The 135,396-nt window shown below is 35.1% G+C and overlaps 1 protein-coding gene and 3 long non-coding RNA genes across 5 annotated transcripts; all 4 read right to left on the reverse strand.

The window, feature by feature from the left end:
- Positions 1 to 24,415: 24,415 nt before the first annotated feature.
- LOC128293683 (uncharacterized) lies at positions 24,416 to 93,731 on the reverse strand. 2 transcript variants are annotated; one of them, XR_008283852.1, is made up of 2 exons: positions 93,639 to 93,731; positions 24,416 to 24,657 (listed from the first exon to the last, which is right to left on the reverse strand). It is a non-coding gene; the product is annotated as an uncharacterized LOC128293683 (long non-coding RNA). The 2 variants fall into 2 exon arrangements; XR_008283851.1 differs by lacking the exon at positions 93,639 to 93,731 and adding an exon at positions 26,498 to 26,744.
- On the reverse strand, positions 57,086 to 58,353 carry LOC108485968 (zinc finger protein 1-like). The gene has a single exon (XM_017789804.2). The coding sequence runs from the start codon at positions 58,063 to 58,065 to the stop codon at positions 57,280 to 57,282; it is 786 nt and encodes a 261-aa protein (XP_017645293.1). The 5' UTR covers positions 58,066 to 58,353; the 3' UTR covers positions 57,086 to 57,279.
- A 24,623-nt stretch (positions 93,732 to 118,354) lies between the features above and the next one.
- LOC128293684 (uncharacterized) lies at positions 118,355 to 120,598 on the reverse strand. Its single transcript, XR_008283853.1, has 2 exons — positions 120,420 to 120,598; positions 118,355 to 118,596 (listed from the first exon to the last, which is right to left on the reverse strand). It is a non-coding gene; the product is annotated as an uncharacterized LOC128293684 (long non-coding RNA).
- Positions 120,599 to 125,346: 4,748 nt separating this feature from the next.
- LOC128293685 (uncharacterized) lies at positions 125,347 to 127,585 on the reverse strand. Its single transcript, XR_008283854.1, has 2 exons — positions 127,407 to 127,585; positions 125,347 to 125,588 (listed from the first exon to the last, which is right to left on the reverse strand). It is a non-coding gene; the product is annotated as an uncharacterized LOC128293685 (long non-coding RNA).
- Between the last annotated feature and the right edge of the window lie 7,811 nt (positions 127,586 to 135,396).

Below are 135,396 nucleotides of genomic sequence, written 5' to 3' on the forward strand. Positions count from 1 at the left end.
AGTGACATGTGTAAGTTAAAAAATAAATACGATTGTATTTAAATTATTAGTACAAATGTATATAATATATAAATTTACTTATAAATTAAGTAAAAGATATTAACTTATTATTATTATTATTATTATTATTATTATTATTATTATTATTATTATTATTATTATTATTATTTATCAACTAATTGAGATAATGACAAATGTATGGTGATGAAATATTACATGTGTACATGTGTGTATGAATACACATGTAGTATTTTATTTGTATTAATTAGAATATTTTATAATTAGTTATTAATTAAGTAAATAAAGAATAAATAAAATAAAGAAACAAAAGAAAAAGAGAAATAGTTACAAAAAAGAAACGAAATAAAAAGAAAGAAAGAAGAAAAGAAAAGAAAAATGAAAAATTAGGGTTTGAAAGCTTGGAAGTTAAATTTGTAGCACCCCAAACCCGGCCCAGAAGTTATGGCCGGATCCGGCATGCCACATCAAAACGTAAAAAAAATTTCCATTCTAAGTCCAGAAAATCGTACTTGATGTTCAAAAGATTAATTCATTAAGGGTTAAAGTGAAAGGAAGCTGTGCACCAGGTAGGAAACCGGAAAAGAGGTGGTGAGTCCATCGGACTGCTTAAGTACCAAGCTCCCTTCGGATCCAATCCTGACATGCATCTCGCCATTGCCACACCTTAACGTCATGGATATTTCTAGAAACCGGTTTGATTAAGTCATTTTAGGAAAAGTGATTAATTTTGGAAAATACTTTCATTGCGGAAGCTTTGCTTGTTGTCGTGTTATTTTGAAATCAAGCTGTTGTTTTTGAAAACGCGCCTAAAGCTATCCAATTTCAACAGTTAAAATAAATATTATCTATCTTAATAAAACATATAAAACCATCAAAAATAAATAAGCGGCCTTATTACATTTAAAAGCCCGAAACCTCAAACGTAATTAAAAGGATGTCCAGTTCACGGAAGAAAATCAAACTTTGAGCGGGTGGCCACTCAGAATTCCCTCACGACTCCAAGCCCACTATGGTTGGGGATTTCTGCGTGGATGAAAATAAAAGGGTGAGTTTGGGAAACTCGTGTGTAAGGAAAACCCATTCAAAGCCCAAGTCAGCTCAAGCCTATTGGGCCTAAGCCCATTCAGTAATAGCAGTGATGCTGGGCGAGCCCTTTCAGATTACAATAAGCGGGCCTTAGCCCTTATTCAGATAACAATATGGCCCATAGGCCCATTTCAAAATACATGCAACATCAAGAAACATATACAAGCCCATTTGGGAGACTACCCAACCCACCAACCACTACACTCCACCGTACCAGCCATACACTCCATGTGGGAATAGCTCAACCCACCCATTTAACACTCCACGATTCTTGACCTTTCTTTGCGCTCAGTTAACGATAAATTGAGGCAAAGCCTCCAAGATCGTGGACAAGCCACTTTCAGTACTTCCTCCGTCAATATCCCGGTCCCATGCATCGATAATAACAACATGGCATGCGATAAATAACAACGATCAAACATGCATTTAGGTCAATTTAACCCTAGGGGTATTTGGTAATTTATCTACTAGGGGTAAAGCGTAAATTTTCCACTTTTAAAGGTATTTCAGTAATTTATCTATTTTAGGGTTTTTCATGCATATTCCTACCTTTCACGTACTAACGAGAATCACGTCGAGGGTTCTTACGAATTGGGCAGTTGGCCCATCATTCCAATTTTGGCCCATTAAGCCCAAAAATATCGAGGGCATAGAAATCATGCACTTTGCGGTCCAAATATTGCAGCTTACCAAAAACATTAATCGATTTACCTCACGAGCATTCGCACTTTTCGCAAATCTACAAAATACCGTTTTTTGGCATTTTGGCTTTTCGACTTTTGCCGATCTAGACTAAGAAAGAGGGTGTTAGTTACACACCTATTTGCGACGATATGCTGACGAGATCCACACACGAACCGCCTACAATTGGATTACTAACACGTTAATCTAACTATTCAAATACAAACTACGTATTAACCCCTTACAATATTCGGCCAACCACACCTACAGATCATAGTAAGCTTATAAGAAATCAATAAGCAACTCATTAACAAATTTTTGTCAATGTTTACCACATAATCATAATTTCACTGCAAGTTGTCTTCCTGAGCAACAGTCACTAAAGTATTTATAACTGGTGCTACGAAACTCCAAATCAAGTGACGTTAATTTTCCCTAAAAATAGACTCATATATCTTTTATCCATAAAATTTTTAGAATTTTTGGTATGGCCAATCAATACCAGATTTTTCTTAAAGTTTCCCATGTTTCACTGTTTGACTAATCTGACCACTCTTCATTATGAATCAAATTTCTCATTGTACAGAATTCAAAATATGTTCTTGTTTATTTCATTAGAAACTAGACTCAATAAGCTTTAATTACATGATTTATTCAGCTTCTAATTCATCTCCCACAATTTATGGTGATTTTCCAAAGTCACATTACTGCTGCTGTCCCAAGCAGATTTATTACCAAATCACTCTTTCACACCTAACTTGCATGCTTGTTATTTAAACATGTATATCACCAATCAATCATCACATATCTATGATTTTACTTAAGTATAATCTTCATTTCATCATTTTAAAGCACAACATGTTAGCCGATTTTTCCTTTAGCATCTAAGGCACATGCATGCTCATTTGTTTGGCTCAACTTCACCTATCTTCCATTTTTCATCAAAAGAACATGAAACAACAACCATTTCCTTCATTTTAATTCATGACTAAATGCTCACAACACAACTAAAAATCAAAATATACTTCAAGAGTTAAGGTAGAATCAAGAAGAACTCATGAACCTCAAAATAAAAGCAAGGTACCAAGAACTTACCTTCAATTTTCCTCCTCCTAATGACCGAATACTCAAGAGCTTTCTCCTCTCCTTTCTCTTCTCTAACTTTCAGCTATGATGAACAAAGATGGACAAAACTTTGTTCTTTTCACCCTTTTCTTTTAATAAAACTTTATATTTCATCCATTTAATTCTTTAATACAAAAGACATGATATTCTTATCATGAAACATTTACCTAACCCATTATCATGAAACATTTACCTAACCCATTATCATGGAACATTTACCTAACCTATTATCATGAAACATTTACCTAACCCATTATCATGGAACATTTACCTAACCTATTATCAATTTGTATCAATTTGTACCATAAATTATGGATATCAAGTGTACATTTTGTCTACGACAACATGATGGCTGGCCACTTCATGTAAAATGGGAGGTTTGTCATGCAAATCCTCCTATTTTGCACTCCTATTTATTTGGCCACTTCAATTTAGCCTATAGCATTTTCAAACATTTTCACATAGGTTCTATTTCATAATTTCACCCCCTTTTTCTTATGGAACAAAAATTAACTAAAATTTTCGGGTTTTATCTTAAGTTTGGGCTTTCTAGAGGTCCACTAACATAATTAAACCTATGCCAACATTCACAGGATTCCCGAAAATTGGGCGTTACAACTCTACCCTCCTTAAAGAAATTTCGTCCTCGAAATTTACCTAATCAAACAGATGAGGGTATTCTTTGTTGCATCGTCTCTTCGGTTCCCAAACTCAGAAGTTTCCCCTTCCTTAACTTGTTGAAAACGAGCGACCAAAGACTCTTCGTTCAACTGTTTTTTCCTTAATCTGATCCACCCTGGTTGGCCTCACTTGCAACTCAGCCAACAGACTTCCATCATCATACAGACTCAGACGAGCAAACATTGCTCTCAGATCAGATATAGCTCTACGACTTAGGGTATCGGCTACCATATTAGCCTTGCTTGGGTGATACTCGATCGAACAGTCATAATCCTTAAGCAACTCAATCCATCTCCTTTGCCTAAGGTTTAGCTCCTTCTGAGTCAACAAATACTTAAGACTCTTATGGTCAGTGTATATAATACACCTTTCTCCATACAAGTAATATCTCCAAATCTTAAGTGCAAATATCACTGCTGCCAACTCTAAATCATGAGTCAAATAGTTTCCCTCATGACGCTTAAGCTATCGTGATGCGTATGCAACCACCTTACCCTCTTGCATTAACATGCAGCCCAAACCCACGTGTGATGCGTCCGTACACATAAAATTATTCCTGGACTCATTTGAATTAACACAGTGCTTGATCGAACTTTCTTCAACTTCTCAAAAGCTTCTTGCTACTTCTTAGTCTATACAAATGGTACTCCTTTCCTTATGAGTTTTGTCAGAGGTGTTGCCATCATAGAAAAAACCTTCTACAAACCTTCTGTAGTATCCTGCCAGTCCTAGGAAACTTCGTATTTCCGACACTGACCTAGGTGGCTTCCATTCCAAAATCGCTTTAATTTTCCGAGGGTCCACCTTAATCCCCTTAGCAGAGACCACATGTCCTAAGAAGGTTACCTCCCTCAACCAAAATTCACACTTGCTGAATTTCACAAAGAGTTCCTTCTCCCTTAATACTTACAGCACTATACGGAGATGCTCATCATGTTTCGTTTCAGATTCAGAATATACCAGGATATCGTCAATAAAGACGACTACTGAACCGATCCAAAATGGTTGGAACACACGATTCATCAGATCCATAAACGCCGCGGAGCGTTCTTTAGTCCAAATGGCATAACCGAAACTCGTAATGACCATACCGAGTCACGAATGTCGTCTTTTGGATATCGCCTCCTTGACCCTTAGCGATGATATCCGGATCGAAGGTCGATCTTGGAAAATCTGAAGCTCCTCTAAGTGGTCGAATAGATCGTCAATCCTTGGCGGTGGATACTTATTCTTAATTGTCGGTTTGTTCAATGGCGATAATCAATGCACATCCGCATCGTACCATCCTTCTTTTTCACGAATAGCACTGGTGCTCCCCATGGAGACACGCTTGGCCTAATAAAGCCCCTATCCAACAACTCTTGAATTTGAGCATTTAACTCTACTAACTCCTTCGGTGCCATCCTATACGGTGCGATAGACACAGGCACCATTCCAGGCAACAAGTCTATTCTAAACTCAACTTCTCGATTCGGAGGCAATCTTGGAAGCTCCTCCGAAAAAATATCTTGGAACTCCTTTACGATCCTAACCTTATCCATTGTCAGTCCCTCCTCTTCTGACTGACTAACAAATGCCAAATAGACCTCACAACCTTTCCGAATCCACTTTTCGGCTTTTAATGCCGACACCACATTGGACAAATAATCCCTTCGCTCACCTATCACCATAACCTCCTCATGCTTTGTGGTCCTTAACTCCATTCGTTTAGCAGCACAATCCAGAGTCGCTTTATGCTTAACAAGCCAGTCCATTCCCAAAATGAGATCAAACTCTCTGAATGGTAACTCCATCAGATCTCCAGGGAAAATCTTACCTTGAGTTTCTAAAGGTACATTCCTATACAGTTTGTCTACCCTAACCGAGTGACCCAAGGGACTTAGTACAGATACCCCACTCACAATCTCCTCAGAGCAGTCCAAGTCGTCCATAATTCGTTCTGTGGCCTCCAACCAATATTCCGCCACATTCAGGGCTATACCAGGCACGCCCTTAAAGATCTCCGTTCCGTTAGTCCCGAAGTCATTTAGAAATAGATCCCTGAATTTCATTGCCCGAACTTACTCCGGCAACCCTTTCCAGAACACGAAGCATTGCCTGTTACAGGGCATCATCCTTGGCGGCTCTATCATAGGGCCCATTCTCATCCGTCGGTGGTGGTCGTGCTACTCTAGTGGGTATGTGTTCAGAAGACGAAGATCCAGCTTGAGTACTACCTCGGCCTCGACCTCGACCACGGCCTCTTCCCTGAGTAGCTCTCGTACTCATATCGATTTATCTTGATTACGAATTTTTATGCATCAATTCAATATTCCAGTGTTTATTACAGATGTTTTATGAATCAGACAGCAATTCAAAGTTTGTTTTCGCAGAATCGAAGTCTAGCTACAGCTTCAGTCTCTTATCAGACTTTCCTATGGTTTCAGTATCACCCTATCTAGAGTATCCTAGCAGGATTTCAGTACAGACAAATAATTCAGAAAAATATTCAGAAGAGTTCAGAGTAATACTTACAAGCTTGAGCCGGAGATTCGGAATGCCACCTTCTAAAGATCTAAATTTTGAAAACTGCGTTTTTCGCAATCTTTATAAAATTTTTGTTTTCGAAGATCTAAATTTCGTAAACCCATTCCACAGCCAAGCTGTTGTAACCTAGGCTCTGATACCACTAAATGTAACACCTCAAACCCGGCTCAGAAGTTATGGCTGGATCCGGCATGCCACATCAAAACGTAAAAAAAAAATTTCCATTCTAAGTCCAGAAAATTGTACTTGAGGTTCAAAAGATTAATTCATTAAGGGTTAAAGTGAAAGGAAGCTGTGCACCAGGTAGGAAACCGGAAAAGAGGTGGTGAGTCCATCGATCGCTTAAGTACCAAGCTCCTTCGGATCCAATCCTAGACATGCATATCGCCATTGCCACACCTTAACGTCATGGATATTTCTAGGAAACCGATTTGATTAAGTCATTTTAGGAAAAGTGATTAATTTTGGAAAATACTTTCATTGCGGAAGCTTTGCTTATTGTCGTGTTATTTTGAAATCAAGCTGTTGTTTTTGAAAACGCGCCTAAAGCTATCCAATTTCAACAGTTAAAATAAATATTATCTATCTTAATAAAACATATAAAACCATCAAAAATAAATAAGCGGCCTTATTACATTTAAAAGCCCAAAACCTCAAACGTAATTAAAAGGATGTCCAGTTCACCGAAGAAAATCAAACTTTCGAGCGGTGGCCACTCAATTCCCTCACGACTCCAAGCCCACTATGGTTGGGGATTTCTGCGTGGATGAAAATAAAAGGGTGAGTTTGGGAAACTCGGTGTGTAAGGAAAACCCATTCAAAGCCCAAGTCAGCTCAAGCCTATTGGGCCTAAGCCCATTCAGTAATGATGGTCTTGGGCGAGCCCTTTCAGATTACAATAACCGGGCCTTAGCCCTTATTCAGATAACAAGATGGCCCATAGGCCCATTTCAAAATACATGCAACATCGGTAAACATATGCAAGCCCATTTGGGGAGACTACTCAACCCACCAACCACTACACTCCACCCGCATCACCATACACTCCATGTGGGAATAGCTCAACCCACCCAAATTTAACACTCCACGATTCTTGACCTTTGCCGCTCGATTATCGATAAATTGAGGCAAAGCCTCTAATACGTGGACAAGCCACTTTCAGTACTTCCTCCGTCAATATCCCGGTCCCATGCATCGATAATAACAACATGGCATGCAATAAATAACAACAATCAAACATGCATTTAGGTCAATTTAACCCAGGGTATTTTTAATTTATCTACTAGGGGTAAAGCGTAAATTTTCCATTTTAAAGGTATTTCATAATTTATCTATTTTAGGGTTTTTCATGCATATTCCTACTTTTCACGTACTAACGAATCACGTCTTGAGGGTTCTTACCGAATTGGGCAGTTGGCCCATCATTCCAATTTTGGCCCATTAAGCCCAAAAATATCGAGGGCATAGAAATCATGCACTTTGCAGTCCAAATATTGCAGCTTACCAAAAACATTAATCGATTTACCTCACGAGCATTCAGACACTCGCAAATCTACAAAATACCGTTTTGGCATTTCGCTTTTCGCTTTTGCCGATCTAGACTAAGAAAGAGGGTGTTAGTTACACACATTGCGACGATATCTTGTGAGATCCACACACGAACCGCCTACAATTGGATTACTAACACGTTAATCTAACTATTCAAATACAAACTACGTATTAACCCCTTACAATATTCGGCCAACCACACCTACAGATCATAGTAAGCTTATAAGAAATCAATAAGCAACTCATTAACAAATTTTTGTCAATGTTTACCACATAATCATAATTTCACTGCAAGTTGTCTTCCTGAGCAACAGTCACTAAATTATTTATAACTGGAGCTACGAAACTCCAAATCAAGTGACGTTAATTTTCCCTAAAAATAGACTCATATATGTTTTATCCATGAAATTTTCAGAATTTTTGGTGTGGCCAATCAATACCAGATTTTTCTTAAAGTTTCCCATGTTTCACTATTTGACTAATCTGACCACTCTTCATTATGAATCAAATTTCTCATTGTACAGAATTCAAAATATGTTCTTGTTTATTTCATTAGAAACTAGACTCAATAAGCTTTAATTACATGATTTATTCAGCTTCTAATTCATCTCCCACAATTTATGGTGATTTTCCAAAGTCACATTACTGCTGCTGTCCCAAGCAGATTTATTACCAAATCACTCTTTCACACCTAACTTGCATGCTTGTTATTTAAACATGTATATCACCAATCAATCATCACATATCTATGATTTTACTTAAGTATAATCTTCATTTCATCATTTTAAAGCACAACATGTTAGCCGATTTTTCCCTTTAGCATCTAAGGCACATGCATGCTCATTTGTTTGGCTCAACTTCACCTATCTTCCATTTTTCATCAAAAGAACATGAAACAACAACCATTTCCTTCATTTTAATTCATGACTAAATGCTCACAACACAACTAAAAATCAAAATATACTTCAAGAGTTAAGGTAGAATCAAGAAGAACTCATGAACCTCAAAATAAAAGCAAGGTACCAAGAACTTACCTTCAATTTTCCTCCTCCTAATGACCGAATACTCAAGAGCTTTCTCCTCTCCTTTCTCTTCTCTAACTTTCAGCTATGATGAACAAAGATGGACAAAACTTTGTTCTTTTCACTCCTTTTTCTTTTAATAAAACTTTATATTTCATCCATTTAATTCTTTAATACAAAAGACATGATATTCTTATCATGAAACATTTACCTAACCCATTATCATGAAACATTTACCTAACCCATTATCATGGAACATTTACCTAACCTATTATCATGAAATATTTACCTAACCCATTATCATGGAACATTTACCTAACCTATTATCAATTTGTATCAATTTGTACCATAAATTATGGATATCAAGTGTACATTTTGTCTACGACAACATGATGGCTGGCCACTTCATGTAAAATGGGAGGTTTGTCATGCAAATCCTCCTATTTTGCACTCCTATTTATTTGGCCACTTCAATTTAGCCTATAGCATTTTCAAACATTTTCACATAGGTTCTATTTCATAATTTCACCCCCTTTTTCTTATGGAACAAAAATTAACTAAAATTGTCAGGTTCTATCTTATGTTTGGGCTTTCTAGAGGTCCACTAACATAATTAAACCTATGCCAACATGCACAGGATTCCCGAAAATTGGGGCGTTACAACTCTACCCTCCTTAAAGAAATTTCGTCCTCGAAATTTACCTAATCCAAACAGATGAGGGTATTGCTGTTGCATCGTCTCTTCTGGTTCCCAAACTCAGAAGTTTCCCCTTCCTTAACTTGTTGAAAACGAGCGACCAAAGACTCTTCGTTCAACTGTTTTTTCCTTAATCTGATCCACCCTGGTTGGCCTCACTTGCAACTCAACCAACAGACTTCCATCATCATACAGACTCAGACGAGCAAACATTGCTCTCGGATCGAATCTGACTCTCACGACTTAGGGTATCGGCTACCATATTAGCCTTGCTTGGGTGATACTCGATCGAACAGTCATAATCCTTAAGCAACTCAATTCATCTCCTTTGCCTAAGGTTTAGCTCCTTCTGAGTCAACAAATACTTAAGACTCTTATGGTCAGTGTATATAATACACCTTTCTCCATACAAGTAATATCTCCAAATCTTAAGTGCAAATATCACTGCTGCCAACTCTAAATCATGAGTCAAATAGTTTCCCTCATGACGCTTAAGCTATCGTGATGCGTATGCAACCACCTTACCCTCTTGCATTAACACGCAGCCCAAACCCACGTGTGATGCGTCACTATACACAGTAAAATTATTCCCAGACTCCGGCTGAATTAACACAGGTGCTTCAGTCAGAACTTTCTTCAACTTCTCAAAAGCTTCTTGCTACTTCTTAGTCTATACAAATGGTACTCCTTTCCTTATGAGTTTTGTCAGAGGTGTTGCCATCATAGAAAAAACCTTCTACAAACCTTCAGTAGTATCCCCGCCATCCTAGGAAACTCCGTATTTCGACAATCGACCTAGGTGGCTTCCATTCCAAAATCGCTTCAATTTTTCGAGGGTCCACCTTAATCCCCTTAGCAGAGACCACATGTCCTAAGAAGGTTACCTCCTCAACCAAAATTCACATTTCTTGAATTTACAAAGAGTTCCTTCTCCTTAATACTTACAAAGACTATACGGAGATGCTCATCATGTTTCGTTTGATTCGAGAATATACCAGATATCGTCAATAAAGACGACTCTGAACTGATCCAAAATGGTTGGAACACACGATTCATCAGATCCATAAACGCCGCAGAGCGTTCTTTAGTCCAAATGGCATAACCGAAACTCGTAATGACCATACCGAGTCCCGAATGTCGTCTTTTGGATATCCGCCTCCTTGACCCTTAATCGATGATATCCAGATCGAAGGTCGATCTTGGAAAATCTGAAGCTCCTCTAAGGCTGGTCGAATAGATCGTCAATCCTTGGCAGTGGATACTTATTCTTAATTGTCAGTTTGTTCAACTGGCGATAATCAATGCACATCCGCATCGTACCATCCTTCTTTTTCACGAATAGCACTGGTGCTCCCCATGGAGACACGCTTGGCCTAATAAAGCTCCTATCCAACAACTCTTGAATTTGAGCATTTAACTCTACTAACTCCTTCGGTGCCATCCTATACGGTGCGATAGACACAGGCACCATTCCAGGCAACAAGTCTATTCTAAACTCAACTTCTCGATTCGGAGGCAATCTTGGAAGCTCCTCCGAAAAAATATCTTGGAACTCCTTTACGGTCCTAACCTTATCCATTGTCAGTCCCTCCTCTTCTGACTGACTTACAAATGCCAAATAGACCTCACAACCTTTCCGAATCCACTTTTTGGCTTTTAATGCCGACACCACATTGGACAAATAATCCCTTCGCTCACCTATCACCATAACCTCCTCATGCTTTGTGGTCCTTAACTCCATTCGTTTAGCAGCACAATCCAGAGTCGCTTTATGCTTAACAAGCCAGTCCATTCCCAAAATGAGATCAAACTCTCTGAATGGTAACTCCATCAGATCTCCAGGGAAAATCTTACCTTGAGTTTCTAAAGGTACATTCCTATACTGATTTGTCTACCCTAACCGAAAGTGACCCAAGGGACTTAGTACAGATACCCCACTCACAATCTCCTCAGAGCAGTCCAAGTCGTCCATAATTCGTTCTGTGGCCTCCAACCAATATTCCGCCACATTCGGGGCTATACCAGGCACGCCCTTAAAGATCTCCGTTCCGTTAGTCCCGAAGTCATTTAGAAATAGATCCCTGAATTTCATTGCCCGAACTTACTCCGGCAACCCTTTCCAGAACACGAAGCATTGCCTGTTACAGGGCATCATCCTTGGCGGCTCTATCATAGGGCCCATTCTCATCCGTCGGTGGTGGTCGTGCTACTCCAGTGGGTATGTGTTCAGAAGACGAAGATCCAGCTTGAGTACTACCTCGGCCTCGACCTCGACCACGGCCTCTTCCCTGAGTAGCTCTCGTACTCATATCGATTTATCTTGATTACGAATTTTTATGCATCAATTCAATATTCCAGTGTTTATTACAGATGTTTTATGAATCAGACAGTAATTCAAAGTTTGTTTTCGCAGAATCGAAGTCTAGCTACAGTTTCAGTCTCTTATCAGATTTTTCTATGGTTTCAGTATCACCCTATCTAGAGTATCCTAGTAGGATTTCAGTACAGACAAATAATTCAGAAAAATATTCAGAAGAGTTCAGAGTAATACTTACAAGCTTGAGCCGGAGATTCGGAATGCCACCTTCTAAAGATCTAAATTTTGAAAACTGCGTTTTTCGCAATCTTTATAAAATTTTTGTTTTCGAAGATCTAAATTTTGTAAACCCATTCCACAGCCAAGCTGTTGTAACCTAGGCTCTGATACCACTAAATGTAACACCCCAAACCCGGCTCAGAAGTTATGGCTGGATCCGGCATGCCACATCAAAACGTAAAAAAAAAAATTTCATTCTAAGTCCAGAAAATCGTACTTGATGTTCAAAAGATTAATTCATTAAGGGTTAAAGTGAAAGGAAGTCGTGCACCGGTAGGAAACCGGAAAAGAGGTGGTGAGTCCATCGACCGCTAAGTACCAAGCTCCTTCGGATCCAATCCTAGACATGCATCTCGCCATTGCCACACCTTAACGTCATGGATATTTCTAGGAAACCGATTTGATTAAGTCATTTTTAGGAAAAGTGATTAATTTTGGAAAATACTTTCATTAAGGAAGCTTTGCTTGTTGACGTGTTATTTTGAAATCAATTGTTGTTTTTGAAAACGCGCCTAAAGCTATCCAATTTCAACAGTTAAAATAAATATTATCTATCTTAATAAAACATATAAAACCATCAAAAATAAATAAGCGGCCTTATTACATTTAAAAGCCCAAAACCTCAAACGTAATTAAAAGGATGTCCAATTCACCGAAGAAAATCAAACTTTCGAGCGGGTGGCCACTCCAATTCCCTCACGACTCCAAGCCCACTATGGTTGGGGATTTCTGCGTGGATGAAAATAAAAGGGTGAGTTTGGGAAACTCGGTGTGTAAGGAAAACCCATTCAAAGCCCAAGTCGGCTCAAGCCTATTGGGCCTAAGCCCATTCAGTAATAAGTGGTCTTGGGCCGAGCCCTTTTCAGATTACAATAAAGCGGGCCTTAGCCCTTATTCAGATAATAATGATGGCCCATAGGCCCATTTCAAAATACATGCAACATCGGTAAACATATGCAAGCCCATTTGGGAGACTACTCAACCCACCAACCACTACACTCCACCCGTACTAGCCATACACTCCATGTGGGAATAGCTCAACCCACCCATTTCAACACTCCACGATTGCAACCTTTGCTCGATTAACGATAAATTGAGGCAAAGCCTCTAGTGCGTGGACAAGCCACTTTCAATACTTCCTCGTCAATATCCCGGTCCCATGCATCGATAATAACAACATGGCATGCGATAAATAACAACGATCAAACATGCATTTAGGTCAATTTAACCTAGGGGTATTTCGGTAATTTATCTACTAGGGGTAAAGCGTAAATTTTCCACTTTTAAAGGTATTTCAATAATTTATCTATTTTAGGGTTTTCATGCATATTCCTACTTTTCACGTACTAACGAATCACGCATCGAAGTGTTCTTACCGAATTGGGCAGATTGGCCCATCATTCCAATTTTGGCCCATTAAGCCCAAAAATATCGAGGCATAGAAATCATGCACTTTGCGGTCCAAATATTGCAGCTTACCAAAAGCATTAATCGATTTACCTCACGAGCATTCGCAGACACTCGCAAATCTACAAAATACCGTTTTCGGCATTTGACTTTTCGGCTTTTGCCGATCTAGACTAAGAAAGAGGGTGTTAGTTACACACATTTATGACGATATCTTGTGAGATCCACACACGAACCGCCTACAATTGGATTACTAACATGTTAATCTAACTATTCAAATACAAACTACGTATTAACCCCTTACAATATTCGCCAACCACACCTACAGATCATAGTAAGCTTATAAGAAATCAATAAGCAACTCATTAACAAATTTTTGTCAATATTTACCACATAATCATAATTTCACTGCAAGTTGTCTTCCTGAGCAACAGTCACTAAATTATTTATAACTGGAGCTACGAAACTCCAAATCAAGTGACGTTAATTTTCCTAAAATAGACTCATATATGTTTTATCCATGAAATTTTCAGAATTTTTGGTATGGCCAATCAATACCAGATTTTTCTTAAAGTTTCCCATGTTTCACTATTTGACTAATCTGACCACTCTTCATTATGAATCAAATTTCTCATTGTACAGAATTCAAAATATGTTCTTGTTTATTTCATTAGAAACTAGACTCAATAAGCTTTAATTACATGATTTATTCAGCTTCTAATTCATCTCCCACAATTTATGGTGATTTTCCAAAGTCACATTACTGCTGCTGTCCCAAGCAGATTTATTACCAAATCACTCTTTCACACCTAACTTGCATGCTTGTTATTTAAACATGTATATCACCAATCAATCATCACATATCTATGATTTTACTTAAGTATAATCTTCATTTCATCATTTTAAAGCACAACATGTTAGCCGATTTTTCCCTTTAGCATCTAAGGCACATGCATGCTCATTTGTTTGGCTCAACTTCACCTATCTTCCATTTTTCATCAAAAGAACATGAAACAACAACCATTTCCTTCATTTTAATTCATGACTAAATGCTCACAACACAACTAAAAATCAAAATATACTTTAAGAGTTAAGGTAGAATCAAGAAGAACTCATGAACCTCAAAATAAAAGCAAGGTACCAAGAACTTACCTTCAATTTTCCTCCTCCTTATGACCGAATACTCAAGAGCTTTCTCCTCTCCTTTCTCTTCTCTAACTTTCAGCTATGATGAACAAAGATGGACAAAACTTTGTTCTTTTCACCCCTTTTTCTTTTAATAAAACTTTATATTTCATCCATTTAATTCTTTAATACAAAAGACATGATATTCTTATCATGAAACATTTACCTAACCCATTATCATGAAACATTTACCTAACCCATTATCATGGAACATTTACCTAACCTATTATCATGAAACATTTACCTAACCCATTATCATGGAACATTTACCTAACCTATTATCAATTTGTATCAATTTGTACCATAAATTATGGATATCAAGTGTACATTTTGTCTACAACAACATGATGGCTGGCCACTTCATGTAAAATGGGAGGTTTGTCATGCAAATCCTCCTATTTTGCACTACTATTTATTTGGCCACTTCAATTTATCCTATAGCATTTTCAAACATTTTCACATAGGTTCTATTTCATAATTTCACCCCCTTTTTCTTATGGAACAAAAATTAACTAAAATTGTCGGGTTCTATCTTAAGTTTGGGCTTTCTAAAGGTCCACTAACATAATTAAACCTATGCCAACATTCACAGGATTCCCGAAAATTGGGGTGTTACAAAATTGGTAAGTCAATTAAGTCCCTTTCTTAGTGATTTTAATGTTTTGAAGTTCTAGAGTTGAATACTTTTGAATTTGTGTGAAAATATTGAAAGATGATAGACTTTTAAGTAGGGTTTATGTTGAACTAATAATGAAATTATGAGTTTAATTGATAGAAATTTTGATTTGAATTGATTAAAGGATTGAATTGTAAACAAGATCATAAGTTTTGTAGTGTAGGGACTAAATTGATAGAAATTCAAAATTATGGAAAAATGATGAAAGTTTGATGGTTATAGTAAAGTTTTGATGGAAATTGAATAAGGAAATAATATGAATTATAAAAAGGAAGAAGATGAAAATAGTTAGGACAAATTTGGGATTTAGGTTAAAGTTGCATGGAAAGTTATTATTTTTTATAAAATAAGTGTGTTATTAATTAATTATAATTATGCTAATTTTCATAGCAAACAAGGAAACCGAGACGTTGAATGCAAAGGGAAAGGAAAAAGTGATCGAGGAGTAGCTCGAGAAAATATCGGTTTGTATTAGCTTAATTCAAGTTAGTTATTATTAAATGTTTAATTTCAACATATGTGCATGAAAAATGAAATTGAGGTAAGTAGTGATATTTGAATTGAATGAGAATTGGATTTGATTGATGAATGTATACATGTGTGAAATTGAATTGTATAATGATTTGTGGTGAATTGGAAATTGTGATTGAATTGTTATTGTGATAGATTTGAATTCGAATGATTATGATCAACTGAAAGTGAAAGTGATATGAATATGTGATTTCGATACCCTATTAACTAGTCGGGCTAGGGTGGATATAGTTGGCATGCCATAGGATAGGAAGAGTTCAGGGATTCTTCGACCTCGAGTCGATGAGACACTTGGTGTGTCATATTTGCTTCGGATAGATTCGATGAGGCGTTGGTCGCCACTTTGCTTCGGCTTAGCCGATGAGACGTTGGTCGTCACTTATTTGCTTTGAACTATCCGATGAGGTGTTAGCCGCCACTCTGGTGTGTTTGGTTGGATCTGTGTATCCTCTAATGTAACGTCCCCTAACCCTATACCGTCACCAGAACAGGGTTACGAGACATTACCTTACCAGTCGGTACAGTCCAATTCCGATCATTAATTAAAATAAATATTCACACACATCCTAGTTTTAAGATGTCATTCCTTTAATGGGCCCTTGCGGTCCAATATGAACAGTAAATTTCAAAATTCATACTACATACCGTTGCCAACCATAATTTACTCATTTCATCAATACTTCTACAACCTAAATGACTCTCCTTAAACATCACGGTACATGCCACTATCAATACTCAACATACTTTACCTTAATGAATTCGGATCGTCACGGGATCTTGATTCAACGTACTATCTTTACTTAACTTTGTGCACGAAACAAACCGTCAATGAGTATGGTATACTCGATGGTATTTCTAAAATCCGAACATTTAATAATATAACAAATACTTAAGATCATAATAACAATTACAATTATGCAATTATTTATTCATAGATAAATTTCAACTACTTACCATATAAATTTTATACAAATCATATAATAAACACAATAACATAATTGTTCAATTCTTAACTAAATCCACTTACTTTTCTATCTTAATTCATACTTTATTTCTACTCAATTTTTAACCAAACTTAGACATAATTATCTATTTTTCATCATAAAACCATAATTTCGAAATTCTTTCAATTTAGTCCTTAAAGCATAAAACTTATGAATCACTTTACAATTCAATCCTTATATCATTTCTAACTTGAATTTCTATCAATTTAGCCCTTAATTCATCATTTTATTTAACATGGACAATATCTAGAAATCTAATAACTTTTAAAATATCAACTTAATTTCATCAAAATCTTGTTCCAAAGCTTCTAAAACATCAAAATTAAGTAAAAAGAGCTAAATTGACTTACCAATTAAAGTTTAAAGCTTCAAAACATTGATTTTCCCTTTTCTCCCTTTCTTTCTTTCTTTCCTTTCTTTCTCCCTTGTTCTTCTCTGTTTCGTTTGCTTTCATTCTGTTTCTTATGTTTCTTTACTTATTTATATAATATAATATATAATATAATATACTATAATATAATAATAATATCATATAATAACAATTTATTATATTTTAAGTAATTATTTAGTTGTATTACAAGTGTATGTATTTAATTTATTACACATGTATTTATAATTACCATACAATTGTTAAAATAATATTATAATATCATTAATATAAATTACAATATAATAAAATAAATATATAGTCTTATTAAATAATACATTCATGAAAAAATCTAAGATTTTTATCCACATTTGCCGCCTCATTTATGGGACTTGGTATATTTACCTATTTGGTCCCTTTAACTTTTCTTTAATTTATAATTAAACTTTCACACTTAATTCAATTTAATCCTTTCCACTAATTACTCTAAATTAAGCTAATTTTACTTAATTAAAGTCTAATTAACCACTCAATTGACTTCGTAAATATTTTTTAAAAATATTTACGAATCCATTTTTTAGAAACGGAGACCCGAAAATACACTTTTTCGGTAACGGTAAAATTCAGGTCGTTACATTTCTCCCCCCCTTTTATAAATTTCGTCCTCGAAATTTACTTGAGAGAGGTGGGGGTATAAGTACAAAGATCTCGCTGTTCCTCTCGGTTCCCATATTGCTTCCTCAATTTTATGACATTACCGCTCGGGCTAGTATCTCAACCGGCTCTTTTTCATACTATAGATTACATCAAATCTCAATATCCTTTGTCAATATAACATGCAAGAGATTTGATCTCTATAATCTTCTGAGCTTCAAATCATGAAAAATTATCATAAACTTTCTGTAACTTCAGAAGCAAAACCAAACAATATTTTACCGGTCGAATTTTCTACAACTTCACATAGCCCAATGTAACAAGAACTTAATTTCTCTTTCAACCCGATCTTCAAAATGTTCTTCCAAGGTGAATCTCTAAGAAATACCATATCACTAACAAAATACTCAAATCCCAACATTTCAAGTCTATATATAATTTCATTTGTCAAAAGCGCTTTCATCTATCTCGAATTACTTTACTTTTCTTCAATTTCACGAATCAAACAATTCGCATATTCTTTTTCAAAATAGAGATAATTCCAACTTAGATTCCATAAAATTCTATCCCATTTCCATTCGATGTCACCTTGGTTGTATGATTACGAAGATATCTGTACCTAATATAAACATTTATATGCAAACTCAAAGTATTGCTTTTCTTTTCCTAGTCTTCAATACATCTGTCTCAAATCACTGTACATCTTATTCTTCCAGAATACATAGACATAGCACTACTATAATTTCATTCAAATTCTCCTGTATAAGTTCTGAATCTCTCTGTTTAGCTTTTATTTCTAAATAGCAAACAACCATCATATCCAATCCGAAATGTTTAATCACTATATCCATTTAACCGATAACTCATTACCACATTTTTGAACTTGCAGACCTGCTGTAGGGAAGTAAGTTTAACCTTTATTTCAACTAGAATTGAGCGATCATCAGATAATGACAATAGTGTGTTCATAGTTCATAACACAAAGCGAAACTTTCAATTCTGAGTATTCATAACACCATTTGCTTTTTCCTGGATGATATTCAATTATCAAATCATGATCCTTTAGTGCAAAGACAATAGGTATCACTTTCGAATCATGTATCAAATAATTCTTCTCATGTAATTCTAACTCTCTAAAACATGATTCATTAGTTTTCTTTCTTGCATCAAAACACTGCTATCCCTGTAAATCACAAGTTTCTTCACCGGATTTCACACTAAACCAGAACTAGTGCTTCAGTTAACTGAGCTTTCAACTAATCAGAACCTTGCTAACATCTATCAGATCATTCCAATTCCACATCTTTCTGTAATAACCAACTAGTTTTAGAAAACCTCTGATTTCAAATATATTTTTCACTATCATTTCAGTTACAAAATCTATAGCACATTCAACTTCTTCAATCAACAGTAGTTCGGGCAATTCTTCTGGAAACACATTAGAATTCTCTTGCACTATTGCCACTGATTTAGACCTCAACTTAAATATTTTAATATTCAATACATAAACAAGGTAAATACCATGACCCCTTTCCGGCATATATCTGTGTTGGCATGTTCAATATCACAATAGACAATTAGCTCAATCTTCTCTCGATTCAACAAAACATTTCATCATCTTGATCTTGCAACATATTATACTTACGCTTATAATTTACCACCATATCATGCGAATTAACCATTCCATTATTGAGATTATATCAAACAGTAAGAACATCAAATCGATCAGAAAACAGTAGTATCATTATCAAACAGTTCCTGCAGATCTTATCAGCCCATAAATACTAATCTAAAAAATTTAATGCTTCAACCCAAAAATTTCAGCAAACCCAACAGGCAAATCTTTAATAGATACTGAACTTATGTAATCATAGGAATAGTCAAACCAAGATCAATTTAAAATAATCATATTAGTGTCGATAAAGAAGAAACTACATGTAATAACATCCGGTAAAGATAAATCTTCTCATATACAATTAACATATACCCTGGTTGATATTCATTCTCCAGATTTTACAGTGAAGTCATTTGTCACACTTCGGCTTTCACTCGTATTTATGAGATTACAGGGTAACCTACCTCTGTTAACTACATTACTCAGTTTTGAACTCTGAATAATATCTTTTTCAATTTTCTTCAAGCAATCACTAAGATCATAATCAGAAGAATCGTATCTAATCACATATTCCACTTTTTATTCTACATTACATTCTTCAAACATTTTGTACCATATATTCTCTGTCGAAATACACTCTCTGATATATTTATTCAATCAAACACATTCCCTTCATACACAGTTTCAATCATATAACTCTGTTTAAACTTCAGGAATTCTTTACATCTCTGATCAAGAAATCTCTGGCTCGTATATACATTTCTGTCAGAACTCATTTCAGAAAGTTTTACAAATAACCCTTTCTTAACCACAACATAAATCAATGTTTTCTACCATTGATAACATAAATCTTTTAACAGAAATATCATACCCTTCTAACATTTAATCGGTGAACAGAACAATTCATTTACAATCCCGATAATATTTTCTAACCAGATTTCAGTTCTTTCAAGATCATTCTCAATTGTAATTCTCAATTCATCCACACTATATATATATACATGTACAGATCATTAACAGCAGATAACTTACCCGTTCAGACAAGCTCTATACCTTGAAGCACTTCGAGAACCGAGTAAGAAACAAGAGGGATAGATACTGTAGCAAATACAATTTCTTCTACTCACTGAAGAACATCAGTTATAATTCTAAATAATTATGTATCATTTTTTTTTCTATTATTTCATCAGTCATCATTCAGTAATTAATTACCCATTGAGTTTATACCCAGTGTTGTTGATTCAGTTTTCATCTAATTCACGAGACTATTCGTCTCCAGTACACATTTCATAATCAATACCATCGATATTTTTGTCTAACATTTTCATTATAAAACAGTACCAAACAAATATATCAACATCCGATCCCGACTCAATTTCGACTCAATTATGGCATGTACCTCTAGACTCAATTCCGAACTCGATTTAGTCCGAGAATCGGCTAAACCTGAATAGCTCTGATACCACTAAATTGTAACGTCCCCTAACCCTATACCGTCACCGGAACAGGGTTACGAGACATTACCTTACCAGTCAGTACAGTCCAATTCCGGTCATTAATTAAAATAAATATTCACACACATCCTAGTTTTAAGATGTCATCCCTTTAATGGGCCCTCGCGGTCCAATATGAACAGTAAATTTCAAAATTCATACTACATACCGTTGCCAACCATAATTTACTCATTTCATCAATACTTTTACAACCTAAATGACTCTCCTTAAACATCCTGAGTACATGCCACTATCAATACTCAACATACTTTACCTTAATGAATTCGGGATCGTCCTGGGATACTTATTCAACGTACTATCTTTACTTAACCTGCGCACAGAAACAAACCGTACGCTGAGTATGGTATACTCAGTGGTATTTCTAAAATCCGAACATTTAATAATATAACAAATACTTAAGATCATAATAACAATTACAATTATGCAATTATTTATTCATAGATAAATTTCAACTACTTACCATATAAATTTTATACAAATCATATAATAAACACAATAACATAATTGTTCAATTCTTAACTAAATCCACTTACTTTTCTATCTTAATTCATACTTTATTTCTACTCAATTTTAACCAAACTTAGACATAATTATCTATTTTTCATCATAAAACCATAATTTCGAAATTCTTTCAATTTAGTCCTTAAAGCATAAAACTTATGAATCACTTTACAATTCAATCCTTATATCATTTCTAACTTGAATTTCTATCAATTTAGCCCTTAATTCATCATTTTATTTAACATGGACAATATCTAGAAATCTAATAACTTTTAAAATATCAACTTAATTTCATCAAAATCTTGTTCCAAAGCTTTTAAAACATCAAAATTAAGTAAAAAGGGCTAAATTGACTTACCAATTAAAGTTTAAAGCTTCAAAACATTGATTTTCCCTTTTCTCCGTTTCTTTCTTTCTTTCCTTTCTTTCTCCCCTGTTCTTCTCTTTTCGTTTGCTTTCATTCTCATTTCTTATGTTTCTTTACTTATTTATATAATATAATATATAATATAATATACTATAATATAATAATAATATCATATAATAACAATTTATTATATTTTAAGTAATTATTTAGTTGTATTACAAGTGTATGTATTTAATTTATTACACATGTATTTATAATTACCATACAATTGTTAAAATAATATTATAATATCATTAATATAAATTACAATATAATAAAATAAATATATAGTCTTATTAAATAATACATTCATGAAAAAAAATCTAAGATTTTTATCCACATTTGTCGCCTCATTTATGGGACTTGGTATATTTACCTATTTGGTCCCTTTAACTTTTCTTTAATTTATAATTAAACTTTCACACTTAATTCAATTTAATCCTTTTTACTAATTACTCTTAATTAAGCTAATTTTACTTAATTAAAGTCTAATTAACCACTCAATTGACTTCGTAAATATTTTTAATAAATATTTACGAATCCATTTTTTAGAAACGGAGACCCGAAAATACACTTTTTCGGTAACGGTAAAATTCGGGTCGTTACATCCAAAGTCTGAGTTATGTTAATAGGGGAAATATATGTGAAGAGAAAAATCAAATGAAATTATTGAACGAAATGAGAAAGTGATATTGTAAGATGAATTAAGAAGTGCAATTTTTGCTATGAGATTGAAGGCACAAAACCAAGGTTCATGAATTATTCATATTTGAATGTGAAATGGATATTTATATGTGATTGGGAGATGAACCAAAGGTTCATGAATAGTTGGTAATCTTTTTGATGAAATATTGAATCAAATAATGAAAATGATACAATGGAAATATGATAACTTGGTAGGAATTATATGTATGAATTATTAATTATCTATGCATGTTTATGATATTTTATATTTACTTTAATTTGAATTATGGTAATACCACAAGTATTTCCAATACTCAGCATACGGTTTGTTTTCGTGCGCAGGCTAGGTAATGTTGAAGTTCAGTGCAACATCCGAGTCAATCCCGACCTCAGCTTAATTTCTGGTGATAAATCTTTCTGGTGATAAATCTATCTTTTGGAAATGTGGCATGTATTAGGTTTTGTTTAGTCATTTTAATATATTTATGTTTTGGGTGTAAGGAAATTTGTAACTCTAAAGAAGTATTTGAAATGGATAAATGAATGTTATTTGATCAAGATTTATAAGTCAATGTTTTGGGTATGAACTAGGTGTGTTTGATATGTGAAAATAGCTCAAAAATGGTGAAAAATCAGGTTTCCACATGGCTAAGTCATATGGGTGTGTGCCCAGGCCGTGTGGCAAAGTCAGAATTGCCCACAAGTTAGTCCCACGGCCGTGTGAGTAAACCAGATCTGCCCACGGGCTAACCCCACGGCCATGGGAGCCCCACGGACAGGCCACACAGGCATGTCCTAGGCCACATGGGTGTGTGCCCCTATTCTCAAGGAAAAGTTTCCAAAGTTCCCAGTTTAATCCCAAAACACTTCCTAAGTATATTTTGGGCCTTGTAGGTCCATATTAAGGTCTTAAAGGTGGAATTTGAGAAATTTTAAATTGAAATATAGATTTATGACTCGGTGTTGTTTGTTATTAGTGTTTAATTCTGGTAATGCCTCGTAACCCTGTTCCGACAACGGGTTAAGGCTAAGGGGTGTTACAAATCTTCACCTCAACAAACATAAATACATATTCATAAAATAGAAAAATAAGGAGATGTTTGATTTTTCCATCTAATGGTTTATTGTAGCATCCTCTAACTTGAGCTGATGACAACACTAATCAGATGATATTACATTTGATACCTGGAGGCATCTTCAGTGGTACGATGACTTCCTATGGATCATACAACTCCAATGTCTCTACATAGTTGGCCAATATCGATAGTCAATAACCTTGGCCAACCTATTCAATTTAACTTTGCTTTAAAAGCAAGCTAAGAGGTATTGAAACCTTTACATAAAGTATCAATACTTGATTGGCCAAGGGTATTGATACCTAACCTGTAACGCACCAAAACCCGACCTAGGAGTTTAGACCGAATTTCGGAGGTCACATTGATCATCGAAGTAATCTGAAACAATTTTACAAAACGAGTTGTTAAAATCTTATTCGAACACAGTTATTATGTAGCACCCCAAACCCGGCCCAGAAGTTATGGCAGATCCGGCATGCCACATCAAAAACGTAAAAAAAAAAATTCCATTCTAAGTCCAGAAAATCGTACTTAATGTTCAAAAGATTAATTCATTAAAGGTTAAAGTGAATGGAAGCTGTGCACCAGGTAGGAAACCGGAAAAGAGGTGGTGAGTCCATCGGACTGCTTAAGTACCAAGCTCCCTTCGGATCCAATCCTAGACATGCATACCGCCATTGCCACACCTTAACGTCATGGATATTTCTAGGAAACCGATTCGATTAAGTCATTTTTAGGAAAAGTGATTAATTTTGGAAAATATTTTCATTGCGGAAGCTTTGCTTGTTATCGTGTTATTTTGAAATCAACTGTTGTTTTTGAAAATGCGCCCTAAAGCTATCCAATTTCAACAATTAAAATAAGTATTACCTATCTTAGTAATACATATTAAAAACCATCAAAAATAAATAAGCGGCCTTATTACATTTAAAAGCCCAAAACCTCAAACGTAATTAAAAGGATGTCCAGTTCACCAGAAGAAAATCAAACTTTCAGAATGGGTGGCCACTCCGAATTCCCTCACAGCTCCAAGCCTACTATGGTTGGGGATTTCCTGCGTGGATGAAAATAAAAGGGATGAGTTTGGGGAAACTCAGTGTGTAAGGAAAACCCATTCAAAGCCCAAGTCAGCTCAAGCCTATTGGGCCTAAGCCCATTCAGTAATGGTGATCTTGGGCGAGCCCTTTTCAGATTACAATAAACCGGGCCTTAGCCCTTATTCAGATAATGATATGGCCCATAGGCCCATTTCAAAATACATGCAACATCGGTAAACATATGCAAGCCCATTTGGGAGACTACTCAACCCACCAACCACTACACTGCACCCGTACCAGCCATACACTCCATGTGGGAATATCTCAACCCACCAAATTTAATACTCCACGATTCTTGACCTTCTTTTTGCTCAGTTAACGAAGAATTGAGGCAAAGCCTCCAAGACGTGGACAAGCCATTTTCAGTACTTCCTCGTCAATATCCCATTCCATGCATCGATAATAACAACATGGCATGCGATAAATAACAACAGATCAAACATGCATTTAGGTCAATTTAACCCTAGGGGTATTTGGTAATTTATCTCCTAGGGGTAAAAGCGTAAATTTTCCACTTTTAAAGGTATTTTAGTAATTTATCTATTTTAGGGTTTTTCATGCATATTCCTACCTTTCACGTACTAATGAATCACTACCGAGGGTTCTTACGAATTGGGCCGATTGGCCCATCATTCCAATTTTGGCCCATTAAGCCCAAAAATATCGAGGGCACAGAAATCATGCACTTTGCAGTCCAAATTTTGCAGCTTACCAAAAACATTAATCGATTTACCTCACGAGCATTCGCACACTCGCAAATCTACAAAATACCGGTTTTCGACATTTCGGCTTTTCGACTTTTGCCGATCCAGACTAAGAAAGAGGGTGTTAGTTACACACATTTTTGACGATATATTTGACGAGATCCACACACGAACCGCCTACAATTGGATTACTAACACGTTAATCTAACTATTTAAATACAAACTACGAATTAACCCCTTAAAATATTCGGCCAACCACACCTACAGATCATAGTAAACTTATAAGAAATCAATAAGCAACTCATTAACAAATTTTTGTCAATGTTTACCACATAATCATAATTTCACTGCAAACTGTCTTCCTGAGCAACAGTCACTAAATTATTTATAACTGGAGCTACGAAACTCCAAATCAAGTGCCGTTAATTTTCCCTGAAAATAGACTCATATATCTTCTATCCATAAAATTTTCAGAATTTTTGGTTTATCCAATCAATACCAGATTTTTCTCAAAGTTTCCCATGTTTCACTGTTTGACTAATCTGATCACTCTTCATTACGAATCAAATTTCTCATTGTACAGAATTCAAAATATGTTCTTGTTTATTTCATTAGAAACTACACTCAATAAGCTTTAATTACATAATTTATGCAGCTTCTAACTCATCTTCTACAATTTATGGTGATTTTCCAAAGTCACGTTACTGCTGCTGTCCCAAGCAGATTTATTACCAAATCACTCTTTCACACCTAACTTGCATGCTTGTTATTTAAACATGTATATCAGCAATAAATCATCACATATCTATGATTTTACTTAAGTATAATCTCCATTTCATCATTTTAAAGCACAACATGTTAGCTGATTTTTCCCTTTAACATCTAAGGCACAAGCATGCTCATTTGTTTGGCTCAACTTCACCTATCTTCCATTTTTCATCAAAAGAACATGAAACAACAACCATTTCCTTCATTTTAATTCATGACTAAATGCTCACAACACAACTAAAAATCAAAATATACTTCAAGAGTTAAGGTAGAATCAAGAAGAACTCATGAACCTCAAAATAGAAGCAAGGTACCAAGAACTTACCTTCAATTTTCCTCCTCCTAATGACCGAATACTCAAGAGCTTTCTCCTCTCCTTTCTCTTCTCTAACTTTCAGCTATGATGAACAAAGATGGACAAAACTTTGTTCTTTTCACCCCTTTTTCTTTTAATAAAACTTCATATTTCATCCATTTAATTCTTTAATACAAAAGACATGAAATTCTTATCATGAAACATTTACCTAACCCATTATCATGAAACATTTACCTAACCCATTATCATGGAACATTTACCTAACCTATTATCATGAAACATTTACCTAACCCATTATCATGGAACATTTACCTAACCTATTATCAAGGAACATTTACCTAACCTATTATCAATTTGTATCAATTTGTACCATAAATTATGGATATCAAGTGTACATTTTGTTTATAACAACATGATGGCTGGCCACTTCATGTAAAATGGGAGGTTTGTCATGCAAATCCTCCTATTTTGCACTCCTATTTATTTGGCCACTTCAATTTAGCCTATAGCATTTTCAAACATTTTCACATAGGTCCTATTTCATAATTTCACCCATTTTTTCTTATGGAACAAAAATTAACTACAATTGACGGGTTCTATCTTAAGCTTGGGCCTTCTAGAGGCCCACTAACATAATTAAACGTATGCCAACAGTCACAGGATTCCCGAAAATTGGGGCATTACATATTAAAATCGAACTAAACCATTTAGCCTATTTAGGCTTCAAAACAGAGAATTCAAGTCACGTTGAAAGCACTTGGATATAAAGTTCCGAAGTTTCTAGAAATCCAACAAAACTACTTACGAAAATTCAAAATTAGATTGTACCACAATCTTTATAGTTGTTAACAGTCCCAAATAATTCACATATTTAAAAATTTGAAAAGTCCTTTTATTAGTTCGGCTTAAAACATGTCACTTCGAGACCTCCGGCATGTCAAGTCCAGCTACAGAAAACGAGGGTACCTGCAAAGGAATAAACTAAGGGGGTGAGCTACACGGGCCCAGTGTGAGTTTGAAAATGATAGATAAATGAACACGAAAATGTCACAATAAAAAAAATAAAGCTCAAAGGCAATCCGATATACGAATAGTCTTCACAAACAAATCAAACCTGTCCGTATTGAAACACCTTGATCTATAAATAGTTAGTCTCGCAATCAGACAGACAGACAGACAAAATATAGAATGAATGTAACGAGTAATAAAAAACCCACTCAACCAGCCAGACACCTCTCCGTCCCCCAATCACACCCCAAAAAGAGCTAATTAAGCTCATCCAACCATGTACACCATATAGGACCTCGAAAGACCCATCCAACCCTACACACCAAGTATGTGGACTAAGCCACTCAAATGTTAATACGTAGTAGAGCTGACATATATATCGTACTGTGCGGTAAACCGCTATACAGAAGAATTACAGTTGAAACTGCCAGAATAGATCAGACTCCCTTCTCTTCGCAACCAAACCCAAAAAGATTAATGCAAATGCAAAATGCACACCATTTGAAGAAAGACTTACAGAAACAGAATAGGAAATAAAAAAAAACACACATTCAAATGCCCAGAATCAGAATCAAATATAATATAACATCAATTAACACTCAATGGAACACTTAATTAGAGCTATGGTTGCGAATAACGTACAAGTCAGGGACGAAACAAAGTCCCGACTGCCCTTACAAAGACCTAGCCAAGGGTCGAAACACATAGAATCATAACCAGATAAAAAACAAACACAGTATAAAAATTGGCAACATAAGGCCACACGGTCGTGTGTCCTGACTGTGTGGAAGTGCCCCGGCCATGTGGATGACTACACACCCATATGAAGGCCACACACGCCCGTGTGGAGGGGACAGATGCCTATGTGAATAGCCCGTGTAACTCACTATCCAAAAGTGCTAAAAATTAAAAGTAGAGGAAACACGACCATGTAAAGATCTCACATGCCCGTGTAAGGGCACATGCCCGTGTGGCCAGGCCGCGTGGCACCAAAAATCATCGAAAACTCTAAATTCCTAATTGCACACGGCCGTGTGGACCGCCCGTATAGCCATCCGTGTGGTCATGAAACCATACTGAAACAACCTAAAAAACACGTAATTCACCACCAAACAGACCCTCAGTTGCTTAAACTCAAAAACATACTAGAAATTGCAGAATTTCCAATGATTCACAATAATTCAAAACTAAAACAACACTTCGATCAGTCAATTTCGAAAATACACAAAAATTGTTGAATTTTCGCAGAACCCAAGCAGCAATTCAATAAAGGAACCGAATAATTTCCAAACACACACCTCGTTTCGTGAACCAAAGCCCCCGAACGGATCAACATCACCACCTACATGATTGAAATCTTAATTCTACAAACAACTAATCTAAGAGCTCGACTAATTTAATTTAAAAGTCACAGAAAGACATACCAAAAGACGAAACTTACCTGGTTCAAAATCCTAGTAGACGGAAATGTAAGGCAAAGACATGTGAAATCGGAAAGAAAAATAAGAAGAACATACTACAATGATTCTTAAAAGAAAACCACCAAGAAAAATGAAAATGAGAAGGAGGAGAAGATAAAAAAAAAAGTGATAGAGAGGGAGAAAAGAATGTGCTTAAGTTTTTTTTTATTCACTAACTAATATAAGATAAATAAATAAATAAAAATAAAAATACATAAATATCTAAAACACTCATAAGGACTCGACCACGAGACCCGAAGGTAACATACCATACTCGTAATCACAAAAACAGCAGGCTCATTTTGACACTAAAACACAGAAATAAACATAATTGTCCAATCTAGCCACTAACCCTACCTACAAATCTCAAAACTTCTAACCCCTAATTCAGGGGTGTTACATAACCTCTAGGTACCGATACTAAGGCCCATATTAATTTATATTTGCTTCAAAGTTTATAAGTACCAATACTTCAGTCAGAGGTACTTAAGTCCCAAGTACTGATACTTGGATAGCAAGTATTAATACCATACTGCTCTTTCAGGAAGTATTGTACCTGTAACACTCCTAACCTGTATCCGTCCTAGAACAGGGTTACAGAGATTACCAGGGTTTACGGATCATTCAGACATAAATTTCAAATGTTTCATTACATATCAATATTCATAATAAAACCAATCAAAATCATATATATTGTCCCTTAAATGAGTCCTCAAGACCCGAAATACATATTAGAAACAAGTCAGGACTAAATCGAAAACTCAGAGAATTTTTTTCAAAAATATTTAAAATTTTCAACACTGTAAGGGTCACACGGCCGTGTGGCCATGGCTGTGTGACTCACATAGCCAGGAGACACGCATGCGTCTAAGGCCATGAGGACATTTGAAATAGGGATACACGGCAGTGTCTCAGCCCGTGTCAATACTCGTGTAACTCTCTAACTTTAGTCGCACAGCCAAGTCAGACGCCCGTGTGGACTGAAATAGACAAATTTACAAGCCATATATCCCACCCAATTTGGTGTCAAACTACAATCAACATTATGCATATCAACAAGCCAAAATTAGGCATCCAAAACAAGCCAAAATAAGTATCGATAATCTAAAAGTAAAGGAAAACAACTACATAAGCAATGAATGCTTAGTAAGCTCATATAAACTTTAATCATATCAATTCATTTCAAATATGAAATTTATACATATCAAGAACAATCCAATAACGATACCACAAGATTCATGAAGCTATATTCAACAACTCACAAGGTGAATAAATCCACAGCATCACTTATACATATCATCCCTAGCATATTAGGATTTTAAATAACTTTAAACCTTACCACTCTTTCATAAACTCAAGCATATTTTCATTTGAACACTTACCATTTCAATACAACTTATAATTAAACATACTACAATTCAACCAATAGCTTGGCATTTGCCTAAGCATTAAACAACAACACTTGTTAGCATACTTGAACATATTTCATATAAATTCAACATCGATAATCTTATTACCTCAACATGTCACACTTAAGTTTATTACTCGTCTCAACTTACATAATTTCTATGTATCAACATATCAAAGATATCAGTATATGTTCATGTCATGATACATATCATTCTCTTACGGTTTCTTCATATACACAAATCATCCATTTCAATATATCATTATATATCAAAATATCATGTACCATCATTTCCATGAATTTTATGTATATATCTGTATTAGTTTGTATCAAACTCATATCGTCTCATAACAGAACATTGCTCGTTAAACCATTTAGAATATTGTTGGATAACTTTCAAATTCATTAAATAAATCACTTTACCAAGACTTACCCAAATCGAAGAACAAATTACGGATAAGAGTACATCGTTAACAAAATCTCATAAGGGATGGCCCTCCCGAACACTCAAACAGAAGCTCGTGAGAGCTGAACAAAAGCTCGTGATAGCTGATCCGCCCAAATCACTCTAAACAAAAAGTACAACACGAGAGTTAGCAACAAATGCTGAACCTTAGTTTACTTGGGTAATGTGCCGATGTCTCCCTCCATTACCACCATACACCAATTTATTAATGTACTCAAATCCGGCGTTCAATCCAAACTGAGTATTAAATTTGATAATATATTTCCAACAATAATTCAATTCCAACAATAGAACATATATCTATATATATATAATACCAATCACCAATTAACATTCACTTTAATCAAAATTATACAGAATACAGTTCATACGAACTTAGCTGGTTAAATTGCAAAAATACCAAAATTTAGGAGTATTTTGGTAATTTTCTATTTTCCTCGATTTTCCACTTGAACTTGATCTCAATTAATAATTTCATTCTCTATATTAATTTAGACAATAAAACAATTCATTTCAAGCAATTTGGTCATTTTTTATATTTTTACAAAATTGCCCTTAATGTTTTATTTTTATTCAATTTAGTCTTTGATCCCAAAACATGCAAATTAACCATTTTTAATAAAAACCCAAGCTAACCAAATGTTCATGATATTCAAAAAATCCAATTTATGCAACAATTTCACATTAAATCCTTGTACTTTTATTAATTTAACAAATTAGTACCTAATTGAAAAATTCATCAAAATAACTTAACAAAATACTTTTAAATATCAACCAACATCTCAAACTCATCATTTAATAACTAAAATCATATAGATTCATCAACAGAAACATTCAAAATGTTTAATAAAATCAAAAACTATAGTAAGGTTTAGTTGGACCTAATTGTAACTGTAATAGGCCAAATCTGCCCGGGCCCAACAACCAAAAACCAAAATTAAAAAAACAAATAAATAAAACCAAATAGTCCAGTCTAAGTCCATTTACACATCAAAAAGGCCCAAATTAACCCAATTACAACCCAAGTACTAGCCCAGAAATACAAGGCCCAAATGGCCCAAAATTAAAACACTAACAGGAACCCTAGGTCACCCTTTTGCGCCATAACAGCCTCGCGGCAGCCCTCGTCCTCATCTCCATGTCGCCTTTCGTACCTGCATGAAGACAAAAATAGCACAGCAAAACAGCAGCAAAGAGAAAAAAACAAGAACAAAAGAATTCTTTGTATTTTTTTTCCTTTTATTTTCGGCTATATAAAAGCCCTAGGTATCATTGTAATCACAGAGACACGGGCATACTACGAATATTGAAATACAAAAAAGGCTATAAAAAATCGAAGGGTGATTTTCCGATTTAAATCTCTGGGCATTTTATTTTATTTTTTTCTTTCTCTTCGGCTTCATTCTTTAGTTCTTATTGTTTTTTTTATTATTTTTATTTGAAGGCACGAATAAAAAAGGCGAAGGGCTTACCTTTGCTAACGCGCCATCGAAGTCCATAGTTCCTCTATCGAGATTGGAGTTGTAGAGGGGATTTTGGGGCTAAAATCGGCGGTCCTTGAGGCAGGGATCCAAGCGAGGTTAACGAGCGAACATATCACCCTCCGTCGATCACCGTTTGGGGTGGTCAAATGGCGGCTAGGGTCTCTTGAGGCTTGGTGCTAAAGAGGGGTGAGAATCGACCAAAGGAGGAGAAAGTATAGGGGTATTAGGGTTTTGCTTTAATTGAGGCTTGAAGAAATGGCAGATTGCCTTTCAATCCCCTGCTATTGTGGATTAAAAATGAAACGACGCCGTTTTAAGGGAAGGGACCCACGCATCAACCCGTTCCAGGACTCGGATCTGCGCTTTTGCTCTTAAAATGGGTTATTTATGCAGCAGGTCCTTCCCCTTTGCACCGCATTATGATTAGCTCCCATTCGCATCTGATTTGTTTTGATTTCTTTTGAATTTTTCCCAAAATTTGAGCTCTTTTGCATTTTAGCCTGCATCCCAACGCAGTGTTTTGGGTCGGGGAAATTATAAGCTTTGGTCCCTGTGAATTTGCGTGTAACACCCCGAATTTGGGCCTAGAAGTATTGGGCCTTGAGTGGGGGTCCGTAAGGAGGTTGTATATAGGTATTTAATTGTGCAATGAAATGAAACAATTAAATGTTTGCTATTAGTGGTTAATGGCTTTGAGAAGTGTTGGAGAAATCTTGGGTTCAAACTTGGGCTTTAGCAAAAATTTTGGTATTAAGTGAAAAAAAAAACCTGGATGCTTGGATGAGGGTTTTTAAATTATTGTGTTAAATAAATGACACAAGGAAGCTTGTAGTCTAGTGGTTGTGGTGTCATTAAGGTTGTATGGGAGCTTGGGTTCAAGCCTTGGCTCTTGCAATTTATTTTGTTTTTTTAAAAGGAACACGGACTTTGGCCTTTAGACCTTATAATTAATTGGGGATAAAATATGACACAAAAAGCCTTGTGGCTTAGTGGCAAGTAGCGTGTGGAGCATTTAAGGGAGGCATAGGTTGAATCCCATGGTAAGCAAAGAGCATTTATTTTGCTAACGGTGGCAAAAGTTGGTGTTGAATTTAAACTCTAAGGTTAGAGGATCCCACATCGAAGCTAATATAAGAGTGGTTGTGAAGTGGCTTTAAATAGAGGAACCATGAAGAGAGTAAATGTACCTTTCTTGGTCGATCCCTTTCATTTGTATGGCGTGCTTTCGTTTGGGTTAGGCGTCGGCTAAGAGTGCTCGGAGCATGGATTAACTCCATCCACTATCGGTGTGTATTTATCACTACTCTTGTTGTTGGATGGCTACTTGGGCACGCGATGGGCGAAAGGGCCCATAATGGGCCCAATGGGCCCAATTGGATAAGTTGTTTGATTGTGTAGTAAATATTGGACTAGGCTAGGTGAATCGCATATCTGTGGCTAGGTTTGGGCTAAAAGGGCCACACGAGTGTGGGCCCATTTGGGTAGAGAATAGGCTTTAAGCCCATTCGTATTGTTATCCATGTTTAGAATACTTTAGTTTACCAATTCTTGAAATGCCCTCGACTTGTAAAATTACCAAAGTACTCCGATTCTGTAATTCTTGTTTTACCCTCGGGTTATAGAATTACCATTTTACCTCAATTTGTAAAATTACCGTTTTACCCTCGATTCTGAATTACCATTTTACCCTCGGTTCTAATTACTATTTTACCCTCGATTTACGTAATTCTTGTTTTACCCCAATTTACATAATTACCGTTTTACCCCGATTTACATAATTATCGTTTTACCCTCGATTTCTGAATTACCATTTTACCCTCGATTTATAGAATTCTTGTTTCACCCTTGATTTACTGTAATTCTTGTTTTACCCTCGATTTACAAAATTACTAAAATACCCTTGGTTTGTGAAATTACCGTAATACCCTCAATTTGTAAAACTACCAAAATACCCTTGTATGGTAAAATGATGAATATGCCCTTATGTTCCGTATGGTGATGTGCTTAGGATTTACATATATTGATATTGGATTAGTTAAGTTTGAGTGACGGTGGTGGTTATCGTAGGCGATTGATTTTGGAAACGTTTCAACTTCAACCCATAATGTGTGTACTAACCCTCTAAATAGCTTAGATTAATATTTCTTTGAAAAGTCGAAAGCTTCATATTTTAGTGATTCGGAATTAATATTTAGATCTATTTTCTCACGACGTTTAAGTTGGATTCTAGCGGATATGGGGTAGGAAGGTATTTGGAACGTTCTTCAATGAGTAGATCTCTTGGTAAGTATTGAACCTTCTTTCCATTTGTATCTTGTGGTTTAAGAAAAGCTGAAAACCCCTCTGTCGACTAAGGCTAAAAGGGTTTTTGGTGTTATTTGGTTTGTTGGTACTAGTGAGGATTAAAGGCTACCGATCGAGGAGTGTGTGAAAAGCTTGGATCATCGGAGTGACTAAATCTAGTCATCAACTTCGGCAAAGGTATGAACCCAAGGGCCATTGTGGATGGTGGCCGAATGTGTAAGTGATGATAATAGGTAGTTTTTGATTTGGTTTAATAATAACATGGTCTAATCTATAAGTGGTTGATTATAGGAGAAATCGCATAGGAGATCTCGTCAAGGAATATCGTAAATCGGTGTAACGAACCCTTTTCATAGCTTAAAGTGATAAATGCGAAAAGCGAAATGCGAAATTCGGCATTTCGAGGACTTGTGAGCAATGACGCTTACTAGTTAGTTAGAATCGATGAGATGATGATTGGGAGCAATGGAAATAGTAAGGACGTGATTTTGGCGTTCACGGTAGGTTGGGCCTCGAAATTTGAATTAGGCCCAATAGGCTTCGGGCCCATTTGGGTAAATTTGGTAGAAAATAGGAAATCTGTTAAATTGCATGATAAGACTGTTAAAACCGTTATGGAATATAGGCTAAATGGGCCTAGATGACAAAATCGGCTAAGTAGGGCCCATTAGGGGTTTTAGGCCCAATAACTCGTTTTCGCTAAAAGTGGGCCAGAATCACTGTATGCACCCATGAATTGTTTGTAACTGTTAATGAACATGGAAACCCTAATTTTTGGTAAAATTACAAGATTACCCTTATAATAAGAAAATGATCGTTTTGCCCCTATGTTAAAATAACCATTATACCCCTAGGGTTTATTTATGAACTTAATGCATGGGATTTTGATAAACATGATATGTATGATATGCACATGACATGTATGATATGCACATGATATGTATGATATGCACACGAGATGTTCATAAATGCATTGGGTTGGGTTTTTATATGAATGGAGGAAGTGAAAAGGGCTTATGCCCTGTTATTAAAGGGCTTATGCCCTGAGTTATCAAAAAGGGCTTATGCCCAGTTATCAAAAAGGCTTATGCCCGATTACCAAAAGGCTTACGCCTGATTATTAAAGGGCTTATGCCCGATTATAAAAAGGGCTTTTGCCCCGATTATTAAAAGAGGCTAGGCCTCCAGTTATATGATAAAGACTAATTTGCCGGTGGAGAGTTATGGCGGGGTGGGTCGAGTTAATCTCCACATGGTGTGTTGGTTGGTACGGTGGAGAGTAGCGGATGGTGGGTTGAGTAGTCTCCCAATTGGGCTTGCATTCTTTCATTGACATTATATGTGATATTGAAATGGGCCTATGGGCCATACCGTGCCACCGTAAAGGCTTGCCCGATAATATGAAATTTGAAAAGGCTTGACCCGGTGTTATGAAATATGAAATATGAAAAGGGCTATGGCCCAATACATGTTTGAAATTGGATTTGGGCTTAGACCCAACAGTCATTATTGTTTTGGGCTCTGAAAGGGCTTGTTGCACATCGAGTTTCCAAACTCACCCCTTTCCTTAACCTTGCAGGTGAGCCTTGATGTGGGGACTTGGTAGGAGGGATTGAGTGGCCACGGTGATTGTCTTTGGACTTTTAAATAAGCGTAGGTTTTCTTTAAATTTCCTTTAAATATTATTTATTTTGGGTTGTAATAAGGCCATTTTAACTTTCCTTTTATTTCTTTTCGGGATTACTTTAATTTTAATAACTTTAAACCGGTTGATAATTATTCAAATGGGCTAGACTTAGGGCGTGTTTTCAAAATGATACTTGTTTTCAAAATATCTCAACACCACGATTAATCGATTTATCAAAGACGTCTACTTAAACAAATTTAAACTCGATATGACAAAGTATGGCTATGGTTGTGGGCATGTCTAGGATTGGATCCAATTAAAGAGCTTGGTACTTAAGCAGCCTTCATGGCTCACCTCCTCTATCTCGGATACCTACCTAGTGCCCAGCTTCCATACACTTTGTTAACTCAACAAAATATATGGTTTTAAAACACTAAAAACGGAACGTGGGTTTTCAACTCCAATGTGGCACGTCAGATTCGGCCATAACGTCTGGGCCGGGTTTGGGGTGTTACATTGCGCGTGTTGCGCATTGGTCCTTATTTTAATATTAGTAGTTTGTTTTATTTATATATTATCCCTATTACTTTACATTCATTTTAATTTAGTTTTCTATCAACACATGCATTGTTTTTCTTGATAATTCGTTTCTTTAACCTTTTTTATTTTTTAAAATAACATTAATAATTTTACTTCATTTTAAAAATAATTGTTATTTTAAAATCTTTATATTATATTATGTTAACATTATGTATGGTATTTTATTTAAGCATTTTATATACTTGTACATATATAGTATTTTAGTTGAGTTTTTTATTTGAGCAACTTGCCATTTTAAGATTCATTTAATATTCTTATAAGTGTTAATCTGTTTTAAGAATTTTTCTTTGTTTTTATTTGTGTAGTTATTTTGAAATTCTTTTCATTATATTATTTACACATTTTGTATAACGTCACATTTAAATGTTTTTGGGGATATGCGTACATATATTATTTTAATAGAGTTTTTTTATTTTAAAATACTTCTTGTTTTAAGATTCATCTAATATTTTTATATATATATGTAAAATTATTCAAGAACTTTATTTTGTACTTATAAAATTATTGCTTCTTTGTATTAGGTTATTCTAATATTTATTTAGTATCTCTTTAAAATGTTTTTAAATATAATGGTGCGTATATCGAGATAGACTAGTTAAATTTTATATGCATTATTAATTTCATACTATTCCTACAAATAATCGTTCTTGAATCTATTTCTATGTGCATGTCTCATGAATCTATTATGTATATTACGTCTTATCATGTGCTTTAATATTCTTTTATATTTTATATATATTATTTAAACTATTGTGTATATTGTTAATTTTAAATGAATTTGTGTTTAAAATGTTTTGCTTATTATTCGATTCAAATGTTTTATGCTATAATATTTATTTCAATAATTATATTCCTAGTTTTTTATGTAAATTAATCCACTCATATAGTATGTATATTATGTGTTCATTAATTCGTTATTATTATAAAATTGTCTTATACCACATCGTTTGCTAATTCCCACTTCATTTTGTACATGTTTTGTGGATCGTTTTAAATTATGCCATGTATATTATTGTTGCATATTATTTATCCATTTTTTTGTATTATTATTGTAACACCCCCTACCCGTATTCCGAGCCTAGAATAGGGTACGAGGCATTACCAAACTTAATATGATCAATCATGTAAAAAAATCAGCCATAAATTTTTTTCTAAATTAAAAACTTTCATACATATGTTTAACGTCCCTTATATGGGCCTACAGCGCGTGGTTCGGGACCAAACCGTAAACATATGAAACTTTTGCAATACTTAGAAAATTTTCACACTTTGGAGAGTCACACGCTCGTGTTTTCAACCCGTGTAACTCTCTGTTTATAACTTCATCACCCTTGTCAGTCGTACACTTCATATAAATAACAAGAAACGTGTATGGGCTTAATTCTCATTCAATTTCTCATATATATACACAATTTCATGTTATGTAATCATACAACATATATCAGCCATATCTCTGTAATCTAAATATATTTTCATAACAACTTATCTTGATTTCAGACTATTTCATATTTAAGCTTAAATAACCAAAGTATTTGAAATATCATCTTTATGCAAATAGTACAAATGAGGTATATAATTCTATAATTATGAATAAACACATTTATCAAACATTTTCCATATTCATATATCAATGTCTCATGTATCCATATATCAATAACTGTCATTTTCATGAATTCCGAGTTGAATTTCATAATTATTTGTCTCGTGTTCAATTTATTCCATATCGGAAATTTATTCATTAAAACATTTGAATTATCAATACATATGGACAGTACATTCAAGATGAACAATTATATAATCACAAATGAATTCATTTATCAACCAAGTTCTATACCCGTATCTTATCAACTCGTACTTCCTTGTATCACATAATTCCATGTAACACTTACCAAACTTTGTCAAATTAGTGAATGTCTTACGGAATTGAGTACTTCGTTTTCTCGATGCCATAGTTCAACTATGGTCTTACACATCTTCACATAATGATGCCATAGCCCAACTATGGTCTTACACATATTCATATATCAATGCCATAGCCCACTATGGTCTTACGAATCACATATCTCATCGATGCCATATCCCGGATATGGTCTTATCTGATAGCATATATCACACCGATGCCATATCCCAGATATGGTCTTATACGGAAATCACTTGTCACTTGTCACTTGTAGCCGAAGCTACCACTATTCACTGATCAGATAGCCGGAGCTACCATTTTTCACTGATCAGGTAGCCGAAGCTACCACTTTTCACTGATCAGGTAGCCGGAACTACCACTTTTCACTGCTCAGGTAGCAGAAGCTACCACTTTTCACTGATCAGGTAGCTAAAGCTACCACTTTTCACTTGTCATTTGTCATTGATCAGATAAGTGTAGCCGAAGCTATCACTTATCACTTGTTGTCATGGTCCAACCATGGTCTTTTCCTTCAATTCATCTTGTCACTGAACTAAAATGCTTAATTTGATCATTTATTCAATTTTCATGCTTTTACATTATTCACGATTTTATCATCAATACATATGAAATAACACATCATGAAATTCATAAAATTAACAAATAATCACTAAAATTTAGCCATATAAACTCACAAGTTCAATTTTTGTATTATAACGATAATCATAATTTCATAATAAATATACCAAATAAAACATTATATCATTTCTAATCCAACACTTATCGATTATAATCGGCATGTGTTCAATTTATACACGAGTCATTCATATATTTTTGTATATTTTCCTCCTCCTCCTCTCCATCCACATCCTTAGTATAAACAACACACTTGTAGGTAACATTATCAATAATTTTCACTATCTACTTATGTGAATATTCAAGCTGTCCATCTGTGTCATAGTCACTAAATTATTTTCATCTTGAGCTACAGAAATCAAAATTAATATCCATAAAATTTCCCAGAAACTAGACTCATATGTATTCTTACCATAAAAATTGCATAATTTTTGGTTGGGCCAATTAATACAGTTTATTCATTGAAGTCTCCCCTATTCTGCTGTCTGACAGTTCTGACCCTTCTTCACTAAAAATTAATTATCTTCTCGTACAAGATTCGAATGATATCCTCGTTTGTTTCTATTGAAAATAGACTCATTAAGGATTCTATAAATATAAATTTAATCCTATAATTATTTTTATCCAATTTTTTATGATTTTCCAAATTCAGAACAGGGGAACCCGAAATCATTCTGACCTTGTCTCACAAAAGTTATTGTATCTCATGATTTACAATTCCATTGCTTACATACTTTCTTTTATAAGAAACTAGACTCAATAAGATTTAATTTCATATTTTATTCATCCTATAATTCGATTTCTACAATTTTTTGTGATTTTTCAAAGTTAAACTACTGCTGCTGCCCAAAACAGTTTTAGTGCAAAATGTTGATTTCCATTTTACCCCAAATTTCACAATTCATACAATTCACTCCTTGCTCAATTAACCCCTAAATTAAGATAATTTTCTCAATTAATACTTTTTCTAGAAATTATAAGATATTTCATAACTATTGAAATTCAGAATTTCCACATAAAACTCTAAATTCAAACTCTTTTACAATTAGGTCCCAAACATTCACTTTCTATTCAATTCTTTCAATAAAATCAGAATATAAACAATTTAAAGCTCTAATTCCATGCCAAATCATCATATACTTCCAGCACTCATCCATAACAACTTCACAAATTAGACATGGAATCAAAAACTAATGAAATAGTAAGTTGGACCCAATTGTAAAAGTCCAAAAACATAAAAATTTCAAGGAAAAAGTAAGAATTAAACTTACATGAAGCTAGAGTATGAAAACCAGCTTGAACCCTCCTCCATGGCTGTTTTTCAGCTGATGAATATGAAGAGAAATGAAGCGAATTTTAGTTATTCCAATTTAGTCCCATTTTTATTTAGCCAATTTTGTCAATTTTCCAATTTTGCCCTTATTTCACCCATTTCCTGATTTTTCTCAGCTATTGCCGCCCAAAATATCTCCTTTGGGCTTATTTTCACTTTAGGTCCTTTCTCATTTGACAATTGAGCTATTTAATCCTTTTAACAACTTTTACACCATTTTTAATTTAGTCCTTTTTATTTAATTAACCACCCAAACGTCAAAATTTTCTGAATAAATTTTATTACTACCTCACCAACACTCCATAAATATTTCTAAAAATATTTATGGCTCGATTTATGAAGTCGAGGTCTCGATACCTCATTCTCGACCCAATTTACCTAATTAATTCTTTTAAATCACCAAATTCACTAATTCAAAAATGCTTTTATATTCACATTTGACTCATATGTATTAATTTATTAAATTTTCAACTCACCCGTCGAATTTAGTGATCTCAAATCTCTATTCCCGATACCACTGAAAATTAGGCTGTTACAATTATATCAATTGTTATTCATCCATGTTTGAAAATTTGGTTACATTTGTCTTAGATTAGTTATATTTAATTGTTTGTTTTGTTAGTTGGTTAAATAAGGTTATATTATCTTCATTCACCTAGTATAGTACTTTATGAGTGTATATTACCCAACGTCTCTTTCGAGTTTACAAATGTTGCATTATAATCTTTAACCCTTCTTTAAATTTTTTTTTTGATTATTCCATCATATTTCAAGTAAAATTAATGCGTTTTAAGCTAGTTTTATAATTATCCATTTAAAAATTCATCGAAATGAAGGCAATGTTCGATGTTTGGCGATTCGGGAATCGTGCCCTATCGTGATGGGTTGCGATTTCCCGTTTGTTCAAAACAATCGAATATTCCTTTGAAATTTCGCTCATCTCTTTAAAAATTCTTCAAAACGAAGGTAATGTTCGATGTTTGGCAACTCGGGGAATCGTGCCCTGTCGTGCTGGGTTGCAACTTCTCGTTTATTCAAAATAATCGAATATCCCTTTAGAATTTCACTCATGTTCTTTAAATTCTAAAATGAGGCAACGCTCGATGTTTAGAAATTCGAGGAATCGTGCCCTACTGTGCTAGGTTTCGATTTTTCGTTGGACTAAATAATTGAGCATCCTTTTTGTAATTTTCAACATATGAACTTTTGGAAATCGAAATTTATCGTGCTTTCGAGGGTATAAAGGATCGTGTCCTATCGTGTTGGATGTGATGCTATATTCCTCTGAAATAAGAAAATTTTGACGACCAACTTGAACCATTCAAATGTTTTCAAAGGAATCACATTTCAAAAACTCTTTTAAATCTCAGACATAAGGACAGTATTTAATTGATTTGGTACCAATTTTGGGCGTAGTGAGGGTGCTAATCCTTCCTCATACGTAATCGACTCCCGAACCCATTTTCTCATATTTACGTAGACCAAAATCGTTGTTTTAGTAAACCAAAATGTTTTATTAAAATGAGCAAATTTCTTGGTGATCCAATCACACCTAAACAAAAAGATTGGTGGCAATTCCATTTTTGTTTTTTAAAGTCGATCCCCATATTTAAAAAAAAAATGAAAAACGGTTTCGACAGTAACAATCTCAAAAAAAACATAAAAATTGCAAGAAACGGGTAAGAATTGAACTCATGAAGCAAAAATTGAATAACCAACTTATGCTCTCTTCTATGTCAGTTTTGAACCGAAAATTGAAGAAGAAATGTCTAGAAAACTATCCAAATCTAATTTGTTTTATTTTAATTTCACCAAAATTACAATTTTACCATTGAATAGCTTTATTTTATTATTTTTTCTTTTATGTTGCCTCATCCATTAAATTTAGGTGCAATTATTACTTAGTTCCTTCTTTATTTATTAATTAATCCATTTAATCACCTAATTATTATATTTAACAAGTTTTACACCTTTTCAATTTAGTCCTTTTCATTAATTGACTATTGAAACATTAAAATTCTTCAACGAAATTTTAATGCAATCTTGATGACACTCCATAAATATTTATAAAAATATTTACGACTCGGTTTATAGAAATGAGGTCCTGATACCTCACTTTCTAAAACTATTTGACCTAATAATCGTTATAAAACACAAATAACTAATTCAAAAACCTTTTTAAAACCATATTTGACTTGTGAATATTAAATAATAATATTTACGAACTTACTTGTTGGATTTGGTGGCCTCGAACCACTGTTTCTGACACCACTAAAAAATCGGACTGTTACAACTCTCCCCCTAAAAAATTTCGTCCTCGAAATTTCTCACTGAACAATTATGATGTTCTCCCGTCATAACGTTATCATCAGTAACACAATTATCGAGAAATTCACAGTAATCGTCTATCGAAATATAACTGAGAAAGTCGGATTAGAAAACTTTGACTAGTGCTTCGAACATGTTTGCATCTGTAACTTTCAATTCCCTTTTTCTTCGAAAAGGTCCAAAAATATCATTTTACAGAAGTGCGATAACTTCAACAATCGGGATGACTTTAACCGATAATAACGTTTCTGAATTAGAACTGATCTAATAGGTATATTTCTGTATCATGCCTTCTAGAATATGTATTCTTCATTCAGACTGTCCTTCTATCATAATTCCCTCAGAATACTTATCAAAGATCTTTTAGGAACAACATTAATTCAAACAAAACATAACATCCCGTTTTAACTTGTTGATATAAATCAAAGATTACCTAAGGAATAAAAAAATAATATATAAGTTTGAGCTCGATCTTCCACCGTGTACACTTTTGCCGTTACTTATCCTTTTCATGAAAGCTTAACAACAATAGTGCACTCTGAATTGAAAGAGAAAACTGAATATAATCCCAACAATAACTAGTATAGTAGTACAACCTCTATACTTTGAGATCTGCATCACCATGCTTCCATGATCAAACTAGAAATTATAATTATAATAGATGTAATTACCTCAAGCCAATGAATACCCTTTACAGATAAACCATTTTTGATAGACAAGATTAGATCATAAGAATAATAAGAAAACCGAGATAATGAAATCCAAGATGTGAGGCTATACTGAATTTTCGAGAATAAAAACCACATTGAATGATAAAGAGATCGATGATCCCAGAGAAAATCTAGAAAAATATTATCACTCATATGCACTGGAAACAGTTGTGATAAAGATAATGTAAATCTCATATATGTAATTCAAAACATCAACCAACAGAAGTAGAATATAGCATCATATGAGTCTTATCATCAAGTCTTCTATCGAACATAATGGATTAGAAAACCAAAGAAAGACAGAGTCATGTCGATCATGAATCAACTATATTAACAATAATTTCGTCTAATATTATGATTAGCCAACCTTTCTATATGATAAGAATCACATCTGAAAATGAACAGTTACATATATCTCTGAGAATAAAAAACATATAGAATACCCAAAGGGGATCGATGTAAAATACTCAACTATAACAGCTGCATTCAGATATCTTTGTAATTTCAACACTATCCCACTAACTACTACAGTCATCAATGATCCCACATTATCCCAATCACCAAAGAAATCAGTTTAGAAGAAATTCTGGTTAAATCGTTCTTTAAATACCATAACTAAATAAGTTGATTAGTCGTGAATAACATTGTTTCTTAATAGCGACATTGTGTATCCTAAATAATCTTCAAAATAATCTAATATCTCTTCTAGAACTCTCTTTACTTGCTAACCCATCTTCGGCTCTAGCCCCATTATTAATCATTCAGTCACTAAACTCTTTGGTTTTACACTTGTAAACTTAATCAATATAAATCTTGTGAATTCCGTTGTATAAGACATACAAGTAAGAGGGTGAAGGTCGTAAAGCCTCAAATTTTGACTCTCATATATACACACATATAACATAACATTTATCACCAACATAAGAATTATAAAAATTTATTTATACCTTTATGAGTTTTGTCTCATCATAAACAACATTTTTTTACTCCAATACTAGAAGATCGCATTTAGCATTATCGGAATTAGCTCGGTTGGAAAACATCTCTGTCTAAAAATGAAACAAATCACATCAGCATCGAGAGATATCACACTATCATAGGTTATATAATGGCATGTATTTCTAGACTTCACATCTGCTACATTCAGTCCGAGAACAGACTAAACCGTAGCTATGATACCAATAAATGTAATACCCATAACCTGTATCAATCACTGGAACAGGGTTATAGAGCATTACTAAGGTTTACGGATCATTCAGACAGAAATTTCAAACGTTTCATTACATATCAATATTCATAATAAAACCAATAAAAATCATATATGTTGTCCTTTAAACAAGTCCTCAAGACCCAAAATACATATTAGAAACAAGTCGAGACTAAATTGAAAACTTAGAGAATTTTTTTCAGAAATATTTAAAAATTTCAACACTGCAGGGGTCACACGGTTAGGAGACATGCCCGTGTCTCAGGCCATGTGGACATTCGAAATAGGGGCACACGACAGTGGTCCAGCCCGTGTCCATGCTCATGTAACTCTTTAACTTTAGTCACAAGGCTAAGTTGCATGCCCGTATGCCAGGCCGTGTGAATATACTGACTTGTACTCTTTAAAAGAAACAGGGGACACACAGTTGTGTCACCTGGCCATATGTCACACACGGCTGAGATAGACACCTGTGTCTCTACCCGTGTGGACTGAAGTAGGCCAATTTACAAGCCATATATCTCACCCAATTTGGTGTCAACCTACAATCAACATTATGCATATCAACAAGCCATAGTTAGGCTTCCAAAACAAGCCAAAATAAGTGACTAATCTCAACAAATTACATATAGACCAACATTAAACAAAATACTTATACATGCCATTATAACCAAAATTAAAACATCTGAAAGTATCGATAGAACTGATGGATTGTGTGATATAACTCCGACAAGCTTCCAACCCAATCGAGCTTTCGATAATCTGAAAGTAAAAGAAAACAACTACGTAAGCAATGAATGCTTGGTAAGCTCATATAAACTTTAATCATATCAATTTATTTCAAATATGAAATTTATACATATCAAGAACAATCCAATATCAATACCACATGATTCATGAAGCTATATTCAACAACTCACAAGGTGAATAAATCCATAGCATCACATCCCTAGCATAGTAGGATTTTAAATAACTTTAAACCTTGCCACTCTTTCATGAACTCAAGCATATTTTCATTTGAACACTTACCATTTCAATACAACTTATAATTAAACATATTGCCATTCAACCAACAGCTTGGCATTTGCCTCAGCATTAAATCGACCATAAATACAACACCTGAGTCTTGCACTATTTTTTTGTTTCTTTACCCCATGGTCATGCTATATATTGTCACCCTTGTCAATATTGGCAGACTTTGGAATTGGATTCACCACTCCTACCGTTTTCCCGTCAAGCTCCATATCCAACCGTTGGGATAATTTCTTACCCCATTCAGAAAGGATATCCCATAACTCTTTTATTATGGTTACTCAAAGCTAAACCATTGTTACTACTAACTTTTGCATGCTATAGGTTGGCCATGCAAATCCCCCATCTTGTTTCACGACCAAAACAACCAAATGATTGTACTATCAAGCCCAATTTCTTTCCTTACAATTGTTTCTTTTGGTCCACCAATAATTGGCCCAATATTCTATCACCTAATGGTTTCACTCTAAGCTCACTAAACTCGCATACTGGCCTTATATGTTTCCACAATTTAGCCTTTGTTTCTAGACATGTCAAGCCAACTCTCCTCATTGCCCATATCAGTCTTTTCATTATCTGAACCATTGGTTTCCCTTTTGTTTGCCCTTATCCTTACCCCTAATCATTTCTCCCTTAAATTTTGCATTACTATGGGACCTGTTCCAACATCCCTCCTATATTTTGAGAGTAATCCTTATTACCATGTTCTACCTATCCACCTCATGATCATAACCCTCTAAGATTTTAAATCTCAAAATTCTAGTAGTTGCCTTATCTTTCCTAATTTCCCTGTGAGCCTTGGCATCTCCATTCGAAATCACTGCTTTTCTCTGGTGACTTTGGACCTACATCCATGGTCCAAACAGCTTCCCAACATAACCCTTCTTCTCAAGATGATCAAACCTGATAACTAATTCAGTTTGGTTCTGCTCATGCACTTCATTTATCTTAAGCTATCGCACACCGCAAGTTTCTTTGGTGTGTCCTTACAACCCATACTCATAGAAAATAAACAATAGTTCACCATATCCAAGCCTTTGAAGGAAGTTGTCAATTCCAATACAATAAATCAATGGTTTTCTCAAATCTACTACTACTGCTAACATCACAAACTTTCCCCTCTTGCCTACTATAGTATTATAACCAATCTTCACAGCATGACCAATCACCCCAGTAATTGCTCTGAACAAATCCTTATTGTAATACCTGTAAGGCAACCCCGATAGTCTTACCCATACCACAATATGCGATAGGTGAAGATCTTTCATCGAAAATGATATGCTCTATGGTTGCACCATCAAAATAACTCCTATAAGCTGCCTAAGGTCCAATATTGGTAAGACCCTTATCATAATCTTTCTTTGGGGGAAAGCTTCACTAAGTAATATTCATTATCAATATCAACAATTTGTAAATTTCCTTCTAGTTTCTGAAGGGCTTGTATCCTACCTGCGAGTGCTCTAAACCCAACAAACTTCCAAGTAAGTGGACAATAATTGATTGCTCCATCCTTATCACGTACTTCAATTTCTAAATCCCCATTCCATGACTCCACCTCTCCCACTTGCTTAGTATTAGCCGAAAGTGTATCCTTAAAAGGCAACTTCTATCCACCAGCATCCTCCATTTCCAAATCCTCCCCATTTCACAACCTTTCAAAACTATTTTTAGCAGCCTTCTCAAGCTCTAAAAGCAATAGAGATACTAGCAGCTCCAAACTAATCGAGAAAGAGAAAAACTTTCTTTTCCCTAGTATATATATATATATATATATATAGACATATTTTATTAAATCTTTATATGGGTGCCTAGTCAGGGGGCTGGCAAGGCCTACCCCTAAAATAAAAAATTTTCATTTAATGCCTTTAAATTTTTTAAAATTTTAAATTAGTAAAAATAAAATTGTACTTGGCCCCATTAAAAGTAATAAAATTTGATTTAATCCTTTAAGCATTATAAAGATATAGATTGTTCACATGACTGACACACGGTCGTGTGGCGTCGACAATCAGTTTTCCAACTATTAAACTCGAAACGAAAATTAGGCTATCGGTACCCACCTGATACAGATTCAATGCAAAAGCAACAAGGGTGAATTCACGTCCCTAAAACGACATTACAATGAGAAATCAGACAACATATTAGCCGAAAGTGTATCCTTAAAAGGCAACTTCTTTCCACCAGCATCCTCCATTTCCAAATCCTCCCCATTTCACAACCTTTCAAAACTATTTTTAGCAGCCTTCTCAAGCTCTAAAAGCAATAGAGATCCTAGCAGTTCCAAACTAATCGAGAAAGAGAAAAACTTTCTTTTCCCTAGTATATATATATATATATATATAGACATATTTTATTAAATCTTTATACGGGTGCCTAGTCAGGGGGCTGGCAAGGCCTACCCCTAAAATAAAAAATTTTCATTTAATGCTTTTAAATTTTTTAAAATTTTAAATTAGTAAAAATAAAATTGTACTTGGCCCCATTAAAATTAATAAAAATTTGATTTAATCCTTTAAGCATTATAAAGATATAGATTGTTCACACAGCCTGACACACGGTCGTGTGGCGTCGACAATCAGTTTTCCAACTATTAAACTCGAAACGAAAATTGGGCTATCGGTACCCACCTGATACAGATTCAATGCAAAAGCAACAAGGGTGAATTCACGTCCCTAAAACGACATTACAATGAGAAATCAGACAACATATTAGCCGAAAGTGTATCCTTAAAAGGCAACTTCTTTCCACCAAAGCATCCTCCATTTCCAAATCCTCCCATTTCACAACCTTTCAAAACTATTTTTAGCGACCTTCTCAAGCTCTAAAAGCAATAGAGATCCTAGCAGTTCCAAACTAATCGAGAAAGAGAAAAACTTTCTTTTCCTAGTATATATATATATATATATATATATAGACATATTTTATTAAATCTTTATACGGGTGCCTAGTCAATGCCAAGGCCTACCCTAAAATAAAAATTTTCATTTAATGCTTTTAAATTTTTAAAATTTTAAATTAGTAAAAATAAAATTGTACTTGGCCCCATTAAAATTAATAAAAATTTGATTTAATCCTTTAAGCATTATAAAGATATAGATTGTTCACACAGCCTGACACACGGTCGTGTGGCGTCGACAATCAGTTTTCCAACTATTAAACTCGAAACGAAAATTGGGCTATCGGTACCCACCTGATACAGATTCAATGCAAAAGCAACAAGGGTGAATTCACGTCCCTAAAACGACATTACAATGAGAAATCAGACAACATATTCGTACTCAAAATACTAAGATTAATATCCGAGACTGAAGTTACATTGAAGAACTTCAGACACAAACTTTAAATCGAACTTACCGGTAATGAATTGAACCAAAAAGAGAAGTCCGACCCCATACAGAATCAATTTGGCATAACAGAACAAAAAGGAAGGTAGTTTGAAGAGAAGAATCAAAACGAAGAAAAATAAAGAAATAAAGAAAGAATGGTAGAAATAGAAGTAGAAAAGAAAAAGAAAAACACAATAATGCCACAAACCCGGAAGGTTTGTGGGAAGTTTAATTTAACCAACCAAAACTAACTACCTCACAAAGAAATTCAAAAATAAAACATTCTCTATTTCTTTCACAAGGAAAGATTCGAACACAAGATCAAAAAGTACACAAAAGCTTAACCATTGAACCAACAAACTCATTCTTGTCATCAATGGACTGAATCTAACTTATAAACCACATGTCCAAATATAAGGATTTAGTCAAAAGTAGCAAAATTTCAAAAGATAATATTCGAACCCAGTACCTTAATACATAACTAAAACATTTAACCACTAAACCAAACCAATTTATAACTAAAACACTTAACCACTAAACCAAACCAATTTACTTATCAAAACTTTCCAAAATCTAAACTCAAAATAGAGAAATTTCCACTCTTGGTGTCAAACTCAATTTCTTCTAACCCGATTTTTGGGATGTTATATTGGTAGACAAATGAGATTATTATAGAGAAGGTTGATTGTAATTTAAATGTATATTTTTATTTTACTTTATAACATAATATCTAAAATAAATATTTTATCTTTTTTAAAGCACCTTTTAATAATACTACTAACCATTTAGATATTAAAATACACTTTTACAACACTTTACAAAAACAATAATAAACTAGCATCAAATAAACACCAGTTACAAAATCATTAGCAACTACAAGTGATGCACTATACCACTATTTTTCCTTCCTAGTTAGAGCTGATTTTGCTATCCTATCAGCACAATCATTGAAGGCTACCTTGAGACAATGTTTTTAAAAAAACAACGCATTTTATGTAGTCAGGTTTCGATATCCATCAATGGAAATGGAGCACATTTTGTGGTCAACTATTTATTTTTTGGAAAATATTTACAATGAGAGAATTAACTATTTCTTTTGACAGTAAATACATTGATTTCAACAAAAAATAATTTAAAATTCGGATTGATAATTAAACTGATCAGATTATCAATTCTCGATCCGACTAATTATGATCAATTTAAAAATAATTATATAAATAATTATAAATTATAAATCGTTACAATCATCAATTCTTACCTCGATTTTCGGTTTTTACTAATTCCAAACAATTTATACTAACTGATTTCCAATCAAATCAATTTCATCGTTGGACCTAAAATCTTTCCAACAACACTTCAATACAGCTATCAACACCACTTACGATCAGCTTAATAATTCCATGGAGCTTTGACAGGAGTCTTTTAGTTACCCAGCTGACAGCAGTTTGACAATCTGTCTCAATAATAAGTGGGTGAGAATGATTAACCCACCTGGACTTGGTGAAAATTGAGACTCTCTTTAAAAGCCAGCAGTTCCACACACCTTAAGGGGATTGAAGCTCTTGTTATGCTTGGCCCTCATAATTCCACAATAATTTTACATTAACAATTCAAACCCAGTTACCATTTACCTTTAACTTGGGCTCAAGTATTATTTCAAAGCCCAAATTATAGTATCCCCAATTTATGAAATTACCCTGGTTAAATAAGAATAATATTTATTATTTTAATTAACAATAAAATTATTTTGAATTTATCTTGCATGTATTTTCTATATATAATAATGAATATAAAAAACCATGTAATAGGAGAGGAAGATATATAAAATATGCTAAAAAGATTAATGCATCTTAAAGGCTCCAACAAAAAGGGTCCAATAGTACAGCATAACAATTAAATGAAAATAAAATAAAGGGAGATAATAAGAAAGTTCTAATAACCAGACCTTTAGTATTCTTAAACTTGAAGTTTTTTCTATAAAAATGTCTACCATTTACCTAATAATATTCAAAAAGTTCCATATGCCATGCATCTACTCAAAAATTGAAGCTTTCAACCAATATACCAAAAGAGGAGAAAATTAAATATACATATTAAAAATAAAACGAGAAAAAATTATTTTTAAAAATCAATTAAAGTAGTAGAAAAAATTAACTAAAGTAGAAGATGTTAGAAATAAGAGTGATAAACCGTAATTTATACATATTTTTACCCCATGTTTAAAAGCGTTTTATGGATGATTTTCCATTAGAATTGGTGAATTCGATGCTCCTAATGCTTTAATTTCATGTTTTATACTTAGGAGAGCATAGAAGAGCGAAAGGAACGAGAAACGGGCCAAAAATAGAGAAAAATGGGCCAAAGTTCGAATTCAACACGGCCTGGACCTCTTCACACGGTTAGACCACACGGCCGTGTCAATTTGGCATATTCGAAGCACGATTCACATGGTCATGTTACACGGGCGTGTCCCTGTCGAGCCCAAGCTGAGTCTAATTCTAAAAAGGTCAAATTTGAGGGCTTCTAGGCATTCTAAAGCCTATAAATACACCCTAGAGGAAGAAAGCAAGGGGACACACGGAGAGGAAGGAAGGAATTACTCGAAGGAAGCCGATTGATCCATCTCAAAAGCCGGAGGCACCATCAAGACTGAAGATCTCCCCTCAATTTCCCTTCAGGAGTTTTGGGTTTTCTTTATGTTTTTTATTCGTTATTCTTCTGAGATGTTTTCCTTTTTAGTTATGAACTAAATCCCTTAAATACCTAAGGGAAATGAAACCTAAGGCGAATCTTATTATTATTTTCTGAATTGTATGATAAATATTTAACTTGTTCTTAATGATGTGTTCTTAATTCTTGTTTTGATATCCCAGGATATTGATTCAAGATAAGCTCTTATTCAGAGGAGGAATAAACCCTGTCTAAGAGTACATTTGTCATAATTAAGCGGAGTTGTTTGCGCGCCTAAACATAGGGTGACAAGATTTTGCAAGATTAGGGTGAAACCTAATAAGGGAATCCATAGATCGAGTTAATGTAACCTTCAATCTAGGGATTAGACGTTATTAGTCTTGAATAGGGATAATAACATAACTTAGGGATTTCTATGGAACAAGTTAAATGAATAAATCGTCCGATTCAGAGCCAGAATAACAAGTACAATCTAGGTGGATTTTCCATGGGTATTGTCTTAATTCAATCGTTTTCCAAAAGTAATCGCCCAATTCCATTCTCTATGAATCCTTAGATTAGTCAATTAGTTAGTTAAAACAAAACCCCCTTATTCTTCTGTTAGATAATAAAAAGACAGTCATTACTAGTACTTTGAGTTCCTTTGGGTTCGACAACCCGGTCTTGCTAAAACTATACTACTGTTCGATAGGTACACTTGCCTGCATCGCGACAATATTTAGTTTCAAGAACGATCAATTATAAATATTTAAAACCTATCACACAAAATTACGCGATCAAAGAGAGTTGACAATAGGAAGAAAGAAGTAGGTAGAAGTTTTTTTAAGCTTTACATGCTAATATCCTAAAGCAAAATAAAATATGGTTAATTTTATTTAAATATTTTTAAACTTTCCATATACATGAGAAAATGACTCTTCTACCTCTTATTATGGGAATCAGATAGTCATGTTTATGAGAAAATAACCTTCAAAGAAACACTAAATTCTAAAAAACATTAGAATCACTTTCTACTTGATTATTTTGTTAAGAAAGTAATTGCTTTCCATCATACCAAGCGTTGCCCTATTGCATGAAGAGAAACAATATATACTTCATTTGGCATACTTGTACAATATATAATGAGAGAAACATTTCAAAGAGAAACCATTTTTCCTATATTAAATTTGCTATTAGTCCTTATACTTTGCGAAAATTGTGGATTTGGTCTTTATTTTTTAATTTGATTATTTTTAGTCTCTGTACTTTTCGAATTAGTCAAATTTAGTCCTTGTACTTTTTGGATTTTGAAATTTAATTCGAACCAAACAACTGCAGTTAAATTCCTTTGGTTAAATTCAGTAACTAATCCCGCACTACGCGCACAATTGTAGATTTGGTTCATATTCTCCAATTGTATCATTCTAAGTCACTATACTTTTCAAATTTTGACATTTCAATTTTGACGCAAACTGCAATAGTTAATCCTTTAACTAAATTTTTAGTGAGTAATTGTACAGTTGTTAAAGCAGCCAAAGATAAAACCTACTTGAAAATATAAATTAGTAGATAGAAGCAAGTAGGGTCATATCCACAGAGATCAGTGATGCTTTTATTTCTTTAATAAACAAGTAAAACAAAATAGGGGTTCAAATTAAAATTAAAAAAGTAAAAAGAAATAGTAAAATAAAATATAAGAAAATTAGTGAAATGAAACTCTAGCCAAAGATAAAATCTCAATTTGATTCAAAGGTTTGATCATTGAAGTAAAGATGATTTTCAACGCTGTTTAATAAATTGGTTGTAGTTGTAGACGACCGCCTAGCAACCTAATCTCTTTTTACCTTCTCGATGATGAAGACAATCACCATTAATTACTTCCCTTATTGACAAACAACCCTATAACGATCGGTTAGGAATTTAATTTATCAATAACATTAAGAATGAAATAGACTCAAATCTAACGAACAAACAGAAAATAGGAGTTTATTTAAGTTAGTTCGCATGTTCACACTACACAGATAATCATGTAGTCCTCACAAATAATAGAATCAATCAATCGACTAATTTTCTAATTGACAAAGCAATCATTCTAAGCTATCAAATACCGACTGAATATTTAACAAACCAAAACAGTTGTAATCAAACCTGAAGACAAGCAAAGACAAGCAAATACTAAAGAGCAAAGAAAGATTAGGAGCAATTTGATCTCACAAACTTGTAGAATCAAACTTCGATTATCCTTTGACTGAAAAGGAAGATTTAGAAACCCATAAAATAAAGAAAACAAAATGAAACTAAGAACAAATAGGTCTAAATCTCTAAATCTTAACCTAATAATATCTTATTATAGGGAAAAAATAATATAATGGAGAAAATACAAAAATGTCCATAATTAAATAAAGCAGAAATTTTGAAGATATTTTGACAATTTTCGCATTAAACTTTCAGGCCATCTTTACGTCTTCCTAAAGTTTTTGGATTAGTGAAATAATTTTAGCTAGATCTTTCAATTCTCTTAAAATCGGTATATTATAGGCAAAAAACAGAGGTCTATAGCTCAAGTTATGACCAAAATATTGAAGTTGCACTGTATTGAATGTTCAAACCACTAAAACTTGCCAAAAATAAACTTTAAACTCATTTTTTCCAATTATTCCTAAATAAATGATAAATAAAATATAATTATGAATAATGTAATTAAGAAAATAAATAGCATAATTCAATGGGAGAAATATCACAAATAAATAGAGAAATTACGCACTTATTAGTAATATATGAAAATAACAATTTGGTATGACACATATGATAATATGTTTGACACACTAGATTTTAGAAATAGCAAAATTTAACTTAATGAATTTAACAATTATCATTTGGTGATAACTAAAATTTTAAAATTTAAAAAGTACAAGGATTAAAAATGATAAGTATAATGATTAAATCTATAACTTTTGTAAGTACAAGGACTAAAATTAGTAAATTTTAACCTTTTCCATATGGGGTGGATTAAATTTAAGCATTTAATCCCATCCCAGCTAGGACACTAATATAAAGAAGGCAGCTAAGGCATTGTATTATTATGAAAACTACCAAACACAAGGTGACCACATGGTGCTTATATCAAGAATACCAAAAATAGCATACATTTCTTTGATCATATGTTGTAATTAATTTTAAAGTCACAAAAAGAGAATACATTTCTTTGGTTATGGTTAGAGGGCCTTTAGAAGGAAGACTACTTACTTCTATTGCTTGAATTTTTCACCTAATTCTCAGCCAGCAAATTCAAATCCTCGTGTGTTTTCATATGTCACTTTCAAGTGTTTCTTAATTGAGAGGCAAAACCAAAGGTTGTCTTCTCTTTTTTTATTTTAAATACATACCATCAAAATGAAATTGACAGTCCATCTGATTTTTGCCATGTTGCTTTGGAAAATGTCGCATTTCAATTTTCAAATTCTTTTTACAAGTTAAGCAATAAAAAATTTGTTAGAGATGTATGACTCGAATCTCATCACTTGTTAAAGACATAAAATACTGTGGCAAAATAAAAGGGATCTTTGGGAGCGAAAGGTTGAGGGCCGAAGTAGAATCCGTATGGAACTACACTTCTTTTATTCGATGTTGATTAGAATAAGGTTTTTCAACCTTTAAATAGATATAATCGAAACTCTTCTTGTATCATTCGCTTTTTAATAGTAGTGAATTTCTTCTCCTCTGCTTGTGATTTTTTCCCGAAAAGGTTTTTACGTAAAATAAAATAGATGTATTCTTTCTTCTTTCTTTTTTTTTTTTGCGATCATTTTATTGCCATTATCAATGTGTTTGATATTTTAAAATAAAATTTTGAATTTTTTTAAGATCCAACTATGGATGAATATTGAAAAATCTTAAATACAAAAGTATGCTTCTTATCATTCTATTCAATCTAATCCCATGATAGTGTGCGATTTTTCACAATTATTAAAAACTATCTCAATAGTGAGATTTTGTGTTACTTTACAAAGTGACTATGGGAAAATTATGCTATATAAAATAATGATTTACATTATCTAAATTAAACCCATCAAATCAATCTAGACCCACTCTCAATTGGAGCGGTTCAATAAGATCACTTAGGTAAGATATAAAGGCAAATAAGATTTTTGTTACATAATTTAATATTCTGAAATGATGTGGTTGCATAGCTGAGAATCACCATTGTCTCATATCTTCTTTTTCCTTTTTCTTTCTCTTTTTTAATCCAAATTTGATGCGAAGTCCAATCCTTTCAACAGAGATGAGCTTTTCCTTCGAATACAAGTGTGGGTCAAAAATGTTGTCGTTTGAGACAATCACAACCATCCAATTTGTGTACACTTAGTGGACCATATTTGTTTCACACAATAACAATTTGAAGTGACAACCAAAAAGTAATCCCACACATAATTTTTGTACTCAATGTCTTGGGCCAATTTTTTGCCCCAATAAAACATCAAAGACTTTGATGATACATGGAATATTGCATCTATTTCAATTATGCATCTTTAATTTTATTTTGTTTTTTTCATCTCCTAACCAAATTTCACATGAATTCTTTTAATGAGCAATGAAACCTCATTAAACAAATGTGCTAATTGTGTGTTAATTTACAATGCTTTGTAAATGTAAATCATTGAAAATACTACTAGGCTATCCTAATTATATATATATATTATGTTAATATTCATTTTACGATCCATTTCCTTATAATTGGAGCCAACACTTGTTAATGCCCTAATTATATATTTATACCTACAAAATTGCATCTTGAGTTCTTTATGTAAAGTAGCGAAACTTAAAACCAAGTTCATGCATAGTTGAAAAGCTATTTCTACTTATAACTACTCCTAACCTTAAAATTAGAGAAAAAAAAAGTATATAAATATTTTCAAATCTATGTCCTCCTCGTTACTACAATAATAACAATGTTAATTAAGCTAAAGTTTTAAAAAGCAATCTTCGTATAATACGTGAATAAAAGTGTATTTATGTTATCGATGTCAATATAGATTGGATCAAAGAATACATAGAAAATGATTTTGCTAGCCTCAAATTATAGAATTAGGAAAGTTAATTTCAAATAGTAGAATCTCTAAAAGTTTTCTCTAACCAAAATGCAATTACAAAAGATCCAACTAAAACTTAAAAAAGGGAAATAAGACAAAGAGGAAAACTCTAGCAAAATTAGACAAAAAAACAACAGAAAAGAAAATGTTAACTAGAATACTCTGTGATTAGCAAAGAAGAAGATTATTAAAACTAGACTACTTAGAGCTTCAAAGACAAGTCAAGTTTCAACTCATCTTGCTTAGTGTTGAAAGGGTTAACACTACTACTATCCCACCAATATCCTTTCATCCCTTCAGTGGATGGACCAAACTTCCGTACACTACTTTCGAACCTAGCAGCAGTACCGTTATTTGTCGATGATCCCAAATGAAAATTCTCTAATGAAAGATGCCCAATTGCCGGTGTTTGATGAATAGGCCGTCTAGACCATTCATTATGCCCGTATATATGTGTTGATGAAGGAATAGATGGCTTGTGTATCATAGAATGGACTTGAATCCCAAGCGATTTATTGAAAGAGCCATGCAAAGGAAGGAAAGCCATGGTGGAATATCGACCAGAGTGTGTATTAGGGTGACCAAAAGCTGCAAAAGAAGCTCCACCACCACCACCACCATCACCACCAAGGCCAACAACAACCCTTTGTTGCCCTCGTTTGGCTAGTGTTCTTTCTCGTTTATGTGCATTTTGATGCCCTCCTAAAGCCTGTGAGCTATAAAATTTCCTTTGGCAATAATTACATGAAAACACTCTAGGCTCAGTTTCATTACCTTGAGGAGTTCCCAAACAATCTTGATGATTATCAGACGAAACCGTGACCTTGAAACATTCGATGAGATTGAGCTCGGGTTTCGAGTCATCTTTGTTGGAAAGGCTCAGATCCAATACAAGATCATAGTTGTCATCATCTTTGAGACCATTCGATACCGAGTTGACGGTCGAAGTTTCAGACAGAGATGGTTCTGATGATCTAGGAGGCTCCATAAGAGAAGGCGATCAATATGAATAATATGTGTCGAGAATTTAGTCCTCGCGGGGGTTTAATAGGAAAGAGAGGTGAAAATATTTATGAGTATTGTAATAAATGCACCCCTTTCAACAATGTAAATCTGATATATGTATTTACAGGTACAAGGTCTTAATATTGCAAAATTTAGAGAGAGAAAAGAAAAAAGAAAAGGGTGGAAGAGATGAAGATATGTTTTTTAATCAAACATCTTGATTGAAACTTGAGAGGAATAGCAATGTCTATGTACCTCTTTTTTGTAGCATATACCCCATTAAGTATGTGTTTGATACTTTCTGTTATTTTACATTTTTCTTATCTTTTAGATTCAGCCTTTTCTGGGTATAGTCTGACCCCTAAAAAAATCTAAATATTGAAAACGAAAAGGCAGCTAGCTAGCAGGATGGAAAGGGCTGCTTTTTGTGTGGATTCCATAATTATATAATGGTTTTATAGATTTTTAAATTTTTTTTAATTCTAAAATTTCATTTGATTCCAAAATTATTCTAAAACTGAACTAAAAAGGTCATGTTAAAAGTGTTATGAAGTTCTTTGTACTAGGAGTCGAATTGCATTTTTTCCTCTCTACTCAAAATATGGACATATTAATTTCTATACATTAAATTAAAGAACAAATTAATCCTTCTATAAAAAATTCTATTCATGTCTATTGTTAAAAAATCAGCATGATGAACACGAGACACCTTGTATAACTGTCTAGTTATTTCATCAATCAAGCTAGTTTTTACCAAAATAAATTGATGAAATAATTTACTCTTTGATTTAATGTATAATGACTAGTTTATCTATATTTTAAATAAAAATATCAAAATACAATCTGCCTCCCAATATAGGAGGTTGAATGATTCTTTTACCTCATATCATAAATGAAAAAAAAAATGTTTTAAAGTTAATTTTAAAAAAAATCAAACTTTTTAGCACTCTACTAGAAGATTTTCGCATTCTAAAATCTTCATACCTTTTGTGGTTTCTCGAGCATACTTTGTTTATTCATTCATTGAATGGTAACGGATGGCTTAGCATTGTAATTGAATTATTAATGAAAATACAGTTAGAATTTGTATGGCAATAATGAGGGGAGAAATATATATATGAACCTACATCATAGGTACAGTCCGGCAGGGGATTTGCTGAGCTGATCAGATTCCATATAAACCAACCTTGAATCCTAAATATCGGTAGAAATAAGGCAGCTGTGATTTAATGCTAATAAAAGATTTTCGTTAAAATTGTTATATGTATTAAGCACGATACGCAATAAATTATTAGACAGTTCACAAATGATTTTTAATCAGGAGTAGTTTGTGTACGACCTGTGTAAGAAATTATCTATATCAACTATATGTTAGTGTTGGGGGTTCACAGACGACCCTTTGCAATTCACATCTAAGTCAACTTAGGGATAGACCTATAATTGCCTTACCATCTAGCCGATGCGTACAACATTACAGTACACTATATTACCGACTACATAACACTACATGATAAAGAGTGAGCGTCCTTATATAAGCCTGAGTGCACGAGAGACTAAAGATCAACTCCTACTCTAAAAACTTTACACAACAATCTTAGCAATCCTTCTCCGTCTCCTCCTTATTTTGACTCTTCGCTTATCGCAAATGAATTAACACTCTTCTCCACCATCCTTTCCTAATTATTGATTACTTATATCAAATTTTGGAATCATGTCTTTTTTTTTTTATGAATAAATTAAAATAAAAACCACCTTCAAATTTAAGCAACTTACATTCAAATGTTGGTCCAACTTGTGATATTTTTAGGCCATGTATAGATTTTACAGCTAAATGTTTAAGGTAAAGAGTTGCAATTGATCAATCATGATAGACCTAATGTACTAAAAAAAAAAAAGACACTTTTGTTATCAATTTACAAGTGCTAGCTATATATAGGCTAAGTTATTATTATGATAGAGTAGTATATCATATTCCCTTACATGAATTTTTTGAATTGCTTCCCTCCGCAATGTTATTAATATATTAATATTACATAATTAAGCAATATGTTCAAAGGTAATGCATGCAGATACGAATCTAACTAATGACAAAATTATACGTAATATGAACAATAAAAAAAGGATAACAAAAATTAATGACAAGCTGGATAGCAAAACAAAGAAGCCAAAGTGATTCCAATCTGGTTTAAAAAAAATATTGACACCCATTGGTTCTTTAATTTTTAAAAGCCATTATTTTCATGAATTGTTATTTGATGAAAACTAAAGAAGAAAGTCACTATCATTTTTTTGATACCGACTCAAATTAATCACTTTATTACCACCTCATATTATTTATATCATGGGGAATTTAGTAAATTTTCATTTTAACCTTTTGAAATTTTGAAAATTTTTATTTTAATTTTATAATTGATGTTTAAAAATATGATAATTCCTGTTTGGCTCTCTTAAAGCCAGGAAATTATTTTATGAGTCTTTCCTACCACATCATGCATGGTCCTTTTCCAATTATTTAATAACATTTTAATAATTTTTTTATGTCATTGACATATAATTTTAATATTTTTTTACTACTAACCTAGAACTCTAAACCCTAAACCCTAAACTTCGAACCTTAAACCCTTAACTTTAAACTTCAAACCCAAAACCCCAAACTTGAACCCTAAACTTAGGTTCAAGATTCGAGTATGAAGTTTAGTGTTTAGGATTCGGGTTTTGGATTTAGTGTTAGGGTTTAAGGTTTTGGGTTTGGGGTTTAATGTTCAAGGTAAAAAAAATTACCAAAATTGTGTGCCAATGATATGGAAAAAAATTACTAAAATGTCATTAGATACTTGGAAAGAGACTATAAATGATGTGGCGGAAAGGGTTCATAAAATAATTTCTTCCCAAAATCCATTTTTAGCTTGATTTCATTTATAAAATTTATAAATTTTAAGATAAATTTAATAATATTTTTAATTCAATTTGATAAATTAATACAAAGTAATATTTAAATATTAATTTGATAAAAATAAAATTAATAATTACAGTACTACTTTATATAAATATTTTGACCCCTAACAAACATTTTTAACTTTGCCCTTTGATGTATATATATAATATTACACTCTTAAAATTATTTAATACATTGTATTTAAAATTCACAAATAGAATTTAAAAGGTCACATGCACTCTTTCTTTTCTTTTGCCAAAGTGACATGTCCTCCTTTTAGGATTTAATAAAAAATTTAAAATTAACTATTAAAAAAACAATGCGATTCGAAAAATTTGAACACCCAATTAAAAACGTATTTAGGGATGATAATGAAGTGAAGTGAGAGGAGGTTGCCAAATCTATCACCGGTTCACCCCTCATCCCACTCTATTATGCTTTAATTTATATTTTGTTAATTATTTTTAATATTTTTAAAAGTAAATAAATATTTAAATATAATTTTTGAAAAAATAAAATGTTAATTTTATATAATAAAGTAAGGGATGAGACAAACAATTACCATAATTGCTCTAAACCCTTATAAAAAAGAATCTACCCCACCCTGCTTTTCGCGTCTCTAAAAAAAAGTATTCCATTCAAATGGATCAATTCAAGCTTTACATTATAAAAATATTTATTAACATTTTATATTTCAACCTTTCAAATTAGGAAAGATTTCTGAAATAATTATTTTCATAAAAATAATTCTAAAATAGAATTTTAAAATAAATTCAAAAGACCCTGGATAAAATGGGGTCTACATTAAAAATTCTCATGAAAGGTATCGTCATTATTTTCAATTTTGGTTGATGAACCCATAATTTATGAAATATATTTATTTGCCAAATTAAGTGAAGTGAGACAAAATTGTAAACTTTGATAAATTGCCTGAAGTTGACATCACAACTTGAGTTATAACTCAAAAAAATTGCAGGGACTGTGCCCCTTCACATATCTGTAATTTTATGAATTATTAAAGCTTCAATGGTGAAATAAATAAAAACATTTCTCTTTTAATTAATAACTTCATCCTACACCTTCAACTCTACCTAGCTGCCATAATTAATTTAAACTTTATATTTTATAATTAGCTTAATTTGGCTTTTTTTAGGTACCTATGTTGGTTTAAAATTAAATCTATGATAGTCATATATCAATTATATGGTAAAAGTATTATCGAAGTTTTTATATTAAGAGTTTGATTGCAATTGTCTCATCTATTAAGAAATGGACAAATTAGCTTCTATACATTAGATTATAAAGAATAAACTGATTTTTTTGTTAAAAATTTCATCCATTTCTATTGTTAAAAACTAGTTCTTGTACGTTAAAATGATGTACACATGGAATGCCACGTGTAATGATCTGGTTTTTTTATTAATAATACTAGTTTTTAATAGTAGAACTTGATAAAAAATTTTAACAAAAAGACCAATTTACTTTTTGATAATGTACAAAACTAATTTACCTATAAAGGATATAAATACCTCCTAATACAAAAAGCTTTCATAATACTTTAGATGAATTATATATTAATTTTAAATTACCCTAAATTACCTTAAATTCACCCAAACTCCAAATAAATTATAACTAATCCACTGGAATCCACAATTTCCAAAAATTCTCTCTTTTATTATTAAAATAAAAAATAATATGTGTTCAATAGTAGGTCTAGGAGCAATAGATGTAATAGCAATAAAAACATATTATTCTTCAATATTATGAAGAATATAAGAAGATATGAGGTAAAGATCCAATAATGGAGAAATCAAATAATCGGACCAACATCAACCTACCCCAAGAAACTACCACTATTTCATATCCACATTCATTATGGTTTTTTTTTTTTCACAATAATTACTATTAAGGTTTAGATTAATAAAATTGTTGAGAGGAATGAAGTCCCAACAAAGAATATAATTCTTCTTTCGAAAGAAGAAAATGGAAAATAGAATCAAAACCCTTTTGGCGAAAAATATGTCAAAAATTTTGAAATCTTAATTTTCGAAAGAGCATTGTATGGATTTGATGTAAGGACATAACGAAATTGTTGTTTTTAAGGGATTCGAGTTATGATATGCATTGCCTATGGTCTATAATGACCAAATTAGGATGTAGGTAAGATTATTGTACTAACAAGCTACTTAAATTAGATATTGTCGTTGTCAAGTAGAGTATCTTGAGCTATGGAGCAAGTCAAAATCCAATATCTTAATACTCAATTCAGACAGTTTTTACAGTTAAAATTAGGATATTCACCGTCGATAGCAGTAGTTGTTCTTTTGCCACAAAAACTCTGAAGAGATAAACAGTTAACTATTAGATGTACTCCATTCCCATAAGTGGGAATTGAACCCTCAACCACATGGTTGAGGATCGAGGTGAGTAACCACCACACATTGTGATTAAACCTTAAATTTTGTTATTTAAATATAAATAAATGAAACTCAAACTCAAACAATTGAATATATAAATAATATAAATGTAATTAAACTGACCTTAAGTAATTCGAGCTCGAATCAAGTTTAAACTCCATCTCCTCACCATTGAAATTTGGATCAGCGTGAATACAAACGACAAGGTTAAAGAAAGCTTTGCTCTTAGAAAAGCAGTTGAGGTTAATGACCCAAAGACAACGACCTCAAAGAATAACATGAAATAGTTCAATGACATTGATGATTAAGAACCCCGTTTGGTTGCTTCACTAACAAAGATCCAAACTACGGAAGGAGATTGTACAAGTGAGGTAGAGAAGAAAACCCCAACAAATGAAACAAAGGCCAATTAGTGGAGGGTGGAAACTTTGACACAACGCCCTCATCACCCTGAAAATTGGATCCCTTCTTTACCTACTTGGGGCACACACTTCCATAGATTTCCAAAAACGACTTGCATGAGAACAACGTCTACCTTGCATTTAATTTGCTGCTTTAATTTTTCTTCCAACAACTTAATTACTCCATCCGAATGTTCTTTAGCTGTTAATTGGCCTCCCTTTAACTAAACCGTGTCATTTCTGGCTCTTCATTCCTATCTTTTAGTCACCAAAGCTCAAAGACGCAATGGACCGACAATTTTTGTAAAAACGTGCGACGTTTCATCTTGATATATATTAAAATCATAGATATATGATTATGTTATATATTATATATATTTGTTGAAAGTTTGATAGAGAAGTTTGCGAAATATCATTTTTTGCGTAGTTAAATAGACTCCTAACAATGTCAAGGTATTATCCTCTTGTGGGGATTTTATCTCCCGTACTCTATCAAGATCCAATTTACCTTAAGAGATACAAGCGGGTGAGGATACATCTCATTTGATAGAAATACAACCTACAAGACTTAGGGGAGAGGTGTCAATATTGCGGTAGAATTAATTATGGAAGTCACTTAGGTGCATAGAATTAAAGCTTATAGGAAAGCCTCCCAGCACGTAGGTGACCTTCCTAATTAATTTTACATACAATATGGACATCTTTCCCTGAGTCTTATAGGTTGTTTCTCCATCACCTAAGGTGCTCTCAGCTCTATGAATCAAGCCTCTTAAGAAAATTGACTTTCAGTAATGTATGGAAGACAAAACTCTTACTAAATGATATTAATTTAACTTTATTAGGATCCAACTGACTACCTTATAAACAACACTTTAAAAATTTGTTCTGAAACCGCCAATCCTTTCAATAATTTTATATATTTATAATATTAACTTAAAATCTATTACTAAAAATCTCTTCGAGGAAAATAAAATGAAGATGAAAGTTTGAACTAATGGGAAAGTTTTAGTCACCAAAAATGACATTGCCAAATGTCTCTACGTGAGTACACTATATGGACATGAGCAGACAAAAAGATGGACATTGTAACTTAAAACCATGAGGCCTATAGTACACTTCCACGTTTTCAAAATACGATGTCAGATTTGTCGTGATGTGAGGACGATGATAAGTGGCCGACCAGTAGATGGAGAGAAGCTTAGGTCATGATGTGAAAAAAGGCCCCATAGTGGTGTCCCATTGGTAACTTCTATTTTATATTTAAATTTGATTTTAATATTTAATTTAATATTTAAATTTTTATTATTTTAATTTGATATTTAAGTTTTACTTTAATATTTAATTTGGCGTCTAAATCAAACAATTTAATTAATATTTAACATGTGTACTCTAGTAAAAATATACGTACTTAATTGAGATTAAAAAATTCAATTATCAAATTAAACATTTAAATTAAATTCAAATACTTAATTAAAAAAACTCAAGTATCAAATGAATTAAACCAAATACCAAAATAAATATTGAAACTAAATTTAATTACAAATTAAAACTAAATTCAGATATCGAATAATATATTAATCCTTTCATCAATGTTACTTATTTTCTTATAAATAAAAAAGAAAATGGAAAAACCTAAAGCATAAAAGGCCCATATATTGAGATAAGAATCGTCATGTACATAAATATACTATTGACATAATAAGTTGATGAAAACATAGAAAAGATGGGAATGGAGAATAAAGGCATGATTGGTTATGAGTGCACTTTGCTTTTGAATGTTTATCATTATCATTCACCTCCTTCATTTTCCTTTGCTTGGGTTTAGCTGCTTGCTTTGTCTAATCCAATTGGACCCCAAATCTCTTTTGTAGATTTCTCTGTCTCGGAAGCTTTTGCATAAATCAATCTTCGGAAGTAGTAGTTCCATGAGAAAGTCTTAAAGTTCTCCATCACTATCTAACCCACACTTTGTTGTTTTCTTTCTTTTATTAAAAAAAGATAAACTACATTACTAGTTACCTAAATATTATTTCTTTTACCACTCAATTATGAAAAGTTATAAAATAGTCATTTAATTATTAGTATTTTTTGGTAACCCATCTATTAAGTTTTGAATGTTTCAATTTTATGTTATCCAACTGGTGACTAAAAACATAAAATTAAATAATTAAATAACTATTTTATAATTTTTATAATTTCATGATAAAAGAATTCCATAACTTGATTAATATTTGATGCACTTTTAAGTTTATAAGTAAGATTTATATTATAATATATCATTCATGATAAAAAAATTTTAAAGATGTTAAAATTTAACTCATATCATTTAAAATGTGAAATAAAAACTTTAATCTAATAGTATATAATATATCTTTCCTTAAAAAAAAGTCAGACTTGATTTCATCACATCGATCTTTTCTGCTTTTTTATTTCTCTTTCTAAATGATTCAAAAATCTCTGGCCAAAGTTGTTTAACAGTCAATCTAAGCATTTTGTTAGATATTGGTAGATATGGATTAATTTTCAAATGTTATGAAATATTATTTGGTCCCACCTCTTTTATCTTTTAGCAAAAGGACACTATTTGACAAGAGGGGGTTTTAATTTCATCATTAACTTCGTGTATTTAATTGACTATGAGTATACATTTTCTGGCTTTCTTATAATTATGAACAACTTGGTCATATATCAAAATAAATTTTTATTTAATTTTACTTATTTAGCGAAGTACCTTTTGAAATTTTGCATCTATTATACTACTTAACAATATTTGTTGTAACGCCCCAATTTTCGGGAATTCTGTGAATGTTGACAAAATTTCATGCTTTGATTTTGTCATTTATGAGTGAAATTATGAAATAAGACCTATGTGAAAATGTTTGAAAATGCGATAGGCTAAATTGAAGTGGCCAAATAAATAGGAGTGCAAAATAGGAGGATTTGCATGATAAACCTCCCATTTTACATGAAGTGGCCAGCCATCATGTTGTTGTAGACAAAATGTACACTTGATATCCATAATTTATGGTACAAATTGATACAAATTGATAATGGGTTAGGTAAATGTTCCATGACAATGGATTAGGTAAATATTCCATGATAATGGGTTAGGTAAATGTTTCATGATAAGAATTACATGTCTTTTGTATTAAAGAATTAAATGGATGAAATATGAAGTTTTATTAAAAGAAAAAGGGGTGAAAAGAACAAAGTTTTGTCCATCTTTGTTCATCATAGCTGAAAGTTAGAGAAGAGAAAGGAGAGGAGAAAGCTCTTGAGTATTCGGTCATTAGGAGGAGGTAAATTGAAGGTAAGTTCTTGGTACCTTGCTTTTATTTTGAGGTTCATGAGTTCTTCTTGATTCTACCTTAACTCTTGAAGTATATTTTGATTTTTGGTTGTGTTGTGAGCATTTGGTCATGAATTAAAATGAAGGAAATGGTTGTTGTTTCATGTTCTTTTGATGAAAAATGGAAGATATGTGAAGTTGAGCCAAACAAATGAGCATGCATGTGCCTTAGATGCTAAAGGGAAATCGGCTAACATGTTGTGCTTTAAAATGATGAAATGGAGATTATGCTTAAGTAAAATCATAGATATGTGATGATTGATTGGTGATATACATGTTTAAATAACAAGCATGCAAGTTAGGTGTGAAAGAGTGATTTGGTAATAAATCTGCTTGAGACAGCAGCAGTAACGTGACTTTGGAAAATCACCATAAATTGTGGGAGATGAATTAGAAGCTGAATAAATTAAGTAATTAAAGCTTAATGAGTCTAGTTTCAAATGAAATAAACTAGAACATATTTTGAATTCTGTACAATGAGAAATTTGATTCGTAATGAAGAGTGGTCAGATTAGTCAAACAGTGAAACATGGGAAACTTTGAGAAAAATCTGGTATTTATTGGCTAAACCAAAAATTCTGAAAATTTTATGGATAGAAGATATATGAGTCTATTTTCAGGGAAAATTAACGGCACTTAATTTGGAGTTTCGTAGCTCCAGTTATAAATGATTTAGTGACTGTTGCTCAGGAAGACAGCTTGCAGTGAAATTATGATTATGTGGTAAACATTGACAAAAATTTGTTAATGAGTTGCTTATTAATTTCTTATAAGCTCACTATGATCTGTAGGTGTGGTTGGCTGAATATTGAAAGGGGTTAATATGTAGTTTGTATTTGAATAGTTAGATTAACGTGTTAGTAATCCAATTGTAGGCGGTTCGTGTGTGGATCTCGTCAGCATATCGTCGCAAACAGGTGTGTAACTAACACCCTCTTTCTTAGTCTAGATCGGCAAAAGTCGAAAAGCCGAAATGCCGAAAACCGGTATTTTGTAGATTTACGAGTGTGCGAATGCTCGTGAGGTAAATCGATTAATGTTTTTGGTAAGCTGCAATGTTTGGACTGCAAAGTGCATGATTTCTGTGCCCTCGATATTTTTGGGCTTAATGGGCCAAAATTGGAATGATGGGCCAACGGGCCCAATTCGGTAAGAACCCTCGGTAGTGATTCTGTTAGTACGTGAAAGGTAGGAATATGCATGAAAACCCTAAAATAGATAAATTACTGAAATACCTTTAAAAGTGGAAATTTTACAGTTTTACCCCTAGGAGATAAATTACCGAAATACCCCTAGGGTTAAATTGACCTAAATGCATGTTTGACTGTTGTTATTTACTGCATGCCATGTTGTTATTATTTGATGCATGGGATGGGATATTGACGGAGGAAGTCTTGAAAGTGGCTTGTCCACGTCTTTGGAGGCTTTGCCTCAATTTCTTTGATAAGCGAGCGGCAAGGTGCAAGCTGTGGAGTGTTGAAATTTGGGTGGGTTGAGCTATTCCCACATGGAGTGTATGGCTGGTACGGGTGGAGTGTAGTGGTTGGTGGGTTGAGTAGTCTCCCAAATGGGCTTGCATATGTTTCTTGATGTTGCATGTATTTTGAAATGGGCCTATGGGCCATCTCATTATCTGAATAAGGGCTAAGGCCCGCTTTATTGTGTCTGAAAAGGGCTCGCCCGATACCACTGTATTACTTGAATGGGCTTAGGCCCAATGGGCTTGAGCTGACTTGGGCTTTGAATGGATTTTCCTTATACACTGAGTTTCCCAAACTCACCCTTCTTTAACCTTGCGGTGAGTCTTGATGTGGGTGACTTGGAGTGGAGGGATTCAGAGTGGCCATTGTGAACACTTTTGGGTTTGAAAAGAGACTAGTTTTCTTAAGTTATTTTTAATTACTATTTAAGTTTTGGGTTGTAATAAGGCCATTTTAACTTTATTTTCTTCTTTGATTTTACGAGATTATATTATTTTAAACAACTTTAAATTGATGGATAATAATAATTCAAATGGGCTAGACTTAGGCACGATTTCAAAACGATATTTTTAAATAACACGATGACACGAATATTCAATTTACCAAAGATAACCACTCAAAGAAATTTCAACTTGTTATAACCAAGTGTGGCAATGGATGTGGACATGTCTAGGATTGGATCCAATCGGAGAGCTTGGTACTTAAGCGACCTTCATGGCTCACCTCCTCATTATGGATACCTACCGGTGCCCAGCTTCCATTCACTTGGTTAGTTTGAAAAAATTCGGCTTTTTTTTTTAAAACACTAAAAAGGGAACACGGGTTTTTGACTTCAAAGTGGCATGTCAGATTCGGCCTTAACGTCTGGGTCGGGTTTGGGGTGTTACATTTGTCAAGTGCCAATTAAGTATTAGCTCAACTGTCATGAGCATTGTTGTCAATGCAGGAGAACATGAATTAAAGTTTACACCAGACACTCTCAAACTATAACTTTCATTTTAAATTGGTATCCAAACTTTAAAACATTCTAATTACATTCCTAAACTATCGATGTTATATCAATCAAGTCCTTTCATTATTAAAATTGTTAATTTAACCATTAAATAACACATCAAATCTTATGTAGCTAAATTTAAAACAAAAGTTTTAAATGAATAGAACGTTCTCGCATAAATTTTAAAATTAAAATTAAAAATAAAGCAAAACAAAAAATGTGTGAATTATAAAGCTTTTGTAAAAGTTTCAAAAATATCAAAACTTTAAAGCATCTATCTTTACAATATTCATTTTTTTTTAAATTTTTTTCATTTTAAATTATGTCGCATAAGATCTAATGTGTCATTTAACAATTAATTTGTAGAGAAAAAATAGTTAAGTTAGTGGTTTTAGTAACGAAAGGACCTAATTGGTATAACTCTGATAGTTTAGGGATTGATGTAATTTAAATTATTTGAAGTTTAGGGATCAATTTAAAATAAGGGTCATAGTATAAGGATGTTTGGTACAATTAACAATAGTACCAACAGTAATAGTAGCAACAACAACAATAACAACAACAACAACAACAACAACAACAACAACAATTAAAAACGTAAAGTTGAATACATGTTATACAAGATGTTGTTTGGTAGAAGTACCATGGAGGTCCCCTGTATTAGAAGTCAGATTGCGTTTTGCCCTTTCTACTCCAAAAAAGGAAAATTAGCCTATGAACTTCAGAAAAAATCCAAATAGGTCATTCTATTAAAAATTCCCTATTAAATGATGGCGTGGAATGTAATATCCAAGGTGGAATTGATTTTTTATTTGAAAAAGAAACATAAATTCCAACATGGTATATTATGAAAAAAACAAAATGTAAAAGTACTATGGATACCCCTATACTAGAAGTCAAATTACATTTTCCCTACTAAAACATAGGTAAATTAGTCCATTTACGTTAGATAAAAAAACAAACATGTCCTATTAAAAATTTCATCCTGGTTAATAAAGCAACAAAACAATAACATGAGACATACTGCATGTATCTCATGGTGTGGTAATATTTAAAAGAATTATAAAAAATCTTAAAAAATATTTTATTATAATTATATAAATAAAACACAACCAAGATGAACTTGAACATGATTTTCTAAATAATTATAATAAATTATTTAAAATTACAAAAAATGGTAAAATTTATAAAAGATTATTAAATTATTAAAAATTGTTTTTTTATCCTTTATGAGCCCTATTAAACACTACCTAGTGTCATGGGGCTAAAACTTTAGTCTAGCAAACCATGTATCCTTAAGCGATTTCTTGGGTTCAAATCCTATCTATCAAAAAATGAGAATTTTTGAAGAAATTCTCTAAGGCATTGAAGCAAAGCGGAAGCAAACTCAAAGTGAAAGAGCAAAAAACAAATAGACAAGCTACATAAAAATTGCGCACACAAGTGTTTGAGTAAATGCTCTCTAAAGTATTCTATTACTTTGAAGGTTTACAACTAAGTAATTACAAATGAGGGGGAAAACATCTATTTATAGTTGAGCTCCCCAAATCCAACTGTACAAATTGAGTTACATTAACGGTCAATATTAGAGCTTATTTACAATTGAGAGTTGTATGAGATTTAAACTCTATATGTAACGCCCTGAATTATTTATCTTTGTTTCTATGAAATCTGTTATAAATATGTATTTGCTTTAGTGGTTAAGTGATTTGAAAACGTATTTGAGGTCTTGAGTTCAAGTCCCACTTTTAGTAATTTTGTTATTTTTGGTCTTAGCCTTATCCCTTTTTAGTGGGTTTATGTTATATTCTTGGTAAGCTCATATCAAAATGAGTATGCTAGTTCGAGTGGTAAGTTGTTAGCTTGCCCTGTGGTTTCGTGTTTGAATCCCTGTTTGTGTGCGGAAGATAATTTTTGCTCAGTTGTGTAATAGAGTTTCGGTGGAGTTGGAATTCTGAGATATTCGGATAAGGTTAGTGGTCGAATTTAGTGGGATTAGTAGTTAGTGAGGGTTGTGGGGAGTTGGGATTTTGGTAGAATTAAATTTTAATTTTAATTCTTTTGTTTTCCCAAAATTAAATTTTTCTTCTTTCGTTTCTCTGACGTTATTTCTTCTTTCTCTTCTTTTTCATCTTTTCTTTTTTTCCTCAATTCTGGTTTTCGTACGTACTATCATATTGTACTTTTGGGGTTCTTTGATTCGTTTCGAATGGGTAAGCTATCCAGTGTGTAACACCCCAAACCCGGCCTAGACATTATGGACGAATCCGACAATGTCACATGAGAGTGTTTTGGCAAACCTTTCAACACATAAAAATCGTTCCAAATATTATATGCTACTCAGTTCGAAAGAAACCATAAGTTTATTAATTGGCTTTAAAACACTTCTTAACTCACGGAAGCTTTAAAATCCAAATACTTCTTGTTACTGTATTACTTACGAAAACCTTGGTTAAGTTGAAAAACATGCTTTGGCGTTGCAATTCATATTCCAAAATCACAGTTCAAAAACCCAGATTAAAACCAAAAGTCCAAGTCCAAAATTAAATCAAAATTCCCAGAAATAATGAATAAGCAATAGTAGAAAGTTCATGAACCAAAACATATGTGTTGTGGTCACCGTCGAGTCCTCCACTGCACCGATCCGCCTACTGCTTGGGATTACCTGAATAGATAAATAAATAAAGGGTGAGTTTTCGTAAACTCAGTGTGTACATCCCCACAGTTTAGCATGCATAATCAAATAACAGAATACAATCATAATTCAGGCTTGAGCCCTTTACAGAATCGGTAAGGCCCTTGGCCCACTCAGAAACAGAATCAGATACAGTCTTAGGGTTTCAGCCCATCTCATATATAGCATGCATATCAGATCAGAAAAACAAAAACATGCCCACCAACCCTGCACACCAACTCCGTCCAACCCAAGACACCACGTGGGGACAAAATCAACCCATCTATCTTTACACACCAAATATGGGGATAAAATCAACCCGTCCAACCCTACACACCATAGAGTACCGTAATACGGTGCATATCATAAATACGCAGCTTAGCTACCAGATAACGGCCTTATGAAGCCCTTCAATTCTTCCTTCTCTTCATCAGACCCACCCCAATGCAATGCATCATACAAGAATGGCATGCTATAGTGCAGATTAACAATCATATACTCATAACCAGATCAGAACATATACATATACATGCATCACAGTATCATATCATAAAATAGGTGTAACACCCCTTGTAACGTCCCCCTACCCGAGACAGTTGCCGGAGTCAAGCAGGAGACATTACAAAACTTATCTTAGCACTTAAACAGTTTTCGTAGTAAACTATCCATCTGCGTCACGGTCGTTAAAAAAATCATATCTCGAGTTACGAAACTCGAAATCCAATTCCGTAAATTTTCCCTGAAACTAGACTCATATATCTACTTACTAATTTTTTTCTAGAATTTTTGGTCAGGCCAATTAGTACAGTTTATTAGAAGAAGTCTCCCCTGTTTCAGGGTTTAGCTACTCTGACCCTTGTGCACTACGAATCAAATTTCTTCCTTTACAGAAATCCAATGACTATGCCATTTGTTTCAATTAAAAATAGACTCAATAAGGAATCCATAAAAATAAAGTTTGAGTCCTAATTCTTAATACACAATTTATGGTGAATTTCTAAAGTCAAAACAGGGAATCCAGAAATTGTTCTAACCCTATTTCACCAAAACGTAAATATCTCATAAAATACAACTCTTTTACCTATTTTGTTTCTTCCATATAAAAATAGATTCATTAAGCTTCAATTACATATTTTATTCATCATCTAATTCACTTTATAATATTTTTGGTATATTTTCAAAGTTGGACTACTGTTACTGTCCAAATCTGTTTTAGTATAAAATGTTGATAACTAAGTTTATAACATCATCATTTCTTATCTCTACAACATTTACCAACAATTCCTCTTATTACTCTTCACTAACATATCAAAACATACCATACTTAAGGTTTTGGTAACATTTACAAAACATACCAAAATATCACTTAACAACGTAGATACTTTCAAAATGACCAAAAGACATCCTAGGTACAATGCCATTTTCTAAAAAGATAGAAACTTCACCAATTTGAGTTTGGGGATCGGCTTGTATGCTGAGTCCTTATACTTTCGTACCTAGCCTGCGCACGGAAACAAACCGTACGCTGAGAATACTCTTAGTGGTATTTCTATAAACAATAGCTTAATCAACTTTAAGACATGGTAATTCAAACACATTATTGCTATTATTCAATATCAATCAGTACTTTAATAACCTTTACTTTATTTACCCTTATTAACATAACTCGGACACTGACGGATACACGGATCCAACCCACACTCCGGGATAAGCACATAGTGCTTCATCGGAATAAATCCGGAACTTTAACATTATAGTACACAAAGTACTTCATCGGAACAAATCCGAAACTTTAACAGTAGTTGACACATAGTGTCTCATCGACTCAATGTCGGAATATCCTAATACTTCCAATTCCTATGACATGTCAACTATATCCGACTAGCCCGACACTGTTAATAAGGTATTCAAAATCACATTCATTTCAATATGGTAAAAATACTTACCTCATTCACATTTTCATACAATATAAATATCAAATATAGCAATAACGATTAAGCTCGGTTTATAGAAATACAAATCACTATTTATCGAATTTAATCGATATCTTCGTTCACTTTCTCTTTTCCCTTCTTTGATGACGTATCCGGTGCTACGTTTGCTACTAACAATCATACAATTAAAAATCATCAATATACTAATTCATAAAACACATTTTCACTTTCTATCAAACTTTTACAAAAATTCCAATTTCGTCCTTTTTCCATTACTAATCTTTTTTCTTTAACTTAAGCTTCATATTCTCTTTTAATCAACTCATTAACAATTTCTAACTCATAAAATTCATTATAAAACATAAATTTTGAGCTCTATTCAACTTAATCCCTATTTAAACCTAACTTAGAATTCTTTTAATAAATCACTTAATTTTCACTTCTAACTTCAATTCCTATCAATTTAACCCATAAAACCTCAATTTATTCAACTAAATCAATATCTAAAAATTTTCTATTTTTCTTCATTTTAACCTCATACATGTAGAACTTTGAATTAGGCATCCATAAACATAAAAATCATAAGAAAATGAGCTAAAACAACTTACCAATAAAGCTTTAGGGCCTTAATCCTCAAATTTCCCTTTTTTCTTTCTTTCTTTCTTTCTTTCTTTCTTTCTCACGTTTGCTCTCTGTAACTCTTTCTATGTTTCTTTACTCATTATTCTTTATTCATTATACTATATTATATTATTATTAACCTATAATAAATATAAAATTAACATGTGTAATAGCTATAACATAAAATATCTTATAGCTATTACACATATATACCAACTATTACACATGTTATATCATACATTCACACACATGGCACTTAGGGTCTAATTGCTAGATTAGTCCTTTTACTTCTTTAATCTATAATTAAACTTTTATTCCTTATGCAATTTAATCATTATTCTAAATTCAAGCTACTTAACTCAATCAAACATTAAATAACCATTCAACTATAATTCATAAATATTTCTAATAAATATTCATGAATAAATTTCACGGAAACAATACTTAAGACTCAATTTCCGATACCGTAACTTTCGGTTCATTACACCCCTAGCCCGTATCCATCGCCGGATTAGGGTTATGAGGCATTACCGATCATACTATTACTCATACGAATATTCATTATAAATTGCAATTCGAGATTCAGATCACATATATGCTTATGACTCAATCCAATATCAAATCTTAAAAATTTTAACATGTACAACGCAGCATAAATAATACATAACCCAATCATATATTTATACATATGTGTAACATTTTATATATATACAAGACATAGTTACATCAATAATTTTATTGTTGAGTATTAGACTTGTTTATTAAAAGTCATGCGAATGCACAAATTTTACATAAGTTAAAACAATGCCATTACCAAATTTGTTATTCATTTAAGTGGCATTTATACATTAGCTTATATAAATTTCGCATATTATGCATAATTACACAGTTTAAGACCAAGCATTCTGGTACATACAAAGAACCCATTCCATTCTTTACCTACTCAGCTATCACATTTCATTTACACATTTTCATAACCTTACAATAATCAAAGAATCAATATAATCATGCACATACGCAAACCAACCATAATATAAAAATATATAAATATAAGAAAAGACATGTGAAAGCTCATTCACATGCCATGACTGAATACCTAAACACACATATTCATTGTTATTATTCGAGTATCCTAAACTTTTAATCACTTATTATCATTCTTGACTTAACTCACATAGCAACATCATAATAACCAAGTTTACGCATACAAACATATTAAATAATCTAATAAGCAATCTTATATGTTTCCATACAATATACCAAGGCCGAACCTGTAAGTGAAGCACATATATATATTATGTGTATCTTACCTAAAATAAAGACCACATTTAACATAAAATACATATTTTATAATCAACCACATTTATCCACGAAGCACATACGATATTTAACAACAATCAAACTTAACATAGTCGAATTTTTAAAGGCAATAGCTTAGCCATTTTCGCATAGCTTACTTACACAGCTAAACATTTAGCATTTCCAAAACATACTTCAGCCTATACATGCCATAATCCAAGTTTAACTTATAGAGATACCAAATTAGTAGATAGTGTGATGAACTTGGCTGACAGTCCCCGAGCTTGTAGCTTGACTCCAAAATCTATAAAACAAAGTAATAAAACACACAGAGTAAGCTAACATAGCTTAGCAAGCCATAAGCAAATAAACAATCTAGTAATATAACCATCTCATTTAAATTTAACCGAATTATACTAGTATAAGTATGCTTAGTCTCAACCTACCAATTTCATACATGATATTTCACTTTTATACAAAATTCCCACTTTGGCCGAATGCCTATATAACCAATATAAGTAATTAATATTTCATTTACAAAGCCAAGATACCATTAAACAATCAAATATACATATACTCATAAACACCACTCAAGCATCATAATATATCATCATGTACACATTACTTAAATGGTCGAATACACATGGTTGCATCAATAAACATATCACATATCTTTTCCAAGACAATCACAATATATATACCTTATCAAGTTCGATTACTATTTTCTAATTACACATTCCATATTTACTTCATAAGTCATTTGTATCAAACATTAAATACTTACTTACCTTACTTTGAATAGGTAACAAGTGAATCCATACCTGGCTTATAGCTCGTTTTACACATTCAAACATAGATTATCGTTGCCCAATGAACCATTCAGAATTGGATAGGGCACTCAGATAATCACATAAATCGTACAATGTCAACGTCCTAGACGTGGTCTTACATGTAGCCACATATCGATGCCACTGTCCGAGACAGGGTCTTACTTGTAAACACATATCAGAATCACATATTGATGCCATGGTCTTATTCGCACAGATATATCGGAATCCTATGTTATGACAGATGTATCCTAACTATTCCTAAGGTTTATACGGGGCTTTCGGACGACATAACTCGGTCAAAACGATTGCATGAACATAGTTACTATACTTATACATTCGGCATTAGTACATATTAATTTCTATATTACATATCAGCATACATACTTTACATTTAATTAAAATTAAGTACGTCTATTTGCTTATAAACTTACCTCGGACAATGAAAAACTGATACGGATCGACTAGTCCACAACTTTCATTTTCCCCCGATCCAAATCCAATTTCTTTGGTTCTTGATCTAACATATCCAAATTAAGCTCATTCAACATATTTTCATTCAATTTAGTCCAAAAACACATAAATGGGAAAATTACCATTTTACCCCTGACACTTACAATTTTTACAGTTTAGTCTTTATTGCACAAAACACAAAATATTCAAAATTTCAAGATACCCATGTTTGGCCGAATATTCCTAGTGTTCATACAAGCCCATATATTTCATTTATTTCATATTTTAGTCTCTCAAATTATTATTTTTGTAATTTAGTCCTAATTACTCAAAATCACCAAAAACTCCAACACAAAATATGTTAATCTAAAACATATCTTTCATATTTCATCATCAAACAGCAAAAATCACAAGCTATCAACAATGGCATAACTCAAAATATTCATCAATATCAAAAATTAAAGCTTGGTTCTTGAAGATTACTGAGCAACGATCTCAAAAACGTAGAAATTATCAAAAACTAAGCTAAAACTCACCTTAAATCAAGTTGGAGAATGGCCGAACCCTAAAACCTTTTTATTTTCTTTTTCTTTTCTTTTGTATTCGGTAAGAACAAGATGAACATCAAAATGACATTATTTTTTTATGTTTTATGTTATATTATAATATATATTAAGTTTAATGTTTAATTTACTTATATACCCTTAATGATTTAATATAAAAACCATATATTATAAGTCTTAAACCGTCCCACCAATGTATTTATGAGATATTTACAACATAAATGCCCCAACATAGAATGCTGCTAACTATTTGGCCCTTATCTTTAAACTATCAAGTTTTCAATTTACGCGATTAAATCCTTTTATTTAATCGGATACCTAAACGACAAAATTAAATCACGAAAATTTCATAGATATAAATTCACACAAAATAAACACATAAAATAATTTTTAAAATATTTTTCTGGCTCGAATTCATGGTCCTGAAACCACCATTCCGATTAGGATCTAAAACGGGCTATTACAATAGGGGTCTAAGTAATGCTTACCGACCCTACGACAGGTCACAATCGTCTTGGGCGACCCGTGCAACCTTACAGTATATTTCAGAAAAATGTGGTCACACGCCCATGTGGCCTGCCAGTGTGGGCCCACACACCCGTGTGGCCCACACTGTCTAAATTGGCCTTGGCCGTGTAAATCACACGGCCTGGCCCAAATTTTTACATGCTCGTGTGGTTCATCCGTGTGGGCCCACACGCCTGTGTGGCCTACACGGCCCAATTGACTGAGCTCGTGTCTCGCACACGGCCTACCGGCCTTCACATGGCCGTATCCGTCGCGTCCGTGTCGGGTGCGCACGACCTGGTTTGTCGACCACACGCCCGTGTGCTGTCACACGGCCTACCACACAGGCGACTACACGCCCGTGTGGCGTCAATAGTAAGCTTTTTGGCTTTCGCTGAATCTCGTTTTTAGTGCGTTTGGAGTACACAACTGGTATCATTTTGAAGCTAACGCAACCATGAGCACTCCCGAACCTACTATTGAACAATACGTTACTTAGTTAGTCAGTTAAACCGAGTTGCTAATGACAGACAAATCCCAAAAGTTAACGACGACCTTACCTCTATCGAACAATGGCAGTTCCTCGCTGATTAGAGCACCGTTTTTAGCAGTCCACAGAATTTTGATTGTCTCCTAAACAGAAAAATAATCTCTTAATAAACCTACAACCGTAAAAATAAAACAAACGCACCCTTACACTTACATAATTCATGCCAAACGTAGAGATAAGTAACGATGATGAAAAAGGACCAAAACTAATGTTAAAAAAAAAAAGTAGAATCGGCAGCAACCAGGGGATTTTTGCCTGGAAGGAAAGAAAAGAAAAGAAAAAAAGTGGAGAAGGGGAAAATTGCAGAAAAAATTCGGCAGAGAGAGAATGGAATGATTTGGGTAACTCCCAAATCCTTTATTTTGCTCCCACTAAACCTCAATTGTTGCAGATACCCAGTATCCCAAGCCAACACTGCCTCCATTCAGTCTCAAACCCATGAACTCTCTCACGCCAGTACTCTACTTATCCACTAGACCAGCAGGCCCATTCTTGCATAATTTAATAAACAAATACTTATAAGCCTATTAATTAAAAGTAATGCTTTATTCAAATAAAAACCAAAATTCTACCCAAGCTAAGCCTTGAACTTGGGACCTCACACATATATCCAGAATACTTAATCACTGAAGCAAATACACAATTGTGTCCAATAATTACAGAAACACTTTTTTAAAATTTAGGGCGTTACAACTCTACCCCTTAAAAGAAAATTTCATCCTCGAAATTTACCTGATCAGAAAAGGTGAGGATACCCCTATCGCATCGAATCCTCTGGCTCCTAAATGGGCTCCTTAGTAATATGATTCTGCCACAGCACCTTCACTAAAAAGATAGATTTCCTATGTAGAACATTAACGTCTTGATCTAGGATCTAACTTGCTCCTCCTTAAAAGTTAGATCTGGTCTAACCTCAATCTCCTCTACAGGCACTATGTGTGTGGAATTAGAGCGGTAACGTCTCAACATCGAGACGTGGAACACATCATGTATGCTGTCTAACTCTGGAGGTAGCTCCAACTGATATGCAACTGACTCCACTCGCTTCAAAATCCAGTACGAGCCAATAAACCGAAGGCTCAGCTTGCCCTTGCGACCAAACCTTAAAACTTTCTTCCAAGGTTAGACCTTAAGAAAAACCATATCCCTCACAGAATACTCGATGTCCTTCCTCTTCAAATCAGCATAGGACTTCTGTCTATCAGAAGCCACTTTCAAACGATCTCGAATCAAGCAGACTTTATCCTCAGTCTCTGATACCAACTCCGTACCCAGAACACATCACTCACCCAACTCAATCCAGCATAAGGGAGTGCGACACTTACGATCGTACAGTGCCCCGTAAGGTGCCATCTGTATACTAGACCGATAGCTATTGTTGTAAGCGAACTCTGCTAGGGGAAAGTACTCCTCTCAACTGCCTAAGAAGTTAATCACGCAACTCTTCAACAACATGTCCTCCAGTATCTGAATCACCCTCTCTGATTGACCATCAGTCTGAGGATGGAAAGCAATACTGAAGTCTAACCTCAAACCCAAAGCCTCATGAAGCTTCTGCCAAAACCAAGAAATAAAACGAATATCCCTATCAGAAATGATCGAGACAGATACCCCATGTAGCCTTACAATCTCTAAAATGTACAGGTTGGCCAATTTCTGTAGGGAGAAGTCTGTCCTCACAGGGATGAAATGTGCAGGCTTGGTTAATCGGTCCACAATGACCCAAACAGAATCCTTCTTAGTGGGTGTTAGGGGCAACCCACTAACGATGTCTATCGTTACTTGCTTCTATTTTTACATCTGCATCTTAACCGGTTGCAACAAACTCGAAGGTAACTGATGTTCAGCCTTAACCTGCTAACAAGTCATACAGTGAGCAACAAAGCCGGTAACCTCACGTTTCAACCCTGGCCACTAGTACGATTCTCGAAGATCTCGGTACATCTTGTTCCCACCAGGATGCATAGCATAAGGGCTACTATACGCCTCCCTCAAAATCGACAGTCTCAAATCTTTATCATTTAGTACACAGATTTGCCCTCGAAAACACAATACCCCATCATTATTAACTCCAAAATCAGTCGTAGCATCATCCTCTACTTGACAAAAACGTAACTCCAGAGACTTATCCCTCATCTATTTATCTCTGATCCGATCAATCCATGTCGGTCTAACTTAAAGTTCCGCCAACAGACTCTCATCATAAAAAAGACTCAGTCGAGTGAACATCCCTCTCAGATTGGTCATAGACCTACGACTTAACACATCAACCACCACATTGGCCTTACTAGGATGATACTCAATACTGCAGTCATAATCCTTAAGCAGTTCAACCCATCGATACTGCCTAAGGTTTAACTCCTTTTGGGTGAGGAGATACTTGAGGCTCTTGTGATCATTGTAAATGGTATACTTCTCACCGTGCAGATGGTGCCTCCAGATCTTAAGAGCAAAGACTACTGTAGCTAACTCCAAATCATGCATCGGATAATTAGCCTCATGAGTCTTGAGCTGTCGAGACGCATACGCAACAACCTTATCGTCTTGCATCAGAACATAACCTAGACCCACATGGGACTCATCACTGTATACCATGAAATCATTATCGGGTTTAGGCTGGATCAGAACAGGTGCCTGAGTTAACACGATCTTGAGCTTATCAAAGCTCTCCCGCTGTGCATCAGTCCAAACAAAAGGAACTCCCTTACGCAACAGCTTAGTCATTAGTGTTGCAATCAAAGAGAACCTTTCTACGAAACGTCGATAATAACCTGTCAGCCCCAGAAAACTACGGATTTTCGACATATTCTTCGGTTGTTTCCAATCCAATACAGCCTCAATCTTAGGAAGATCTACTCGAATCCCCTCAGCAGAAACTACATGACCCATAAATGTCACTTTTTAAAGCCAGAACTCACGCTTACTGAACTTTGCATACAACTATTTCTCACGAAGAATCTGTAGAACCACTCTTAAATGCTCATCATACTGATCCTCTGTCTTAGAATACATCAAGATGTCGTCGATGAATACCACTACGAACTGATCCATGTAAGGCTGAAACACACGGTTCATCAAGTCCATGAATGCCGCTGGTGCATTAGTCAACCCAAAAGGCATAACACGGAACTCGTAATGTCTATAACAAGTCCTAAACACCGTCTTATGCACATCGGCCTCCTTTACTCTCAACTAATGGTAACCTGATCGCAGATCGATCTTAGAGAACATTTAAGCCCCTTTGAATTGATCGAACAAGTCGTCTATCCTCAAAAGTGGGTACTTATTCTTAATCGTCAACTTGTTCAACTGACGGTAGTTGATACACATCCTCATTGTATCGTCCTTCTTTTTTACGAACAGAACAGGTACCCTCCACGGAGACACACTGGGACGAATGAACCCACGATCCAAAAACTTCTGAATCTGAGCCTTAAGTTCAATCAGCTCTTTCGGTGCCATTCGATAAGGGACGATAGATACCGGAGCTATATCCGGAAACAACTCAATCCTAAATTTTACCTCACGATTCGGAGGTAATCCCAGTAGTTCTTCTAGAAAAACATTTGGATAGTCCCTCACCATTCGAATGTCCTTAACCGAACAGTCCCCAGAATCAGCAACACTGATATAAGCCAAGTATGCCTCGCATCCCTTCCTTACTAACTTCTCTGCCACTAATGTAAATATCACATTAGTCAGATAATCTTGTCGTTCCCCAATTACGACTACCTTAATATCCTCCTCGGTTCTCAGAACAATCCTCTTCGTAGCGCAATCCAAACTCACCCGATGTTTGACTAACCAATCCATACCCAAAATTAGGTCGAACTCCCTAAATAGAAGCTCCTTGAGATTAGCCAGAAATACAGTCCCTTGGACCTCTAATGGTACATCTTTAAATAATTTATTAACTCCAATAGACTGCCCCAACAAACTCACCATTGTTATCTCACTAGAAATGGTCTCAAACGGTAACCCCAAGGTCTCAGACACCGTACTAGCTACGTAAAAATGTGTAGAGCTTATATCTATCAATGCAAAGTAAGGCACATTAAAAATTAAGAATGTACCCGTGATGACGTTCGGAGTATCTCGGTCCTCACGATGACGTGAAGCATAAACCAACGCAGGCTACCTCACCTCAGTCGGTCCAGTACCTCTACCCGATGCTCTTTACCTTCGGTCCATGCCGTTACCACCCCTAGCCTGACCTCGGCCCCTAGGTGGCGGCTGAACTACCCTCGGTGGCTGTGCAGTCTAAGCAGTCAGAGCTTGTATCTAATTAGTCCTCAATGGAAAATCCTTAATACGGTGCTCAATAGACCCACATCTAAAACAGGCTCTAGTATACCTCCAACACTCACTCGGATGGCGTCTATTACAGAGCTGACAAATCGCTACCCCAGCAAGTGCAACAGTAAGCCCAACTCTCATGGGCCCATCAGACCTGGCCTTTTTCCTAGGCCTCATCCCAAAATTCGAAGGCTCTGCATCCCTCTTAGCCTTCCCTCTGTCACGGTTTTGGCGATCAGTGCACTTTACCTCCTCAGCAATCTTGTCCTTCTCGACCAACACAGCAAACTCACGCTCCCTTTGCGGAGCTATCAGGACCCTCAAGTTATCCCTGTGACTGTCCTCAAAATGGACACAGCACTCATACTCGGCCGCCACCATGCCTCATGCATAATGGCTCAGCCTCAGAAACTCGGGCTCATGCTCGGCCACCAAACGATCTCCCTAAGTAAGATTCAGGAACTCACGCCTCCTAGCATCGATATAGCTGGCCCCTACATACCTACTCTGGAAAGCCGTCTTAAACAGATCCCATGTCAACCAGTGGGGCTGAGTGTCATCCTTAACCGTCAGCCACCACTGATACGCTTTATCGTGAACGTAGAGAAATAGCCCCCTTAAACTTTTGCTCAGCAGAGAGCTCCAGATTATCCATAATAAGCTCCGTGGCCTCCATCCAGTACTCAACCACATTAGGAGCAACTCCAGCGATGCCCTTAAATACCACAGCCTCATTGGACCGGAGTCGTTTCGTAACTGACCCACGGCCCCCAGAACCAGTGTTGGGCCCAGTGACCCTCTCTAGAATCCATAGTATGGCTTGGACAGTGCGTCATCCCCAACCTCACGATCTTTGGACCTAGTCCCAGATCCAGTCTTAGTAACAGTGGACACCGGCGTACAACAAGTGTCCAGATTCGGGATCGTATCAGATGTGAAGGACTCAGCTCGAGCCCCTCTACAGCTCCTACTTCGACCTCTAGTACCCCGTCCACGAGTATCACGTGTGCTCATCGTAAGTTTGAATTAATCTGGTATTAAAAATTCTATGCAAATCAGTTTACAGTTTGATATTTTGTTAACAAATATTTTATGAAGTAAAATTATCAGAGTATTCAGAGTCTGTTATCACAAGTTGCAATTTACTACGGTTTTCAGTTTACACTACCTAGAGGGTTTCGGTAGAGTCTACTACCTATAATAGTTTCACAGCATACAACAGTATGTTCAAACAGATCCAAACAAAGTATTCTAAGCATGCTTTTAAACAATTCTAAATAGAGTTTTAGAAACTTACAAGATCAGCGCCGGAGACTTAGTGTACCATGGTTTATCAAAAATATTTCAGATCATTTTGCAAACCATTTCTTAAAAGCCAAATTTAAAACCCAATACACTCAGTTCGAAAGAAACCATAAGTTTATTAACTGTCTTGAAAACACTTCTTAACTCGCGGAAGCTTTAAAATCCAAATACTTCTTATTACTGTATTACTTACGAAAACCTTGGTTAAGTTGAAAAACATGCTTTGGCATTGCAATTCATATTCCAAAATCACAGTTCAAAAACCCATATTAAAACCAAAACTCCAAGTCCAAAATTACATCAAAATTCCCAGAAATAATGAATAAGCAATAGTAGAAAGTTCATGAACCAAATCATATGTGGTCGTGGTCACCATTGAGTCCTCCACTACACCGATCCTTCTACTCTTGGGGATTACCTGAACAGATAAACAAATAAAGGGTGAGTTTTCGTAAACTCAGTGTGTACATCCCCACAGTTTAGCATGCATAATCAAATAGCAGAATAAAATCACAATTCGGGCCTGAGCCCTTTACAAAATCGGTAGGGCCCTTGGCCCACTCAGAAACAGAATCAGATACAGTCTTAGGGCTTCAGCCCATTTCAAATATAGAATTCATATCAGATCAGAAAAACAAAAACATGCCCACCAACCCTGCACACCAACTCCGTACAACCCAAGACACTACGTGGGGACAAAATCAACCCATCTATCTTTACACACCAAATATGGGGATAAAATTAACCCGTCTAACCCTACACACCATAGAGTATCGTAATACAGCGTATATCATAAATACGTAGCTTAGCTGTTAGAGAATAGTCTTATGAAGCCCTTTAGTTCTTCTATCACTTTATCAGACCCACCCTAATGCAATGCATCATACAAGAATGGCATGCTATAGCACAGATTAACAATCATATACTCATAACCAGATCAGAACATATATATATATACATGCATCATAGTATTGTATCATAGAATAGGGGTCTAAGTAATGCTTACCGATCCTACGACAGGTTACAGTCGTCTTGGGCGACCCATACAGCCTTACAGTATATTTCAAAAAAATGTGCTCACACGCTCATGTGGCCTGCTCGTGTGGGCCCACACGACCCAAATTGGCCTTGGATGTGTAGATCACACGGCCTGGCCCAAATTCTCACTCACCCGTGTGGTTCACCCGTGTAGGCCCACACACCTGTGTGGCCCCGCACAGCCCAATTGACCGAGCTAGTGTCTCACACACGGCCTACTAGCCTTCACACGATCGTGTCCGTCGTGCTCGTGTTGCGTGCGCACGGCCTGATTCGTCGACCACACGCCCGTGTGCTGTCACACGGCCTACCATACGAGCGACCACATGCCCGTGTGGTGTCAATAGTAAGCTTTTTGGCTTTCATCGAATCTCATTTTCAGTGCGTTCGAAGTACACACCTGGTATCATTTCGAAGCTAACGCAACCACAAGCACTCCCGAACCTATTATTGAACAGTACGTCACTTAGTTAGTCACTTAAACTGAGTTGCTAATGAGAAACAAATCTCAAAAGTTAATGACGACCTTACCTCTATCAAACAATGGCAGTTCTTTACTGATTAGAGCATCGTTTTTAGCAGTCCACAAAATTCTGATTGTCTCCTAAATAGAAAAACAATCTCTTAATAAACCTACAATCGTAAAAATGAAACAAATGCTCCCCTACACTTACACAATTCACGCCAAACGTAGAGATAATTAACGATGATGAAAAAGGACCAAAACTAATGTTAAAAAAAAGGAGAATCAGTAGCAACCAGGGGGTTTTCAGCTGGAAGGAAAGAAAGGAAAAGAAAAAAATATGGAGAAGGGGAAAATTGCAGATAAAATTCAGCAGAGAGAGAATGGAATGATTTGGGTAACTCCCAAGTCCCTTATTTTACTTCCAAACCTCAATTATTGCAGATACCTAGTATCCCAAGCCAAATCAGACACTCCCACTACATTAGCAGCAAAAACACTGCATCTATTCAGTCTCGAACCGAAGACCTCCCTCACGTCAGTACTTCACTTATCCACCAGACCAGCAGGCTCATTCTTGCATAATTTAACAAACAAATACTTACAAGCCTATTAATCAAATGTAAGGCTTTATTCAAATAAAAACCAAAATTCTACCCAAGCTAAGGCTTGAACTTGGGACCTCTCACACACACCCAGAACACTTAACCACTGAAGCAAATACACAATTGTGTCAAACAATTAGAAAAATAATTTTATAAAATTTGGGGCGTTACAGAGTGGTTTTCTTTTTCTGTTTTGCGTTCTAGGGAAATTGATTATGTTAACAAAATCTATTGATAATGTTCATATTTTTCGGTTAGGGGAAAGACAATTTTATACTTGTTGGTGGTAAGTGTTTCGTGAGTAGTTCGTTTTGAGAGGCCATAAGTCGAGATCAAATTCTAGTTTAAATGCTTAAATTAATTGCTAAAACGTTGTTTGGTATACTATTTTTAGGTTTTGAACGTCTCGGGATTAGTTTCTCATAAAAAACGAACTAGGTGTGTAATGAAAACATGGAAAATCAAAGTTTGCAAAAGCCGAAAAATGGCATGTCGATGCCAGCCCGCATAAGCAAGGCCAATTTGAGTGTGTGGGCTGCATAGGCGTGTGGGCTGCAGGCTAGACCATGTGGGCCACACAGTCAAGGCCAATTTGAGCATGTGAGCCATACGAACATGTGGGCCCAAAATTCAAAAAATTTCCCTAGGGTTGCACGTGTCATTCCGATCAACTGTGGGCCTTCTGTAGGGTCGGTAATGATAAAAAAAATCCTAATTCGCCATTATTCTGGTAGCCCAGCTACAAATTATTCTGAAAAGTGTCGTACAGACACTATGTGGTTTATAGGGCTGGGTGGGTGTTTTATATCCTACGTGGTGTGTTGAGATGGTCGAAGATGGTGTGTAGAGGGGGGTTGGACTTTGCGTATCTGTATGTGTTTGATAATCTTATTATGATAAGGACTTATGCCCGCTTCTGTTTTGATATACTGAAATTCTGAATTTGATGCATGTATGTTTCCGTTGAGTTACACACTGAGTTTATGAAAACTCACATCTATTGTCTGTTCTATTCAGGTAACCCTCAAACATAGGCAGCTCGATGTTATGGAGTTTTAACGATGACCACTAGTTCACAAACTGTTTTGATTAACAGTTTTTATTTAAAATCTGGATTATTTTTGAGAGTTTTGTAATTTTGGGACCCTTTGGACTATTTTTTTAACTTTGGTTTGGATGTGTTATTACTTTTATACTGCGATGTTTGACAAAACTACGGTTTTATACAAACAAATATTTTTCAGAAAACACAAACTTGGTTTTTCAACTTTAACAATATCAGACTTTCGCTGCAAAATAAGCTTTCTGAAAGAGTAAATTAACAATGTTTTCCTTAATGAAAATAATATGTTTGATAAAATGTGAACTCTTTTTAGTAACAATTAAACGCCAGGAATTTAAAATAATAAGATTCATTTCAAAACTCTTCTTCTTAACACTTCTAGATTCGGCCATAATGTCTAGACCGAGTTTGGGGTGTTGCACTATACATCTTTATCCCTTAATATTTACACCAATTACTCTTGTAACTCTAGTTTTACTAAAGTGTTTCACTTGAACAAAAAAGCTTCAAGTAGATGGGATTCTCCATATGTTCCATGAATCGAGTCAATTCAAGTGGGTCAAATGTGTTAGATCTAGTGCCCTGAGTTTTGTATATTCGTTTGTAAACTTGTAATTTTTTTTGAATAGATTGGTTAATAAAACAATTAATAAATTACATTAATATACTTTGTATAATTGTTCTCATGTGGTTTTTGCATGCAAAACAAAATAGAAGCAAATATTGGCTCACTGGTTGTCTAATGTTTAAACCAATACTAAGCGGTATTATGTGGTTGAATCGTAATACGAAAAGACAGGTTATATTAGTAGACAAACTTAAACATGCCCTTAGTGTAATCGAAAATGAGAAAATCGATTGTAAAACTAATATGCCATCTATAAAGTCCAATTAGGGATATGCCCTGTCATGGGCATCAAAGCGGATGACTCTTAAAAGATAGAGAGATAAATGTGACTGACTAGAATGATAATACATCAGCCTGGACCCAAGAAGACTAGATCCTGAATTCGTTTATAGATTTATTCACTTGTGACGTTCATAGTGTAGCGTAATTCTAAGTGGATGACGGACTATTATATGTGACTTGTATACTTTGATGTAAGTAAAAGCCCGAGTTCAAATAGATAAAGAACTAAAAACTGGCGCGGTGTGTTGGGCATATGACTTCTATAGTATGTAGTGTTATTCACAACAATAGAATTCATAGCCCGAGACATAGGTAAAATATATCCTCTCATTGGCATTACATGGTTGATGAAAAGTAAATGTGGCCAGGGTCGTTTGTCTTTTAGATGAATGACTTGATTACTATTTGATAGTAATTGACTTTTCAAGAAGGAAAATGTAATAGTTACAATGAAATAAAATAGGATAATATTGGGAGAACAGATTTATCCCAAAAAGATTAAGAATACTTATGAGGGTAACACACTTATGCTAAGGCCATTGGACGAGCATTGATCAAGTTGCTTTTGTAATGGTGTGTCTTTGAAGAAAGCTCAGTCACGATACTATAGTGGAATGACTTTGTGATTAAATAGGTTCATAATTAATAGGAGAAAAGCTAGAACTTAATTATAAATTATTTGATCCCTAATCGCATATGTTCAATCTATCCCTCCACTAGCTCGTTGAAATCAGAATTGAATTGCATGTTGAATTAAATGAACAAAAAATGGTGAAAATAGAGACATGAGAAACATTTGGAAATGAATTTGATTTTCTTCAAAAATGAAAATGACCTAGAAATGAATTATGGTTTTCGAATTAAATGAAGTTCGAAAATGGAAATAAATCATTTGGTCATAGTGAACCAATTGAATGTCGAAATATTAAATATATTTTCTCATAATTTTTTTACAGTAAAATCATCATGACTTTAACGGAATTAGAATTGCATTGAGAAATTTATTTATTTAAATTAATTTGATATGTTTATTTTGGGAAATATAAAAGCAAATATCGGGTTGAATCAAAATATAAAGTATTAAGTTAAAAGTCTAAGAAGTACTTGTAATTGGACCTAATATGGAAGAGCCTCAAAGAGGGATGACAAATTCTAGTATAATTAACTAAGGTTGTCGCCCCCTATACTTCTAGTTAGACTAGGAGTTCGTTTTTCTATTTGAAATAGACTTCTACGATTCAACAAGGATTTTACTTCTTCTCCATATAAATAGATGACATTGGTAGTTCTAAATATAGAACTCTAAGATATTGTCAATCTGCGCAAAAATAGTGAGAGTTTATTCTCTTAAGCATTAAATCTTATTTTTGAAAAAAATATTCTGTTGATTTCTATTGAGAAGAGATTTTTCTTTCACACTGGAAGTAAAGAAAACTATTTCTAATTCTGTGTTTGATCTGAATTGTTCGAGCTCACACTCGAAGCAGTTCGTGGTCCAAAAATAGTGAAGAAGGTCATTCTGTTTAAAGCTAGGAACGAAAATAATTCATCTAAAAACACAGGTGTGATTTTGGTAAAGGGTTTATTGCTATACATATCACAAATCGGCTCGATTTTTAAAATTTTTATTTTACATTGTGAAAGAAAACTGTGTTTGAACCAGGTTTTTTTTTTCCAAAAAATGAGTCAGATTTAATCAGTTGACCTCAATGAGACATTCTATGCACAATGGTCACAGGCTTTGATCTATGGCCCGTGACACTAGTCCTCACTACATCCAGCATACATCATGATCACTTCTCAATGCTTCAATTTTGTTGGCATTGGGACTCTCTATGAATATGTCAATAAGGAATTTTTCTATTAAAATCTATTTTAACACCATGATATTTTCTTCCACCAACATCTTGATGAATGGTTTTGAATGTCGATCAAGCCAAATGAAACATATGATAAAATGGTTCCTAAATTAAAATTTTCTCATAAGTTTTTGGAAGGTAAACACGTGTTGAATGAGTCCGGCAAAGTTCAAGCTTTTGAGGATGAATCTACAGAGGAGGAAAAAGGTAGTCAAGAAGTGCTCACTCCCGTAGGCGCCATTCCTATTTCGATAAGGATGAAAGTTAGGATAGTTGCAAATCTTCAAGCCTCTGTCAATTTTCTTCAAAAACACTACGATAATCTAAGGGCAGAAGCAACGTTCACTAAGAAGACTATTGATAAAAAATACCTTAATAAAATATATTTGATCCTCAAACAATGCTGCTTTATTTGGCAATTATGCATAATAAAAAAAGGGAGAGAAAAGATGAAGCAGGGGGAGTAGAGTTTTTATTGCTCTGCTACATGATTGTGCTTTGGTGATGTTGGATGTTGGATGCACTTTTTGAGGGGGAGTTTATCTAGATTTTTTTTTAATTGTTGTTTTGTTTACAATTTTTGGATAATTGTAAGTTATTTTAGCTACTAAATTATTTTGCTATTGTGTTATATCTATTGCTGGTGATGAACTTGAATTTCTTTTAGCTATGATTTCATTATAAGTTAAAGTGAATAGAAGCTGTGCACCAGGTAGGAAACCGGAAAAGAGGTGGTGAGTCCATCGGACTGCTTAAGTACCAAGCTCCCTTCGGATCCAATCCTAGACATGCATACCGCCATTGCCACACCTTAACGTAATGAATATTTCTAGGAAACCGATTTGATTAAGTCATTTTTAGGAAAAGTGATTAATTTTGGAAAATACTTTCATTGCAGAAGCTTTACTTGTTGTCGTGTTATTTTGAAATCAATTGTTGTTTTTGAAAACGCGCCCTAAAGGTATCCAATTTCAAAAGTTAAAATAAGTAATACTTATCTTAGTAATACATATTAAAACCATCAAAAATAATTAAGCGGCCTTATTACATTTAAAACCCAAAACTTCAAAAGTAATAAAAGGATGTCCAGTTCACGGAAGAAAATCAAACTTTCGAGCAGTGGCCACTCGAATTCCCTCACGACTCAAGCCCACTATGGTTGGGGATTTCTGCGTGGATGAAAATAAAAGGGGTGAGTTTGGGAAACTCGGTGTGTAAGGAAAACCCATTCAAAGCCCAAGTCAGCTCAAGCCTATTGGGCCTAAGCCCATTCAGTAATAGCAGTGGTATTGGGCGAGCCCTTTTCAGATTACAATAACGGGCCTTAGCCCTTATTCAGATAAACAGTATGGCCCATAGGCCCATTTCAAAATACATGCAACATCAAGTAAACATATGCAAGCCCATTTGGGAGACTACTCAACCCACCAACCACTACACTCCACCCGTACCAGCCCTACACTCCATGTGGGAATAGCTCAACCCACCCAAATTTAACACTCCACAAAGGCCTTGCTTTGCTTTCATTATCGAAGAATTGAGGCAAAGCCTCCAAAGACATGGACAAGCCACTTTCAGTACTTCCTCCGTCAATATCCCAGTCCCATGCATCAGATAATAACAACATGGCATGCAGTAAATAACAACAGTCAAACATGCATTTAGGTCAATTTAACCCTAGGGGTATTTTGGTAATTTATCTCCTAGGGGTAAAACTATAAATTTTCCACTTTTAAAGGTATTTCAGTAATTTATCTATTTTAGGGTTTTTCATGCATATTCCTACCTTTCACGTACTAACAGAATCACGTACCGAGGGTTCTTACCGAATTGGGCCCGTTGGCCCATCATTCCAATTTTGACCCATTAAGCCCAAAAATATCGAGGGCACAGAAATCATATACTTTGCAGTCTAAATTTTGCAGCTTACCAAAAACATTAATCGATTTACCTCACGAGCATTCGCACACTCGTAAATCTACAAAATATCGGTTTTCGGCATTTCGCTTTTCGACTTTTGCCGATCCGGACTAAGAAAGAGGGTGTTAGTTACACACCATTTGCGACGATATCTTGTGAAATCCACACACGAACCGCCTACAATTGGATTACTAACACGTTAATCAACTATTCAGATACAAACTACGTATTAACCCCTTACAATATTCGGCCAACCACACCTACAGATCATAGTAAGCTTATAAGAAAACAATAAGCAACTCATTAACAAATTTTTGTCAATGTTTACCACATAATCATAATTTCACTACAAGCTGTCTTCCTGAGCAACAGTCACTAAATCATTTATAACTGGAGCTACGAAACTCCAAATCAAGTTCTGTTAATTTTCCTTGAAAATAGACTCATATATATTCTATCCATAAAATTTTCATAACTTTTGGTTTAGCCAATCAATACCAGATTTTTCTCAAAGTTTCCCATGTTTCACTGTTTGACTAATCTGACCACTCTTCATTACGAATAAAATTTCTCATTTTACAGAATTCAAAATATGTTCTCGTTTATTCCATTTGAAACTAGACTCATTAAGATTTAATTACATAATTTATGCAGCTTCTAACTCATCTCTCACAATTTATGGTGATTTTCCAAAGTCACGTTACTGCTGCTGTCCCAAGCAGATTTATTACCAAATCACTCTTTCACACCTAACTTGCATGCTTGTTATTTAAACATGTATATCACCAATCAATCATCACATATCTATGATTTTACTTAAGTATAATCTCCATTTCATCATTTTAAAGCACAACATGTTAGCTGATTTTTCCCTTTAACATCTAAGGCACATGCATGCTCATTTGTTTGGCTCAACTTCACCTATCTTCCGTTTTTCATCAAAAGAACATGAAATAACAACCATTTCCTTCATTTTAATTCATGACTAAATGCTCACAACACAACTAAAAACCAAAATATGCTTCAAGAGTTAAGGTAGAATCAAGAAGAACTCATGAACATCAAGATAGAAGCAAACTACCATGAACTTACCTTCAATTTTCTTCCCCAAGTGACCGAACATTCAAGAGCTTTCTCCTCTCCTTTCTCTTCTCTAACTTTAGGCTATGATGAACAAAGATGGACAAAACTTTGTTCTTTTCTCCCCTTTTTCTTTTAATAAAATTTCATATTTCATCCATTTAATTCTTTAATACAAAAGACATGAAATGCCCATCATGGAACATTTACCTAAACCATTATCATGGAACATTTACCTCACCCATTATCATGGAATATTTACCTAATCTATTATCATGAAACATTTACCTAACCCATTATCATGGAATATTTACCTAATCTATTATCATGGAACATTTACCTAACCCATTATCAATTTGTACCATGAATTATGGATATCAAGTGCTCATATTGTCTACAAGAACATGATGGCTAGCCACTTCATGTAAAATGGGAGGTTTGTCATGCAACTCCTCTTATTTTGCACTCCTATTTATTTGGCCATTTCAATTTAGCCTATAGCATTTTCAAACATTTTCACATAGGTCCTATTTCATAATTTCACTCACAAATGACAAAATCAAAGCATGAAATTTTGCCAACATTCACAGAATTCCCGAAAATTGGGGCGTTACAAATCCATTCGATTATGAACTTTGGATTGGATCGTGATTCTGTTGATGAGCTATCATAGAATCCATATTTACTTCATATGTTATTATTATAGTGTATTACTCTTATGGTATTACGGTTTTATTGGGATTGTATTAGATCTTCTATTGTAAGCAAGTCTCAAAACCAATGTCTATATATTTGATAGACTTACCTAGGAAAATGTATTGAAAATTCGGCACTTAATCTATTCTTGAGAGAATACTTTTGTAAGAGTGCTATTTTCATTAGTGAAATCTGTTTTTGTGGTTTTACTTGTTGTGATCACAATGGGTGATTATAGTGGTGAGAGTATTGTATCTTCAAAATGCAAGGGTGAAGGAAATGATCACGGTGTGTATGATTGAGTAGGTTCACGTTGTAATTGTTGAAGAGAGTGCATATTTCTCATTGAGTTAAGCTCCATAAACGTAGGAAAGCTGAAGTGTGTAATAATCTTCTTTTGTACTATGTGTTTTCTATTTTCTTATTTAGTGCCTGGTGAAGTGTCCCCCAACTCAGGCAGCAATTTAATTATGATATTTTTTCTCTTAACAAGGCTTTTTTGCTAACTTAAAAATCTAAGGGAATATATATATTCTTATAATTTTGATGTAGTATTAATTCAAGAAAATTTGAAATCCTATGGTGCATGGAATTCAAATTAACTAAAATAGTCTATTTTACTAATATCTCAAAATTGATAAAATATCATAAATATTGTAGTAGCCCAAATTTGACCGGGCTGTAAACCAAATAAAAAAATAAATAAATAATTATTTTTAAAACAGTCCATGTAACAGTCCACTTGGCCCACCAACCAGTAGACCCAAAACCAATTGGCCTAAACCTTATGCCTGGTTACAACTTAGCAGACCCAAACCCGTTACATTATTGGCCCATTTCTAAAATCTTACTCCTAAGACCCATTACAACAGACCCAAATAGACCCAAGACCAAAGTGGCTCAACTGGCCCAAACCGTTACACCGAGGCATGAAACCCTAGGGTTTCTGCCTCTCTTTCTCCTCGTGCCGCAAGCAGAAGATTCCAGAAGCCATCTCAACAGACGCGTCGTTCCAGCTACCCTCCAGCAAGGCCATGATCCTAAGGCTCCGAGTCACGCCGAGATCAACGCCACCAGTGGACATCGTCAAGCCTTTGTCATCGCCGGATTCCTCGCAAATACCTGCAAGACAAGACAAAGAACACGAAGCAGAAAAGGAAACACAGCAGATACATAAAACAAGAAAAGGAAACTAAAAAGTATCTCAGCTGATCATGGTCAAAGATACAGTGGGCAAGAAATAGAAAGAAATCAGAGATTTCTTTCCAGTTTATGTAAATCACAGTAGTGGTTATAAAAGCCTGAATCAAACATTGTAAAAACACCTTTCTTACAAAAAATAGAAAGATATATTCATATATATTCATTCAAAAATAGCAACAGTCTCTCAAAAGGTGATTTACATCGCATATCTTGTGCTTATATTTTGAATATATATGAACTGTTCTAACCTGCATGAGTAAGGATCTAAGGGAAGAGAGATTCCCCGTGGAAGGACGAGGGTTTTTTAAGCCTTCAGACCACCGTGTACGACGGCGCGTGAGGCACGTGTGCAAACACTGCACCATGGCCGGAGGCCGGAGTTGTGCCCTCTCTTTTCTCCTCTGCAAAGTTTTTTTTTGTTTTTTTTTAAAGACCAGTGTTAAAATGATCTTTAAGCTGCAAAGTTGGCTTATATAGCCTCTTCGAAACGACATCGTTTCTGCTTAACTCAATAAGCTCAAAACGGTGTCGTATTAAGCCATAGGATCCACGCGTTGACCCGATTACCCGGGGAGGATCCGCGTGTTTTTAGAATTGGGTTAATTACCCAATCGGTCCTTTCGCCTCTTTTAATTTATAATTATGTATTATTTTATTTTTTAATTTGGCCCTAATATTTTACAATTGTTTCAGTTTAGTCTCGACAGTTGTTAAATTACATTCTGGAAAACGTTGCCGTTTTGAGGAACAGGGCAATTTGCCCAATGAGTCCCTCTTGTTTTATGCGCGTTTTAATTAGGGCCTTAATTCACTGTTATTTCTTTTAAATTTGTCCTGAGATTTTATTGAACTTCAAATTTAACCCTATATATTTATTATATTGTTATTTGTTTTATTTTTAACCTTATTTTTATATTATATATTATAAAATTATTTTATTATATATTATTTCATATTATTATTATTTATTATATATTATATATTATTTTTCACAAATTATTAATATTTTACATTATTATCTATATTTTTTACTTATATTGTATATTTATTAATTATTTATACATATTATATATTATTTTTACATATATACACTTTCATATTATAAATTATATTTATTTTATATTATGTCATTTTTATACCATTATAATTTTTTATCCATATGTTATTATCATTAAAAGTTTTAACTTGTTTTATATACTTATTTTTATTCATATGTTAATGATTACTTTACTTATATTTTATTATTATATATTTTGAAGATATTATAATATTATAATTTGTATAATACGTATATTTCATCATTAATTACTTATTTTATACTTATATTTATATATATATATTATATAATTATTTTATTATAAATATAAATTCTTTTACATATTTGGTATTTTATATATTATTTTCTAAAACAATATATTTTTTATTTTTATATAATTATTATCCTTTTATAAATTTTTGTTATTATATATTATATATTGTATATTAAATACTATTTTTATTATTAAATATCATATTTTATGTGTATTATATGTATATCTTGTTAAACAATCATTCACTTTATTTTATAAATAATAACTCTTTTATATTTTTATATTGTATATATCATTTGGGTATTAAATGTCATTTTTAATTATTATTTTGTATGTTTTGCTTATTTATCTTCAATATATGCTATGCATATCTTTGTACGTATGTTGTTAAGATTTGCTATATCTATTTTTTTTTATATGTATGTATCTAATGCATGATCTTTATATTATTGCTATCATATTGTTTAAATTCATGCTTTTACTTACCTATTATGATAATATGCCATATTGTATGTCATTCCATAATGTTAATATGCTCCTTCATGCATCGGTTTTAAAAAAAAAAAGGGACTACAAAGTTTTTGAAAATAAAAAGGCAATGCTTGGTGTTTGGAAGCTTCGAGAAAAGTAGTGCCCTAACTTATTGGGTTGCAACTTTTCTCGTTGAGTTCGAATAGTCAAGCACCCTTCAAGTTTTAAAAGGTTTTCAAAGTGCAAGCGACTATCTTGGAATTGCAAGGCAATGTGTCCTAACTTACTGGATATGGCACTTTGTTGTTTCAAGATAGGGATTTCCAAAAAGGCTAACTCAGTATCATTATACGAGTGAACCCTAATTTTCAAAATCAAAATATTTTAAAGAGGATTGCATCTTAAAATTTTCAAATTTCCAACATTAAAAACACTTGATAATCAATTAGGTACCAATTTTTGGGCGTTATGAGGGTGCTAACCCTTCCTCGTATGTAACTGACTCCCAAATTCGTTTTCTCGACTTTCGTAGACAAAAATTAATGTTTTAAAACAAAACATTTCATAAGGTGATCCAATCACACCTAAAAAGATTGGTGGCAACTCCCATTTTCGTTTTTCTTAAAGTCGATTCTCATTTTCCAAGATTCGATTTAGAAATGGTTTCGACAGCTTGGCGACTCCACTAGGGATCAATAAGAGAGTCAAGCCGTATAATTGATTACCCCTTGTCTTAATGTCGGAAATTAAAAATTTTAAAATTTAATCCTCTTTGCATTTCATGTATTTGTATTATTGCATGTGTTGTTATATTATGATACGCATTGCATTTGCATGACCGTTGTGGTCATACCCTTAAGTGGGAGTGAGAAACTATGCCTTCGTAAGGTTTTCGCCTCCATGCAGGATAGTGGATCACTTTCGGAATACATCCGTACTTATGGTTTCGTGAGATTTTCATCTTCGTGTAGCCATAGGGAAATGTATTCCCCTGAACCGAACTCGATTCAAATAAGCTTATAATGGGTGAAAATCGAGGAATCTGCTGGTTCAGGTACCTCCAACTTTAGAACCAACCTCATATCGAAAGACCATATGAGCCCAACTTAGCTAGGTTTAAACTTTAGATATTACCCTTATAAGTTATTGTTGAAATTTATTGATATCATGTGATACTGACTATTTATTTTCTTTTGTTTGCATGTCATTTTGCATTTACAAAGGTATCGAATCATGATCAGTTTCTAAGTTAGGAAGTTTTATTATGGAGAACGGGCTTCTTGATAAAGTGGAAGGCAATGCTAACGTCCATAGATGGTCTGAGCAAACTCAACTAGAAAAGGGAGATAGTATAGCTGAGGGATACGTGTCGAAGTTGTCAGATTACACTCGCATTAGTGTCACGCAGAATAATCTCCAGAAGCTTAAGCAAATTTGGGATCAGTGGGGCAAAGAGACCAAGCAGTTATTCTACGGTAATTATGGAGACTTACCTTACTTGCTTGATGTTCAGATAGACGAGCACTTATTCCAAGCCCTTGCTTAATTTTGGAACCCGGCGTACAATTGTTTCACTTTTAGGGAAGTAGACATGGTACCTACTGTAGAGGAGTACACGGCCTTGCTTCGTTGTCCCAGATTTCAGAACGATAGGATCTATTCTCGAGCTGCTTGTGTCCCTACCTTTTGGAAGAAATTGATGATTATTACGGGGATGAGCGAGCAGTGGGCCACGGCCCGAATTAAGGAAAAGGGTGAGTGCAAGTGCATTTCATGGGACGCTTTGAAAGATTTGATTCTGACACACCCTGATGAGACGAAAAAGGTAGATGTTTTTGCCTTGAGTTTGTATGGATTGATGGTTTTCCCTAGGGCTTTGGGATATGTGGATGAGGCAACCACGGATCTTTTTCATCGACTCAAGAAAAGGTCACTTCATCCTGCAATTTTGATGAAACATTCGTGTCTTTAGGTGCATGTAGGAGGGTGGTCTTTGGCGGTGTTTATAGGGTGTGCTCAGTTACTTTTGGCTTGGTTCTACAGTCATTTCCGGTTGATAGATAGGGTGGTTTGTCGGGTTTTCTTCGAGGACTATTCACCGTTGAAAGATATAGTAGCTTCAACTAAGAGAGTTGATGTTCTAGAAGAGAATTGGATAGCGCTACTTCAGAACCTTCAGTCGAAAGATGTCGAGTGGAGGGCTTCGTAGATGATGCCTAGTGAGGTTCTTTATCGATGCGGTAGTTTTGATTGGGTACCCCTATTGGGAATTTGGGGTGCCATTGGTTATGCCCCTTTGCTCGTGCTGAGGCAGCATGGATTGAGACAGTTCGTACCAGCGACTCAGGGGTTGGCTCAAAGTGAGTTCGTATATAGAGGAGCCAATTACAAGAGGAAGGTTAGTGAAGTTTCTAGTGCTTGAAAAAAGACTTGTCAGTTGAAAGGAGTAGGTATTAGTCCTACAACCATACCGGAATATATTGAATGGAGAGGCAGAAGGGTTAACGATAATATCCCTAAGCCAAGTGTGGAAGGAGCTCGACCGATGGAAGAATATTTGCAAGTAAGGCCCTCAGAGTCAGAAATTATGAAGCAGGAGTTCGAGAGAAAGAACTTGGAGTTCGAGAAGAGGATAGCAAAGCTCGAAGAGGAAAAGATGTACTTGAGTTTGGACATCGATGTTCAAAAGATGGAGCTTGAGAAAGAGAGAAAAGAAAAGAGGAAGATTGAGGAAGATCAAGATGATCTAAAGGAACATTACAAAAGGGCACAAGTATTCTTAAGGAGGGCGACGAGAGTAGGAGGATCTTCAGATCAGTTGCAGAAGGAGGTCCAAGAGGAAAAGGCTAGGGCCGAGTATTGGGAGAGGAAGTTCTAAGAGATGCAGGTACAGAATTTGGCATTAGAGGAAGAAAATAAAGGGTTGAAGACTAGGGTAACTGAGCTTGGAAGATCCCTACATTGGCACCAAAACCATAACTCTACGATCGAGTTAAAGGAGCTAAAAAGCAAGGTTGAGGATTTGAAAATGGCATTGCATAACGGTGAACTCCGGGTTGAGCATCTCGAGGCACAGAAGGACTATTTGAAGGGTGAGCTTCATCAGGCTAGGGGACAGGTCCGAGAAAGGGATCATGTCATTGGTGAGGCCATAGCCCAGATTCGAGAGGTCGCCGAATATGTGCAAGACTTAGCAATTCGAGCTGATGTATTGAGTCTGATGTATTCATCATTATCGGATGTAGGACGAGAGTTAGCCCTTTTATTAGATAGAGTTAAAGCTTTGGGCCTTAAGGCGAAAGCATATTTGTAATCCTCTTATATGTAAATATATTCTTTTTCTAAATAAAATTTTCTAAATGAAGTTGAACCAGAATCGATATCCTTTTTGCATTCATGCATTTGCATCTCATAGCATTTCATCATATCATTTGCATTCAAAGTTATAGAAAGACCCTGATTAGTTAAAATTTACTTCAAAAGGTAGAAAGGAAAATCTGGAAATCACACATCCTTACGGCACTCGCACTAAAACTAAGAGCATGGATTAAAGGTTCGAGCAATTACAAAAAGATATGCAAGACCAAATGTAAGAGCAGTTGGCCAAAATGCAGAATGAAATGAGGGAGCAAATGCTAGAGGCTCAGAGGAACATGATGGCTGAAATGGCTCAGCTGTTGAGAGCCACTGATAAAGGAAAAGCTCCCATGGCGATCACTGAAGAAGAGAATAAGGGTCCTCCTCTAGGTTTTACTCCGCCTCATGTGCCACTGCAAACCAAAGCACCTCTTAGAAGGCCATCTATTACCGTGAGGCCTCAGCATGGGCCAGTTGATGCTGGAATCCCCGTAAATTTCCCAGCTGGGTTGGGAAATAATTTAGGTGATAACTCAGTCAACCCTATCACTCCTGATCTAGATTTGATGGAGAAGGAAAGAATGGCAACTGAATCCACAAGACAATTGGAAGATCGTTACAGATGGTTAGAGGAGGAGTTTAGGGTTTTAGAAGGCGCTGGCAATCATCATGGGATTGATGCAAAAGACCTAATTTTGGTCCCAGATTTGATGCTTCCTCATAAATTTAAGATGCCAGAGTTTGAAAACTACAACGGAACTACTTGCCCAGAGGCACACATAACAATGTTCTGTAGGAGAATGACTGGATATGTGAACAATGATCAATTATTGATCCATTGTTTTCAGGACAGCCTGGTAGGAGCAGTGGCTTGATGGTATAATCAGTTGAGCCGTGCAAGAATCGTTTCATGGAGAGATCTGGCACAGGCCTTCATGCAACAGTACAACCACGTGACTGATATGACGCCAGATACAATCACACTTCAAAACATGGAGAAAAAGCCTAATGTAAATTTTAGGCAATATGCACAACGATGGAGGGAGGTGGCAATGCAAGTACACCACCATTGTTGGAAAAAGAGACCACCATGTTATTTATTAATACTTTGAAGGTGCCATTCATCACACATATGATTGGAAGTACCACGAAAAGTTTCACGGATATAGTTATGGAGGGTGAGATGATTGAGAATACCGTGAGGGGCGGTAAAATCGAGGGGGAAATGGCTAAAAGATCGGCCCCAAGGAGAAAAGACAATGAGGTGAATAACATGAACAGTTTGAACTCCAGGGCAATCACAGTTGGACAACCTAAAGCAGCTACGGGTGAGCAACAAAGTACTCAAAGACAGGAATCGGGTACAAGACAGAATTCAGAAAGGATGCAATTCACTCCTATCCCTGTGACATATCGTGAGCTTTACCAAAGCTTATACGATGCACATGTCACTGCTCCGTTTCACTTGAAACTGCTGCAGCCACCGTACCCCAAATGGTATGATCAAATGCTAAATGCGAATATCACGCGGGAATATCGGGGCATTCAATTGAAAACTGCACTGGGTTCAAGAAGGTCGTGGAGAGACTCATCAAAATGGGGGTTGTGAAATTTGATAGTACTCCTAATACTGAAAACCCGTTACCAGATCATGGCAATCAAAGAGTGAATGCCATTGAGGAAACAAAGAAAGGAAAAGTCAAGGAAGATATTGTTGAGGTAAAGACACCTATGAAAGTAATATGGGAGGAGATGGTGAAGAGAGGTATGCTGACCTCTAGAAAAGGAAGAGAAGGAATAGAGAACCATTGTGAATTCCATGGAGAGGTAGGTCATATGATCCAAAATTGTGAAGAGTTCAAGGCCATGGTACAAGGCCTTATGGTTAACAAAGAACTACAGGTTTCTGAGGGTAGTTCTTGTGAAGGACAAATATGTGTGCTGGAGAATGAACGACAAAGAACCAGCCAACCAAGAATTATTATTTCCTTGCCAGGGAATAATGAGGCAGGGTCACAAACTGGGCCCAAAATAGTCATCCATAAACCCAATCCTTTCCCTTACAAGGATGACAGGAGGGTGCCATGGAGCTATGATTGCAATATAGCAATACCTGAGGGGGTGAGTATAGCTAGCGCGGCCAGGGGCACGCAAAATGAAGGTTCCCAAACACGAAGTGGGAAACGTTATGACGGGGGAACATCAGAGTGGAGCCCGCAAAGACGAAAGATGTCGAGGTTGAAAAGGAGAAGAAGACTTGACAGTTCGCACATGAAAGCAGGTCACAATGTGGTAAGAGCTTTTGATGGAACTGAAAGGAAAGTAATGGGACGAATTGACATCCCTCTGGAGATTGGGCCAAATACGTATGAAGTTGATTTCTTGGTGATGGATATCAAACCCTCATATAATTGTTTGTTGGGGAGACCATGGATACACTCGGCAGGAGCGGTGCCCTCCTCATTACACCAAAAATGTGACAGCCCTAATTTGACCCCAGTCGGGAAGTGGTTTCGGGACCACTAAACCGAGTCATAAAAATAATTGAATGATAAATTTTGTGCTTAATTTGTGTGAAAATGCATATGTGAATTTGTGGTGCTTTGATTTTTGCCAATTAAGGTGAATTTTATTGAAAGGGACTTATGTGAAAAATTTAAGAAATGTGCTAGGTATTTATGTGATGGCTTATTACTATGGTTTAAAAAGCATAAGGATGTGCATGTCAAATTGTCATTTTTTTTTATAGTGGCCGTCCATGTGGTTGAGTAATTGAAAAAGTATAAATTTTATATGTATTTATATATATAAAAGTATTATAATATGTAATAACAATTTTATATTATAATGAAATAAGTAAGTGGGTGAAAAGAACAAGGTTGATAACTTTTGTTCTTCATTGCCGAAAGGGGGGGGGAGATAGGAGAGACCAAACTTTCGGCTATGTTAGCATCAAAATTAAGGTATGTTTCATGTGCTATCTTCAAAGTCTTGTGAAAATCTAGTTAATCACATAGTTTCCTACATAGCCCATGTTAAAGACTTTAGTTTTGGTTGAGGATATAGCATTCGGCCATTTACCTAAGTTTTTGCTAAATTATTGATAGTTGAATGTTAGTTTTAAAGAATGAATAATTATGATTGTAATGGAGTTTCATGTTGCTTAGGTGGTGAATTAAGCATATATGTGCATTAGATGCTAAGTAGGAAATAGGCTAATGTGTTGGGTGTACTATGGCCGATTGTGACTTGGATAAAATTTAGTAATGTATGTGCTTTAAATGTGTTATGAACTATTATAAGTTAAATTAAGTTGAAGCTTGGTAAAATTGAATAATTGTGGTTTAATTTCTTAATGGCAATTGGCTATTATGGTGAAATGCAAATGTTAATTTTTAGTTACTAGTGTTTATATGTGTGCTAGCCGGATTTGAACTTGAATGATGATTTGAGCACAATGTGTTGTATTGATATTATGCTTAAGTGAAATTATAGATATATATGATGAAATTGATTGGTGACATATATGTTTGAATAATATGTATGCAAAGAATGTGTGAAAGAGTAAATTGGTAATAATCTGTTTGGGCCAGCAGCAGTAAAGTGATTTTGGAAAATCACCATAAATTGTGGGAGTTGAGTTAGAAGCTGAATAAATTATGTAATTAAAGCTTAATGAGTCTAGTTTCTTATAAAAGAAACCATGTAAGCAAAATAATTTCCGATAATAAGATATTTTAAGTGATGTGGGATAGGGTCAAAAGGACTTCTAGATCCCCTGTTCTGTTTTTATAAAATCATTATAACTTGTAAAAAAATGGTTATAAGATGAAGTTTATATTCTTAGACTCCTTAATGAGTCTAGTTTTAAATGAAATAAACGAGAACATATTTTGAATTCTGTACAATGAGAATTTTGATTCGTAGTGAAGAGTGGTCAGATTAGTCAAATAGTGAAACAAGGGAAACTTTAAGAAAAATCTGGTATTGATTTGCCAAACCAAAAATTCTGAAAATTTTATGAATAAAATATATATGAGTCTATTTTCAGGGAAAATTAACGGCACTTGATTTGGAGTTTTGTAGCTCCAGTTATAAATGATTTAGTGACTGTTGCTCAGGAAGACAGCTTGCAGTGAAATTATGATTATGTGGTAAACATTGAAAAAAAATTCGTTAATGAGTTGCTTATTGATTTCTTATAAGCTTACTATGATCAGTAAGTGTGAAAGTCGAATATATATATATATATATATATATATATATATATATATATATATATAAAGTGATGCTTGAATAGTCGAATAATGACTAGTTTAAAATCTTTGAATTTAAGCTCAAGAGCATAGAGGGACAAATTCGGATAAGGGAAAAGAGAAAGTAATCGAATAGCTATTGTAATCATTCAGTAACATTCGAGGTAAGTTCTTAAGTGTTTAAGCTTGATTCCTTTTTATATGCCTAAGAGTTAAATTAATATGGCAAAGAGAATGTAAATTTTATTTAGTTAATGTGTCGAATATGTAATGATTTAAGGCTATAACCCGATTATGGCTATTATGCTTAAGTTGAATTGGATTTGGAAATTTGATGCACTAAATGAGTGTTACAATGAGTAAACTATGTTGTATATGTGTTGGTAGAGATATCACGATTTGTGATTATTAAATATCTAAAGGAAACCATGATGTGTATAAAATTATTATTATTAGTCCTTTGTGGTAGCCAAATATGGCTTGGCACTAAAGTGATTAAATGTGAACTTCGATGAGGTAAACTATTAAAAGTGTGGTGCTTTAAGACTATGGGCTAATACGATATGTGGATTCGTTCCGTAAAGTAAATTATTCAGGTACGAATAACCTAATTAAGTATATGTGAATTAAATGAATTTGATGATTGATGTGAATCGAACATATAAGAAATGGTTTCATGTTTATGTTCAACTATGAGCCCTTGTGTTAAATCGACAATCTATTTCGTTCAATACATTAAGTTGGTCAGGTATGCGATATGTACTTATGCATGTTAAATCGATTGGAATTGAATCATGAATGTGAATTGAGAAGCATAGGTAAAAATGCCTATGTCATATATGTGAGTAAGGGTAAAACCATCGTAAAATATCGATAAGGATGGGCTATGTGCGGAACGAACTTATAATTGCTAATTTGAAAGGTTGTGTGCGAATCGGTGAGCAATATGTATATATTAGGTGAATTGTGACCTTTTGGTTCTACTTGAATTAAGTTGTGCGATAAATAATTTATGTATATGACTTATAGTCGAATGGTCACTATGGGTTAAGTTTAAATGGTGAAATGGATATGTGATATTTATGTATGACTTTTAAACCGAAATGTAAATGATGGTGTTCATATGGAGCTTATATCCGAATGTAGCAAATGATTACTAATGTGATATGTTGAATGAGATGTGTTAATATATGATTAAATATGCATGATATTTGATGTGTATCCGGCTTAAAGACCCGCAGCTATATCTTTGGAATTATATCCGGTTAAATCCATGAGCTTCGTCTTGGTAATATATCCGGTTAAATCTGCAGCTTAAGGTTGCTATTATATCCGGGTTAAATCCCGCAGGCCTAGTGCTGGTATTATATCTAAGTTTAAAGTCCCGTAGGCTTTGTGCTGGTGTTATGTTTGGGTTTTATACCTCGCAGGCCAAGTGTTAGTGAATTTGATAAAGTATATGACTACGAGATCCTATGCTAAGATGATAAATTGAACTCGTATTACACATTAAGTGATTCAGGTATGTGATATATATATATATATTATATGTGAGATTGATCTGATGGGAATTAAGAATGTGCAATAAGAAGCATATGAAAAGATGTTGTAAATTCATATGTATATTTGTATATGTGTGCATTCAGTTATTATGCAAAGTTACAAGATAGTTTTCGATATGCTATTTAACTATGAATGTTGAAAGTAAGTGTGGGTAAGAAATGATACACTAGTGAAATTTGAAAGAATTAAAGTTAATCCGGAAGCTTGTAAATACTATGTTTATATGAGTTTGAGTATAAACGGAGTAAAATGATATGTGTTTGTGCATAATCAGCCAAATAGTATTGTACTCAGAAAGTGTTATGTGATTTCAAACATTTGGTTTGTTTTTAAGTTCAACTGTTTAAATTGCTTAAGACTTACTAAGCTTATGAAAGCTTACTTTGAATGTTATGTTTCTCTGTTTATTTTTGTAGATCGTTGACTCTTACTATTAGCTCAGGGATCGTCAGCACTTCGTTACACTATCTACTATTGTAGTAATCATGTGATTTGGACTTAGCTTATGACATGTATAGGATAGACTATAAATAGAATGATATTTTGACTATTGTATATAAGCCATGCGAATATGGCATCTTATGGAAGTTTACTTTTATAAGTTTTAAATTCGATCTTTGTTTGTGTCTATTAGTTATATAAATAAATGATCTTTTATTTAAGAAAAGGTTCAAAGTTTTACTGTTCTGATCCGATTCCTAATTTCTGGTAATGTCTCGTCCTATTCCGGCGGCGGTTACGGGATAGGGGTGTTACAAAAAATTGAAGTTAGTGACAGATGGACGCTTAATAACCATCAATGCGAAAGAGGACATCATAGCGGCAGTCACCAGCAAGGCCCCTTATGTTGAGGCAAATGAAGAGGCTATTGAGTGTTCTTTCCGCTCTTTAGAAGTCATTAATGCCACCTTCATTTTGGAAGGAAGTGAGGTGCCGGTACCCAAAATGTCTAGAGCCATGAGGATGGCCCTGCAAATGATGATGAGGAAGGGATCATTGCCGGGAAAAGGGCTAGAAAGACAGTTGCAAGGAGGGGTTCAAATCCCAAAACTGATTGAGAAGAAGGATCGCTTTGGCTTGGGCTTCAAGCCAGACCGCGAGCACAAGAGGCAGGAAATAGAGAAGCGCCAAGCGAGAAGAAAGGTGCGTTTGAATGGAAGAGAAGTGGAGTGGGAATCGATGACATTCCCACCTATATCCAAATCCTTTAAGTCAGGAAGATTGCTGATAGGGGAAAGTCATCAAGTTAATGCTGTACATAATGAGGGATCGGAGCAAGGAAACCTCGAGGGCATTCGCTCTTACGAACCAGGGAGCTCTCTGAATAATTGGACTTCGGAGGACCTTCTTGTAGTCTTTAGAAATTTTTCAGAGTAATTCTTGAAACATGTTTGTTACTCTAGGGCCTAGGAGTAGTAAGATTATGTTTGTGAAAAGAGGTCTATGTTCATCTATAATTATTTAAATAAATCATAACTTTTATCAATTTAAACGAGTATTGTTTCTTTTTTATCGACCAATATCCCTTTAAATTCTGGCAATTCTTATTCTTTTATTCATAGCACATAGACAATCATTCTTAGATTTATTCATTCTTTGTATATTTTTTCATACCCCTACAGGTCCCTAGATATCAATGATATGAGTACCGATACTGCAACTTCTAATTTCTCTTGCGAACAAGACATGTGTTTAGAGGAACCTCAGGATTTTGAAGATGTTCAAGATTATGATGTATTTCTTGATCTGTTAAGAATGGTAAAACAGGAGGAGAAAAAAATCATGCCACATGAGAAAGAGGCAATAGAAAATATAGCCCTAGAGAAAGGGAAGGAGTTGAAAATTGGAACCCTAATTAGCGAGGACACAAGGCATGGTCTGGTTGAGTTGCTTCGAGAGTTCAAGGATATCTTCACTTGGTCGTATCAAGATATGCCTGGATTGAGTACTGACATTGTAATGCATCATCTTCTGATAAGACAGGATTGTAAGCCAGTCTAACAGAAGTTGCGAAGAATGAGGCCAGATATCGTTCTGAAAATAAAGGATGAGGTCAAGAAGCAGTTCGATGCAGGATTCTTGCAAGAAGTGAAGTACTCCGAATGGGTAACTAACATTGTGCCTGTTCCTAAAAAGGATGGGAAGGTACGAATGTGTGTTGACTACAGAGACTTGAACAAAGCAAGCCCGAAGGATAATTTTCCTTTACCACACATTGACACTTTGGTGGACAACACAGCGGGATATTCGTTGTTCTCCTTCATGGATTGTTTCTCCGGATATAATCAGATAAAGATGCATCCAAAAGACATGGACAAAACTACCTTCATAACCTTATGGGGTACTTTTTGCTACAAAGTAATGCCATTTGGATTAAAGAACGCAGGGGCAACATACCAACGGGCCATGGTAAACTTATTCCATGACATGATGCATAAGGATATTGAGGTATATGTTGATGATATGATTGCTAAATCGCACACAGAAAAAGAGCACATTGAGGTCTTGAGAAGATTGTTCTTGAGGTTGAGAAAAATTCAGTTGAAGCTCAATCCAGCAAAGTGTACTTTTGGAGCCAGATCAGGAAAGTTATTAGGCCTTATAGTCAGTGAAAAAGGAATTGAAGTCGACTTAGACAAGGTTAGAGTCATACGAGAGTTACCTCCGCCACGTACTCAGAAGGAAGTTCGAGGGTTCCTAGGGAGGTTGAATTACATTGTTCGGTTCATTTCACAACTGATCGAGAAATGTGATCCTATATTTCGCCTTCTCAGAAAGCACAATCAGGGAACTTGGGATGAGAAATGTCAGAATGCTTTTAAAAAGGTCAAGCAGTATTTGTTGAATGCCCCGGTATTATCTCCACCAAGCCCAGATAAACCGTTAATACTATACTTGTCAGTGTTTAGTAATTCTATGGGATGTGTGCCTGCTCAGCATGACGAGTCAGGGAAAAAAGAGAAGGCAATTTATTATCTCAGTAAGAAATTCACTGACTGTGAGATGAGATATTCACCAATTGAAAAGTTGTGTTGTGCGCTGATTTGGACAACTCGAAGATTAAGACAGTACATGCTATACCATACCACTTGGCTCATCTCAAAACTTGATCCGTTGAAATACATGATGGAGTCAACGGCTCTAAATGGGAGAATGGCGAGATGTCAAATTTTGCTTTCGGAGTTTGATATAGTCTACATAAGTCAGAAGGCTATAAAAGGAAGTGTCGTAGCAGACTTCTTGGCTAGTAGGGCTCTAAAAGATTATGAGCCATTGAACTTCGATTTTCCAAATGAGGAGTTGATGTGTATAGTAATGACTGAAAATTCTTCTTGGAAGCTCAATTTTGATGGGGCTTCTAATGCAGTCGGAAATGGAATTAGGGCAGTCTTGGTATCTCCGAATGGTGATCATTATCCTTTTACGTGTAAGTTGGACTTTGATTGCGTGAACAATGTGGCTGAATATGAAGCATGCATCATGGGACTTCAAGTAGCTATAGAGTGAGGTATAAAAACCCTAGAAGTATATGGAGATTCGGCATTGGTTGTTTATCAGCTTAGAGGTGAATGGGAGACAAGGGACCCTAAATTGATTAGTTATCGAAAAGTAGTTTTGGGGTTACTTGAGGAATTTAATAGTATCACCTTCAATTATCTCCCACGAGACGAAAATCAGATGGCAGATGCTTTAGCAACCTTGGCCTCAATGATCAAGGCAAATAAAGAAGAAGAAATGAAGCCAATTCAAATGAGTGTTTACAAGGCTCCAGCTCATTGTTGTAACATTGAGAAGGAAGGAAATGACAATAACCCCTGGTATCAAGATATATTGCGATATGTGAGAGATTGTAAATACACTGAACAGGCCAGTGAAAATGATAAACGAACTTTGAGGAGGTTAGCTTGTGACTATGTTTTAGATGGAGATATCCTGTACAAGCGACGAAAAGACCAAGTACTTTTGAGATGTGTCGATGCTGTGGAAGCTAAGCTAATTTTAGAAAAAGTTCATGAAGGTGTATGTGGGACGCATGCAAATGGGTTCACGATGGCAAGACAAATCATGAGGTTTGGCTATTATTGGGCCACTATGGAAGGGGACTGTATCAGCTACACCAAGAAATGCCATAAGTTCCAGATTTATGTGGACAAAATTCATGTTCCACCTTCACCTTTGCATGTTATGACTTCTCCATGGCCCTTTTCCATGTGGGGCATGGATGTTATTGGACCAATATCACCGAAAGCTTCGAATGGACATCGGTTTATCTTCGTGGTAATTGACTACTTTACAAAGTGGGTAGAGGCCGCCTCTTATGCGAATGTTACTAAGTCAGCAATGAGTCGATTCTTGAAGAAGGAGATCATTTGTCGATATGGAATGCCTGAGAAAATCATATCTGACAATACATTAAACTTAAATAACAAAATGGTAGCGGAGGTTTGCGACCAGTTCAAGATCAAGCATCACAATTCTTCTCCCTATCGTCTAAAAATGAATGGGGCAGTGGAAGCTGCCAACAAGAATATTAAGAAAATAGTGGGGAAGATGACTGAGACCTATAGAGATTGGCATAAGAAGTTGCCATTTGCACTCCTAGCCTATCGAACATCTATCAGAACCTCTACTAGGGCAACTCCATTTTCTCTAGTTTATGGGATGGAAGCAGTGTTACCTATTGAAGTAGAAATACCTTCTCTTCAAATTTTGACGGAGGTAAAGTTAGATGAAGCTGAGTGGGTTCAATCCCGGTATGACCAGTTGAACTTGATTGAGGAAAAGAGGCTAAAAGCCATTCGATATGGTCAGATGTATCAGAAACGAATGATGCGAGCTTATGACAAGAAAGTTCGACCAAGAGAATTCCATGAGGGAGACCTTGTACTGAAAAAGATCCTTCCTAGTCAAAAGGATTTTAGAGGAAAATGGATGCCGAATTGGGAAAGGCCGTATGTCGTGAAGAAAGCTTTCTCCGGTGGTGCATTGATCTTAGCGGAAATGGATGGGAAAAGTTTACCCAATCCAGTGAATCCGGACTCAGTTAAAAAATATTTTGTCTAAAGAAAAAGAGAATCTAAGATGAAAACTCGCAAAGGGCGCCTTGAGATTTTTTTTAAAAAAAAACGGAGAAGCCAAGGTGAAAACCTGCAAAGGGCACCTTGTGACCAAAGGGGTTTTGAGTTGAAAACCCGAAAGGGCAGCTCAAATTTTGAAGAATACACAATGATCTTGCTACAAAGAGCGAAGAATGCTGCAAACTGGGGCATCAACAGAGTACTTGGGATCTTTTAAACATATGTTGAACTCAAGAAAGACTTCATGGAGCTGGTGTGTGTATAGGCACTCAAGCGGCGATATCTAGAGGATCTAACTTCTATCTTGTTGGCTATCTTTAGATTCTATTTCTTCTAAAAGATAGGCTAGCAAATTGATTCCCTTTTGTATCTTTTTGATAATTCATTCAAATCCAATTATTCTTAAAAGTTTATTCATCTTCTATTATTCTTTAAGTATGTTGCATTGAAATAATAATAGATGAATTAAATATGTTCACAAATGAGGTTTTGTGCATTACTCTGGAATTTCTAGATAATACAAGAAACTAAAACAGGACAATTGTTCGGGAAATTCGCGTAAGTAAGGGATGAAAGAACTTATGGAATTCCTTTCTTCCAGTCCAAAAGGAAAATAGACAAAACCAATAATTCAGTTCTTACAGACATCCTCAGTGGATCGTAGCATGGGAGGACGGCTTACAGGCTGAGCATGAATGAAACTTTGAGAAAAGAAAAGACAAATGAAGGAATGAATGATGACGTCATATTTACAACATTTTGCATCATAACATGTTTAATTAGGAACATTCGACTCACTTCAAGCATAGCATCCTAAATTATCAGGCATAATCATTCTACAGGTTATCGGAGACAACACGCTTTAAACCCCAAAACAGTAGGGTAATAAGCCGCAGTATAGCAGATCTCACCTTCAGCTGTTTACGCTGAAGCAGATCCAAGATGACAGATCTTATCTCTCTGTATTCAGCAGGGAGCAGATAGAAGATATAGCTGATTTGACTTTCACGTGTTTACGATGAAGCAAATCTAAGATGATTTGTCGTCTCTGTATTATCAGAGAACAAACCGAAGTCTGGCATTTCCACTTTGATGGAAGGCAGACACATAGAAAATCTCACCTTCAGATGTTTACGCTGAAGCAGATCCAAGATGACAGGTCTTATCTCTCTGTATTCGGCAGGGAGCAGATTGAAGATATAGCTGATTTGGCTTTCACGTGTTTACGATGAAGCAAATCTAAGATGATTTGTCGTCTCTGTATTGTCAGAGAACAAATCGAAGTCTGGCATCTCCACTTCAATGGAGAGCAGATACACAGTAGATCTGACCTTCAGACGATTAGACAGAAGCAAGATCCAAGATGATTTGGCATCCTTGTACTTACAAGGAACAAATCGAAGACATAGTTGATTTGGCTTTCACGTGTTTACGATAAAGCAAATCTAAGATGATTTGTCATCTCTGTATTGTCAGAGAACAAATCGAAGTCTGGCATCTCTACTTTAATGGAGAGTAGATACACAGCAGATCTCACCTTCAGATGATTATGCTGAAGCAGATCCAAGATGATTTGGCATTCTTGTACTTATAAGGAACAAATCATAGCTGATTTGGCTTTCGTGTGCTTACGATGAAGCAAGTCTAAGATGATTTGTCGTCTCTGTATTGTCAGAGAATGAATCAAAGAAGCAGATTTGGCGTCTCTGTGTTCGGCGGTGAGCAGATCAAAGATATCAACATGACAGTCAAGAAGATTGAAGACTATGATTTGGTAGGACCGGTCAAATTTGGTCTTTCTAAATCTTTGCTAGATTCCCGTTATACAGCAATGAGCAAAGAGGGGCAGCTGTAGTAGCCCAAATTTGACCGGGCTGTAAACCAAATAAAGAAATAAATAAATAATTGTTTTTAAAACAGTCCATGTAACAGTCCATTTACATTGGCCCACCAACCAGTAGACCCAAAACCAATTGCCCTAAACCTTATGCCTGGTTACAACTCAGCAGACCCAAACCCGTTACATTACTAGCCCATTTCTAAAATCTTACTCCTAAGACCCATTACAACAGACCCAAATAGACCCAAGACTAAAGTGGCCCAACTGGCCCAAACCGTTACACCGAGGCATGAAACCCTAGGGTTTCTGCCTCTCTTTCTCCTCGCGCAGCAAGCAGAAGATTCCAGAAGCCATCCCAACAGACGCGTCATTCCAGCTACCCTCCAGCAAGGCCACGATCCTAAGGCTCTGAGTCACGCCGAGATCAACGCCACCAGTGGACCATCGTCAAGCCTTTGTTATCGCCGGATTCCTCGCAAATACCTGCAAGACAAGACAAAGAACACTAAGCAGAAAAGGAAACACAGCAGATACATAAAACAAGAAAAGGAAACTAAAAAGTATCTCAGCTGATCACAGTCAAAGATACAGTGGGCATGAAATAGAAAAAAATCGGAGATTTCTTTCCAGTTTATGTAAATCACAGTAGTGGCTATAAAAGCCTGAATCAAACATTGTAAAAACACCTTTCTTACAAAAAATAGAAAGATATATTCACAGATATTCATTCAAAAATAGCAACAGTCTCTCAAAAGGTGATTTACATCGCATATCTTGTGCTTATATTTTGAATATATATGAACTGTTCTAACCTGTATGAGTAAGGATCTAAGGGAAGAGAAATTCCCCGTAGAAGGACGAGGGTTTTTTAAGCCTTCAGACCACCGTGTACGACGGCGCGTGAGGCGCGTGTGCAAACACTGCACCATGGCTGGAGGCCAGAGTTGTGCCCTCTCTCTTCTCCTCTGCAAAGTTTTTTTTGTTTTTTTTTTAAAGACCAGTGTTAAAATGATCTTTAAGCTGCAAAGTTGGCTTATATAGCCTCTTCGAAATGACATTGTTTCTGCTTAACTCAATAAGCTCAAAACGGTGTCGTATTAAGCCATAGGATCCGCGAGTTGACCCGATTACCTAGGGAGGATCCGCGTGTTTTTAGAATTGGGTTAATTACCCAATCGGTCCTTTCGCCTCTTTTAATTTATAATTACGTATTATTTTATTTTTTTAATTTGGTCCTAACATTTTACAATTGTTTCAATTTAGTCTCGACAGTTGTTAAATTACATTCTGGGAAACGTTACCGTTTTGAGGAACAGGGCAATTTGCCCAATGAGTCCCTCTTGTTTTATGCGCGTTTTAATTAGGGCCTTAATTCACTATTATTTCTTTTAAATTTGTCCTGAGATTTTATTGAACTTCAAATTTAACCCTATATATTTATTATATTGTTATTTGTTTTATTTTTAACCTTATTTTTATATTATATATTATAAAATTATTTTATTATATATTATTTCATATTATTATTATTTATTATATATTATTTTCACAAATTATTAATATTTAACATTATTATCTATATATTTTTACTTGTATTGTATATTTATTAATTATTTATACATATTATATATTATTTTTACATATATACACTTTCATATTATAAATTATACTTATTTTATATTATGTCATTTTTATACCATTATAAATTTTTATCCATATGTTATTATCATTAAAAGTTTTAACTTATTTTATATACTTATTTTTTATTCATATGTTAATGATTACTTTACTTATATTTTATTATTATATATTTTGAAGATATTATAATATTATAATTTGTATAATACATTATAGTTCATCATTAATTACTTATTTTATACTTATATATATATATTATATAATTATTTTATTATAAATATAAATTCTTTTACATATTTGGTATTTTATATATTATTTTTCTAAACCAATATATTTTTATTTTTATATAATTATTATCCTTTAATAAATTTTTGTTATTATATATTATATATTGTATATTAAATACTATTTTATTATTAAATATCATATTTTATGTGTATTATATGTATATCTTGTTAAACAATCATTCACTTTATTTTATATATAATAACTGTTTTATATTTTTATATTGTATATATCATTTGGGTATTAAATGTCATTTTTAATTATTACTTTGTATGTTTTGCTTATTTATCTTCAATATATGCTATGTATATATTTGTACGTATGTTGTTAAGATTTGCTATATCTATTATTTTTTTATATGTATGTATCTAATGCATGATCTTTATATTATTGCTATCATATTGTTTAAATTCATGCTTTTACTTACCTATTATGATAATATGCCATATTGTATGTCATTCCATAATGTTAATATGCTCCTTCATGCATCTGTTTTAAAAAAAAAGGGACTACAAAGTTTTTGAAAATAAAAAGGCAATGCTTGGTGTTTGGAAGCTTCGAGAAAAGTAGTGCCCTAACTTATTGGGTTGCAACTTTTCTCGTTGAGTTCAAATAGTCAAGCACCCTTCTAAGTTTTAAAAGGTTTTCAAAGTGCAAGCGACTGTCTTGGAATTGCAAGGCAATGTGTCCTAACTTACTGGATATGGCGCTTTGTTGTTTCAAGATAGGGATTTCCAAAAAGGCTAACTCAATATCAATATACGAGTGAACCCCAATTTTCAAAATCAAAATATTTTAAAGAGGATTGCATCTTAAAATTTTCAAACTTCTGACATTAAAAACACTTGATAATCAATTAGGTACCAATTTTTGGGCGTTACGAGGGTGCTAACCCTTCCTCGTATGTAACCGACTCCCGAATCCGTTTTCTCGACTTTCGTGGACCAAAATTAATGTTTTAAAACAAAACATTTCATAAGGTGATCCAATCACAACTAAAAATGTAGCACCCCAAACCCTGCAGGAGCGTTCGTCAGCCCAAATGGCATAACCAGAAACTAGTAATAACCATACCGAGTCCTGAATGCTGTCTTATGGATATCTGCCTCCTTGACCCTTAACTGATGATATCCAGATCGAAGGTCGATCTTGGAAAATACAGAAGCTCCTCTAAGCTGGTCGAACAGATCATCAATCCTTGGCAGTGGATACTTATTCTTAATCGTCAGTTTGTTCAACTGGCGATAATCAATGCACATCCGCATTGTACCATCCTTCTTTTTCACGAATAGCACCGGTGCTCTCCATGGAGATACGCTTGGCCTAATAAAGCCCCTATCCAACAACTCTTGAATTTGAACATTTAACTCTACTAAATCCTTCGGTGCCATCCTATATGGTGCGATAGACACAGGCGCCATTCCAGGTAACAAGTCTATTCCAAACTCAACTTCTCGATTCGGAGGCAATCTTGGAAGCTCCTCCGGAAAAACATCTTGGAACTCCTTTACGGTCCTAACCTTATCCACTGTCAGTCCCTCCTCTTCCGACTGACTTACAAATACTAATTAGGCCTCACAACCTTTCCGAATCCACTTTTCGGCTCTTAATGCCGACACCACATTGGACAAATAATCTCTTCTCTCACCTATCACCATAACCTCCTCATCCTTTGTAGTTCTTAACACCATTCGTTTAGCAGCACAATCCAGAGTCGCCTTATGCTTAACAAGCCAATCCATTTCCAGAATGAGGTCAAACTCTCCGAACGGTAACTCCATCAGATCTCCAGGAAAAACCTTGCCTTGAGTTTCTAAGGGTACATTCCTATACAATTTGTCTACCCTAATCGAGTGACCCAAGGGACTTAGTACAGATACCCCACTCACAATCTCCTCAGAGCAGTCCAAGTCGTCGATAATTCGTTCTGTGGCCACTAACCAATATTCTGTTACATTCGGGGCTATACCAGACACGCCCTTAAAGATCTCCGTTCCGTTAGTCCCGAAGTCATTTAGAAATAGATCCCTAAATTTCGTTGCCCGAACTTGCTCCGGCAACCCTTTCCAGAACACGAAGCATTGCCTGTTACAGGGCACCATCCTTGGCGGCTCTATCATACGGCCCATTCTCACCCGTCGGTGGTGGTCGTGCTACTCCAGTGGGTATGTGTTCAGAAGACGAAGATCCAGCTTGAGTATTACCTCAGCCTCGACCACGGCCTCTTCCCTGAGTAGCTCTCGTACTCATATAGATTTATCTTGATTACGAATTTTTATGCATCAATTCAATATTCCAGTGTTTATTACAGATGTTTTATGAATCAGACAGTAATTCAAAGTTTGTTTTCGCAGAATCAAGTCTAGCTACGTTTTCAGTCTCTTATCGATTTTCCTATGGTTTCAGTATCACCCTATCTAGAGTATCCTAGCGTGATTTTAGTATGCACAGATAATTCAAAAAATATTCGAAGAGTTCGAGTAATACTTACAGACTTGAGCTGGAGATTCGGAATGCCACCTTCTAAAGATCTAAATTTTGAAAATCAAGTTTTTCGCATTCTTTATAAAATTTTCGCTTTCAAAAATCTTTGTTTTTGTAAACCCATTCCACAGCCGAGTTGTTGTAATCTAGGCTCTGATACCACTAAATGTAGCACCCCAAACCCGGCCCAGAAGTTATGGCCGGATCCGGCATACCACATCAAAAACGTTAAAAAAAATTTCCATTCTAAGTCTAGAAAATCGTACTTGATGTTCAAAAGATTAATTCATTAAGGGTTAAAGTGAATGGAAGCTGTGCACCAGGTAGGAAACCGGAAAAGAGGTGGTGAGTCCATCGGACTGCTTAAGTACCAAGCTCCCTTCGGATCCAATCCTAGACATACATACCGCCATTGCCACACCTTAACGTCATGGATATTTTTAGAAAACCGATTTGATTAAGTCATTTTTAGGAAAAGTGATTAATTTTGGAAAATACTTTCATTGCGGAAGCTTTGCTTGTTGTCATGTTATTTTGAAATCAACTGTTGTTTTTGAAAACGCGCCCTAAAGCTATCCAATTTCAATAGTTAAAATAAGTATTACCTATCTTAGTAATACATATTAAAACCATCAAAAATAATTAAGCGGCCTTATTACATTTAAAAACCCAAAACTTCAAACGTAAATAAAAGGATGTCCAGTTCACCAGAAGAAAAATCAAACTTTCAGAACGGGTGGCCACTCCGAATTCCCTCACAGCTCCAAGCCCACTATGGTTGGGGATTTCCTGCGTGGATGAAAATAAAATGGGTGAGTTTGGGGAAACTCAGTGTATAAGGAAAACCCATTCAAAGCCCAAGTCAGCTCAAGCCTATTGGGCCTAAGCCCATTCAGATAACAGTGGTACTGGGCCAGAGCCCTTTTCAGATTACAATAAACTGGGCCTTAGCCCCTTATTCAGATAACAGTATGGTCCATAGGCCCATTTCAAAATACATGCAACATCAATAACATATGCAAGCCCATTTGGGGAGACTACTCAACCCACCAACCACTACACTCCACCCGTACCAGCCATACACTCCATGTGGGGAATAGCTCAACCTACCCAGCCCAACACTCCACAGTTGCAGCCTTGCTGCTCAGTTAACAGTAAATTGAGGCAAAGCCTCCAATACGTGGACAAGCCACTTTCAGTACTTCCTCCATCAATATCCTAGTCCCATGCATCAGATAATAAGAAAATGGCATGCAGTAAATAACAACAGTCAAACATGCATTTAGGTCAATTTAACCCTAGGGGTATTTCGGTAATTTATCTACTAGGGGTAAAACTGTAAATTTTTCACTTTTAAAGGTATTTCAATAATTTATCTATTTTAGGGTTTTTCATGCATATTCCTACCTTTCACGTACTAATAGAATCATGTACCGAGGGTTCTTACCGAATTGGGCCCGTTGGCCCATCATTCCAATTTTGACCCATTAAGCCCAAAAATATCGAGGGCACAGAAATCATGCACTTTGCAATCCAAACATTGCAGCTTACCAAAAACATTAATCGATTTACCTCACGAGCATTCGCACACTCGCAAATCTACAAAATACCGGTTTTCGGCATTTCGGCTTTTGCCGATCTAGACTAAGAAAGAGGGTGTTAGTTACACACTGCTTTGCGACGATATCTTGTGAGATCCACACACGAACTGCCTACAATTAGATTACTAACACATTAATCTAACTATTCAAATACGAACTACGTATTAACGCCTGACAATATTCGGCCAACCACACCTACAGATCATAGTAAGCTTATAAGAAATCAATAAGCAACTCATTAACAATTTTTTGTCAATGTTTACCACATAATCACAATTTCACTGCAAGCTGTCTTCCTGAGCAATAGTCACTAAATCATTTATAACTGGAGCTACGAAACTCCAAATCAAGTTCCGTTAATTTTCGCTAAAAATAGACTCATATATCTTCTATCTATAAAATTTTCATAATTTTTGGTTTAGCCAATCAATACCAGATTTTTCTCAAAGTTTCCCATGTTTCACTGTTTGACTAATCTGACCACTCTTCATTACGAATCAAATTTCTCATTGTACAGAATTCAAAATATGTTCTTGTTTATTTCATTAGAAACTAGACTCAATAAGATTTAATTACATAATTTATTTAGCTTCTAATTCATCTCCCACAATTTATGGTGATTTTCCAAAGTCACGTTACTGCTGCTGCCCCAAGCAGATTTATTACCAAATCACTCTTTCACACATAACTTGCATGCATGTTATTTAAACATGTATATCACCAATCAATCATCACATATCTATGATTTTACTTAAGTATAATCTCCATTTCATCATTTTAAAGCACAACATGTTAGCCGATTTTTCCTTTAGCATCTAAGGCACATGCATGTTCATTTGTTTGGCTCAACTTCACCTATCTTCCATTTTTCATCAAAAGAACATGAAACAACAACCATTTCCTTAATTTTAATTCATGACCAAATGTTCACAATACAACCAAAACCAAATTAAGGTAGAATCAAGAAGAACTCATGAACATCAAGATAGAAGCAAACTACCATGAACTTACCTTCAATTTTCTTCCCCAAGTGACCGAACATTCAAGAGCTTTCTCCTCTCCTTTCTCTTCCCTAACTTTAGGCTATGATGAACAAAGATGGACAAAACTTTGTTCTTTTCACCCCTTTTTCTTTTAATAAAATTTCATATTTCATCCATTTAATTCTTTAATACAAAAGACATGAAATTCTCATCATGGAATATTTACCTAAACCATTATCATGGAACATTTACCTAACCCATTATCATGGAATATTTACCTAATCCATTATCATGGAACATTTACCTAACCCATTATCAATTTGTATCAATTTGTACCATAAATTATGGATATCAAGTGCTCATATTGTCTACAACAACATGATGGCTAGCCACTTCATGTAAAATGGGAGGTTTGTCATGCAAATCCTCCTATTTTGCACTCCTATTTATTTGGCCACTTCAATTTAGCCTATAGCATTTTCAAACATTTTCACATAGGTCCTATTTCATAATTTCACTCACAAATGACAAAATCAAAGCATGAAATTTTGCCAACATTCACGAATTCCCGAAAATTGGGGCGTTATAACTCTACCCTCCTTAAAGAAATTTCGTCCTCGAAATTTACGATCCAACTAGTTAAGGGTATTGTTGACGATAGTCTCTTCGATTCCCAAGTAGCTTCTTCCTTCCATGATTACCCCAAAGTACTTTCACTAACGGAATGATTTCCTTCGAGAAAGTAACATCTCGAGCCAATATTTGCATGGCTCCTCCTCAAAGGTCAAATCATCGAACTTCAATTTCGTGAATGGCGGGATATGAGCGAGGTCACACGATAATGCCTTAACATGGAGACGTGAAAACATCGTGAATCCTGTCTAACTCTAGAGGCAATTCAAGCGATAAGCCACTGGGCCTACTTGCTTCAAAACCCGATAAGGCCCAATGAACTGCGGACTCAACTTGCCCTTCTTATCAAACCTTAATATCTTCTTCAAAGGAGAAACCTTTAAGAAGACCATATCACCTACTGCGTACTCAATCTCCTTACGCTTCAAATTTGCATACGACTTTTGCCTATCAGATGCTTCTTTTAACTAGTCCCTAATTATTCTGACCTTATCCTCAGTATCAGCTGCCAACTCTGATCCAAGAATTTATCGCTCTCCTAGTTCAGTCCAACAACTAGGTGTACGACACCTTCGTTCATACAGTGCTTCATACGGTGCCATTCGAATACTCGCCTTGTAACTGTTATTGTACGCAAATTCTGCCAACGGCAAGTAATCCTCCCAACTATCTCGAAAGTCAATCACGCATCCCCTCAACATGTTCTCCGAATCTGAATAACCTCTTTGACCGACCATCAGTTTGGGGATGGAAAGCCATACTAAAGTTCAATTGCGTCCCCAACGCCTCATGCAACTTTTTCCAAAACCGGGATGTGAATCTGGGATCCTAGTCAGAGACAATCGAAACTGGGACTCCATGAAGTCGTACAATCTCCGTCACATACTGACTTGGCTAACTTTTGAAGCAAAAAGTCAAGACGCATACAAGTATGAAATGGGCTGATTTGGTCAACCTATCAACAATCACCCACACCGAAGTCTTTCTTCGATGGTGTTAAGGGCGCCCACTCGGAAAGTCCATAGTTACCCTCTCCCATTTCCAAAGTGGTATCTTCTTTGGTGCAATGATCAGAAGGTAATTGATGCTCAACTTTCACTTGCGGCATGTCGACATTTCCTACAAACTCAGTTACTTCTCGCTTAAGTCCGTGCCACCGGTACAATTCTCGCAAGTCGTGATACAACTTGTTCCCTCCAGGATACATGGCACAAAGTCCTCCATAAGCTTCCTTCAATATTGTGCGCCTCAAATCGAGTCCTTGAACACAAATTCTTCCACGGAAACACGTAACTCCTTCGCCATTTAACCCAAACTTAGAAGTTTCCTTCCTTAACTTGTTGGAAACGAGCGACCAAAGACTCATCGTTCAACCGCTTTTCCTTAATCGATCCACCTAGGTTGGCCTCACTTGCAACTCACCAAGCAGACTTCCATCATCATACGACTCAGACGAGCAAACATTGCTTTCAGATCAAATACAGCTCTACGACTTATAGCATCGGCTACCACATTAGCCTTGCTTGGGTGATACTCGATCGAACAGTCATAATCCTTAAGCAACTCAATCCATCTCCTTTGCCTAAGGTTCAGCTTCTTCTAAGTCAACAAATACTTAAGACTCTTATGGTCAGTGTATATAATACACCTTTCTCCGTACAAGTAATGTCTCCAAATCTTAAGTGCAAATATCACTGCTGCCAACTCTAAATCATGAGTCGAATAGTTTCCCTCATGAGGCTTAAGCTGTCGTGATGCATATGCAACCACCTTACCCTCTTGCATTAACACGCAGTCCAAACCCACGTATGATGCGTCACTGTACACAGTAAAATCCTTCCCAGACTCCGGCTGAATTAACACAAGTGCTTCAGTCAGAACTTTCTTCAACTTCTCAAAAGCTTCCTACTGCTTCTCAGTCCATACAAACGGTACTCCTTTCCTTATGAGTTTTGTCAGAGGTGTTGCCATCACAGAAAAACCTTCCACAAACCTTCTGTAGTATCCTGTCAGTCCTAGGAAACTCCGTATTTTCGACACTGACCTAGGCGGCTTCCACTCCAAAATCGCTTCAATTTTCTGAGAGTCCACCTTAATCCCCTCAGCAGAGACTACATGTCCTAAGAAGGTTACCTCCCTCAACCAAAATTCACACTTGCTGAACTTCGCAAAGAGTTCATTCTCCCTTAATACTTACAGCACTATACGGAGATGCTCATCATGTTTCGTTTCAGTTTTAGAATATACCGGGATATCGTCAATAAAGACGACTACGAACCGATCTAAAATGGTTGGAACACACGATTCATCGAGATCCATAAACGCCGCAGAGCGTTAAATCACCCAAATGGCATAACCGTAAACTAGTAATAACCATACCGAGTCCCGAATCTTTGTCTTATGGATATCGCCTCCTTGACCCTTAAGCGATGATATCCGGATCGAAGGTCGATCTTGGAAAATCTGAAGCTCCTCTAAGTGGTCGAGCAGATCATCAATCCTTGGCGGTGGATACTTATTCTTAATCGTCGGTTTGTTCAATGGCGATAATCAATGCACATCCGCATTGTACCATCCTTCTTTTCACGAATAGCACGGTGCTCTCCATGGAGATACGCTTGGCCTAATAAAGCCCCTATCCAACAACTCTTGAATTTGAACATTTAACTCTACTAAATCCTTCGGTGCCATCCTATATGGTGCGATAGACACAGGCGCCATTCCAGGCAACAAGTCTATTCCAAACTCAACTTCTCGATTCGGAGGCAATCTTGGAAGCTCCTCCGGAAAAACATCTTGGAACTCCTTTACGGTCCTAACCTTATCCACTGTCAGTCCCTCCTCTTCCGACTGACTTACAAATACTAATTAGGCCTCACAACCTTTCCAAATCCACTTTTCGGCTCTTAATGCCGACACCACATTGGACAAATAATCTCTTCTCTCACCTATCACCATAACCTCCTCATCCTTTGTAGTTCTTAACACCATTCGTTTAGCAGCACAATCCAGAGTCGCCTTATGCTTAACAAGCCAATCCATTTCCAGAATGAGGTCAAACTCTCCGAACGGTAACTCCATCAGATCTCCAGGAAAAACCTTGCCTTGAGTTTCTAAGGGTACATTCCTATACAATTTGTCTACCCTAATCGAGTGACCCAAGGGACTTAGTACAGATACCCCACTCACAATCTCCTCGAGCGGTCCAAGTCGTCGATAATTCGTTACGTGGCCACTAACCAATATTCATTACATTGGGGCTATACCAGACACGCCCTTAAAGATCTCCGTTCCGTTAGTCCCGAAGTCATTTAGAAATAGATCCCTAAATTTCGTTGCCCGAACTTGCTCCGGCAACCCTTTCCAGAACACGAAGCATTGCCTGTTACAGGGCACCATCCTTGGCGGCTCTATCATACGGCCCATTCTCATCCGTCGGTGGTGGTCGTGCTACTCCAGTGGGTATGTGTTCAGAAGACGAAGATCCAGCTTGAGTACTACCTCGGCCTCGACCACGGCCTCTTCCCCGAGTAGCTCTCGTACTCATATAGATTTATCTTGATTACGAATTTTTATGCATCAATTCAATATTCCGGTGTTTATTACGGATGTTTTATGAATCGACAAGATAATTCAAAGTTTGTTTTCGCAGAATCAAGTCTAGCTACTGATTTGATCTCTTATCGATTTTCCTATGGTTTCAGTATCACCCTATCTAGAGTATCCTAGCGAGGATTTTAGTACAGACAGATAATTCAAAAAAATATTCAGAAGAGTTCAGAGTAATACTTACAGACTTGAGCTGGAGATTCGGAATGCCACCTTCTAAAGATCTAAATTTTGAAAATCAAGTTTTTCGCATTCTTTATAAAATTTTCGCTTTCAAAATCTTTGTTTTGTAAACCCATTCCACACCGAGTTGTTGTAATCTAGGCTCGATACCACTAAATGTAGCACCCCAAACCCGGCCCGAAGTTATGGCGGATCCGATACCACATCAAAAACGTTAAAAAAAATTTCCATTCTAAGTCTAGAAAATCGTACTTGATGTTCAAAAGATTAATTCATTAAGGGTTAAAGTGAATGGAAGTCATGCACCGGTAGGAAACCGGAAAAGAGGTGGTGAGTCCATCTGATTGCTAAGTACCAAGCTCCCTTGGATCCAATCCTAGACATACATACCGCCATTGCCACACCTTAACGTCATGGATATTTTTAGAAAACCGATTTGATTAAGTCATTTTTAGGAAAAGTGATTAATTTTGGAAAATACTTTCATTGCGGAAGCTTTGCTTGTTGTCATGTTATTTTGAAATCAACTGTTGTTTTTGAAAACGCGCCCTAAAGCTATCCAATTTCAATAGTTAAAATAAGTATTACCTATCTTAGTAATACATATTAAAACCATCAAAAATAATTAAGCGGCCTTATTACATTTAAAAACCCAAAACTTCAAACGTAAATAAAAGGATGTCCAGTTCACTAGAAGAAAAATCAAACTTTCAGAACGGGTGGCCACTCCGAATTCCCTCACAGCTCCAAGCCCACTATGGTTGGGGATTTCCTGCGTGGATGAAAATAAAATGGGTGAGTTTGGGGAAACTCAGTGTATAAGGAAAACCCATTCAAAGCCCAAGTCACTCAAGCCTATTGGGCCTAAGCCCATTCAGATAACAGTGGTCTTGGGCGAGCCCTTTTCATTACAATAAAGCGGGCCTTAGCCCCTTATTCAGATAACAGTATGGTCCATAGGCCCATAGGCCCATTTCAAAATACATGCAACATCAATAACATATGCAAGCCCATTTGGGAGACTACTCAACCCACCAACCACTACACTCCACCGTACCGACCATACACTCCATGTGGGAATAGCTCAACCTACCCAAATTTAACACTCCACGATTGTGACCTGCCACGCTCGATTAACGATAAATTGAGGCAAAGCCTCCAATACGTGGACAAGCCACTTTCAGTACTTCCTCCATCAATATCCTAGTCCCATGCATCGATAATAAGAAAATGGCATGCGATAAATAACAACGATCAAACATGCATTTAGGTCAATTTAACCCTAGGGTATTTGGTAATTTATCTACTAGGGTAAAAAGCGTAAATTTTCACTTTTAAAGGTATTTCAATAATTTATCTATTTTAGGGTTTTTCATGCATATTCCTACCTTTCACGTACTAATAGAATCATGTACCGAGGGTTCTTACCGAATTGGGCAGATTGGCCCATCATTCCAATTTTGACCCATTAAGCCCAAAAATATCGAGGCACGAAATCATGCACTTTGCAATCCAAACATTGCAGCTTACCAAAAACATTAATCGATTTACCTCACGAGCATTCGCACACTCGCAAATCTACAAAATACCGGTTTTCGGCATTTCGGCTTTTGCCGATCTAGACTAAGAAAGAGGGTGTTAGTTACACACTGCTTTTGCTGACGATATCTTGACGAGATCCACACACGAACTGCCTACAATTAGATTACTAACACATTAATCTAACTATTCAAATACGAACTACGTATTAACGCGACAATATTCGCCAACCACACCTACAGATCATAGTAAGCTTATAAGAAATCAATAAGCAACTCATTAACAATTTTTGTCAATGTTTACCACATAATCACAATTTCACTGCAAGCTGTCTTCCTGAGCAATAGTCACTAAATCATTTATAACTGGAGCTACGAAACTCCAAATCAAGTTCCGTTAATTTTCGCTAAAATAGACTCATATATCTTCTATCTATAAAATTTTCATAATTTTGGTTTAGCCAATCAATACCAGATTTTTCTCAAAGTTTCCCATGTTTCACTGTTTGACTAATCTGACCACTCTTCATTACGAATCAAATTTCTCATTGTACAGAATTCAAAATATGTTCTTGTTTATTTCATTAGAAACTAGACTCAATAAGATTTAATTACATAATTTATTTAGCTTCTAATTCATCTCCCACAATTTATGGTGATTTTCCAAAGTCACGTTACTGCTGCTGCCCCAAGCAGATTTATTACCAAATCACTCTTTCACACATAACTTGCATGCATGTTATTTAAACATGTATATCACCAATCAATCATCACATATCTATGATTTTACTTAAGTATAATCTCCATTTCATCATTTTAAAGCACAACATGTTAGCCGATTTTTCCCTTTAGCATCTAAGGCACATGCATGTTCATTTGTTTGGCTCAACTTCACCTATCTTCCATTTTTCATCAAAAGAACATGAAACAACAACCATTTCCTTAATTTTAATTCATGACCAAATGTTCACAATACAACCAAAAACCAAATTAAGGTAGAATCAAGAAGAACTCATGAACATCAAGATAGAAGCAAACTACCATGAACTTACCTTCAATTTTCTTCCCCAAGTGACCGAACATTCAAGAGCTTTCTCCTCTCCTTTCTCTTCCCTAACTTTAGGCTATGATGAACAAAGATGGACAAAACTTTGTTCTTTTCACCCCTTTTTCTTTTAATAAAATTTCATATTTCATCCATTTAATTCTTTAATACAAAAGACATGAAATTCTCATCATGGAATATTTACCTAAACCATTATCATGGAACATTTACCTAACCCATTATCATGGAATATTTACCTAATCCATTATCATGGAACATTTACCTAACCCATTATCAATTTGTATCAATTTGTACCATAAATTATGGATATCAAGTGCTCATATTGTCTACAACAACATGATGGCTAGCCACTTCATGTAAAATGGGAGGTTTGTCATGCAAATCCTCCTATTTTGCACTCCTATTTATTTGGCCACTTCAATTTAGCCTATAGCATTTTCAAACATTTTCACATAGGTCCTATTTCATAATTTCACTCACAAATGACAAAATCAAAGCATGAAATTTTGCCAACATTCACAGAATTCCCGAAAATTGGGGCGTTACAACTCTACCCTCCTTAAAGAAATTTCGTCCTCGAAATTTACCTGATCCAACTAGTTAAGGGTATTGTTGACGCATAGTCTCTTCTGATTCCCAAGTAGCTTCTTCCCTTCCATGATTACCCCAAAGTACTTTCACTAACGGGACAGATTTCCTTCTGAGAACCGTAACATCTCGAGCCAATATTTGCACAGGCTCCTCCTCAAAGGTCAAATCACCGAACTTCAATTTACGCAATGGCGGGATATGAGCAGGGTCAGCACGATAATGCCTTAACATGGAGACGTGAAAAACATCGTGAATCCTGTCTAACTCTAGAGGCAATTCCAACTGATAAGCCACTGGGCCTACTTGCTTCAAAACCCGATAAGGCCCAATGAACTGCGGACTCAACTTGCCCTTCTTATCAAACCTTAATATCTTCTTCAAAGGAGAAACCTTTAAGAAGACCATATCACCCATCACAGTACTCAATCTCCTTACGCTTCAAATTTGCATACGACTTTTGCCTATCAGATGCTTCTTTTAACTAGTCCCTAATTATTCTGACCTTATCCTCAGTATCAGCTGCCAACTCTGATCCAAGAATTTATCGCTCTCCTAGTTCAGTCCAACAACTAGGTGTACGACACCTTCGTTCATACAGTGCTTCATACGGTGCCATTCGAATACTCGCCTTGTAACTGTTATTGTACGCAAATTCTGCCAACGGCAAGTAATCCTCCCAACTATCTCGAAAGTCAATCACGCATCCCCTCAACATGTTCTCCAGAATCTGAATAACCCTCTTTGACTGACCATCAGTTTGGGGATGGAAAGCCATACTAAAGTTCAATTGCGTCCCCAACGCCTCATGCAACTTTTTCCAAAACCGGGATGTGAATCTGGGATCCTAGTCAGAGACAATCGAAACTGGGACTCCATGAAGTCGTACAATCTCCGTCACATACAGCTTGGCTAACTTTTGAAGCAAAAAGTCAGTACGTACAAGTATGAAATGGGCTGATTTGGTCAACCTATCAACAATCACCCACACCGAGTCTTTCTTCGATGGTGTTAAGGGCAGCCCACTCAGAAAGTCCATAGTTACCCTCTCCCATTTCCAAAGTGGTATCTTCTTTGGTCGCAATGATCCGAAGGTAATTGATGCTCAACTTTCACTTGCTGGCATGTCAGACATTTCCCTACAAACTCCGTTACTTCTCGTTTAAGTCCAGGCCACCAGTACAATTCTCGCAAGTCGTGATACAACTTGTTCCCTCCAGGATACATGGCACAAAGTCCTCCATAAGCTTCCTTCAATATTGTCTGCCTCAAATCAGAGTCCTTCAGAACACAAATTCTTCCACGGAAACACAGAACTCCTTCGCCATTTAACCCAAACTTAGAAGTTTCCCCTTCCTTAACTTGTTGGAAACGAGCGACCAAAGACTCATCGTTCAACTGCTTTTCCTTAATCTGATCCACCTAGGTTGGCCTCACTTGCAACTCAGCCAACAGACTTCCATCATCATACAGACTCAGACGAGCAAACATTGCTTTCAGATCAAATACAGCTCTACGACTTATAGCATCGGCTACCACATTAGCCTTGCTTGGGTGATACTCGATCGAACAGTCATAATCCTTAAGCAACTCAATCCATCTCCTTTGCCTAAGGTTCAGCTTCTTCTAAGTCAACAAATACTTAAGACTCTTATGGTCAGTGTATATAATACACCTTTCTCCGTACAAGTAATGTCTCCAAATCTTAAGTGCAAATATCATGCGCCAACTCTAAATCATGAGTCGAATAGTTTCCCTCATGAGGCTTAAGCTGTCGTGATGCATATGCAACCACCTTACCCTCTTGCATTAACACGCGGTCAAACCCACGTATGATGCGTCACATTGTACACAAGATAAAATCCTTCCTGACTCATTTGAATTAACACAAGTGCTTGATCGAACTTTCTTCAACTTCTCAAAAGCTTCCTACCGCTTCTCGGTCCATACAAGCGGTACTCCTTTCCTTATGAGTTTTGTCGAGGTGTTGCCATCACGAAAAACCTTCCACAAACCTTTCAGAGTATCCCGTCACCCTAGGAAACTCCGTATTTTCGACCTTGACCTAGGCGGCTTCCACTCCAAAATCGCTTCAATTTTCTCGAGAGTCCACCTTAATCCCCTCAGCAGAGACTACATGTCCTAAGAAGGTTACCTCCTCAACCAAAATTCACACTTCTTGAACTTCGCAAAGAGTTCATTCTCCTTAATACTTACAAAGACTATACGGAGATGCTCATCATGTTTCGTTTCAGTTTTAGAATATACCGGGATATCGTCAATAAAGACGACTACTTAACCGATCTAAAATGGTTGGAACACACGATTCATCAGATCCATAAACGCTGCAGGAGCGTTCAATCCCCAAATGGCATAACCGTAAACTAGTAATAACCATACCGAGTCACGAATGTTTGTCTTATGGATATCGCCTCCTTGACCCTTAATCGATGATATCCGGATCGAAGGTCGATCTTGGAAAATCTGAAGCTCCTCTAAGTCTGGTCGAACAGATCATCAATCCTTGCGGTGGATACTTATTCTTAATCGTCAGTTTGTTCAACTGGCGATAATCAATGCACATCCGCATTGTACCATCCTTCTTTTTCACGAATAGCACCGGTGCTCTCCATGGAGATACGCTTGGCCTAATAAAGCCCCTATCCAACAACTCTTGAATTTGAACATTTAACTCTACTAAATCCTTCGGTGCCATCCTATATGGTGCGATAGACACAAAGCGCCATTCCGGGCAACAAGTCTATTCCAAACTCAACTTCTCGATTCGGAGGCAATCTTGAAGCTCCTCGGAAAAACATCTTGGAACTCCTTTACGGTCCTAACCTTATCCTTGTCGGTCCCTCCTCTTCCGATCGACTTACAAATACTAATTAGGCCTCACAACCTTTCCAAATCCACTTTTCGGCTCTTAATGCCGACACCACATTGGACAAATAATCTCTTCTCTCACCTATCACCATAACCTCCTCATCCTTTGTAGTTCTTAACACCATTCGTTTAGCAGCACAATCCAGAGTCGCCTTATGCTTAACAAGCCAATCCATTTCCAGAATGAGGTCAAACTCTCCGAACGGTAACTCCATCAGATCTCCAGGAAAAACCTTGCCTTGAGTTTCTAAGGGTACATTCCTATACAATTTGTCTACCCTAATCGAGTGACCCAAGGGACTTAGTACAGATACCCCACTCACAATCTCCTCAGAGCAGTCCAAGTCGTCGATAATTCGTTCTGTGGCCACTAACCAATATTCATTACATTCGGGCTATACCGACACGCCTTAAAGATCTCCGTTCCGTTAGTCCCGAAGTCATTTAGAAATAGATCCCTAAATTTCGTTGCCCGAACTTGCTCCGGCAACCCTTTCCAGAACACGAAGCATTGCCTGTTACAGGGCACCATCCTTGGCGGCTCTATCATACGGCCCATTCTCACCGTCGGTGGTGGTCGTGCTACTCCAGTGGGTATGTGTTCGAAGGCGAAGATCCACTTGAGTACTACCTCGGCCTCGACCACGGCCTCTTCCCCGAGTAGCTCTCGTACTCATATAGATTTATCTTGATTACGAATTTTTATGCATCAATTCAATATTCCAGTGTTTATTACAGATGTTTTATGAATCATAAGTAATTCAAAGTTTGTTTTCGCAGAATCAAGTCTAGCTACGATTTGGTCTCTTATCGATTTTCCTATGGTTTCAAGTATCACCCTATCTAGAGTATCCTAGCAGGATTTTAGTACAGACAGATAATTCAAAAAAATATTCAGAAGAGTTCAGAGTAATACTTACAGACTTGAGCTGGAGATTCGGAATGCCACCTTCTAAAGATCTAAATTTTGAAAATCAAGTTTTTCGCATTCTTTATAAAATTTTCGCTTTCAAAATCTTTGTTTTGTAAACCCATTCCACGTACCGAGTTGTTGTAATCTAGGCTCGATACCACTAAATGTAGCACCCCAAACCCGGCCCGAAGTTATGGTAGGATCCGCATACCACATCAAAAACGTTAAAAAATTTCCATTCTAAGTCTAGAAAATCGTACTTGATGTTCAAAAGATTAATTCATTAAGGGTTAAAGTGAATGGAAGTCATGCACCGGTAGGAAACCTAAAAGAGGTGGTGAGTCCATCGATTTGCTAAGTACCAAGCTCCTTCGGATCCAATCCTAGACATACATACCGCCATTGCCACACCTTAACGTCATGGATATTTTTAGGAAACCGATTTGATTAAGTCATTTTAGGAAAAGTGATTAATTTTGGAAAATACTTTCATTGCGGAAGCTTTGCTTGTTGTCATGTTATTTTGAAATCAACTGTTGTTTTTGAAAACGCAGCCTAAAGCTATCCAATTTCAATAGTTAAAATAAGTATTACCTATCTTAGTAATACATATTAAAACCATAAAAAATAATTAAGCGGCCTTATTACATTTAAAACCCAAAACTTCAAACGTAAATAAAAGGATGTCCAGTTCACGGAAGAAAAATCAAACTTTCGAGCGGGTGGCCACTCAATTCCCTCACGACTCCAAGCCCACTATGGTTGGGGATTTCTGCGTGGATGAAAATAAAATGGGTGAGTTTGGGGAAACTCAGTGTATAAGGAAAACCCATTCAAAGCCCAAGTCAGCTCAAGCCTATTGGGCCAAAGCCCATTCAGATAACAGTGGTACTGGGCCAGAGCCCTTTTCAGATTACAATAAACTGGGCCTTAGCCCCTTATTCAGATAGCAGTATGGCCCATAGGCCCATTTCAAAATACATGCAACATCAATAACATATGCAAGCCCATTTGGGGAGACTACTCAACCCACCAACCACTACACTCCACCGTACCAACCATACACTCCATGTGGGAATAGCTCAACCCACCCATTAACACTCCACGATTGCTTGACCTTTTCGCTTTCGTTATCGATAAATTGAGGCAAAGCCTCCGATCGTGGACAAGCCACTTTCAGTACTTCCTCCGTCAATATCCCGGTCCATGCATCGATAATAAGAACATGGCATGCAATAAATAACAACAATCAAACATGCATTTAGGTCAATTTAACCCTAGGGTATTTGGTAATTTATCTACTAGGGGTAAAACTGTAAATTTTTCACTTTTAAAGGTATTTCAATAATTTATCTATTTTAGGATTTTTCATGCATATTCCTACCTTTCACGTACTAACAGAATCATGTACCGAGGGTTCTTACCGAATTGGGCCCGTTGGCCCATCATTCCAATTTTGACCCATTAAGCCCAAAAATATCGAGGGCACAGAAATCATGCACTTTGCAATCCAAACATTGCAGCTTACCAAAAACATTAATCGATTTACCTTACGAGCATTCGCACACTCGCAAATCTACAAAATACCGGTTTTCGGCATTTCGGCTTTTGCCGATCTAGACTAAGAAAGAGGGTGTTAGTTACACACTGCTTTGCGACGATATCTTGATTTGAGATCCACACACGAACTGCCTACAATTAGATTACTAACACATTAATCTAACTATTCAAATCTGAACTACATATTAACCCCTTACAATATTCGGCCAACCACACCTACAGATCATAGTAAGCTTATAAGAAATCAATAAGCAACTCATTAACAATTTTTTGTCAATGTTTACCACATAATCATAATTTCACTGCAAGCTGTCTTCCTGAGCAACAGTCACTAAATCATTTATAACTGGAGCTACGAAACTCCAAATCAAGTTCCGTTAATTTTCCCTGAAAATAGACTCATATATCTTCTATCCATAAAATTTTCAGAATTTTTGGTTTAGCCAATCAATACCAGATTTTTCTCAAAATTTCCCATGTTTCACTGTTTGACTAATCTGACCACTCTTCATTACGAATCAAATTTCTCATTGTACAGAATTCAAAATATGTTCTTGTTTATTTCATTAGAAACTAGACTCAATAAGATTTAATTACATAATTTATTCAGCTTCTAATTCATCTCCCACAATTTATGGTGATTTTCCAAAGTCACGTTACTGCTGCTGCCCCAAGCAGATTTATTACCAAATCACTCTTTCACACATAACTTGCATGCATGTTATTTAAACATGTATATCACCAATCAATCATCACATATCTATGATTTTACTTAAGTATAATCTCCATTTCATCATTTTAAAGCACAACATGTTAGCCGATTTTTCCCTTTAGCATCTAAGGCACATGCATGTTCATTTGTTTGGCTCAACTTCACCTATCTTCCATTTTTCATCAAAAGAACATGAAACAACAACCATTTCCTTCATTTTAATTCATGACCAAATGCTCACAATACAACCAAAAACCAAATTAAGGTAGAATCAAGAAGAACTCATGAACATCAAGATAGAAGCAAACTACCATGAACTTACCTTCAATTTTCTTCCCCAAGTGACCGAACATTCAAGAGCTTTCACCTCTCCTTTCTCTTCCCTAACTTTAGGCTATGATGAACAAAGATGGACAAAACTTTGTTCTTTTCACCCCTTTTTCTTTTAATAAAATTTCATATTTCATCCATTTAATTCTTTAATACAAAAGACATGAAATTCTCATCATGGAACATTTACCTAAACCATTATCATGGAACATTTACCTAACCCATTATCATGGAATATTTACCTAATCCATTATCATGGAACATTTACCTAACCCATTATCAATTTGTATCAATTTGTACCATAAATTATGGATATCAAGTGCTCATATTGTCTACAACAACATGATGGCTAGCCACTTCATGTAAAATGGGAGGTTTGTCATGCAAATCCTCCTATTTTGCACTCCTATTTATTTGGCCACTTCAATTTAGCCTATAGCATTTTCAAACATTTTCACATAGGTCCTATTTCATAATTTCACTCACAAATGACAAAATCAAAGCATGAAATTTTGCCAACATTCACAGAATTTCCGAAAATTGGGGCGTTACAAAAAAGATTGGTGGCGACTCCCATTTTCGTTTTTCTTAAAGTCGATTCTCATTTTCCAAGATTCGATTTAGAAATGGTTTCGACAAATGTTTATCTATTAACATTTATAATTAAAATTAAATTCAAATTTTATTTTTATTCTTATTCTTATAATTTTAATTCAAATTTATCCTTATGATTTTAATTCCAATCCATTGACATAGCCAAAAGGAGGTAATAAATTGTTTTTAGGTCCTTCCAAAATTAAAAGGTTCATTTGAACTTTTTTAACTTTTGATTAAATCCTTTTGAAAAATTGATAATTTAGTTTAAGCATTTTTAATATAATATTTTTAACTTTAGCCCCAAATTTTATAATATTATCCCGTTGCTTCTAAACAAAATTTCTAACTTTACCTTACTTAAATTAAATTAAATTGATCCAAATTAAA

The sequence above is a fragment of the Gossypium arboreum genome, chromosome 6 (genome assembly GCF_025698485.1).
Source record: "Gossypium arboreum isolate Shixiya-1 chromosome 6, ASM2569848v2, whole genome shotgun sequence".
In the NCBI taxonomy this organism is placed as follows: Eukaryota; Viridiplantae; Streptophyta; class Magnoliopsida; order Malvales; family Malvaceae; genus Gossypium; species Gossypium arboreum.

What these genes read in the sequence shown, in the direction of transcription:
- LOC108485968 (XM_017789804.2), bottom strand. Translation starts at nt 58,065, where the DNA reads ATGGAGCCTCCTAGATCATCAGAACCATCTCTGTCTGAAACTTCGACC.